At 41.0% G+C, this 134,578-nt stretch overlaps 21 protein-coding genes and 1 long non-coding RNA gene across 35 annotated transcripts; 9 read left to right on the top strand and 13 right to left on the bottom strand.

Annotated features, from left to right (window-relative positions):
- Positions 1–2,377: 2,377 nt before the first annotated feature.
- Positions 2,378–9,001, bottom strand: LOC115747211 (DNA topoisomerase 2). Of its 3 annotated transcripts, none has more exons than XM_030683266.2 (19): positions 8,375–9,001; positions 7,755–8,050; positions 7,602–7,668; positions 7,247–7,517; positions 6,968–7,167; positions 6,658–6,867; positions 6,423–6,536; positions 6,225–6,335; positions 5,976–6,140; positions 5,545–5,886; positions 5,326–5,459; positions 4,887–5,247; positions 4,617–4,803; positions 4,454–4,503; positions 3,913–4,338; positions 3,656–3,836; positions 3,510–3,574; positions 3,320–3,428; positions 2,378–3,105 (listed from the first exon to the last, which is right to left on the bottom strand). In XM_030683266.2, the coding sequence occupies exons 1-19, from the start codon at positions 8,936–8,938 to the stop codon at positions 2,540–2,542; spliced, it is 4,419 nt and encodes a 1,472-aa protein (XP_030539126.1). In that variant the 5' UTR covers positions 8,939–9,001; the 3' UTR covers positions 2,378–2,539. The 3 variants fall into 3 exon arrangements, with proteins under 3 accessions (XP_030539126.1, XP_030539127.1, XP_030539128.1); XM_030683267.2 differs by having other exon boundaries at positions 3,510–3,571; XM_030683268.2 differs by having other exon boundaries at positions 3,510–3,568.
- Positions 9,002–24,641: 15,640 nt separating this feature from the next.
- On the top strand, positions 24,642–27,602 carry LOC115747219 (metacaspase-1-like). Its single transcript, XM_030683282.2, has 5 exons — positions 24,642–25,205; positions 25,600–25,930; positions 26,033–26,147; positions 26,494–26,688; positions 27,336–27,602. The coding sequence occupies exons 1-5, from the start codon at positions 24,755–24,757 to the stop codon at positions 27,393–27,395; spliced, it is 1,152 nt and encodes a 383-aa protein (XP_030539142.1). The 5' UTR covers positions 24,642–24,754; the 3' UTR covers positions 27,396–27,602.
- LOC115747218 lies at positions 27,567–49,030 on the bottom strand. The gene is made up of 4 exons (XM_030683281.2): positions 49,009–49,030; positions 30,866–30,912; positions 29,869–30,820; positions 27,567–28,016 (listed from the first exon to the last, which is right to left on the bottom strand). The coding sequence occupies exons 3-4, from the start codon at positions 30,770–30,772 to the stop codon at positions 27,676–27,678; spliced, it is 1,245 nt and encodes a 414-aa protein (XP_030539141.1). The 5' UTR covers positions 30,773–30,820; positions 30,866–30,912; positions 49,009–49,030; the 3' UTR covers positions 27,567–27,675.
- LOC115747216 (outer envelope protein 64, mitochondrial) lies at positions 32,293–38,601 on the bottom strand. 3 transcript variants are annotated; one of them, XM_048272824.1, is made up of 14 exons: positions 38,053–38,601; positions 37,402–37,554; positions 37,152–37,276; positions 36,280–36,405; positions 35,706–35,888; positions 35,452–35,596; positions 34,957–35,125; positions 34,300–34,434; positions 34,013–34,213; positions 33,430–33,557; positions 33,288–33,339; positions 32,761–32,830; positions 32,561–32,626; positions 32,293–32,454 (listed from the first exon to the last, which is right to left on the bottom strand). In XM_048272824.1, the coding sequence occupies exons 1-14, from the start codon at positions 38,301–38,303 to the stop codon at positions 32,381–32,383; spliced, it is 1,878 nt and encodes a 625-aa protein (XP_048128781.1). In that variant the 5' UTR covers positions 38,304–38,601; the 3' UTR covers positions 32,293–32,380. The 3 variants fall into 3 exon arrangements, with proteins under 3 accessions (XP_048128781.1, XP_030539136.1, XP_030539137.1); XM_030683276.2 differs by having other exon boundaries at positions 32,293–32,626; positions 38,053–38,600; XM_030683277.2 differs by lacking the exons at positions 32,293–32,454; positions 32,561–32,626; positions 32,761–32,830 and adding an exon at positions 33,154–33,222 and having other exon boundaries at positions 33,270–33,339.
- Positions 38,970–49,225, bottom strand: LOC115747212 (calmodulin-binding transcription activator 2-like). Of its 4 annotated transcripts, none has more exons than XM_048272822.1 (13): positions 49,038–49,225; positions 48,318–48,437; positions 47,227–47,342; positions 46,888–46,976; positions 45,984–46,026; positions 45,237–45,414; positions 45,023–45,142; positions 44,563–44,876; positions 43,188–43,646; positions 42,017–42,690; positions 41,101–41,680; positions 40,357–40,680; positions 38,970–39,673 (listed from the first exon to the last, which is right to left on the bottom strand). In XM_048272822.1, exons 1-13 carry the CDS (start codon positions 49,075–49,077, stop codon positions 39,560–39,562), a joined length of 3,171 nt encoding a protein of 1,056 aa, XP_048128779.1. In that variant the 5' UTR covers positions 49,078–49,225; the 3' UTR covers positions 38,970–39,559. The 4 variants fall into 4 exon arrangements, with proteins under 4 accessions (XP_048128779.1, XP_030539129.1, XP_048128780.1 ...); XM_030683269.2 differs by having other exon boundaries at positions 45,023–45,145; positions 49,038–49,223; XM_048272823.1 differs by having other exon boundaries at positions 44,563–44,798; positions 49,038–49,223.
- Positions 49,226–51,960: 2,735 nt separating this feature from the next.
- On the top strand, positions 51,961–78,471 carry LOC115747220 (ubiquinol oxidase, mitochondrial). Of its 2 annotated transcripts, XM_048272981.1 has the most exons (6): positions 51,961–52,433; positions 52,895–53,023; positions 53,617–54,105; positions 54,809–54,978; positions 66,936–66,940; positions 78,460–78,471. In XM_048272981.1, exons 1-4 carry the CDS (start codon positions 52,110–52,112, stop codon positions 54,866–54,868), a joined length of 1,002 nt encoding a protein of 333 aa, XP_048128938.1. In that variant the 5' UTR covers positions 51,961–52,109; the 3' UTR covers positions 54,869–54,978; positions 66,936–66,940; positions 78,460–78,471. The 2 variants fall into 2 exon arrangements, with proteins under 2 accessions (XP_048128938.1, XP_030539143.1); XM_030683283.2 differs by lacking the exons at positions 66,936–66,940; positions 78,460–78,471 and adding an exon at positions 61,386–61,398.
- On the bottom strand, positions 55,286–63,095 carry LOC115747215 (potassium transporter 7). Its single transcript, XM_048272980.1, has 10 exons — positions 62,484–63,095; positions 61,134–61,362; positions 60,778–61,023; positions 60,563–60,616; positions 59,367–59,627; positions 58,663–58,715; positions 58,377–58,493; positions 57,897–58,149; positions 56,452–56,974; positions 55,286–56,211 (listed from the first exon to the last, which is right to left on the bottom strand). Exons 1-10 carry the CDS (start codon positions 62,784–62,786, stop codon positions 55,677–55,679), a joined length of 2,574 nt encoding a protein of 857 aa, XP_048128937.1. The 5' UTR covers positions 62,787–63,095; the 3' UTR covers positions 55,286–55,676.
- LOC115747214 (MDIS1-interacting receptor like kinase 2-like) lies at positions 66,047–68,273 on the top strand. The gene is made up of 2 exons (XM_030683271.2): positions 66,047–67,388; positions 67,834–68,273. Exons 1-2 carry the CDS (start codon positions 66,047–66,049, stop codon positions 68,271–68,273), a joined length of 1,782 nt encoding a protein of 593 aa, XP_030539131.2.
- LOC115747217 (SUPPRESSOR OF ABI3-5) lies at positions 68,484–74,522 on the bottom strand. The gene is made up of 10 exons (XM_030683279.2): positions 74,337–74,522; positions 74,034–74,259; positions 73,291–73,416; positions 73,060–73,212; positions 71,952–72,081; positions 71,818–71,859; positions 70,498–70,836; positions 70,362–70,404; positions 69,571–69,648; positions 68,484–68,831 (listed from the first exon to the last, which is right to left on the bottom strand). Exons 1-10 carry the CDS (start codon positions 74,411–74,413, stop codon positions 68,765–68,767), a joined length of 1,281 nt encoding a protein of 426 aa, XP_030539139.1. The 5' UTR covers positions 74,414–74,522; the 3' UTR covers positions 68,484–68,764.
- Positions 76,402–78,129, bottom strand: LOC115747411. The gene is made up of 3 exons (XM_030683565.2): positions 77,860–78,129; positions 76,871–77,027; positions 76,402–76,621 (listed from the first exon to the last, which is right to left on the bottom strand). The coding sequence occupies exons 1-3, from the start codon at positions 78,031–78,033 to the stop codon at positions 76,488–76,490; spliced, it is 465 nt and encodes a 154-aa protein (XP_030539425.1). The 5' UTR covers positions 78,034–78,129; the 3' UTR covers positions 76,402–76,487.
- Positions 78,472–79,176: 705 nt separating the features above from the next.
- On the bottom strand, positions 79,177–81,770 carry LOC115747371. 2 transcript variants are annotated; one of them, XR_004016115.2, is made up of 5 exons: positions 81,510–81,770; positions 80,636–80,756; positions 79,691–79,859; positions 79,275–79,581; positions 79,177–79,239 (listed from the first exon to the last, which is right to left on the bottom strand). XR_004016115.2 is itself a non-coding variant. In XM_030683509.2 (4 exons), the coding sequence occupies exons 1-4, from the start codon at positions 81,711–81,713 to the stop codon at positions 79,362–79,364; spliced, it is 714 nt and encodes a 237-aa protein (XP_030539369.1). In that variant the 5' UTR covers positions 81,714–81,770; the 3' UTR covers positions 79,177–79,361. The 2 variants fall into 2 exon arrangements, 1 of the variants encoding a protein (XP_030539369.1); XM_030683509.2 differs by having other exon boundaries at positions 79,177–79,581.
- A 1,533-nt stretch (positions 81,771–83,303) lies between these two features.
- LOC115747349 (annexin Gh1-like) lies at positions 83,304–85,438 on the bottom strand. Its single transcript, XM_030683485.2, has 4 exons — positions 84,589–85,438; positions 84,312–84,460; positions 84,004–84,222; positions 83,304–83,921 (listed from the first exon to the last, which is right to left on the bottom strand). The coding sequence occupies exons 1-4, from the start codon at positions 84,659–84,661 to the stop codon at positions 83,406–83,408; spliced, it is 957 nt and encodes a 318-aa protein (XP_030539345.1). The 5' UTR covers positions 84,662–85,438; the 3' UTR covers positions 83,304–83,405.
- Positions 85,439–85,566: 128 nt separating this feature from the next.
- Positions 85,567–90,081, bottom strand: LOC115747348 (uncharacterized CRM domain-containing protein At3g25440, chloroplastic). The gene is made up of 5 exons (XM_048272563.1): positions 89,770–90,081; positions 88,297–88,747; positions 87,440–87,841; positions 86,790–86,952; positions 85,567–85,950 (listed from the first exon to the last, which is right to left on the bottom strand). The coding sequence occupies exons 1-4, from the start codon at positions 89,835–89,837 to the stop codon at positions 86,800–86,802; spliced, it is 1,074 nt and encodes a 357-aa protein (XP_048128520.1). The 5' UTR covers positions 89,838–90,081; the 3' UTR covers positions 85,567–85,950; positions 86,790–86,799.
- A 1,077-nt stretch (positions 90,082–91,158) lies between these two features.
- On the top strand, positions 91,159–98,789 carry LOC115747353 (membrane-bound O-acyltransferase gup1). Of its 4 annotated transcripts, none has more exons than XM_030683489.2 (19): positions 91,160–91,476; positions 91,584–91,639; positions 92,196–92,377; positions 92,479–92,527; positions 92,678–92,781; positions 92,869–92,933; positions 93,292–93,362; positions 93,559–93,618; positions 93,700–93,813; positions 94,303–94,427; positions 94,503–94,554; positions 95,163–95,225; positions 95,352–95,461; positions 95,541–95,633; positions 95,750–95,831; positions 96,854–96,931; positions 97,125–97,200; positions 98,258–98,307; positions 98,383–98,789. In XM_030683489.2, the coding sequence occupies exons 1-19, from the start codon at positions 91,359–91,361 to the stop codon at positions 98,422–98,424; spliced, it is 1,590 nt and encodes a 529-aa protein (XP_030539349.1). In that variant the 5' UTR covers positions 91,160–91,358; the 3' UTR covers positions 98,425–98,789. The 4 variants fall into 4 exon arrangements, 3 of the variants coding, with proteins under 3 accessions (XP_048128821.1, XP_030539349.1, XP_030539351.1); XM_030683491.1 differs by having other exon boundaries at positions 91,399–91,476; positions 92,311–92,377; XR_007196977.1 differs by lacking the exons at positions 98,258–98,307; positions 98,383–98,789 and adding an exon at positions 96,627–96,757 and having other exon boundaries at positions 91,159–91,476; positions 97,125–97,186.
- A 2,052-nt stretch (positions 98,790–100,841) lies between these two features.
- Positions 100,842–102,477, top strand: LOC115747355 (cationic peroxidase 2-like). Its single transcript, XM_030683492.2, has 3 exons — positions 100,842–101,417; positions 101,538–101,700; positions 101,780–102,477. Exons 1-3 carry the CDS (start codon positions 101,010–101,012, stop codon positions 102,199–102,201), a joined length of 993 nt encoding a protein of 330 aa, XP_030539352.1. The 5' UTR covers positions 100,842–101,009; the 3' UTR covers positions 102,202–102,477.
- Positions 102,478–104,780: 2,303 nt separating this feature from the next.
- LOC125312899 lies at positions 104,781–105,107 on the bottom strand. Its single transcript, XR_007196978.1, has 2 exons — positions 104,945–105,107; positions 104,781–104,852 (listed from the first exon to the last, which is right to left on the bottom strand). It is a non-coding gene; the product is annotated as an uncharacterized LOC125312899 (long non-coding RNA).
- Positions 105,108–105,734: 627 nt separating this feature from the next.
- Positions 105,735–107,346, bottom strand: LOC115747359. Its single transcript, XM_030683497.2, has one exon. It carries the CDS (start codon positions 107,287–107,289, stop codon positions 106,063–106,065), a length of 1,227 nt encoding a protein of 408 aa, XP_030539357.2. The 5' UTR covers positions 107,290–107,346; the 3' UTR covers positions 105,735–106,062.
- A 1,315-nt stretch (positions 107,347–108,661) lies between these two features.
- Positions 108,662–111,153, top strand: LOC115747285 (3-hydroxyacyl-[acyl-carrier-protein] dehydratase FabZ-like). Its single transcript, XM_030683376.2, has 4 exons — positions 108,662–109,123; positions 109,237–109,297; positions 109,416–109,560; positions 110,773–111,153. The coding sequence occupies exons 1-4, from the start codon at positions 108,916–108,918 to the stop codon at positions 111,028–111,030; spliced, it is 672 nt and encodes a 223-aa protein (XP_030539236.1). The 5' UTR covers positions 108,662–108,915; the 3' UTR covers positions 111,031–111,153.
- Positions 111,154–111,877: 724 nt separating this feature from the next.
- Positions 111,878–112,957, bottom strand: LOC115747283 (chlorophyll a-b binding protein CP24 10A, chloroplastic-like). Its single transcript, XM_030683375.2, has 2 exons — positions 112,623–112,957; positions 111,878–112,499 (listed from the first exon to the last, which is right to left on the bottom strand). Exons 1-2 carry the CDS (start codon positions 112,853–112,855, stop codon positions 111,950–111,952), a joined length of 783 nt encoding a protein of 260 aa, XP_030539235.1. The 5' UTR covers positions 112,856–112,957; the 3' UTR covers positions 111,878–111,949.
- A 1,956-nt stretch (positions 112,958–114,913) lies between these two features.
- On the top strand, positions 114,914–120,667 carry LOC115747282 (probable protein phosphatase 2C BIPP2C1). The gene is made up of 9 exons (XM_030683374.2): positions 114,914–115,469; positions 115,585–116,549; positions 116,685–116,809; positions 117,711–117,777; positions 118,396–118,483; positions 118,860–119,029; positions 119,603–119,746; positions 119,937–120,065; positions 120,340–120,667. Exons 1-9 carry the CDS (start codon positions 115,226–115,228, stop codon positions 120,514–120,516), a joined length of 2,109 nt encoding a protein of 702 aa, XP_030539234.2. The 5' UTR covers positions 114,914–115,225; the 3' UTR covers positions 120,517–120,667.
- Positions 120,668–123,888: 3,221 nt separating this feature from the next.
- On the top strand, positions 123,889–125,994 carry LOC115747358 (non-specific lipid transfer protein GPI-anchored 31). Of its 2 annotated transcripts, XM_030683495.2 has the most exons (3): positions 123,891–124,292; positions 124,623–124,649; positions 125,613–125,994. In XM_030683495.2, the coding sequence occupies exons 1-3, from the start codon at positions 123,947–123,949 to the stop codon at positions 125,786–125,788; spliced, it is 549 nt and encodes a 182-aa protein (XP_030539355.1). In that variant the 5' UTR covers positions 123,891–123,946; the 3' UTR covers positions 125,789–125,994. The 2 variants fall into 2 exon arrangements, with proteins under 2 accessions (XP_048128663.1, XP_030539355.1); XM_048272706.1 differs by lacking the exons at positions 124,623–124,649; positions 125,613–125,994 and adding an exon at positions 124,421–124,602 and having other exon boundaries at positions 123,889–124,355.
- Positions 125,995–131,790: 5,796 nt separating this feature from the next.
- LOC115747357 (chaperone protein dnaJ 20, chloroplastic-like) lies at positions 131,791–132,627 on the top strand. The gene has a single exon (XM_030683494.2). The coding sequence runs from the start codon at positions 131,885–131,887 to the stop codon at positions 132,449–132,451; it is 567 nt and encodes a 188-aa protein (XP_030539354.2). The 5' UTR covers positions 131,791–131,884; the 3' UTR covers positions 132,452–132,627.
- The last annotated feature ends 1,951 nt before the right edge of the window (positions 132,628–134,578 follow it).

Raw genomic sequence — 134,578 nt, 5'->3', positions numbered from 1 at the left:
GCTCAAACTCAAAGGAAGTGTCAACGATGTGAGGTGCATGCGCTCCTTCCTGGTCGAGAAGATGGGATTTCGAGACGACTCTATACTCATTCTCTCTCAGGTAGCTCGGAGTTGGTCTACTCTCTCTCTCTCTCTGAACTCCTTATTTATGAGTAATTTGTCCAGGCTCCAACTATTTTATGCGTCATATCTTCAATCGTAAAGTCTAAAGTAGATCATAATCAAAGCAACGCGACTATAGGAAGAGCAGATGAAACCCGGGAAGCAACTCGAGAAATGGCCATCCATCAATTATGAGCCTCTCTCTGGTCATTAACTAGGTGAGAATTCCGTCGATGGAATTGGCCTTTATTTTTATTTTTGCAAAATGTGATATTTCTCAAAAAAATTCATCGTTTAGTAAGAAAAATAATTTTCCTAAATAGACGTACATTATTCAAATGCTAGTGACTTGTACATAAAGTAGCCAAGGAACCCGGTATGGGCACTGGGATCTTAAGCCCGGATCCCCGACTCCTGGGCATGAGCACAAATATTGGTCTTGGATCCACCGAAACCGAGCTGAAGAACTCGATGCCCGTATGCAACTTAGTGCCCCAATCCCGGTATATAGAGGAAGGGTCCACAGCGTTTGGGCCTTGGTAGGACCCAGGCCAATGACCCCAACACCAGGGCCTGGGTTAACCAAGGCCGGGCCCCAAACTTGGTGCTCAGACCTGGGACCATCAAGGTCGGCCTCGGGGACATTGGCGCCCATGCCCGAGTCCATCGAGGTCGAGCCCCATGGGCACAGGCGCAAGGAACCCGGGGAATGGGAACAGGAGTCCCGATTCCGGCCTCGATGGACTCGAGCATGGTGGCCGGGATCGTGAGCATGACCTAGATAGTCCCAAGCTAGGGTGATGAGGTTGCAGGCCAAGCCTCAATGGACCCGGTCCCATTGCCTGAGGCACAAGAATGATGGCCTAGGAATGAGCACTAGGGTTATCGTGCCCAAACATAGAGTTTCTGGTCCAAACGCCGATACCTAGTCAAACTTTGAAAAATGATTTTCTATTTTTATAGAGGAGATCATTTTATTGAATTTAAGCGATCGAAATGCTGAACAATGAGGAGAATATTTTCTGCAAAACAAACGGAGCATTAATGTTCAAAACTTTACACTGACTTGTGAGAATATTACAAAAAAAAATGTCTCAAATATATTGTAATTGTGTCAATTCGATCCTAGACATTTCGTATTTGTGCCAAAGTCCGTCCGTGATAGGAAATCACTAGTGTGGATGTCGGCCGTTCTATGTGGCACGGTTAACGCCGACGTGGACAAATTTAATGATACATAGTTTTTCAATTTGTGGAGTTAGTTTGCATTCGGGGGCAAAATCCACAAATATCCTTGATTCGGTCCGATATCATGCGCGGGAACCCATCTTCTTATTCTTGTTGTTTCAAAAATCAAGCTCATAGAGTGAATCCATTATAAGGAAAACACGCTTTTGAAATGCCTCTTTTTGGAACATCCTCTTTATTTCTAATTTTCCAGCAAAGGTCGATAACGACAAGGAACGAAAACCATAAATTGCCCATGCATTGGAATTCTTCCACTTGGGCTAGTAATTTTTTGTCACTCAGATTCTTATGTTAGCAATTTGTCATGGTGAAAAACCAAAGAGAGTATAAGCGAGGATTACTATTTTGTGGGGTTAAATGGAACATACTTCAACTCTGGCCCATACATGTACTTTTAGTAGCTAGAATTACATGAGTAAAGACTAAAATCTCTTGAGTTAAGTTTTGACGAGTAGTCTTTAAAGGTAGGGAGAATATATTCCTCTTGAGCAATTTCGTGTCCTTCATCACTATAAAATTAGTGGCAACATATAGGAGAGACGTATCCCTATTACCAATGCTTATAATTACATCTATATAACCGCTTCTTGGCCCGACCCAAGTGAATTTGTTATTTTGTACGCAGTTATCGACGAATCCTTTTGGACCAAAAACGATTGTATAGAGACAATTCTTCTATAATCTTGATCGCGACCACTTTTTACCTAATTAAATGTAAGAAGTAATAAATCCTTGTGGGTTGTAGTAGTAAAGATTCCGTTGGTGCAATGTATGTAAGTTCTATTTGTTGTAATGATCAAATAGATGGTAACATGTCAAATCTCACACGAGCTGGTGCAATGATACTTAGAAGGATTTTGCTAAGAGCAAAGTGACCACACGAGCTGTACAACCTAAAAACTATAATTCTACAAGTCTTATATCTATCTCCTTTAATATGAATAATTCATTTTTTACTACGTATGCCAAGTTCCTTTTGTACCTGGATAGAGGGTCCCGATAGGTAGGAGTGCAGCTATAGAACACAGTGATTTGGATTCAAAAACTGCGGGTTTGCATGAAACATCTCCTCTGAGAAAGAGAGATGAACACAAACGACTGCAAGCAAATGAATGACTTTGCATCCAAAGTCTGAGTTTCATAAGAATACAACATTGGTCATTCAAGGAAAAAGCTACATTTCCATCGACTACTCGTCATCTTCATCAAACTCGGACTCATCAATCGGATTCTCGCTCTCAGAATCGCTCACAACATATCTTGTCTGCTTGCGGTTCGCCCTTTGAGGCCTTCCTTTCGGAGGGGCCACTTCAACCACTTCTTCTGCATCATTATCGGCGGAACTGTCTTCCTTCACTTCCCTTCCCAGCACAGAACTGCTTTTCTTATTGAAAGGAGATGCCCTCATCTTCCGTACTTTCTTTTCCGGCGAAACTCCAGTGCTTTCAGCTGGCTTTAACATCTTAGTCAAGAGCTGTTGGTTCGTTCCCCGAGCCTGCTGCTTGTTGGCTAGACCTTTCTTTGTTGCTGGAGGTGGCTTTGATATCTTTGCAACAGCAGATGGTTTTCTGCCTCCTTTCTTCTTTGCCACCTCTGCTTCAGAGTCCACTATCTCGTAGTCATCATCTCCACTGTCATTACTAGTCTCTTCCTCCGAAGTCCCTGAGAGGGTGACCGAGGGCTTCTTCCTCGAGGCAGCCCTTTTGCTAGGTTCTTTCACCTTGACTGGTATTTCAGGCACTTTGTCCTCTAGAGCTGCGTCGCATGGAAAATGTTTTATGCGATAATCGTTATTACAAAGTAACTCCAGGATACAGCAAAAGGATACAAGTCTCAAGTAAACTTTGGGCATATATGGCACAGGTTCCTCAACACAGTTATTCACTATCTCATGCAGCCCCAGCGTCTTTACAGATGGAACTGACTTTTAAGTCGAACAAGTCGAAGCCACTCGGGCAAAAGCTCTCACCTGACGAATTATCTGGTGATGATTCAAGGTTATATGCAGCAAGTCGATCTTTTAATTCAAGCAACTCAAAGTCGTCGTCGTCATCTGAAACTGAAGCACTCTTGCTAGGCTGTATGAACGTAAACAAAATGTGAAACTCGTCAAAGACAGTTACCTGGGGTTTGAATTAGAAGGAAGAAACCAAACGCACCTTCAGAGCTGGAGCTTCCCTAGAACGGGCACCGCGTTTTGGTTTCGCAACATCAGCAGCTTTTTCCGAAGGAGAAACGACTGTCAGTGACTCCGTATAAAATAACAATGCAAGCAGTTAAGTTACAACACGAATTCCATATTAACCTGCTTCCAATGCAATAGTTGATCCTTCAGTGACTTGTGCTTGAGCTTCTGAATTGTTGGCTTTAGTGTTATTCTTGCGAGGCTTCTTTGGTGCTTGTCTAGAGACTTTTGTGCCAGCTACATTTGTTTTGCTTCTTGCCTTTCTCGTTTCCTCTGCTTGGGCATCAATTTTTTCTTGCTCCTGCATAACACAACAGAAAGGATTACTCAAAACAGAAGTTAATGGAGTAATGTCAAGAGGGCATCGAAAATCATACATCGAGTTTTTCCTCTAGAGCAGCAAGATCTTTCAACCACAAATTCTCTGGAGTGGCTTTTCTCAGGGCATCAACCTCGTTAACTAGCTTATCCTTATCAGCACATAATTCCTGAACTTTCTCGAGGGTCAATGTGCCAATTGCCATGGAGAGCAGATACTCATAATCACTGGCTCTCACTCCTTTGGTGGTGGCCTCCAGGTTCTCTTCTGCTTCTTCTGAATCATCTGTTGACCCAGCCACTGCTGTTTCAATTGTTCTAGTTTCCTTCCTGAATGGAGCAAAGCCTTTTGCTTGCAGCTCTTGGAACAAATCTGCTCTCTTTCTATTGCTCACAATGATCTCTCCATGGACAACACCGAGAATAAACCTAACCTTATTGTCCAACATTGCTAACTTTAGCTCCAAGTTTTCCAGCAAAATTTTCTGCAATCAAGAAATAGAAAAGTACTCATAATATGTTATTTGCAACCAAGTCACATATGAAAAGAAGAGCACAAATATATAACTGAAACCATTTCCTCGCTTTAACTGTGATTACCTTTCTTTTCTCATAACACTCGAGCCTTAAGTGGAAAAACTCCTCTAGAACTGCAGAAAGAGAGATGATAAAATTTGCAATGAGACATGGATTAGTTTACCATATAAGTCAAAATCCTAATAAAATATGGTTGATTGTGATCTAAGCAGCAAAATTAGCATACTTTGTTCAGGGCTGTCATATTTCTTAATCACTCCGTTTGAGTCAAACAGGTGCATGTTACTCGTGCTGATTGTTGAGGTCAGCTTAAATTTCTTCAGTAAACCCTCTTGCTTTGCTATCATCATGTTCTCCTCTGACAACATAACTTCAAAATGTACGGTAACATCATCACTGTACTGCCTAAATTCCTGCAATTGACAATTACATTTTAGCGATGATATTCAAAGACAAGATGTGTTGCACAAGGTTGTGTTGCTCGAGAGCTCATCACCTTGACAAAAGGATCCTTCATTTTATCCTTCTCTCCAGTTGATAATGATTCCAGAAACTCCCTGTAATCCTGGGTCCACCGACGTATTGGAAGCTCTGTGATTCTCAGTGTGGTATCATCGACTTCCTCGATTATCCCGCAAACAGTGTAGCTGACGCCGGCTTCCTTAGTGGCTGTTTTCTCAATGGTCCCTCTAAATCCACGATACCAAGGATCCATGGGCTCCATCATTTCACCACTCAACAAATGTCTCAAGTTGGCAACAATATCTCTTGGATTGTAGTTGGGGATGTAAGAACTCCATCCAGTTCCAATTCCTTCGCTACCATTGACGAGAACCATAGGTAAGATAGGCATGTACCTGCATTACATAACCAGTATTAGTCAACACTTTCATATTGGGCAAATGAATAACAAGGGTCCTATAATGAGTAATTACCAAGTTGGTTCAATAGATTGCCCATCTTCATTTAAGTAGTTCAGCAGGTTGTCATCATCCTTAGGGAAGAGGAATCGTGTAATAGGAGAAAGCTTTGTGTAAATGTACCTAGAGCTAGCATGATCTTTTCCTCCCTGCCAAAGTAACATGTTCCATGTAAGTGAAAAGAAAAATTGTAGACACCCCAATTATCTTCAGTGAAGTATGAAATATTCTCACCATGTTGCGGGTGCCAAATTGGCCGTTCGGCATGAGAAGGTTAATGTTGTTGCTGCCCACATAATCCTGTGCCATTCCGATAATGGTGCTAGCAAGACTTTGCTCGCCATGGTGGTATGCTGAATGCTCAGACACGTAACCAGAAAATTGGGCAACCTTTGCTTCTTTGATGAAATTCCTTTTGAATGAGCAGAAAAGAATTTTCCTTTGACCTGGCTTGAGGCCATCGACCATGGAAGGAATTGATCTTTGAAGATCAGCCATAGAAAACAATATGAGCTCCTTATTAACAAAGTCACTATACTTGATGAGCTTCTCCTTCTGATCAAGATAAGTGCCAGGCTGCGGGAAACAAATACATAATTCCATTAAGTCACATCTAAAATGCAACAAGTACTTCATGTTCTTATAATTCAGACAGCACTTCCAACCTCGAACTGACGAAGCCAAGTCTTCCTTGCTTCAATCTTCTTCTTGCTAAAAGCAAGCTCAATTGCGTCGCCATCTTGTTCATCAATCCATACAAAATCCTTCTTGTGCATGTCAAGATTTTGGAAGTATTGCTTCCCCTCTTTTGAGGTGCTTGTTCCCAACCCCTGCAAGGATCATTCAACTACAAATGTAACCCATTACAAGTACCTTGGCAGTAACTGAGTTATACGTCAACAATGTATACAAACCTTGTAATACTTGATTGACCACCCACTTGCATTGCCCCTCAAACTTTCTTTCCAGGACTCATATTCCGGCATTGAATAGAAACTTAATTCTCTTCCATTTTTATGAGTAGCCTGTAGTTACAATTTGAGAAGGCTTCAAGCTTTTTTTCCATCTACTAAGAACGGTTTAAATGATTGAGTTAATTTGACCATCCCTACCTTAACAATTGGAGTGATAAATTCCACTAGGAAAGATGGAACTTTGAGCAAGGATGGCCAGAATGAATGAATGAAGTTAATAAGAAGGCCTTTAATGTGGGAACCATCATGATCCTGCAAATGCACATCCAGAATGCAATATGTACACAGTGACTATACTATAAGAAGCATTGACAGTAGTGGCACATGCTTGACAAAAAAATTATACAAAACAAATTGTATAGAAGAGTAAAACCTGGTCTGTCATTATCATCAAATGACCATATCTTAAAGATTTGACACTGTCATAATCCTTATTTTGCTGCAACCCAAGAATCTGCTTTACGTATTGTATCTCTTTGTTTTCCATTATTTGACTATGGCTGGCTTCCCTCACGTTGAGTAATTTACCTCTTAAAGGAAACACACCATAATGATCTCGACCGACAACAGAAAGTCCAGCCATCTGCAGCAACTCAGTTAGGTTAGCCAATCATTTGAGAATGTTCAGCGACAAAAATAAGGAGCTGTTTATGTCACACATCCAAAAATGTACCAGCACTTACTGCAAGGGCCTTTGCTGAATCTCCTTCTGTCAAAATCAGGGTGCACTTGGCAGAGTTTCTACCTCCAGCATCGTTAGCATCCTCAAGCTTGGGAATCCCACGGAGGTTCTCTCTCTTCGACCCGTCAGTTTTCTTTAGGTCTTTGCTTTGCTTGAAATTTGCCCATGAGATGAGAGACTCGACAATTCCAGACTTTGCCACTGCATTAAGCAAGCACAAACAAAAGTTGCGTAAAAATCGGTTGATCAATTTCATTAAATTCACTAAAGAGTGTCCGACCTTTTTGTAGGAACTTGTCAGATAGTTCACACTTGGATCCGAAGCTGCTCTGGCGAAGTGTCAAAGTTTCCTTGGTTTGCGAGTCAAATGCAGGATTGTCAATGAGGGCATTGACAAAAACCCATAAATGACTCTTAACGTTATGGGCCTTGAGGTTCGCATTCTTATTCTTCTTGTTCACAACACTCATAACGTGGTTCGCAATCTGATTGGTCACATAATCAACATGTGTCCCTCCCTTAACAGTAGCTATCGCATTCACAAAGCTGACCTGTCGTAGAATTGACAATGTAAAATTTGTTCGGTAGTACTATCTCTATTTTTGCCTGTTACCAGAAGAAAGTATTCAAAGTACCTGTTGAAACTGTCCTTCGCTTAGGCTTACACAGACTTCCCACCTCTCATTCACAGTCTCCTCAATCCTAATCCAATCAAGTAAATTTAGCATTCAGAATACCAATTCAAATTACAAAATGATTAGAATCAGACAAAAAGAAAAGGAAAGGACCTTGGGAGGGAGCGTTCTGGGCTATTTTTAGAGGCAGATTTTAGACAGAGGCCAACATAATCAGCAAATGTTTTGACAGTAACCCTTTTCCCGTTCAGCTCGACCTTCACCGTTTTTCCGAGGCACCCAGCCAAGTCAATGACGCGCTTTTTCATCAAAGCAACCACATCATCTTCAAGCTGGGTCATGTTAAACTTGGCCAAGTCTGGTTTGAATGAAACCTTGGTCCAGTTTTCGCCAGCCTTGCAAGCCTTGATATCAGGTGCACTTTTTGCTCCCATGTTCTTGGAGAAAACCTTTAAATCAGTGGGAAAAGATCAGTATAGAAGTTCAACTAAATTGATTTCACTAACCAAATACAATTAGCGGGTACATTCCTCTGAAAACCAAAATGAATATAGCTACGATCCTGAAAAGTAGCAACAACCTCGAGCAGTAACCTTCCCATCAGAGCAATGTGCATAACTATCATGGAGAAATAAACCAGAAGGAATCCCAAATTATGGAAGCTAGAGGAAATGGTACCACAGGCCCATCCAAGACAGAAATAAACAGAAGCCTAACAAGGCTAGATAACGCAGGTTCTTCTTATGCTTCGTAATCTTCCATATCGTTTTTACCTGCTTGTACTTGAGGCCATTCTTGCCATCAGCTGTCTCAATAATGAACTCGGTCGAGAATATATTCGTGAGCTTAGCACCATACCCATTTCTCCCTCCGGTCGTCTTCTTCACGGTGTCATCGTAGTTACTGCTGGTCAGCAAATGCCCGAAAATCAACTCCGGCACATAGACGTTCTCCTCCCGGTGCATCTCCACGGGCACGCCATCCCCGTTGTTGTACACGGTGATCAGATTCTTCTCCGCGTCGATTGTCACCTTCACGGAGTCCATCCTGGGGTCTCGCTGCTTGTTGTCCGCGGCGTTGACGAGGATCTCGTCAAAGATCTTGTAGAGGCCCGGGACGTAGGTGACAGGCCGGTGCACCATCTCGTCGTCCTCGTAGACCCAGAGCGTCTGGGTGTGCTTCTCGACGGAGCCGATGTAGGTGTCGGGGCGGAGGAGGATGTGCTCAAGCTGGGACTTCTTCTGGTACGTCTCCTCGACGGTCTTGCCCTTGCGCGCCGCCGCTGCCGCCGGAGCGGCGGTGTTGGCGATGTTGCTGGTCTGCAGAGGGAGGGCCATGGGGGAGGCGAGAGGGGTCTCGAATGGGGTGAAAATCGGAGCAGGAATCACGCAGCGAGTGAAGTAGAAAATGACGGTTTTGGAGAGAGAGAGAGAGAGAGTGTGTGTGTTTGAATTTTGAATTCAGGCGCTTGCTTTTCGGTTCTCCTTTTCTTTTTTTTTCTTTTTTTTTGGGTCCAATTTTTGGTTCTCGTTTACTAAAGGGAAAAATGAAAATTTGTTTAGCTTTGCCCTCCAATAAAAAAAAATAAAGATATGAAAAAAAAAGTTTCCTTTTAAAATAGAGGCGCTTTTATCGGACTAATGAGAAATGTGTGAATGAAAGTTATTTACGGATGGAAATAAGGACGCGCATAATAACACTTCTGCTTGAAAAATCAACTTGAGACAAAGACTTTTGATAATAGGACAAAATTTTTATTTCTAGAACAAAAATTCGTTTAGTAAATTTTTTTTTTGGTCAAACGTTTGGTAACGATTGAAAACTTCAACTTTTGGAATATTATTAACACAAAATCTTCTACAAAAAATTATTAATCTTAATCTAAAATGCATATTATTCGAGAAAAGTGAAAGGCAAATATTGACGAATTTACGTGTAACTTGTCATTTAATTATTTATGCAATTGAGGACCAATTTTATGGGAAAAATTATATTAATGAATACGATGGCTAAGTTCATATATCCAGGCTAAAAGTACCGGAAGTTTCAGTGCTTCCTCTCCTATGCTCTTATAATTTATTAAGAATAATGATATTGCTAAAAAAACTCTCACGCAATTGAAATTTTTTTTAATTTTTTAATTTATTTAAAAATATAATTTACGTTTTAAAATTATATTTTTTACTCCAAAGATCGGAGATGGAGACCATGCGGGGCAGTGGTTGGTGGTGATGGCAACGGGGGCGAGTTGGTGGCTCAGGGCGACAATGGGGGGGCATCGACGATCGATAATGGTTGCTACGGTAGGCGGCGGCTGGCGGCGATAGGGGGTGACGGCAGAAACATGGCTAGGAGAGAAAGGCGCTGAAAATGAAAAGAAGTCGAAGTGAAAGAGATATCATGATTAAATATTTGTACTTATAAAAGTGAAGTAACTTTTTCTTTTACTTCTAAAAAATGGGTTGAAAACAACTTCAGAAGCAAAAAATTACTTCACAAGTATAAAAATGAAGTTGCGTAACCAAACGAATTTATGTTTTAGAAGTTATGTTATTAAATGGATTTCTACTCCGTAAGTATTATCATACATGCCCTAAGTTGCCCAACTTAAATTACATACTTCCTACATTTTGAAAAGAATCAAAACTCAATTCACAATTATTATATATCAATAATATTATAAAAAAATTATCGCGTGCTTGAAATCCAGTTTCCTCCCCCTCAATTTTCTTTGGTACTCCTTACTTTCCCTTCTCTTTCCTCTCTCCCAATCGAAAGCCGTGCAAAATGCATTCGTTGCGGCGGTACAACAACGAAATGATTTACCATTGGTCTAACTTAAGATTGTAATTGACTCTCAAAGACCATAACTAAATAGATTGCACAAAAATTTGCAGCTCATGTTAGAGGCTAACTGTACAAAGAATGACCATCTTCAGAAGTCACGGAAAAATGACCTCTTCAAGTTCAAGTCACTTGCATCTCTTTCTATCATTAACCATGAAAGATTAAAACCAAACTTCTCTGCTATATCTAAGCAAAGTACTCATTAGTTGTTCGATGTCACTGCACACACTACTTAATTAAGGCATGAGAGGTGTGAAACAAATGTTGGGGGCGCGTAATAGAAGTCCGAGCTCGTCAACATATTCAGTTTAATCCACCTTCATTCAAAAGCTTAAGTCAATGAATTATTGGCCAACTAGGATATATTAACTGCTCAACACCACAGTAATTCTCCATTATGGGACTTTTATAACACAACTCGCTTCACACTCAAAAGCTTAAACCAATGAGTTATGGGTTAACTAAGATATATTAACTACTCAACATCACATTAATTCTCCAATGTGAAACTTCTCTAACACAACTCACACGTATATTTCGTATAGATGTTATCATGTCGACAATAGTGTTTCCTCATGGAATTTCTTTCTTTCTTTACGTATTTCCGAAATATAAGTATGTGACTTGTTATAATTGATCTTGCACCAACATATACTAACTTGAATTCCCATTAACCTCCATAATGTCCACCAGCCTGGAAATCGCGTTGGTCATCATAATGCCCACCAGCCTGGAAATGGCATTGGTCATCAAATTCATTCCTTGAGATATTTCACCAAACACCGATGTCATTTGTTAGAAGCGCGCAGAGAAGTCCGATACCTTCATCCGGAGAGATCGACAAGAGGGAACTCAAGTTCGAGCCTATCAATATATCTAGTTGGACCCACCTTCACTCAAAAACTTAAGCCAATGAGTTATGTGCCAACTAGGATATATTAACTGTTCAACACTACATTAATTATCCTATGTGGTACTTCTCAAACACAATTCACACGTACATCTCAACCATCACACTTGCATCTCAACAATTTTAATGAATCGAATCATCGACTATGATACCATTTGATGGGAATGTACAAGAGAAGTCCAATACATTTCCTAGGAAAATCACCAAGAGAGAGTTCAAGTCCAAGCATGTTATCATATCCAGTCAAACTCACTTTCACTCAAAGACCCCGGGAAAGGTATTGGGCTTCTGCTATACATTCTCATCAAATGGTATCAAGGCCGATTGTTGATTGCTGACCCACTCCCAATATGCATCGGTGTTTGGTGAAATGTCTCAATGAAGGAATCGGGTGACCAATGCAATTTTCGGGTCGGTGGAAGTTGTGACGCAGCAATGTGGGCTCGATGGACGTTGATGGAGATTCAAGTTGATATATATTGGTACAAAATAATACTTGAATTAAAGGGAGAGCAAACCTAATCTTGGAGCTCACACGTGAGGGAAAAATTGTTGAGATGCACATGTGATGGTTGAGATGCATGTATAAGTTGAGTTAGAGAAGTCTCACATCATAAAATTAATATAATGTTAAGCAGATAATATCTCCTAATTGGCTCATAACTCATTAGTTTAAGGTTTTGAGTGAATGTGAGTTCAATCAGATATGTTAATGGTGTGCATGATAACACTTCTGCTTCAGAAATCAACTTCTGGCTAGAAGTTGATTTTTCTACTTCTACTCCAGAAATTATTTCTAATTAGAGAAATTCGTTCGGTAATGCTTAAAAATTTCTACTTATGAAACATTATTAACACAAAATATTCAATGAAATATTATTATCGACGGCCGAAAAATTTCTACTTTGTTTTTGAACGTTTTTAATTTTTAATAATAAAAAATTATTATTTATTTTTTACTCCGGAAGCGGGAGACGATGACGCGGTGACGATGGCTAGCGTGGTGGCCGATGTTTGACGATAGGGCGAGACAGTTGGAGGCGGTCGCGATCGGCAAAGATCGGCGGTTAGCGGCGACCACGGCCGGCGAAGGTTAGCGGTGGGCGGTGGTCGGCGGTTGGTGACGGATGGCGAAGGTCGGCGGTGGTCCATGGCGGCGACGACGGATGGAGGTCGACAGTGGTTGGCGGCGATAGCCAGCAGAGGTCGGTGATGGTCGGCTAGTGTTGACACCTAAATTTTGATTTCCTTAAATCATTCATTTAAAGCATAAAATGAGAGTTAGTCATAATTCTCATAGATAAAAAGAAACTTTTATGTATTGCATATTTATTTTTTGTCGGTCATTGCACTTAGGGTCGGAGATGAGTCAATTGAGTTTAATTTCAATAGGTGGTTGAATCGAACTCGGTCTAAGATTTTCAACTGAACCCACAATGGGGTGTGCCAAATTTTTGTGAGTTATTTGGGCCCATTTCAAGCTCAATTTAATTTGTTCAAGTCCATTTAGTTTGTAAAGGCTTTTAATTTAATGTCTATTATTCATAAAGCCCAATTTGAGCCCGAGAGTGTGTGATCAAGCTCCCAAGAGCATGAAATTCGGATAACCCATGATAGCCCCTCTTGTGGCTGAAGTTGTGAGGAATTTTAATGGGATCGGACTCTTGAAGATCAGAAATTTAATCTTACGATCATTAACGAGTCATATTAGTTTACAAATACCTCATTATGGCTTAGGGTTGAGGAGCCCAATTCATTGTGATATACGGCAGATTTTGAGTGAGGGTGAGGGCTCCTTCACCTAGAGGCCATCGTAAAAAGGAGTTCGTGGGCAAAAAGAGGACAAGGGATGGGGTAGCTAATCCTTCATTTGGAGTCCACACAGAGTAGAGAGCTCGAAGTAAGAAGAGAGAAGAAATTCTCTCATCGTATATCTCCAACTATTGATGCGCCTCCTTCTCCAATGAATCCCGCATCATGCCAAGTGATCCCATCAAGACGAGTTGCTGATCTCCTTGCTCGTGACAAACCCGCTATTGCTCCACAAGCTGTCGATGTTGCTCTTTGATCCACGACGACAATGACCAGATTTGGAGGCTACACACTTTGAATATACAGCCATATAGAGAGGGAGTGCATGTGGACATGGCTTTCAACACCGAGCAACTTCGGGTTCGATTGCCCAAAAGGATGAGGAGGTCACATCGGTTCATGCCGTGAAGCTTTCTTTTTTGTAGGTCGTTCGGTGAAGTTAGTGGAGTGCATCCAACTATCGTTGTTAAGTTTCTCCGAGCAACTTTGACGTTCCCGAATCTCGAGTGTCCTTGATGTCGAGATCTCACCACTAGCCTTCGTTGAACCTACGACTAGCAGCGATGGTCGAGAAGCCATCCCCACCGAGAACTATATGAGCATAGAAACTTGAGCGAGCAACCCCGACGACCGGCTATCCCTCAACGAGGCCTCCCACTGTACGCACATAGAGACACGACGATATGGAGAGACAAATCGTGAGGACTCATAGTCATGCGTAATCGGCCAAAAGGGGTTGCTGGAAATCTAGTTTAACAAAGTCCAAGGGGTGGGCTTTGTCTTGTTCCGAGCGTTTGTCCGAATTTGATTCAACTTGTGTTTTTTTATTATTATTTCACTCTATGCAGGCAAAATAATATTCGATGATTTGTAGCCTAGTTCGTGAATGAGTGAGTCCGGAGATTTCCCCATGTTCTATCCCCTAATGTGATCCTTTGCTTTAGTCCCACCGTGCGTGAATAGCCCGGTCGTACGTCACCTTGATCCTCCATGCACCATCCGAAGTTTAGCTACTGTTCCAATTGGTGCCACTGTTCATCCCCAGATCGAGGTTGATTAGCTCCTATTTTGTTGTTATTTGAAGGTTTAACCTTGTAGCTACTTGTGTTAGATCGATCAGAGTATTTTGGCGATGAATCAAGCCTAAAAGGAGGTTGTTTTTGAGCGATTACTCACATTCTGCACGTGCTGGAATTTAGCTCGATAAAGGTAATTTTCTCAACTTTTTGGTTGCTATTTATGCTTGGTTGATTGGTAACATACATATACGTTCATAGATGTTGATGAATGTATGTTGATTTGTGATCCAAGTCAAAAAATTACATTTTTTTATCAATTCTAATCAAGGGCTGAAAACTGAGCATATTGGAACAAAATTCTGATTTTTCTTAACTCGTTCATTAATTTGGTCGGATCATGACATTTTGGGAATAGATCAAATTTGATTGGAAATTTATCTTTTCTCAAACTAAAATTTATTCAAGCAATGTTCATGATCAAAATGAATTGGTTGAAAAATTGAGAATTTTGTTGAATTAAAAATTGATTTTTTCATATATCCCCTCCTTTGGCCGAATTGCACATTGTGGATGATCTTTGATTGTCGTCTTTCGCACATGGTTGGTTGAATTATTCTATCTTTTGACTATCTAATGATCTTTTCATGTTATGGATAATGATCGAGTTGAATTGAACGTTATCTAATTTTAGAGAACATCTTAATTGTATAATGTCATGGATAAACTCTTGACCTTGATTGTTATCTCTAATATGTGATTTGATTGGATTGCTTGGTTGTTATCTTATCTTATCTCTCGTGAATTTTCTGAATTTGTTTCATTTGAGGATAAGGTTTGATCGGATTGGATGTTCATCTTATTTTTGAGAATTATCATGAAATTAAATTTTCAAATCTTAAGGATAATTTCTCAAAATCAAATTGAGCTTTGCATGAGGAAAGGTGGGCCCTCACTTCACAATTTCGGCCACCCCTTAGAATTTTCGAAATTTCAATCAATTGGTTCACTTTTGCTCTTATTTTTGTCATGTTTGTTTGCTTTTAATTATTCTAAAGTTTGCACAATTTTAAACAAACATGTCCATAATATATGCTTCCCTATGTGTCTAGACCCGTCAGAAAATTAAATTGCACACCTCGGTCATAATCTTATGTAGACATGGCCACGGGTCGGTTTGAACCCGGAACCGGCCTGTGGAAGAACCAGAACCGTCTCGTTGACCGGAATCGGCCCGGCCCGGCCCCTCACGGGCAGGTTCCGATTTCAAAAAATTAGGAATTGGCCCAAGAAAAAAAATAGAGGGAGAATTGGGGAAAGAGCCGTTGGCTCTTTCTCTCCTCCCCCTTATGGCCGTTGCAATTATAAACCCTTCCCCCCATTTTTTTTTTTTTTGCTTCTAAATTTCCTATAAATACCATTCACTCCCCTTTCATTTTTCCTCACAATTTCTCTCAAATTCTATCAAATTCCGTCAATTCTCAATTCTCTCAAATTCTCTCAACCGCTCAATCGCAGCTCAATTCTGTCAATTTTCTGAATCGGCTTTCTGTTCAATTTTTTTGAAAAAAATAGCAAGTGGAAGCGGAGTTGGTGACAAGGGAAAGAGCCCGATGTCGATGGGATGTGGGAATCCAATTATCCTCAACCTCATGATCAATATGATCCTCGTGAGTTTACATGTTGGGTATATAATGATGATAATATCAACTATATTCCCAATGTCGAGCACGTCCCAACGCAAGAAAGTCTTCATCCTCCTACCGGCGTCAAAGAAACGTCGACGGTAAAGAAGTCGAAACGGCAGGCCCGGGAGAATACATCCAACTTATGACAACACTTTGACAAGATACATGTAAGTGGAGACAAATACTAGATAAATTGTAAATATTGTACGAAATCATACAATTTTAATAAAAGAAACGACTATGGAACATACCGTCGGCATTTGACACAAAAACATGCAACGCAAGCGAGGATCGACATCGGGCAACAACAAATTTTCGGATACGCCAATCCTAACAATCCTCCTTTATTTCGTTATAATGATGAACTTTATAAAGAAACATTAGCTCAATATATTGCCATTGAACATTTACCTTTCACTACTGATAAAAATTTTTATTTGAATTTTTTGATCAACACCGCATGTACTCTGCAAGCAAAACCCGTTCTGAGAACTACTCTTAAATACAAACTTTTTAGGGTGTATAAAAAACAAAAAAAGGCTTTGCAAAACTTTTTTACGGATTTCAATGGACGTGTGCATATACGTAGCACTATTTGGAGTGATCCTTGGCAAATTCATTCTTATATGGGTATCACATGTCATTGGATAGGTGACGATTGGGACATTCAAAAAGAGTACTTGCATTTCAAGTGTTTGATGAAAGGCATACCGCCAATAATATTTATAGAATAATTAGGTAAGTTTTAAAAGAATATAATTTGATTAATAAAGTTTTTGCAGTTGGTTTTGATAATGCCACGTCAAATACCGCTTCCATTCCCGATTTAGAAAATATTTGTAAACCCTCTTTTGGCGAATAATTTTTTCACATTAGATGTGTTTACTATGTTTTAAATTTATGTGTACAAGATGGTTTATGAATTCTTGAGGCTTTTCTCACCCTAATAAAGAGAGCAATTAAATTTTTATGGAGCCATCCCCAAGTTATGAAAAAATGGGGCAAATTTTGTAAATCACATGGACAAAAACTAAAAAGATTTCCAAAAGATGTTCCGATTCGTTGGAATTCTACCTACGAGTTGCTTCAACAATCTTTTGCTTATAAAAATTTATTATATACGTTTATTTCAAATAATGTTTCTGAAATTACTTTACTCCCTCAAGATTGAGCTGTTTGCAAAAAAAAAAAATAGATTTTTTGAAAGTTTTTAATGATGCAACTTATACTTTATCTGGTGTTTATTATCCTACTACGCATTTATTTTTAATAAAGTGTGTTAACATTGTTGGTATTTTTTGTGAATGTGAGCAAGATGTTCAATTACCTTCGACTATTATAGTAATGAAAGCAAAATAGCTGCATTATTATGCCCGCATTCCTCTTATTTATTTGGTTGCTATTGTTTTCGATCCATGTACTAAATTAGATGGTTTGTATGATTATCCGAGTGATTATTATTATGATTCCTTACATTTGAATGAAACAAGATATATTAAAACTATACAAGTAGAGGTTAAAAATGCTATAGTAACATTATATAATGAATTTTGTAGTAGATATGGTTTAGGTGATAGTGGATCTTCTCAACCTAATGGCTTACAAAGGGAGGAGAGTGGTAGACTTAGTAGATGGTACAATCTGCTAATTAATAGACAAAAAAGACAAAAGTGAGTAACAGGTAATATTTCCGAATTAGAAAATTATTTAGCTATTACTTTTGAGTTCCGTGATTCCGAACACAGCACATATTTCAAAATTCTGGAGTGGTGGAAGACTCATTCAACCCAATTCCCTGTCCCGGCTCTCATTGCAAGACGGATGTTAGCAACCCCTTCTTCAACAGTTGTAGTTGAATAAACATTTAGCGTTGGAGGATTAATTTTGGACGACCGTCGTTTAAGATTAAATATGGATGCTGTGGAGGCTCAAGCTTGTGTCCATGATTGGACAAAGGCTAAATTTCAACAACAAGAGTTGGATCGAGATGACGAATTCTTCAATGATGATAGTGGGGATATCACCGCTACGGGTACCACAACGGGTAGCGACAATTGACAATGAGGTAAGTTGGGGTTATCAAAGGTAAAAGAATTACATGGGCTTTGATTCTTCTATCCCCAAGAAAATATATAAGCGCTTAATGATAATTCATTAAGTTCAAGCCAATTTCCTCTCCTTTTTTTTCCTCCCAAATTTGATTGTAATGTACAATTTGACTATAATTAATAATTGATAATTTTTTATTTGAAATTGGAACCGGGCCTTGAACTGCCCCGGAATCGGCGATTCCATCGTGGCCACGAACCGGAACCGCCGGTTCATGAACCGGAATCGGCGGTTCACGGCCCATGGCCATGCCTAATCTTATGGAAAGAGATAGTGATTTAGTATAGAAATTTGTGTTCTGCCATTTGGCAAAAGGGATATTGTTTTTCTATACACATATCCGCATACTAGCTCGAATCCTCGAGGATGTGGTGGATAAAATCTCGCTCTAGCCTAGATCTTTGGGAATGAGAGGATTTTCGGAAAATCGAAATTTACAAGATATTATGGGCATTTTTATTTATCTTTGTTCAAATTTTTTTATTTCTTTTCTTTTTATTATCATTGTTGAAAAATCAAAAAAGAACAAATCATTTTTTTTGCTGCATGGTTTCATATCACATTTTTCCTAAATAAAAAATTAAAATCAAATCGCATTATCGATCAAAAGGGATTTTCATGAAAATTGATACCGAAAGGGCATTAATTTTTTAAAATTAATGTAACCAAGTCTCCGAACACTTTTTCTCTCAGTTACGCGAAATAAGATATTTCTCCCGATATCTTATTAAAGTTTCTAATCAACTTACCATAAATGATTAATGGCGACTCCAATTTAATAATTTTCATGAATTGAACTTAAGTTGCGATTTGGTTGGATTTGGGAGGGTCCGAGTTAGATTAGTTAATTTAATTAACCTAATAATCCATTAGCCTAAATTTTAGGTCGCGATAGCTAGCGGTGGTGATCGGCCGGTGGCGGCCGAAGGAGATCTGCGGTGGGCGGGGGCAAGCGATGGTCGGCGGTTAGCAATGGTCGTGGGTAGTGACCGGTGGAGGTCGATGATGGGCGGCGGTCGGTGACGATCCGCAGTGGCGGGGTTGGCGGAAGTGGGTATGATCAAAAAGTGGGTGAAGACGTAATAAAAAGAGAGTAATGCAAGAAGTACTTCTTGAGTTGGAAATTTTTTTTTTTTTAAACTTCTCAAATTGAGGGAAAAATAACTTCAGAAGTGGAAATTCACTTCAAAAGTAAAATTTTTTACCAAATGAATTTCTGCTTCAAAAGTTACATTACCAAACGGATTTACGCTTCAGAAGCACTTTTGGAGCAGAAATCCACTTTCAGAAGTATTATCATGCGCACTCTAACAGGTTCGGACTTGAGCTCTCTCTTGGCGATCTCCCCGATAATCTCAGGTGCAATCCTATTAGCAAACCGAGCCATTAAGGGCATAACAACGGCTAGCTAGGCAATGACATGCACTACGTTGAAATTTTGACCTTTTTGATCCGCAAATTGCCACTCATTTGTGGACGGGGAGACCAATCCTTCACCTCCGATTGAGTTGTTTTTGTTGGAGCTATGTCCCAGTCTTGCTGTTGTTTTTCTTGTGGTTTTAGTCTTTTACGTTTTGCAGTCAAGTTTGATTTGTTGGGTAGTTAGTTTGTTAGTTATTTTCTAGGAAGTGGAACAAGTCAGTTTTTTTTTTTCACGTTTGTGTGCGGTTCAAAACAGGTTCCTATTAAGCTTGTACTTGATGGTTTTAAAAGTTAAGGTTTTTAGTCTTCTATTCCATCTCTCTCTGTGCAATCAGAAAATTGTGATAGCTAATTGTTCATTAGTTTTAACAGTGGTATCGGAGCATCCGTGGGATCTTAAGGGACTGTGAAGTGAGAGTAAGCGAGCCCGCAAACTATGAAGTAAGGGTAGGCGAGCCCGCAAAGACAAAGCCGATGGAGGCGGGATCAAGTGGATTCTCTGCAATGGCTACTCCGGTCTTTACTGGGGAAAATTATCAAGCTTGGGCTGTCAAGATGACAGCATTCTTGGAGGGTCATGATCTATGGGAGGCTGTGGAGAATGATTATGAGATTGCTCCGCTTCCAAACAATCCGACCTCGAATCAAATAAAGTTCCATAAAGAGAGAACCACAAGGAAGGCCAAGGCAAAGTCTTGCTCGTATGTTTCTGTCTCACCCCATATCTTCACAAAGATCATGAGATGTGATTCTGCAAAGGCAATATGGGATTACTTGAAGGATGAATACGAGGGAGATGAGAAGATAAGAAGCATGAAGGTGCTGAATCTCTTAAGGGAGTTTGAGAGACAACGGATGAAGGATTCAGAGTCAATGAAGGAATACTACGATAGGCTGATTGAGATAGCTGAAAAGATCAGAGTTTTAGGGACCGACTTGAAGGATGAAAGGCTGGTTCAGAAGATCCCGGTGTCTCTTCCAGAGAAGTTTGAAGCCACCATAGCTTCTATGGAAAATACAAGAGATTTAGGCGACATAAAGCTTGCAGAATTGTTAAGTGCCCTGCAGGCACAAGAGCAAAGAAGACCGATGAGAAGAGAAGAGCCTGTAGAGGGTGCACTGCAAGCTAAAGTGAAGTTCAATGATGGAGGCAAAGGGAAGAAATGGAATCACTCCAAAGGAAATGCAGGTGACTCCAAGTTTGCAGCGAAAGAAGGAAGTTCTAGTGGGTCCGGCAAATGGAAGAAGAACAAGAAGCCTTGTCAACACCGTGGCGGAACTACTCATCGGTCCTTTAGATGCTGGAGGAGGCCCGATGCTAAGTGTAGAGGATGTCACAAGATGGGTCACATAGAAGCAATCCGCAAAGAGAACAATCACCAGCAAGCGGGAGAAGCACAGATAGCGGTGAATGAGATTGAGGAAGAACGCTTGTTTGTGGCTTCCTATTCCGGTTCTCCCGTTGAGAATGATGCATGGCTAGTGGATAGTGGCAGTACCAATCATATAACCGGCAATTTGAAGCTGTTTAGGAGTCTAGACAAGTCGATCAGGTCCAAAGTCAGAATTGGCAATGGACGGTATATCGAAGTGCAAGGGAAGGGTACAGTGGCTATTGAAGGAAATCGGGATGTGAAGCTAATTAGTGATGTTCTCTTTGTGCCAAAAATAGACCAGAATCTGTTGAGTGTTGGTCAATTAGTTGAGAGGGGCTATAAAGTGAAGTTTGAAGGAAAGGAATGCCTTATTGATAATGCAGATAGCAAGGAAGTGCCGAGAATGCCAATGAAAGACAAGCGCTTCTTGTTCAAGCCACATGAAATGCAACAAATGGCTTTGAAGTGCAAAGAAGAAAATGCGGAACTATGGCATAAAAGGCTTGGACATGTTCACTGGAAGAACATGTTGTTTATGCAGAGGAATAGCTTGGCAGATGACTTGCCAAGTTTGGAGGAGGAATTTCCACAAGGCGTGAACTTGTCTTCTTGGCAAGCAAGCCAGATTTCCTTTCAAAGGAGGAGGCCGGAGAGCATGTGAGAAGCTGCAATTAGTCCACACAGACTTATGTGGACCTATGTCCGAGTCATCTCTCAATGGTAGCATGTATTTCATTACTTTCACAAATGACATGACTAGAATGAGCTGGATTTACTTTCGCAAAGCCAAGTCCGAAGTTGCTGATGTGTTTGTGAAGTTCAAAGCCTTAGTTGAGAATCAGAGTGGGAAGAAAATCCAAATGCTCGGGTATGATAATGGTTCCGAGTATACCGCTCACAAGTTTAAGTTAAACCGTGAGGAAGCAAACATTATGCAGCAGTTCATCGCCCCTATTCACCTCAACAGAATGGGGTCGGTGAGAGAAAAAAACGAAGCATTATGGAAATGGCCGGATGTATGATGCGGGAGAAGATGTTACCTAAGAAGTTACGGGCCGAGGCGGCTAATACTGCAGTGTTCTTGTTGAATAGATTGCCCATAAAGGCCTTAGAGAGGTCAACACCTTTTGAAGTCCGGTTTGGTGTTAAACCTTATGTAAAGAATTTAAAAGTTTTTGGGTGTTTGTGTTATACGCATGTTCCTCGTGTCAAGAGGGACAAGCTGGATCAAAGAGCCGAGCCTGGAGTCTTCATTGGATACGATCTCCAATCGAAGGCTTACAGGATTTTTCAGCTTATGACAGGGAAGGTGATTGTGAGTAGAGATGTTGTTTTTCTAGAAGAAGATGAGTGGAATTGGATGGAAGAAAAGAATGCGGGACGTAAGAAATCAGTAGAACAACAACCCGCAACAATTGTACAAGTTAATGAAGTTGTGAATGGATTGAAAGTTACTATGGATGATATGCCAATAAGAGGCACAAGGTCACTTGCTGAAGTTTATGAAAGAAGCAATGTGGCAGTGCTTGAACCAGCTAACTTTGTGGAAGCTAAGGAGGATCAGAAGTGGATTGCAGCAATGCAGGAGGAGTTGACAATGATTCGGAAAAACCACACATGGGAGCTTGTTGACGGACCATCCGACAAGAATGTGATTGGGGTTCAGTGGGTGTTCGAAACAAGACTTAATCCCGATGGTTCCGTCAATAAACACAAAGCTAGACTAGTTGTGAAAGGCTATGCTCAGACATGGGGAGTAGATTATTCTGAAACTTTTGCGCCTATTGCAAGACTTGATACAATCAGGCTACTATTAGTCGCGGCAGCAGAAAAGGGGTGGCCTATATTTCAGCTAGATGTCAAGTCTGCATTTCTGAATGGAGAGCTCGAGGAGGAGATTTTTGTTGAACAACCTGAAGGCTTCAGTGCCAAAGGGCAAGAAGAGAAGGTATACAGATTGAGGAAAGCTCGTATGGACTCAAGGAGCTCCAAGAGCTTGGTATGGAAAGATAGACAGATATTTGCAAGATTTTGGCTTTGTAAGAAGCTTGAGTGAGTTCACTCTTTATGTCAAGAAGGTGAATCACAGCGTTGTAATTCTGTCACTCTATGTAGATGATTTGTTGATGACAGGGAATGATGTGGAACTAATAGAAAGGGTGAAGCAAGGTCTGTTTGCGGCTTTTGAGATGTCAGACTTGGGAAAGATGGCTTATTTCCTAGGTCTGGAAATCAAACAAACTTCACATGAGATTTTCATCCGCCAAAAGAAATACATGAAGGAAATTTTGAAGAAGTTTCGGATGGAAGATTGTAGAAGTGTCGGCACTCCTATGGTTGCTAAGGAGAAGCTGCAAAAGAATGATGGAATAGAAGCGGTAGATGCTTCAATGTATAGAAGCTTGATTGGATGTCTCATGTATCTCACAAGAACTAGACCAGATATTCTATTTGCTATGAGTGTTTTATCCAGGTTCATGAGTAGTCCTAGTCGGTTACATTTGGTCGCTGCAAAAAGGGTCTTGAGATACATCAAAGGAACATTGTTCTTTGGTGTGAAGTTTAGGAAATGCCAGAAGTTTAAGTTGCGGGGTTTTTCCGATAGTGACTGGGCTGGCTCGATAGATGACATGAAGAGTACATCCGGGTACCGCTTCACTCTTGGTTCCGCTTGTTTCTCCCGGTGTTCCAAAAGCAGGAGATTGTAGCTCATCCACCGCAGAGGCTGAGTTTATAGCAACTTTACCGCAACCGCAAATCAAGTTTTGTGGCTGAAGAAGATAATGAAGGATCCGTGGTTGAGTTCCGGTGATTGCATTGAAGTTTATGTGGACAATCAGGCTGCTTTAGCAATATCACATAATCTAGTTTTCCATGGCAAAACCAAGCATTTTAAGATCAAATTCTTCTTTCTGCGTGAAGTGCAACAAAGTGGTGAAGTTAGTTTGGTTTATTGCGGATCAGAAGATCGGCTTGCAGACATGTTCACAAAGCCACTTCAGGTTGAAAGATTTGAGCCGTTAAGGGAGAAAATTGGAGTTTGCAGAGCAACCGATCCAAGGAGGAGTTTGTTGGAGCTGTATCCTAGTGCTGCTGTTGTTTTTCTTGTGGTTTTAGTCTTTTCTGTTTTGCGATCAAGTTTGATTTGTTGGGTAGTTAGTTTGTTAGCTATTTTCTAGGAAGTGGAACAAGTCAGTTTTTTTTTTCACGTTTGTGTGCAATTCAAAACAGGTTCCTATTAAGCTTGTACTTTTTTTTGGTCCAATATTAAGCTTGTACTTGACAGTTTTAAAAGTTAAGGTTTTTAGTCTTCTATTCCATCTCTCTCTGCAATCAGAAAATTGTGATCGCTAATTGTTCATCAGCTTTAACAGTTTTGACTTCTGTGTATCAAAGTCCTTCTCCATCCTCTACGGTGGTGTCATAGGGTAGACCGGTTTCATCGTCTTCCTTGACCGACTTAACAGAACTCCGGCTGAATTTCTTGCCAAGATGTCTGAAAGCAAGGAGAAGACACACCGCTGGTTTTTCCCACCATTGATGCCTCAAAGGCATTACCATGAAGGTCTTTCGACCTTTTTATCAGGTTCAAGTGCCAACTGTCAACTGCCAAGCAACCAAATTGGTAGAATAAGAACCTGTCCCTGTCAGGGCCACATACAAGAAAGAACGAACAAGGATAGGAGAAGCAAGAATCTGATTCGCCGCAATCAATGGAATGACACAATAAGGCTAAAGTGAATAAAGGATACAGAAAGGATGATCTGTCCTAATACATGTACTCCTCTACAATAGAGACAACTTTGAAATCGAATCTGGTTCAACATCGTCCGATTATTTCACTGGGTCGACTAAATTTGACACTTGCATTCAGGTGAAGAATAATTATTCATTGGCATCTGTGCGTGCTAGCCTCTAGTTAGATCCTCAGATAGTTGCTTTCCCGTACCAATCGTAGTCTCTGAGATATCAAATGGCATTTAGAAGAGAGAGATGCAGTTGGTGTGGTGTGCTACTTGAGCTGCCGCCGGGGGTGCAGGCATTTCGGTGTGCCGTGTGCCAATCTGTCACCAAAACTAACCTCTATGATCCTCCGCTGACTCAAGCTCAGAATTCTCTATACCGGGCGGCTAACTTGTTCAAAGGCCTTGTTGGTACTGTTGCGAACAACATCCATTCTCTAGCCAACTCAACCGGCAACTATCCTGGAGTATACACATCAAACGATGGCTATTATCCTCCGGCTCCGTCTCTGCCGCCGCTGCCTCTTTCTGTTCATGGCAGGAAGCGTGCTTTGCTTTGTGGGGTAAGCTATAGAGGGAAGAGGTACATGCTCAAAGGAAGCGTCAACGATGTGAGGTGCATGCGCTACTTCCTGGTTGAGAAGATGGGATTCCGAAACGACTCTATACTTATTCTCTCAGGTAGCTCGGAGTTGGTGTAGTCTCTCTCTTTATCTCTCTGAACACCTTATCTACGAGGGATTTGTACCGGCCACAACTGTTTTATGGATCATATCTTCAATCTCAGAGCTAAAGCAGTTTCTCTGTTCTGTTCTTTTTTCTGCTCTCTAAAGTTATATCTTCTAGGAGTTCTATCTCATTGGGAGAGCACGCCCCCAGCTTATGATACCATCTTAATCCATGAACTTAATTTCGCTGACCAGACCATTTTGTAACACTCTTCAATAAGATGGAAATTGGAAACCCACCTGAGTTATATTCTCAAGCTTGAAAACCATACCAAAGATGCACATTACATGACATACCCTCAATTCGATTTCGCACTGCCAACAGTAACAGCTTGATTTGTGCACAGAAGAAGAGACGGATCAACTCAGGATCCCAACAAAACAAAACATCCTCATGGCTATGCGATGGTTGATCCATGATTGCCAATCTGGTGACTCGTTGGTGTTTCACTTCTCTGGCCATGGCTCAAGACAGCGCGATTATGATATGGACGAAATTGATGGGTTTGATGAATCCATCTGGCCAGTTGATCATGAGATTGCAGGGAAGATACTGGATGATGAAATTAACGCCACCATTGTGAGACCACTGCCTCGAGGAGCCAAACTCCATGCTGTAATTGATGCCTGCCACAGCGGAACCATGCTCGATCTACCCTTTGTATGCAGGCTGAACCGGTCAGCGACCTTTCTAACGTCTCTATTGACAGCAAGAACATGGTTATTGCACTTTCTACCGCACCAAGCTGACTAAATTGAGTATCACCTTTCTTTGTGCAGAGAAGGTACCTACAGATGGGAAGATCACAGATCAACCGTTTATAAGGGCACGAGAGGTGGGCTAGCCCTCTCTATTAGCGCTTGTGATGATAACCAGACCTCTGTGGACACTACGGTGAGTGAGATTCCGGTTTAGACTTTTCGTTCTGCAGTCGTTGACCAGTTACAGCAACCCCTCAGGTAACATCCCGTCACAAGAATGGTAAGTGCTAGATGATCAACCAATCGAGTTCAAAGCAGCTTTCTTGTGAAGCCTCTTTGAATTTCAGTGGCTAGAGTCTTTTCTTTTTGTTTGGCCAACGTGAGTCCTAGGACAATGCGATATAAATGAGAAGTTCCTCCAGCGATGCTTGTTTTAGTCTTCAAGTTCAAAGATTAAATTCCGTAAATGAACTGCCATTTATTAACAGAACTGACATTGGAAAAGGTTGATTCCATTGCATCGACATACATTTCTGCAGGCGTTATCAGGAAGCACGGCAACGGGTGCCATGACATACAGCTTCATTCAAGCAATGCAAAATGGGCATGAACTCACATACGGCCATCTACTGACCGTTATGCGTCATACAATTCGTGAGGCCCGCACTGGAGTGCGTCTTAACGGTCCAATTGCATCGCTTGTTAACAAACTGCTTGGTGCTGGTTTGTCTCAGGTATCAATCATTCTAAACCATTACAATCGCTTTGCGCCCGAAATTACTCAGATCAGAATTAAAGTTTTGACGATAAGAGTTCTTCTATAGGCCAGGGGAAACCCGTTATTTAGAGTCTCAGTGTTAACTTTTCTATAGCCTGTTAGTGTTCTCAACTATTACACAATCTAATGAGCGTACCACATGTCTTCCCCCTAGAAAATATAAGTTGCCGAAGATTTTGTGATTAGGGTTGAATCATTAGTCTGGGAAGTAGGCAAAGCACATTGCTGATGCAATTTTCATTGGCTACGCCTATTTATGCACCAAGATAGGCACTGCTAAGATCTTAGCTGTTGGAGGAATGATCAAGATTATCTTGCACAGCTCTCAAACTTGACGAGAAATGAACGCACGTTGCCTTCGTTGCTGAGTAGCCGTGAATTGTTGATTTCGCACATGGCATCAATGTTGAAAACAGGTCCAAAATCCATAGGAAAAACAAATAATGTGGCGACCCAAATGAAATAATTGACAGTATGGCCACAAAGAACTGCGGCAAATGCCATCATGAGCATTAAAAGAGGAACCCAAATTACTTATTGTGCCTCAGTACTTCGTTCACGATGACCATAATCATTGAGCTCACCTTTGCACTTTGCATGCAGGAACCTCAGCTATCATCATCAGAAGTGTTTGACATTTACGCAACAAAGATTTCTCTGTGACTTGAGCTTTCATGTTCTTAATGATTTGGACATCATCTATCTGGATGATACGTGAGAATACTTTCCTGGAGTTCTCCATATCAAAAGAATAATTTCTGCTATATTTCCTATGTTCTAGTACAATCTGCAATGAGAAGCATTTGCTCTCTTCCATTCTTAGAGCTTAGATAACATAACTTCATATAATAGCTCAAAATGCTATTCCTGTATCAATACTGTACACCTGGTAATCTCTAGCTTTTGAAGGATCTTCCTCTAGTAAACTCATTCAACTACATATTCACTGAAGTATGAGCTTGCGAGAAGCAGTGCACCAGCGAGTGTAGGAGGCATGAAGATTAGGCCAGTCAGACGACGGGCAATACATGAAGTGGTGAAGCCACTGCGAGAGCACATGCTCCTTCTCCTCCTGTCCCAGGATTTCGATGGTTTCCTCCAACACTCTCTCCAGTTCGGCTCTTTCGCTGAGGCTTAGAACGGGGACATCGGTTCCATTGCTTGCTCTGCAAAGCAGCGGCAACCATGACATCAACATCTTCATCCTTGTCTGCCTTTGTTGCTCTTTCTTGCTTTCATCGATTTCGTCCAGCCCCATGTCCTTGGCTTGCTTGAATAAGAATGCTAAAGATAATAGGAAGGAATTGAAAAGAGATTATGAACCCACAGTGCTACGGTAAAACAAAGAATAAAGGAAGGAGCCATCAAAATATAGTTGCAGGAATTGATGTACTAGCGATAGTCAAATTTACGAACCTATAGACAAAATCATGAGACTGCCTCATTGGCATAACGGGATATAGTGCAGACCCTCCCCTACCCTCCAAAATTAAATGACTCTCTCACGATATGCGGGTGTTTATGTGCTTAAAAGTTACGGAAGAAAATCAGGCACACAATATGATAGAATGCATTTTCTCAACTAGGACGCTCAATGGAAAAAGACAAATGATTAATTTGACAAAATGGCTTGGTAATTTGCTTGCCCTCAAGCAGCATATCTGTATTCAGCATTTAGTGCAGAAGTTGACATACTACCAAACTTGACGTGTAGGTGAGAAAATTTTCAGAGAGAGAAAGTGAGAGAGAGCCACCAGACTCAAAACGTCTCTAGAAAAGTCAAAGACTCAAATAGTACACATCGTCATTTAAATTGTCAAGGTTAACAACAAAGAGAAAATTGGAAGACGTGATTTGCACGCAAGCAAGTACTTAACAACAACTTCAATTATACGTTTGAAACAAGTTAAAAAGTACAACCTTTTATCCCCCTAGAAAGAGAAAACAACAGAGCACCCTCCTTACTTGCATATTGCTTAAATAATGAACTCTATAATTGCAATGTATTTACATGCACACCATCTTAGGAGTCGCAAATTATGACGAAATCCTACAAACTTTCTTGCAGGAAATTCAGAGTTCTATGAATGTTGCAGTTCCCCTCATCCACTTGAAAAGTAAAACTTTCTCAAGCATGCGTAGAAAAAATAAATTCGAATTACCATTCTAGTACTGTGTAAAACTAATGGTGCCTAAGCAAGAGGTGCAACTTGCCCAGAAAGGTGTTCTTTGACAATTGATTTGGTCAACCACTACATGGGATCAGTGAGGTGTCTAGATAAGTTAGAGTGATCTTGGAACATAGATTTTAAAGGCATCCTCGTGCAACCACTGATTCTTTCATTCGCAATTAAATCCTATCCCAGTTATGTTTTTTCCCATAGATTTTCAAGAATACTCTGAAGATGGATTGCCAAAGAAAAACACAAGTATGAAGAGAGAAGGAACCGATGGGATATTAAAAAAGCAACGGAGTTGGGGATGTGCATAGAAGCAAGAGGGCAGATCAAAGTATTCGGATCATATTCAATATGCACGATAAGATAATGTATCTTATTCAAGAAACAAAGGGCCACAAAGAAAAGTGCCGGGACATCATCCGGCGCACATTGAACAAAGCAAATCATGCTGACATCGACCATAACTGTTTGGTTGCACATTTGGTGAATAAACGCATGTTCAAGAATATTCTGCAGCTAATTCGCAGTAGCGGAAGAAGGTAAAAACTACCAGTCTTCGAGTTCAACTATCATCCTGTCTTCTTATTCAAAAGTCATGATTGCTTATTGCGGCTCCAGCCGTAGGACCCATCTTTGATCCGTCAAATCTCAATCGTGCGCAATGGTGTACGACGTAGGAAAGTTATGACACAGCTTTTACCGCCATGATTTGACAGAGAGTAACCTATTGGTGCAGATAAACAAGATTTCTCACAATAGCAATTCTGAATTCTTTCCCCATCTAAAGCGTTAGGGGGGCCTTGTTCTTTACAAGAGAAAACTGACAGACGTGCCCTTCCAATGAAAAGTAACCATTTGTCTATCAAGAGATGTTGATACTCTAATGCTAGATGGGTTCACTGTAGACCAAAAAGATCAGAGCTTTTCGATCAAAAGAAAAAGATCAGAGAGCTTACCAGAAACCTTGACTAGGGAACCTTGGAGACGCGGCTCCGCCGAGATAGCGAGCCAAGCCAAATTACTAGCCGACGCCCACCTACAAACCGCATCCTCGGCGCACCCGCAAGCCGCCAATTTCTGCGCCAACCAAACCAGCTCAGCGGCAAGCTTCGCAGCCGAGCTCCCCAGCCGGGCCGGCTCTTCGCTCGACCACCAGACCCGTCCACGCCAAGCCACATCCCGAACCGACCGAATCGCCCTCAGAACCCGGTTCTTCCTATACTCCACCGAGACAGTCCCCGAGTCGGAGCCATCGCCGTTGCCGCCGCCCCCGCAGCCGCGCTGCCGCTCTCTGTCCATCATTGCGGCCTCGAGCTGGTTGAGAGTCCTCGAGAAAGCCGCCGAAAGAACCGTCCGATTGACCTCGAGCAGGGCCTCGGTCCCCTCCTGCTGGTTCTCATTGATGAGCCTCTCGGCCAAGGACCGGACGGCCTCGTACTTGCGGGAGCTCACGGGGACGTTGTTGACGATGGCGAGGAGCTGCGATAGCGCGCGGGCGATGCCGGAGTCGCACGCGCCGGAGTGGGGAGGCGCGCGGGGGTCGCCGGCCGGCTTCGGGGGCTTGGGGGCGTAGCCGTCGTGGACGACAGGGTTCACGGAGGGGAAAAGCGTGGGGAGGAGGCGGAGGAGGAAGAGGAAGGAGGAGAGGAGGAGGTAGCGGAGGAGCTCGAGGAGGCGGTACTTCTCGGCCAGGTTGAGGAAGGACTTGTCGGCGAAGATGAAGATGGAGGTGAGGAGGTTGCGGAGGAGGAGCGGGGCGATGGTTGGGAGGGAGTGGAGAGCTTCCCTGGAGGCGGTGTCGCGGAGACCAAATGGCACGTGCGCGTGCGCGTGCGCGTACGCGTGCGTGTGCTTGTGCATGGAGGAGGGATTACTTGATGAAGGACGGACAGGGCCGCGGGGGTGACTCTGGAGGAATTTTAATGGCGAAACGGTGAAGATGGCGTGCGAGGCGAAGAGTGTTTTGATTCGCAGGAGGCTTCCGTCTTGTTTTGTTCGCGGGAGGGAGACGACAAGTCCGAGGCGGGGAGAAACAATTTTGGGTAGTGCAGTTGTTTCGGGACTGACTGTTCGTTGGGCAAGAATAATAATCGTTTCGGAGGGGGAGATTCTTTTATGCATTAAGTTTCCAAATTCATTTCCTTTTGTTAATTTCGTTATTTCGCCTTTCCGATTTGTTATTATTCTGGTGATTGTGGCGAAGGTTTTATACTGATCAGGAAAGGAAACGAGATATGAACATTCTCTTGTCCGTTTTAGGGCTCCGTTGCCTTACGGTTTCACTTTCATATTCACACACAAAATGAAATTATTCTGTCGGATTCACGACCTATATTTGATTCATATTTTGAATAAAAAGATTTTATATGGATTGTTAGCTTTTAAAGGACCCAATTAAAATAGATTCAAAAATTGAAATTGAATTTGATAAATCAAAAATGAATTATATATAGAATCCATTTTCGATTCATTTTTTACTCATCAAAATATTAAGTTATTGTTGTACTTGGGTTGGATCACAGGCCGCCAACCACCGTTACCCACCGCCAACCTCTACGGCGGCCGCAGCACGCCATCAACCATCGCTGCCGCTGCCCAATGCCACCCACCGCCGCCCCGCCCCGCCCCGCCCTCTTCGACTCTCCACCGCTCGCTTTGATCGTGTTAGGCCCATCCAAGACGGATGCTTCATTCTTCGTGCTTTATCAATGTGTCCAAAATTGAAACTTTTCGGGAAAGAGCTCTTGGACCACGTGACCTCCGAAACTACTGGCTTATACCATTTTTTTTTTTTGTTTTTTTGTTTTTGGGTCGTCTTATGGTTTAATTTTTCTTTTTTTGGTCGAAAGGTTAGTGCAGTTTTTTGGTGCGTGCTATTGCTTGGGGGAAAGTTGCGGGACAAGAGCCACGGACGTGGGCCAAAAGGCGAGCACGCCCGCTCAATAAAAACTAATTTTTTTTTATAAAAAATAAAAAAAATTATGAAAAAAAATTCACTAGACTTTTATTGATAAAGCATTTTGCTAATATTTTATTGTTTAATTTTTTTTTATCTGATGTTAAGTTTTTATCCAAATAACATAAATATACATATGTGAAGATCTTAAAATAGATTAAATGAATTCTTAAAATATTGATATATTTAGTTAATATGAGTCAAGATAGATCAGGTCAAGTGTTGATCAATTGCGGATCCGGTCGGGTATGGGTAATCAAATACGAGTCAAAACGGATTAGACAAGTCAATATGAATCGGACCATATTCGATCCGACCCAATCTACCTATTTGACACCTCTAATTTTAAGCCACGAGGAAAATGAGATTGCAATAGATACAAACCACAACTCACTTCATGTAATTGCAGTCGAGAACTTGTAGCGACTCCAATTAAATTCGTCTCGAATAAAATTTTGCATAATCTGATTATGACAGCACATTTTTTTAATCAACAGAGGCTCAAAAAAATTTCATGTTTTGGACCAGTGGCAAAATCTTCCCTCAACATAAAGCATCGTCCTCTTTTTATTCCGTCTCTTGAGCCCGAAAGGACGAGAACAGTGAACATCATCATTCCCAATCACCCAAGACCGCCGCATCTTCATGGGAGAGGCTTAGAATCATACATTAATATCAACTCAGCAGTTTCCTGAGTCGTTTTTCAGCACGACCAGCATCCTTGTTCTGCGGTTCCAGAACAAGAGCATGCGTGAAATCTGTAGATCACAATAGCAAACTGTTAGTTTGGGAGAGGAAACAGGAAAAGCGACTCCTCCTCGGTGCACACATAAGTGCATTGAATCAAGCATTATCACAAGTTAAATATTAGGATAAGGTCTAGCCTGCGCACCTTGTAAAGCCTCTTTATTGCGGATAAGCGACTCCCTAGCCGTTCCACGTCTTAGATATGCCTTAACATTCTGCAAGCACATAATCAAGCCAACTAAAGGATTCAGATTTCGGTAACAATCCTACCTACTTGAGCTCAAACAATCATGATGCCAACCCAGGCAACAACATGGACCCAAAAAAAAAAACCATGTGGCATGACAAGATATCAGAATTTCATCAATACTATCACATTGTCTACTCAAATAGATATTGATGCTGCATTGGCCACTTAAACTTCTCCCAAGCCAACTCTACTATGTTCTTTGGGGAATTAATTCCTATCAACTGTGGACTTAGAATATTGAGGTAAATGGTTAAGGGCTATCCAGAGTGCTTTTAAGCTACGTCATCTCTCTGATTCATTAATCTAATTCCAGCAGTACTTATCAAGTGATCCCAGAAGAGAAAAAGGACTTCCTTTTTTTTTTTTCTGGTCGCGAAAAAAAAAGGGTGGGGGGGACTTCCTTCGCATGCTATATATTCTACCTTTTTATCCAGTGAGATTGCCTTGGTGCAGTCCTCTTCAGCTTGTTGAAAACTGTAGAAAGTCAAAGGGGATTAGCAGGAAGACAGAGATTAAGTGACAGTCAATATAGTTAGCTCAGATCTAACAAAAATACTTAGATACCATCCTAATTGCAAATATGCAGCAGCACGGTTGCAATAGTAAGTGGCATTTGTCCCATGCAATTTGATAGCTTCACTATAGTAAGTTACAGCTTTATTCCACTGGCATCCCTTATATGCCGCATTACCCTGCCAGAATGTCCCACAAATAAACCACACGAGCAAAGTTTCAGATAACATTCACATGGTCCAGTTTAAAACATCCATTTTTAACATGGCTGCATCAATGGTAAAGACAGAACGATGCTAACAACTCCAGAACATGCATTAGCTATTCCATCAAAAATAAAAACAAGAGACAAAGAAACGTATGTGTGTGAGTGTTTTCTTTTTATTTTAGCTGCAGGAGCTCCAGAAAAGCATCCTCATAACATCCAAAAGTTTGGCTACCTATTTGACGGAAGATCGCTCAAAATATCAAGGGCAAGCACTATTTAATACAAACACTACACGCTTGGGTAAATGTTGCTGCCATCAAATAAATTGTATTGAAAGAACTCAACTTGCCGTCATTCAAAAATAACAAAATAAAATAGGAATAACCAAGTTGTTCCTCAAAGATACATATGATAGATGAAACAAACCTTTTCTTTTAACAGTTCAGATGCATCCAGGTTACCATTTGTGTCTGCAAAAGGTAAGGAACTAGAAGCAACTGTAACTTGCTCTTGAAGAGAGGAATACATATCTAAAACTGAATCGAGTAGAAATTTATCGCCTCCATGATATGAAATGAATGAGACAGAGATGGGACAGCCATCATGTTTCCCCAGTGGAATGCTAACCTAGAAACCAGGAAGAGTATCAGTTGGACTCACCAAAGAAGTTAAAAGAGGAAATCTATGTGGCATAGCAAACCTAGGCTATTTACCTGACAGCATCCAGACATGCTCGAGATACTTATCAATGCAAGTGCTCTGTCAAAAAATTCAGCAGAGGAGCGCTTCTTTAAGTTTGTTGGCAAGGGAGGATCTGCTACTGTGGGAATTATCAATATACCATCATCCTGGAATGCAAAAGAGACATCAAATCAATGTTGCTGAATTATGGAAGAAGCTAGATGATGGCACGTCAAACAAGCGTTATGGCAGAGCGAGCATTAAACAAGTAACAAGAATAGTCTTTCACTTTTAAGTCAACCGATTTTGCATTGTTTTCCATAAGCTCAAGTCTCATCTCATCAACTGCAAAATCCCAACAGTACTGACAAACAAGAACAAGAAGATATAGAATCAATTAGAAAATTATCAAAACAGTGCTTTCACAGCATGTATAACTCTAGTTATCCTGGTGTACAATGTGAAACAAAAAGAAACATAAATAAAAATGTTGGTCAAAGGATAATTCAATAGAAAGCACATACGGCAACATCCGTGGAGCTGTAAAAGGAAGAATATAAAACCGATTACCGACCACCACAACAACCATAAAGAAAATGCTAAGCAAGAAAATTATAGAGCCCAGTATGCTTGCAATGTAAAATGCATTAGGAGCAATGCATAAGGTGCCAAAGAACAGTATCAACTACCTTTAAGAGATTTTGAAGGGCTGCTCGCATCTCACCTCTGACTTTGTATAAAGTTTTAATGTTTTCAAATGAAGTATTTACTGCCGTAAGAACACAATTAGCCGTCCGAGGTCCTAGCCTGGGTTTGACTGATTTGACCCACTCTTCATGGTTTGTTTTGAATTCACATCTGGGAAGCAATTGCACAGATAACTAAAGATGGTCAATACGACACTACCTCAACCAAACCGAAACATACCAACAAGTATTCAACTAGGCAATTGAGACAGAAATTGTTAAATGCGCAGCTGAGAGATAACTACTCTAGGAACAGTACAAAACGAATATAGTGCGGGCAGGTAGTCTTGTTGCCCCCATAAAGCCAAGACTATCCAGAACCATTATTAGACCCCTGGTTCCAGTTCTGTTTTCATTTTGGCCTTCTAGGAGCAACATAAATGTGGCTGCCTCAGAATATAAAATTGATATGAGTTCAAAGTCATAATAGAGAAACACCTTTGCAACGAAAGCATGGCAGAAGAAAGTGCTTTGAGAGTAGATATTCCATTTTGAAGATTAGTCGATTGTCCACAGAAAACTTTAAGGCTGGGGACATTTGAAGCAATATGCTGACCAAAATTTATATGCTTGGGAGGCTGATCTGCGCAGTCCCAAAGAAAAATTCCATTCAGAGAAGATACTGCAACATACATAGATGAGCAAATATTGGACTACCAAGAATAGGGATAAGTTCATGATAGGAAACTTACACCCAGATAACTTTTCAGCTGCTTTACTAACAACATACAGGGACTTGTGCTTTGGGACCTTAGAAAGCTCGAAGAGATCATCTGCAAAAACAAGTCTCCTTGGCCTTCTAGGTTCTACTGTATTCAATTGTAGTAGAATATGACCAACACGATGCAAAATTGATGGATCACGGGCAAACCATCCTGCAGAAGTTCTATAAAGTTATCAAGTGTAGAAGACAAACAAAAAAAAAAACAAAACGTTCGAATATAAGACAAGACAATGCAGTGAGTAAGAGAATCCTCAAAAAGCTTCAGAAAGTGAAAAGTTTATCCAAACACCAATGTCAATTAGTGCAAACAGTGGCAGGCCTGATGCTACTTCTCCCTCAACAATCCAACCTCTACCCCACAAAAAAAAAAAAAAAAAAAGCGCGCACACAAAAAGAGACACTAGAAAGGGTGAGAGGAACTTATGGATTGTCAAGAAAAAACAACATGTAGCATTTATAAGTTGAGAAAAGAAATTCAAAAGAAAGTTTCTAGGAATCTCCAACAGAGATATCAGACTTGTCGACTTATTCCATATTCATACCAACGGTATCTAAGCTTTGTGAGTTGGGCAAAACCCCAATTGTAGATACGGCGCCATGTGATGGTCTATATCCAATGATACCACAGAAAGATGCTGGAATTCTCACACATCCGACGGTATCAGTCCCTACAAAATCATCAAAATAGAAGTGGCAGTATCATCCATCAAGCTATATAAGACAACAAAGAGATTCTGCTTAGTGAGAAACACCATGCTGCCAATAATGTTTTTGAGCCAACTAAAAAGGAAGAAAAATGAACTGATGTTCCTAGACCTGAAGGTAGGTGAATACCTACAAGAGGGTACGGGTTATATTTCACCTGTCCAGATCATTATCTTTGTACTACCTTCCGCAGTCACTGCAAACTTCCATGTAAGCAAGACAGACATATGCTTATTCTTTTAATAAGAGCCCAAACAATGAAAGGGAATTACATCCAAAAAGAGACCCCATAAACTACCCCATAAAAATTGAAGATACAAAAGCAAAACAAATTCACTAAAATCATTTTATTCTTTTCATGTGAAATGAAGAGATTTCAATCTTGAAGCTGCAGGCAGAGGGTTATTGAAGCTGTTAGCCCACATTTCTACATACTGCAATCTGTTAGTGAATCTAAAATACTAGAACAGCTAGTAGTCCCCCACATAAAAAAATAATTGCATGAGAAAGCAGGGAAATGTTCTCTCTCGGAGTCCCATCTACAAGTTTAGGAGAACAAAAATCAAGAGGCGGCAAAACATACACTTCACAATAAAAGCAACCACATAATACTGTTAAAGGGCCAATTAAGTCTAACTGACAACTTCTATGAGAAAATCACAGACAGCCGCAAAGCAATAGGACTTTTAGCCACATGAAAATCCCATACCAAGAGCAAAGTCGACGAGTTCAGCTGCAACAGCGACGGCTGAACCACCAGAAGATCCTCCTGGAATATGAGAAGGCATTTGGGGATTGATAGGAGTTCCATGGTGGATGTTCTCTCCAGTCATTCTGAAATAACGCCACACAGCATATTATAGGCCCAAAGCTATGCAAATCCAGCAAGTACTAATCTAATATGTACATATACAACACATATATAATAGACAATCTTATAGAACACAAAAGGGGCTTACCCAAAAGCCAATTCATCCATAACAGTCTTTCCAACACACTTGGCCCCATTTTTAAGAAGTGCAGTGACAACCACCGCCGTCTTTCCAGCAGCCTCATGTGTTCTCTCCCAATCTGGATTCCCATACCCTGTCACATATCCCTTCACCTCAAATCTGGCAAAAAGTCATCACTTCCTTGAGTCAGAACGCAAGGGGGAACCAGAGCAGTGACATAACATCACAAACTAACATGATAGTTGCCAACTACCAAAACCTCAATAAAATGTTTCTCCTTTACAAAAGAAAACAAAGAAGCAGTACATCCATTTCAGATTTTCCGTGAACAATAACAACAACAACAACAAGAACATCAAAGTGCCTTCTCAGGTAGCTACTGGATCCTGCAGAATCATATGGTATCTTTACAATCCCTCCAAAATTATTTACTACATAAAGTGGAATATAGGACTCGAGTCCTGATACCGTGTAGAATCACGCAGTGCCCCTGTTGACACATTTAAAAGCCTAAACAAATTGACGGAAGCAGGGTTATGTACACTCCCACGCATCATTTTCCTATCTGCACTGCGTTCAGTACAAAAATCCAGGCGACGACATACACAGCCAAACGAAAAAGCCAAATCAACCACAGAAAATGGAAGAAGCACGCACATGTCCTTAATGGCGAAAGTGAGACCCGCGAGCGGCTGTTTAAGCGCGGGCGGAGGCGGCTGAGGGGACGGAAGGAGCTCGAATCTCATCAAGAAAGCGCCGAAATCTTCCTTCGAGGCCTTCGATCCGGGCCTTCTCCTTCGCCGGTGAGCCTCGGTAAGAATCACGACACCAGCGACCGTGACGCCGATCATGATCCACGCCTTGGGACTCGACACATGAGCTTTCAGCACTTGCAATGGCCTCGACATGCTCAAAGTATTGAATCGAGCACTTGACTGGAACTTCCGGATTTCGTGCGTGAGAGGTGAGAGACAGAGGGGAGAGAGAGAGAGAGAGAATCTAGGGGTTTTAGGAGGGTTTTAGGACAAAAGGAAAATGATGTCGATGGAATGCATACGATTTCCCAGCAGAGCCGTCGCGGGTTGAAATGCTCGCGCAATGTTTGGGGCCCACGGCATAAAGAACAACGAATCTTCCCAGGGGCTCCATGTACGGTCCGGTCTGATCAAATTTTTCGGAAACACGACGTCGGAAAATACGTGAGCATAGTCTTATATTCTGGTTTTGTTAGAACATTTACTTTCCCCAGTATTTGGCCAAAAAAAATGTTCGGTCAGATCAGCATCTGTAGTCTTCAATGCATAAGCCCCGCAAAAAATAATTACTCTTCAAAAAACATTTTCTGATCACTAATATCGTCAAAAATACTTTTCATTCACTTATTTTTAGAAGCAATATAAACGATTATTTTTAAAAATAACGAGACCCGAAAGTTTTTGGTTTTCTTAAAGGAGTGCCTTACAAGATCAATATCTCAAGCCTTACATAAGCCACCACTATTTTGGTTTGAGCAAAGCTGAATGACTTAAATCAAAACCCGGTTCAATGAACCGTCCCCTGATCCTAAAAGTTACAGAAAGCTTGTGCAGCAAACTTTCAAGTTCAAATCCAACCATTAAACGAAACAACAAATCACAAGCCATCCAACATTCACCTAGGCATATCATTTGACGATTACAAACCGAATTTGCCGTTTGAAATGTCCGAGCAGATGAACACTTACATAGCCGCTTTCACCATCATTTCATCTCTTTTACAATCCAAGTCATAAAAATCCGTTCTCATAAAAAATATAAGAAAACATAAAAAGGAAGTCCATTGCACTGCAGTATCAAGTGTCGCCCCCTCATTAATGGCAACTTTATAAGATCTTCAGTCAATCCATGTTGACACAACTGTGAAGGGGTGCCAATCGTTCAGCGGAATGTGATCTCCTAGGACCTAATTATCTGAATGATAACAACTTAAATAGAAATTACAGTTTTATATGTTAACAAGTATTTTGAAACCTATCTGACAAATGCTATCTGACCATTGTAATTTACTAACGAAACTCGAGAAAAACAAAGAATGTGCACTATAGGACACCTGTATAACCTCTACACACTGCAGCAATGACACCACCCATCTCTGTACAGGTTAACGGGAGTTGAGTTACAAAGGATCAGTCAAATGTTATAGACATCAATGTGTCATCATCCAACAGAGAGTCAATATCAAGAAGGTCCTCTTCCCCATCAGCTACTTCCGCTGAATTGCTCGAACCCATGTCATGTGCCTGCAAACCATACGACCCATATAAGCCCCACAAACGAGAGATTGGCAGAGGAAAGTAAGATCTCAATTGTGTTTATCATCGACAAATTCAATCATAGTTACCATCTTGAGAACACAAAAGGAAACTCAGCATATGTAGCAGACAAGGGGTAGCAGCAGCTACATTGATGCGTAAACCCTCACGAACCCATAATCCACTATATGCAGGATGACCAGGATGATCTAAGTTCTTACTCAATGTCAGCTGCTGAGAGGACTGATGTATGAAGGGTGGAAAAGCAAAAGAAAAGAAAAAATATTTGATTTAAGGAGACTTGACTTCCAATTGTCAAAGATAAATTCTTCCCGTTAAAGGAGACTGACTTCCAACTGTCAGAGATAAATTCTTCACTCAACTAGTTTTATCTTTTCCCTTTTTTTCCGCCAGACTTGGCGTTTACAAGTTTCTCACAAATTTTTCTCCTTTTACTTTTCTGAGATTCATACTCATAAAACTTTTTCACCAAGTCTTTCTTGTGATATTTCACTTGTCTTAAAAGAATTAGTTTGACAGTAAATTGTAGATCACTTATTCTAGAAAGTTTTTTTTTTTTTTTTGGTCAATATTCTAGAAAGTTAAATACGACCAAAAAACCCAACTCAGAAACTTTGATTAAATAGGAGGTAAATTCTAAACATTTGTACCTTATTCTCTCGGATCCCTTCAACCACATTCAACAGCCTTCGATACTGAGACCGGGCTTCAGGATATTGAACCATAGACTTCACCCTTGTGAGAGCTTTCTGCAACCTCTCTTCGGTCTGCTTCCTTCCATCCTTGAGAAAATCATAATCATCTTCTTTTTGGGGAAGAGCTTGCTGACTAGTGTGCTTATTCAGTGCATCTGAGCGGTATCCCCGTAAACCACTGCCTTTACGCCGCCAGCGCAGAATAATTTTCTCCAGAATACCCACTGACCAGATGATAGTCTTGTATTGCTTCCTTACTTGGTGTCCTCTCACATGAGCCTTCATGAAGTAAAGTCAGTCAGGAATTCAAGCCATGCAGCAGGAATAGATCTATATCATATAAAGCTGGCATACGAATTGACTGGGGAAAGGAAAGAAAGGAACATCGAAGAGTAGAGGAAAGCTCCATCACATATGACAAAAATGCAGTGGATTAAAACACACAAATAAGATTCATCTTTAACCAACTTAGGACCTCGGGGACGCAGATGAAGCTTCTTTCAGGAGTGAAAATGATATCCCTTGTGACCAAGCTTAAAGACTCTTTAGCCTAATTCCTACATCCTCTCTTTCTCAACAGTCAGCAGCAGCATTAATCCTCTTACGCATGCATTAGAATTATATACTTCTGTAATACTATCAGAAAACAACACTAACAGACTGTAGAACTTTGATTCTGTAGAAATAAAAGCTGCAAACCTGGATTTTGACAATTCTTTGTCGAATAGTAAGGAACTCCTTTCTCTTTTTCCAACCCCGGAACTTCTTCTGTATTTGTATTGCAGCACCATGAGCAAGCCCATCACTCAGCCAAGTCCCTCGGTTCTTAGTAGCAGCAAGAGCAATAGCGCGCTCATCTGAGAATTCAGATGCATCATCACCAGTTTCCAACTTTTTCCGCTGAAAAGATTGTATTCGGAACATTAGATGTATCCTATGAGCAGCTTGGGTGGCATTGCAGACAGCATTAAGTGAATCCTTCAGTGAGAGTACGTCCGGCTGGTCACCGTCACCAAGAGGAGTTGGAGAACGCTCCGAAATGGTTTGCACAGCTTTCTTCTCAGTAACTTCCAAGGGAGAATCCTCCTTCGGATCATTCACTGTAAGCGGTTCAAGATAGCTGGTTAACATACACTCTGCAATAAAACCAGAGATTCCCTTGTGCCCATTGACAGAAGCCAGGTCTGCAGGTGTTCTGCCAAGTGGATATTCTGGTGTTGGGTCCGATAGAACACCAGGAGCAGCATCAAGCGAAAGGAGGACAGCAACTGTCTGCTCTCTGCAAGCACAAGATAGAGGAGTTAAAACAACCCCAAACCTCGATGTGATCCATCATATGACAGACAACCATACAAAGTGGAGAAAAGACGTAAAGAATTTAGGGCCACAGGGATTTCACATCAGCTTAAACAATAACAATAGAGATCATCATCAGTACTCTGTGCATGTCAACAAGGCAGAAAGTACTTACTGAGGTCAGCAAAGGTCAGCAAAAAATAGTTTATATCATACAACAGGTAGCAAACCATAAAGTAAGAGACTTCCCTATGAGTCATCTCATGGCAACAAAGATAATGAGAGCAATATTATTCAGAATAGGTTAAAAGGCCCTTGCCTGCCACAAAATGCAGCCCAATGAAGTGCAGTCCAACCATTAACGTCCCGAAAATTGATACTAACTCCTGCACTTAAAATTGGTCTAATGGCCCAATTGTAACCAAGTGCAGCTGCCAAATGTATAGCGCCTTGCCCTTGATTATCTAATACGCATGGTCCCTTACCATCTTCAATTACTTTGTGAAGAAGCCATGAGTATAACTTCTCTTTCAAAAGCTTCTGAAGGAGCTCTTCCTTTGCTTCGTGCTGATACAAATTGACCCGATAACTGTCCTCTTCATCCTTCAATGCTATGATTTTACCAATTAATTTCCGTTTCTCAAGGAGGCCTTCAACGGAATCATCAGAATGACCAGCAGCATTAGACGACAGCAACCTCTCAAGTTGCGAATGCAGATGCATTTCTTCCAGAGCATTATCATATATCCCGCTGATATCCACGCCTTTAGTAGGTCCAGCTCGGAAGTCAAACTCACGTACCTCACTACAAGCTAACCTGTTAGAACATGTGACGTAAAAAGGGACTCGGCCAATAACGTGAGCTGGAGTTCGACAAGAAAGAATCCCATCAGCTAAAACCGTTGTTGGAACCTCCAATTCCCCAAACATGCAAGACCAGTTATGTTTTGCAACCTCTTGTCGATTCTTCAAGAATGTCCCCGTGATCAGAACCTTTTTTGGCAGTAAACAAGATGAATATCGGTCAAAGACCATGCAATATGGACTAGAAGTTCCAAAAACATTTACTCAAACGGCGCCTCAGAGGCAACAGATCTCCAAATATCCTAAATTGACTAGTCATTTGTAGTAACAGGAGTATGTTCTCCAAAATATCCTAGCAATTCAATCATCCAAAAAAAAAAAAAAAGGATCACCATCAGCATGGAACATCAACACATACTTGAACAGCTTTATACAGCAGGATTTTCCATTCACACATATATTACAAAGTAAAGCACACACGCTTTATGAGCATCGGTTAGATCAATCTAATTTAAACTCGGTAACCATGCTTACTAGTTGTAAATTGTGGTTAGTTATAGAAGAGAAAGATGGAGAAAACACAAGCTTGTTTTATACCAATAAACACTATTCTCCCAAAAAGAAAATCGTCACACAGTCACTACAAAGTTTCTACTTCCAACAACCAACATATCCTGATTTCTGACCTTGATTCCAGAATCTCCATAAGCCCACTTAGGAGAGAAATCGAGAATGCTGAAAAGCTGGTCCTGGGAGATAGAGGGACCCAAAGAGGATTCTTCAACGTTGCCACAATCAACAGTGCTCCATGGCAAGCCAGATGTAGATTGCACTTGTAGATCCTCGACGTCTCCAAGTTCTCTCGAAATCCACCTCGAAAAACTGTCAACTTTCTTCAAGCCATCCTCTCCATCAGATAATAGTCGCTTTGCAGCGAAACCATAATTAACCTCCCCTCCCTCAGGCAGATTTCTGTCCCCATTCACTTCCAGGTGTTCATATTGTTGAGTAAGACCACCTGAAGCATCCTGTGATTCAGAATTCTGTTTGTTTTGCTCAAGTAACCCAATGTCTGGTTCATATGCCAAATCCAAATCCAGATCCAAAGACTGGTCCATGGTCCATGGGCCATCTTCCCCAGAAACCTGCATATTAAACTTGAGTCAATACGTGCTTACAATGAAGCAGCTCGTGCAACCCACCAGAAAATGAGAAAAACAGAAACGTGCTCTAAATAACATTAAAACATCAGATAATTTGGTGACAACCCTCAGCAGATTATTATCAGAGCATTCATTATTAATCTTGTCTCATGCCATGCTGACTGATGTCAACTTTTATGAGATCCTTTTAAGGAATTTAAACTAGAGGAAGTCGTTTTACTACAACAAACAGATGACTAGACATTTCAAGCAATCACCTTAGGTATATTTGAAACATTCTTTCAGTACTAAAATTATTGAAAATCGAGGACAACACGAAACTTGCAAGGCAGAGGTGATTGCTGATTCACAGAATCATCAAAGCCAACTACCAGTTCCTGAATAGTTGCAAGAAACTGAGGATCGATACGCACATGTAAGTCTTTGTCCCAGATATCTGTACAATAAATAATAAAGAGCGAAAAAACGCCAGACTCTACGGATTTCCATCATGCGGCTAAATCAAACAAGTAGAGCAAATCCATCATATCGACCACGAATCTATTCCTCCAAAGGATAATGGCAGATTGCAAAGCAAAAATAGTACACTCACAGAAAGCTATTCTTACCACCTAATAACTTAATAGGTGAACTTCCACACAAATTCCTAAAAGTATTCTTATGTTGTAAGAATGTAACATGTCGTTTTAGCCTCACAGCACCCAGCACCGACCATTGGACAAAATTACCTCAAGAACAAAAACCTTTTCACAAAACGCATTGCATTAAGAGAACATAATGTGCAATGAGTTTTGTGAAAAGGTTTTTGTTCTTGAGGTAATTTTGTAAGAGAACAGCCGCATTGTATGTTTAAATGCCAGCATGTTACATAAAAAAGTGCAAAGCAAACCTAGAGTACCTGCCAATGGGATTGTGTAGACACAGGAATGCTAAGTTGCTGCTTCGAAACACTCTCCCCTCCTAAAAGCTCACTTAGCACCATATTTTCTTGTTCAAAGACAACTCCTGAAGGAATTGCTTGGCTGGAAGATGATGGTGCATGAGAAGACACCATGGCAGATCCAGACATAGATTGCTTTAAGATCTCCTCCCAAGATGCCAAACCAAGAGATTTTTGAGATTGAATGCCGCTACCAGTATCAGTGGAACCATCAACATGGATAGTTGAGGTAATATTCGCATCAGGTCTTAAGGACCAACCTTCGTGATTCTCTAGTAAACATTAAGCGAGCATGCTGTCAGGATTTAAACTTCAAATGCAAACAAACTTAGATGAAGCACAAGCATGTGGATGTTTCCTCCTCAGATGAGGATGCATATTAAATACAAACATGCACATCTGTAAGAGGAGCAAGAACCTGGATAGGAACTTGGGAAATAGGTATTCGAGGACATGGCATTTTTGTTCATTGGGGAGCCTTTCTCCTTTTGTAGTGACGAAGGAAATGTGTGTAAACCAGAAGTATTTCGGTGAATCTCTCCTGCACAAAACACCATACGAGACGTGAGCGAGATTGGCAGGCAAGACAGAATATCAACATCACTTTCTATCCCTATCCATAGACAAGGTACCTGAATCAGCATCTTCACATAACGATGTCAAAGTGCTAGTTGGGCTGGTCGAATCAGTATTTCCTGAGAGAGCTGAGCCGTGATTCATGGAGTAGCTATATGAGGGAGAGCTGTCTTTTTGGAAACTTCTTGAACCTTCTTCATTTTCCCTCACGCCACTCACATTTGTTCTATTTCCCTGAAAGAAACAAAAACCGACTATGAAATTTAAGGTTCCATGATAAATCTACCAATACACATGTTGTGCAAGTCACAAGACCTAATCAAAGCAACAGAAGATGACACAGCAGGTACTTGAGAGGGTCAAGACAAATATAGTCTCAGCGTAGATAAAACCTGCAAAACATCCCTTGCCCAAAGCTTAAGAGAACAGTTGAAGAATGACGAAGCATTCTTGCAAAAGATATTGATGTGCTAGAACCAGATAATGGAGAGAAAAAATGGCATGAAAAACACGATTATTATAATACTATGCCAAGCTTTATATGACTCTGTTTTGGTTCAACAAATGCCAGCAAAATTCCTTATCGTGGTTCCTAGAAATAAAATAACAAGAGGAGGAATAAAACATACATAACAAGCTCAATCTCTCACATAGTCAACTGTATGCTAATTGATGTGCAGGCTAAACCACTCAACCTCAAAAACAGAAAAAAGGAAAAAGAAACGAAGGGATAGCAAACAAATGACAAGATGTCGGAAGAGTAAGAAAAGCAACCAACAAGGAGAAGAAAAGGACTGAAGTACCTTAACTTCCAAATAGTGGACAAAAACAATGTGCATCAAATCCCTGCAATTTCAAAAAGTACATCAGACCACAACCGCACTGAAACTTTTACTGAAAGCACTTAAAACCTTGACTAGCTAGATGGAATTCGGTAGAAAAATTACTTTTAACAATCTCATATTGACTACTCGTCTTGGAAATCTATGAGCAGAAAACAATTTAAAAAAGGGTAAACTCAGGAGAAGCAAGGACCTTGTGACACCAAAAACCTCATGTTACTAAAACAAATAACTTTATTGCCACCAGATTGTTATGCTTATAAAGGATGGGGGGCTCTTTTCCATTGTTCTACCACTTCTAATCATTACTAGAGATAATATAACTCCACAGATGATCATCTCTTACAGAAATTGTGTAGCATCTTCAATCCAGTTAAGAGGGCAGCCTCATCACTAACCACCATTGGTGCAAACAGCACTCAGAAAGATTATTTCGTCAGCTCTCTGAGAAGTGCATCCCAAACACTCCTGGGAGAATGAAAATCATACTAGAGCTAACTAAACCACCCAACAGGTTGGCAAGCAAAACCCATAAGAACAGGACCCATCATTGCTTCTATCACCTATTTGCTTAATTTCAATATAGTGTGCCCGGTCTACAAATTAAAACTCCCTATCCTCATGAAGCAACAAACAATAAATTTTCATCAACTTTGAGGAACCATTAGCAAAGACGGTATAAATCATTATATCCTTCACCCAACATCCTCCAACAATATCCATAGTTCAGCGGTTTGTCAAATAGTTGGATCTCACTCTTCTCATGTCAATATTCGTCAAAGAACAACTTCAACTATTGTAAGTTCCATACTTGACAACTTAGATTGTATGACCAGTCAATAAAGTATGAAAAGCCTATACTTACTGCTCAAGCATCCAATAGCTGCGTCTTTGAAAGTTCTCATTTTCTTCACCATGTGCATAGTAACAGTGCAGTACATCTACGCTTCCAACCTAAAATTGCTCAAAAAGATTCATCCATCAGACAATTGAAAGATTCGCACACGGACCAAAACTAGTTTATGAAATGCCAGACACTGCAACAATATTAAAGATCTCTGTGCAAATCAAAATCTCTGACGCTATATGTGAATATCTCTGATGCCAAAAGAAAATCGGGGGAGAAAGTACAAAAACAAGGAGTTCACGAGGCAAAATAACAGGAACAAAATAAGAAAGAAGGGAAGTCCTCTGGCAGGCTTACCTTGAGCTTCTCATGTGCTTCCTTCACTGTCTTCCCATCCCTCTTCTTCCTCCAGTTATGCCCATCCTTCCTAAAGTATCTCAGCACCTTCCGGTCAAAGAGAAAAAGTGAACCACCTAGAAGGCCAAAATGTAAGTCCCACCCTGATTCTAGAAGCCTTACCAGTTAAAATAAGAGCATATCAACGGCACAGAACCGATAACAACTTCCATGCGCCATGCAGATAAGGTTCACTCATGTTCATAGAGCTTTCAGCGCCCTTCTTTCTGTTTTTTCAAAAAACCAACCATACTTTCTACCAGCTGGATGCTTAACTTAAGGGATTAGGAATGACATTTGGCAAAAAGCCTTTCATCATTAACACGATGGCAAAGATAAGAGGTTCAACCATGATCTATACCACCTAGATACAATTCCTGTTTCCATTTCCGAACAAATCATCCATGATAGTGGACATGGCCAACAACCCACAAGAACTTGTAATCATTGCCTTTAACTCTTCTCGCAATAGAGTCGTGTAGTACAGAACAGCAAGCATACAGTAAATGCAGCACGTGCTTTTTAGCAACCATGCCAGTTTTTTAAATTTCTATACATGTTTTGCTTTTCCAAGTAAGATGGGTTTAGGCTACCAATATACGCATTTATTGGTTCTCCTACAAGATACTCGTGTAGCTCAACAGACTATCAAAACCACCAGAATTCTTGAGCTAATAGTTGACGTGTGAACCATGACAGGAGGAACTAAATAGTCATTTCCCATCCATAAGATAACTGCCAGACAACATAATAGTATATCAAATATAAACTACCAATAAAATTAGAAAGGCAACCCTTCCATGGTCAAGATATCAAAGTAAGAAATATCAAGCTGATTTGCAAATTTAAGAAGTCCCCCCTACTAGTAATAAATTGAAGTACACATACAGTCCACTCGAGGAAAAGGTGTCCCGAATCATTATGGCTCCACAGCTTAGCCAATGATGTATGATCAATATTTCATGCCCTCAAGTTGTAAGGGTAAAGGTAAACTTCAAGCATCTATGCATAAGAATTATCAAAAGCTTTTCTGCAGCATAGGCAATGCATACTTGGTGGTCGGGTTGGAGGCTCAGAAGCAATCTGAAATTTCTGAAAGTTGCGAAGAATTTCACATATTTCAGCAGGTCGCAACCATCGATTTTGAGCTTCCACTTGTAGCTGTTCAATATCTGCACAGAACATATTTAACAACCAGATCAACCCCTGATGTCTTGCACCGAGAACAGAAGGTCATGACCAACTAAAGTGTACTACTCTCCATGCAGTTCGTTGTCTGCATAACATATTGATGCTAAGCAACTGTTATCTGCAGCAAAAAGATCTATCATCTCATAAACAAAGAGCAAACACACAAACTCTCTCTCTCTCTCTCTCTCTCTCTCTCTGCGAACTCAAGTCAGTCCTTTGAAGCGCCAAATCCAAAGTCAGCTGCCAGCTTCGGATGCAGATTGCATCAACTTCACTCCAACCAATATCACAGTTCCAAGCAAACCGCCCTCTCAGACACACAATCCTAACGAAACAGCACGCACAAAACGCTCTGGGCGGAGACTACTTCTCCCAGCGGTCCTACGATCGAGACATGCTCGATTCACATCAGACAAATCCACCTCCAGCTCATCACTGAGCTTCGAGGGAGGCAGTAGCGGCGGAACAAAATACGTTCGATGCGCCAATCAGCAGGCAAATCGAAGAGGAGATCAGACTCGACAGACCAACAGATTGATCAAGAGCGCAAAAATCTAGAGAGAGAGTGAGAGAGGTGTGACCTAGCTGAGGACTAAGGCCGTAAGATCCGCGCTGCGCCATGAGGAACGCAGGGAGAGGAGACGACGAACGCGGAATCGGGAGAGGAGGACGATGGAACAGTCAAAGCTTCTCCGGTTGTGGATTGATTTAAGAGAAATGTATGTGTGAACGGAGGAAGAGGAAGAAGGAAGGAAAGAGAGGGAGTGGTGGTGGGGGGAGGGGGTGGTTTATGTCATTTGACGCTCTGCTGCGGTGCTCTTCTTCTTGGAAAGTCGAAAAGTCGTTGGGAGAGAGTAGTGGAAAGACTTGCATCAGCCGAGTGCTCGCTTGACATATGGGGCTCTCTCTCAGTCTCATACGCTCACGATATAATCATTTTCTTCGCCCCTCTTTTCTTTATTATTATTATTATTATTATTATTGTTACATTTTAATATTATTTTCAAAACTTCATTATGCCTGAAATTCTGCCTACTGCCTACACCACATCCCCCCACCGTACGAACTTGGCCTTTTCGCTCTTTTAACTTCTTCTGGGGAAGCCGGTATTCGCTCCGTTCGGGCTTTCCAGCCATCAATCGGGATACATTTTTGGGCTTCTGGCCCAACTTGAAGCTTTAGAAAAAAGCCTTGCCCTCTGCTCAAATTGAAATTCTGGCCCATTCTCGAATTGTATCCTCAATTCAAGAAAAAAAGAAAATCTTGGCCCTCATAGTGAAAAAGAAGAACGGTTACCCTCTTCAGTTTTTATGTTGAACTTTCAAGGCTCTTGGTCAATTCCATCGATTTCAATGTGCATTTTGAATCTCACCATCAGCTGGGTAATTTGCTAGTTTTATAGTCCACTCCTATCGCGACACTTCGTTGTAGTTCAACAAAATATCGAAACAACCGAATATTTCTTGAGCTAATTGCTTGAGGGAGAACCACAACAAAAGGGATGGGTGCATTCGGTTCAGCTTTCTCAATAGGCTTTGGGCCTTTAAAGCCCCATGGAGAAATGATGGGTTGTTTAACAAATCTTTTCAAGGGACATTAGGTCAAATGCCAGCTTTTTAAAGGCTAAGAGTCTAATGTTGATCCCTACCGGTATTGGGTTTTCAACATTTTCGAAATGCTAAAAGCCCTATTAATGAAAATTAGTCCGTTACTTATTTTGTCTTCAAAACATTATTGAAAATTCATTTTTACCCTCCTTTTAAAACTAAAACCCTAATTACTCTTCATCTTCTTCATAGAAACCTTAGTTCTTGTTCATGTCGTGCCAACGAAGGGCCGGCCAGGAGCCGACGACGACCGCTTAGGGTTGCGCGACCCCCAATGACGGCCGCCCATGTTCGCGCGACCATAAGCCTCATCGCATGGGGTCATGCGACCCTCGGCGACCTAGGTAGCCATTGTCGGGGTTACGGCTCGCCGGTGGCCGGAGCCCTTCGTTGAGCCGGTGAAGGGTTTTGTTTTGTTTTTTTTCAAAAAAAATAAAGAAATAAAGAAAAATAAAACAGAAAAAAGAAATATGTAGTCAAAAGCCCCTTGCAATTTTTTTTTTGCCAAACGCTACTCTCAAAATTGCATTTCAAAGCACGTTTTACCAAACACCATTTGCATTTTTCCAATGTCACTTAGGCTAAAAATATTTGTATTTACTCAAAGCTCATTTTCAAAGCTGAATCAAACACACCATAAGTAGTGATTCACAATCCATGACATGAGTGCCGGGTAAGAGTAATAGTACACCTATATAAACTGATAATTAGATCAGCAAAGGCGACTCTTTCGCAATCAATATGTCAACTGAAATTTCAAGTTGCTTTGCGGATTCAACAAGTCTCCTGCCATTCGATCTACCCAAGGAGAAGGGATCTTGAAGTGCTATGGCTCCTTGGCTTTGCCAATGATGTATGATCTGTATTCCATGCTCCTCATGGTCAATGGACTTGAATGTCCATTTTGAATTTGGATATTCGCCGAGTAATTGTTAGTATAATCACCGAGTCTCCACGTGAAACGGTGTTCGATGCTTTGTTCAATTATCCAAGTGAGAATAAAATTTACTTGCAAAGAAGCCGATCTGAATATTACATTGATAAGTCAAAAAACGAAGACGGGTGCGATAATGCTTTTTAACTTAAATAACATTATAACTCAAGACAAATGATAGCTCAAGATAAATATAAGTTTTTATCTATCACAGAAATTTCAAGTTAGATGTGAATTTTATGGCTGCAATTCAAAGCTCGAATGGCTGTAACAATTGCGAGATCGAGATCTAGCGACTCGAGTTCTTCCATGGTCACAAGTCTAGATCTCAAACTGGATTGGCCACAGCCGAGAGTTTTAAAGCCAGATCTGGCCAAGGAGGCCGCAAGCTTCGAGCACAAACACCATTTTGTGCTTGAGCTCAAGTAGTCGTGCTGCGCGGCCATGAGCTCAAGTTCGAGCTCGGGCGGCCATACACGCCAGCTAAAGCTTGAGTGGCCATAGTGGCTGTAATAGGAACACTTGCCATCGATCAGTTTCGCTCCTATCATCAACAAATCTTCAAGGTCATCCATCGTGTCGCGGGTGTTGCGATATGCATCGCCCGACGAGTACGCGCATCCAATCTTTCGGATCACATAGCAGGGTCAACGGTCAAGACCATTGACTCGCGCAGAGCTGTCTATCCATGCGGCACCACGATTTTATCCTGGGCCGCGCCGCAGCTTACAGATCCCTAGCCGCCACTGCCACTGCCACCGCCACACGCGCTCCAGCAACACGGGCGTTTTGATTAGATGCAGCAGCGATTGACTCTTCTAATTCCACTCTCCACTTCGATTAACGTCTCGATTGTTCGTTCCCCTACTTCGGCGCGCACGAAATTCTCTCATCTCAGCCGTCCAAACTCCTACTTTTCGCCCACGCAACGATCAATCAACGGCTAGCCGGAATCACGCTGAAGCAAAACAAGCTTTCCGCCTTCGCGTCTTGTCTGCAACATTTATTTCTGCTTCGTTTTGAAATTATCAGATTTTCGGTTCTCGGTCAGTTTTTCACCCCACAAGACAAGCATCGAAGTACCGTGGAGCGATCCAACTCGGCGATTCAGGATGAATCAGGGCGTCTTGAGGTCATTGGCGCGAAGCTTCATCAATGGCGGCGACTGTAGCGGTGGCCGCCACGTTCTCAGGCCGCTCGCGGCGGAATTCGGACAGCGAAAGAGCGTCTCCTGCGGAGTGATCCACGCGAGGAGGATGCTGAGTTCTGCTGCGACGGAGCCTGCTCCGATTGATAAGGAGAAGAAGGAGAGTGCCATTGCTGAAGGGGAGAAGAAGAACGGTGGAGGTCCAGTGGTTCCTTCGAGCTACTGGGGGATTTCGAGGCCTAAGATCACTAAAGCAGACGGTACTGAGTGGCCTTGGAATTGCTTCATGGTACGATAACTTCATGCCTCTCAGTTCACTGACGTGTTCTTTGAAGGTTCTATATGTTCTCGGCGTGTCAGTGCATGATTTCTCGGGGTTAAGCATCGGATCTGTGAAAATCTAGTCATCTGCATCTCGACTTTGCAACTTGTACTAGTTTTTGAGCGACGATATTCGTCAAAGAACTGCGTTCGACATACTTTTTTGGGATCCCAGTCACATTTGTGGGGAAGGAATTTGCATCATACTGTCATCTCTGCTGCTGATGTACTGATTCTGAATTGTATTGGGACAGAATATTTGCAAAATGCGTGCGTATTGATCAAACTTTGCAAAAAACTAGCAGCAAATACATGTATAATCGAACCAATCCTCTCATCGCAGCGCTTAGATCTAATTTCCCCATTAAGTCTTGATGTGTAAACTACTTGGTTCATCCGATAGTTATTATGTGTTGTCTTCTGATGCAGCCGTGGGAAACTTACAGGGCAGACCTATCAATCGACTTGAAAAAGCACCACGTGCCGAAGACATTTGGGGATAAATTTGCATATCATACAGTGAAGCTTCTGAGAGTTCCTACTGATATTTTCTTTCAGGTGATTTCTCTCATGTACTTACATTAGAAAGATTTTGCTGATTAAATTATAAGATGTAGATACCCGTCTTATGTCAAGACTTAAACTGATCAAATTGTGAATGGCAGAGGTGACTGTCGGCAGATGAATATGTGCCTTACAGAGTTCCGTTGAATATATTCTCTCTCTATTTTGCACCTCTTGTGATAATTCCTTCTGTTCTAATAGTTGGGTTGTCTTGATGGCTTCTTGAGGCGCCAATTTCTTAGACCTTTCCGTTCCTAGTCAAAACTTCAAAAATCAAACAGATTGCAGGAATAATGGATACATGGTTCCTTCTCTCCTCTGTTTTCAACTTCTGTTTCCATTGGGCTCGATCTGTTGCTCTAGGTGGCCTTTATCCTTCTATAATTTCTTTGTGGTATCATAGGCTGTTGCATACAGTTTGTAACTCGCTCGTTGTTCCCTTTGAATGAGCTTTTTGGCCTCTAACTCAGGGTGGCAACCACTAAATTGTAGAAAGTCGTGAAAAAGTTCATTTTGTTCAATCATCTCTCTTTACCTCGACAACTCTTTTTTTTTTTTTTTTTGTAATTGATAAATCTGCAATCCAGAGACGCTATGGGTGTCGCGCGATGATGCTTGAGACCGTAGCAGCTGTTCCAGGAATGGTGGGAGGAATGCTGCTGCACCTGAGGTCTCTCCGCAAGTTCGAACAGAGCGGTGGTTGGATTAAAGCCCTGCTGGAAGAAGCAGAGAATGAAAGGATGCACCTGATGACCATGGTGGAGCTTGTGAAACCAAAGTGGTACGAGAGGCTGCTGGTTCTTGCCGTGCAAGGAGTATTCTTCAATGCTTACTTCGTTGTCTATTTGCTCTCCCCTAAATTAGCACATAGAGTTGTTGGCTACCTGGAAGAGGAGGCCATTCACTCATATACAGAGTACTTGAAGGATCTTGACAGTGGTGCGATTGAAAATGTTCCTGCTCCAGCTATTGCCATTGACTACTGGAGGTTACCTAAGGATGCAAATCTGAAGGATGTGATAACAGTTATCCGTGCTGATGAAGCTCACCACCGTGACGTCAACCACTTTGCTTCTGTGAGTGTTCTCTTACTTTCGAATTTGTATGCCGTGTATTGCCAATTCTTTTATGGATTTCACATTATGTTCGAAAATCTACTTGAAAAATATTCTCAGGGTTAATTTCCATGAGAATTGATAACATCTAAGCTCAAGTATTAACAGAAGATCTTAGTAATGCCATGAAGAACAATTCCAAAGTCTGTTACTATGGTTGATTTTTCACTCTGGAAATATGCATCATTTATTGAATCTCCAGTCAGTTGTGGCGCTTCTTCTTTCTTTATCCGTGTCCTACTCAATTTCAAAGACTCTGGTTCTTCATATTAGTGGAACAAGTTTTTGATCAATTTAGAAAGAGTTTCCATTTTCCTTTAACCCTATGTAGAATAGTGTAGCACTTAGTTTTCAGGATGTATGTTCGTCTATCCCTTTTCATGTTCTAAATTTGTTATCCTAATGTTTTTCAACGTTCTATTTATGAAGGAGACAAATGCGCGCACATTTTAAGTCTCTTAGATAATTCTTGTTTCCAAACACAACATTCTCTCCTTTGATTTGTGCTGCGTCGCTTCTTTGTTACTTTGATCGAGCAAGTTTTTACCTGTTTTTGTGGCCTCATGAAGATATCAAAAAACGTCGAGCCTCCCCCCTTCCCGCTTCGCTTTGTGTTGTCACCCGAATGAATCGCGAGTAGTGACTGTGCAGTGTTGTCGTGCAGGACATTCATTTCCAAGGGAAGAAATTGAAGGATTCTCCAGCTCCGCTTGGTTATCACTAAAATCATTTATTCCCATCTGGAAGGAGCATGCCGTTTTGTTTGTGCTTGCTGCTACTAGCCATAATCGACTGTGAAATTTCGATTAGGCGTTATGGTATCCTCCGCAGGAAGTTTTAATGTTGTATATAGCTTAATGTATTGAGGACGTTTGAATAGCCTACGGTACTTAATCCATACATTTGATTGCCCAGGACAACAGTAATGTCTTGCACAGGTATGTGGCATTGTAACCAGAACTACCGTCATTCTTTCTCGGCGTGAGCCCCAATCCGAATCCCCAAACCAATCTCTTTTTTTTTTTTTTTCCCTTAAAAATTCAACAGAAGCTGGAATCTAAGCCACAGAATACAAATTATTGCGAGGATGAAATTCTCAAAACTGAAATCCGCAAAGGAGCGTCATCCTCGAAACAAACATGAGAAAATTAAAAGTTCAGAATCTCATTGTCGCGCTGTCTAATTTAGTGAGTTACGCGGTAGCCGTGTAAAACTGGGAACGCAAATTCTCTTCCTTGGGTCTTGAGAACAAACTTCAATTTTTCCTTTGGCATTTAATAACTGAGTTACAAAAGCTGTTCTCACCTCCCGCAGCAGTCAAAAAGGATGCACGTAGGCACAAAGGGAAAAAAACCTCACAGGGCGCGCTCCCTTGGCCAGTAGTTCGAACAAACTCCTGGTACGTTGGATCCGACATGTGCCGAAAAGAATCCGCATGGTTTTGAAGCTGCGAAATTTCTTCGAGGGCAGAGCATCTCATGACAAAACCCTCTCTCTAAATCTCCACCGAATAATTTGACACAAACATGCCTTCACACCATGTAAGTCATACCGACTTGCATTAGATGTGAGTGCGGCACGCTCAGGTTCGCGATTCCCCTCCTGCAGTTCTTTCTCAAGAAACCATAAAAGTAATTAATGACTAGCTTCTTTATGAACCAAGAATCTTTCCTTGCCCTAATGTCGCCGTGACCAAGTAGATAGACTACCCCAGATTCTTTTGCCTTGCGGATGAAGGACAACTCTCTCTCAAGACTCTGCTCTGGATCGGACGATGGGGCTGCATCAACCACTGGCCTTACGCCATCCGAAGTGCTCGCTTCGGAGATGGTGTTGCCATCTTGTGTGTAATCAGCGAGAAGTGGGACTCCCAGCGAATAGACACTTCCGTTGGGAGCTATTAGAACCTTTGACCCAGAATTGTCATCCTCAGAATCTGTATCCTCATCACCATCACTCTCTAGTGACCGCTCCTGGGCTTCCCGACGGATGAACTTCTCTAGGCTTTCGATCAGCAGCTGCTCAAAGGCCTGGTGATTTTCCTTGCGCACATCTTTGTAGCCATACCTTGAAAAATAGTCAGGTGAATGTAAGGTTCAAGCGTTCACCGACGGCATCAAGCACAGAGAACAACAGTTCCACATGACAACTATGCCTAATATGATGTCAAACATTAAGGGACAGCAATAGAACCAATTCATTCCAGCATGAAAACGGCCGAGTATCTTTATTCAAACAAAGAGTGTTAACTCCAAAGGTCTAACACTCAGGAAATTGTGCATAAATTGGAACTTTTGTTGGCCATACCTGGCAATGCACCGAAAAATGTGGTAGCTTTTTGGGCAGACTCTGCGGAAAAGAAATCTCTCACTCTGAGGCACCACAGGAACCGGGACATACTTAATACAAACAAATATTATCATTGAATGAATTGCTGGGAGAGTGGTCAGAAAATGGCCAAAAATAGCTGGTATGCCCTTCACCAACTCGTTGTAGAGCAAGCCAATTCCGGGAGCCCTGACAGTCCCAAGATTGCTACCTAATTCCCGCAGCAAATCCATAGACATCTTTTGCTTGACTTCTGTTTCATATTTCAGCTTGCTCCCATAGTTCCATATATACATAACAAGGAACATAACTACTGCAAAGACCAATATTATCCAACTGCCATCTCCCACACTCCAAAGAACTGATGAGAAGAAAGTTAATTCCATCCCGAGGAAAATGACGACAAAACTCAGCACAATGATGATGTTTATCTGCCATATAAGAAGCATTACAATTGTTACTAACACTGTTGTCATCATCATCACTCCGAGCTCAACAATTCCTGTTAAAAAGAATCAACATCAGGAAAGATACAAAGAGCATGCAGTCTCTATGAAGAAAGAAGCTTAGTGAAGAAGAACGCATAATTACACATAGAGTCACTACTGATTGTAAATTTGTACTCACTGAAAAAACATGTTACTCAATGTGGCACTAAAATGCAAAAAGTTTTCCTCAAACACAACGGTGTCTCTGTTACAGACCGATTTTTCTGTCTGAATTCATAATTTCATGAAGAAACAGTGCAGCAATCATCTTTACCTTTAAGCATGGGGGATCCACATCAACTGTATATAGAAAAACCTTGCAAGTAAATCATATTATATAAAAAGTTTACAACAGCACAAAAGGTGCTGCGACAGCAACCCAAGATTATCACACAATTGAACATGAAACTTACGAGTAGCACCCTACAAGGATGAAGTGCTATAGAAGCCATCATAAATAGTCATGAACTAAGAGAAACAATGACACGCAACGGAAAATCTGACATCTCACATTTTTATTACATTTATTTGCACGGATTACAAGTAACCATGCAGTATGACCAGAATGCAATGCACTGATGAGTAGAATTATTTACAGTCAGTACGCTTTAGAGAATGAATAACAGGGGAAGAGAGAACTACACAAAAGTAAAGTAAATTTGAAATCCTGAGAGGTGGTTGTTCAGGCATGTGCTCAAGGTGTATCATTGGGAAGAAGAATGTTAATATCGTAGTAATGTGCCATGATACTTGTGTAACATTCACTATAATTATAATTAGTCATAGCCACAAGATCCCCTTTGCCAAACACAACTATGATGAAGTCTATGAAGACCAACACAATTTAAATGACTTAACGAGATTCCCTACTACTCCACATACACTACAGACTCGAGATGGAAATGAAGAGTGGTGACAAGGAGATGTGAGTATTACCATACGCATTTCCAATTTCAGTAATGCTTGATATAGTGCACACCAAGATCACACAGACTACCATCAAAAACCAATTAATGGCAGGTATATATATCTGGCCCATGAATTTCCGAGAGGTGTGAATGATTTTAAGGCGAGGAAAACACCCCAGTGCTGTTGATTGTTTAATACACGAAAACGTGGCCGTTGTCATGGTTCGGCTGGCAATTAGTGCGGCGATATTAGCTATTAGTAAGATTGGCCAGAATGCTACTCCACCTGCAAGAAGTTAAATTACTCACATAAATATTCGTCACAGAATAAAACTAGAAATCTACGAATAAGAATGTGTAAGTTCCTACTCAGCTCCCCAATAGAAGCAATTGTTTCCACAGAGCAGGGAATAGTTGGAGGAGGGTATTATCCCTCAGTCAGTCAGCTATCAAGGAAAATGAACTTATTCATGCATATAATATTGTAAATTCTTATTACATAATGCTTACTTGGGATTGAAGAGAAAAACACTTGCTCATAATCAGAATGGTGGTCCATAAGGTAGGCAGCTTGACCCATATAACCCAGCATAAGGCAGGGCAGTACAAGAAAAACAAATGTAAGCTGCAAAGAAGGATAAATGAACCATATAAACCAGCTTCTACTTCTCAAAAAATAAAATAAAATTGCAGTAAAAAAGAAGAAGAAAGCATAATGAAAGAACTGAAGCAGCCATAAATAGACAGGAAACGAACAACACAAACGAAAAACTTATATGTTCTTGCTTTTTTACCTGAACTGAACGCACTGAAAAGTAGCAAAGATCTGCAAACATTGCCTCAGAACCTGAAGAATAAACCATATTCAGCGTTACAACGACCAGAAAATGCCAAAAGCTATATGTATAACGAATCTTCATAATCAATCACCAAAAGAAGCCATGGAGAGAGCAGAGAGTAGCTTTTCCCAAACTTCAAGTTTTATTATGAGGCCAAGTGGAGAAACTACTCAAGATGGGACTCCAATGGGAAATTCTGCCGACTGAGAACATTATGATAGAACATGAATTATTGGTTGATCACTAGTCCAAGTGCGCGCGCGCGCGTTTCATCTGTAAAAGTACTTCATAGAGGGGCACCGAGGGGATGCCAACCCATTTACAAAACCGTTTACTAGATAAGGATTCCAGCAGGACAAGACAAGAGACTACTTTGTACTACAACACAACAGTTTTCAACTGCTAACGAGCCAAATACAAATAAAAAAATTGGAAAGCTAAATAAATTTCACCTATAGTTTGGATAACATACACAAATACAATAAAAGGGAAATAACATCATTCCAATTTGCCATTACAAGGGGAAATAGCTTTTAAATTACACGGAGTGCAATTTAAACCATCATGGGTGAGATGCAGGAGTATATTAAAAGCAAGAGAATTTTAACAACTAATAACCAAAGAAGACACTTGTTTTGCACTCAGGATTTCTTTTCTACCTGTGGCACAGAGAAGACAGCCGCCAAGCGCAAACCAGGCCTTAGTTGTGTTCCTCTTGAAGAAATAATATATGTGGATTGGATTGAATGCCATAAACACACTGGTATCATATTTTATGATATTGTAAATCCCGACACCAGCAAGAGAACAAAACCATATAAATAAAGCAGGGCCAACTGCAAGTCCCACTTTACTTGTTCCAAACTTCTGTACACTAAACAATACAACTAGAAAGGCAACTGAAATCATAACCACCTCTTCTGCAAAAACAAAAGGGAAATAGTTTAGCTCATCAATATGATCACTCTTAACTTTTAATGAGAAGCATATCCTACAAAGGAAACCCCATCATACTCGCCATCTCAGCAGCATTTTTACCTATAGAGTACGAAAAGGGTCATAAGAATTTGCATTACCTAGAAATTTAGTTGGTGACTTTGGGTACCCACAATTAAGTCGTCATTGCAATTCTATACAATTTTCCTGTTTTATTATGGGTTTCAGCAACTTGATTTCAAGACAAATGCAACCAAATAATTAATGAGGCCGAGTTGCATGAGTTATTAATTGAGCTGCTATACGTATCCCGATCTAATCTCAGAAAAAGACTGTAATGCTTAAAAAGAAAAAAACAAACTATCTTGTTCCTTACTATGCTAAACTTCCCTTAAAATGCTTCTCTCAAACAAACTAACCCACATTCTACCGTTAAAAACAAATTATCTAATTCGTTATTATGCTAAACTTCCCTTACAATTGTCGTTTACATATATAGGGATTACCCCTAAGCTACATTCTACCAGCACACGGTCCGAGGTAGAGAGTTATAATTTTGTACATTTAACGAACAACTACTTAGAGGGTTCTTAAAATGCTTCTCTCAAACAAACGTACATTCTACCAAGACACCATCCGACGTAGGGAGTTATATTTTTGTATTTATATATATCGGGAGAAATGAGGAGGCCTAACCCGTAAAACCTACATTCTACCGATACACCGTCCGAGGTAGGAAGTTATATTTTTGTATGGTTAACGAACAACTACTAAGAGGGTTCTTAAAATGCTTCTCTCAAACAAACTAACATAAAAACAAAACAAAGAAAAAGAGAACATGTCTTCTTGTCACCAAAAGGAAAATTGTTTTAAGAGGACCAGATAAGTAAGAAATAATAGTCATTAAGTATTATATTACCTTCCCCAATTGCAGTCACCCCAACTTTTAATCCACCGACAAGCGAGACTACCGCATTAGGAAAACACAAGAAAACTATGAGGAAATGGCCTACTATGATGATGTAGACCTACCATTCCAAGCAAATGACCCACATGTATATTGAACATAAAAAAAGTCAATACATTGCCTTAAAGACATCCCAATAGAATGTTTGAGGATCAAATGAGAACCCGACAATGCCGGTGTAACAACCCCATCAGCAATAACCATAGAAGTACCAGCAAGCACTAGAATCAGAAGCATCTTTTTCAACGTGAGTGAATTCTCTAGCCTCTCCTTAATCCTTAAGGATCTCTCAAGTTCCGGGGATGGCACTTTTAGTCTAAAGGATGATATTCGGGCATCGGATGGAAGCTGGTTTGGGAGAAGACTGACTTTGGCGTGTCTACAAATCAATGAGTATAAGGCGAAGGTGCCACCAGCAGGAAGTTAGAGCAATTAGAACTTCACTTCCCATGTGTAACATTGAACCCACCACTATAAAGTGATGCCCTGTGTGTTTAGAGAGAGGGCTCTGAACACATAATACCTTCACCATCATCATTGGCCCAAAGAACAATGAGCACATACTTGACTAGAGGGATGATAATTAAGGTGTATAGGACCAAAGATAGTGCTCCAAGGACATCCTCATTTCCATTTATAGGTGCCTTGGTGAACATCACGCTGAAGGTATATAATGGGCTCGTTCCCACGTCACCAAAAACAACCCCAAGAATCTGACACGCGATAACAATTCTTCTCCCCACACTAATTCCCTGCGACATTATGCAACAATCAGGTTAAATTTCCAGGAACTCTGGCTTAAAACAAGACATTCTATTGTAATGAATTCAAGGACACTTCAAACAATTATCCTTGACGACCAACAGCTAAAGCAATCTTCAAAATAGAAGTGAACGCCTGACTAAAGCAATAAAGGAACCAAGAGATGAATCTAATCACTTATTTCATTTACCACTGAAATTAGTCATACTTGTATAGGGAACTGGAAAATCTCACAGGAGCTTACTTACAGTTAGAACAGCTCAAACCTTGCTTCAAGAATGTCCTAGAACATGAATCTAATACCAGTAGCATACTCGAGAAATCATCCTCTTTATAAAGTTTTCTCTATGACTCCACCTAATTTGGTCAGACTAACATTTGGGGCTTAAGTATTTAGATATCGTTACAAAACCAACCAATTATCTACAGACCTCCATTTACTTAACTGCCAAATAATGTTCTTGCACAAGGCATAGACAGCATATTTACCATTCTCCACTTATCAAGATGTAAGATAAGTCTGTCGTTAATAAAAGGATAAAGATACAAGAAACAAGCGGATCACCAAAGTTGCTGGGAATAAAACAAAAAGAATCAACCCCTCACAGCATCCAAAAAAAGGCCCAAACGATTGTTAATGGCGACCAGATCCAAAAGTGAATAATTGGCTTCAAAGCGTATTCCCTTGCCGCTCGGGGCTAGGACACGATAGCCATCCCTATACCTCGTTAGTGGCTCCAATCAGATTGATAATGAAATTCACTCTCTCCACGGATGATTGCAGGCTCCACGAGCCAGATGTTCATCAGAGAACTTCACTAACTGTAACGAAGAATTAACTATACCAGACCAGAATATCATCAGCAAAGAGCGACAGAGTCTTCAAAGCCATCAATCTCAATCACACAGTCATCTTATCTCGTGGAAGAAAAAGGTCTGCGCAAACCCCAAGGTCCTTGACATGACTCGTCATACTGCGCATTCGATCGAGAATAGACAACGCATTTTTCTAGCAACATTCAACTGAGAAATTACCTCCATTATGGAAGCCAAATGAAATGCGAAACCTAAATCGGGAATGAAAGCGCGCCAGAACGACCATAAAACTCACCTCGTAGTCAATTCTCGGAGCGCCGGGGACCTCGAGAGCTTCAACATCGAAGGAATCAATGCGAGGACCGGTGCGAATGAGCCTGTGCTCCGCATTCTCCTCGTCTTCCGAATCCAAGGTCGTCCGCGGCCGCGTCTCGTCCTCCTCGTTCTCGTCCTCGTCCTCGTCCTCATCCTCCTCCTCCTCTTCGCCCTCGATCTCCGAATCGTCATCGTCCTGGAACACCCAGCGGGACTCCGTCGAGTCCATCGACCCCATACCGACCACCGCGTCTCCTCTCTCCGATTCGCCGTCCTCCGCCATAGCTCCCTGTCTCTCGCTCTCTCTACACTGATCGGTTTTCAATAGCTACGGCGTCCCTAACGCATTCGAATCTACGAGGAAGAGAAGAAAGAGAGGAGGAATCGAGATCGAGAGTGAAGCATTGGATCAATGGCAAAGATGGAGATACAGGAAGAATCCCCGCGATTGAGCATAAGGGAAAAGAGAAGAGTCTCTTCTGTTTCCGTTAAATTTGGTAAATAATGAAGGCGTATGTGCGTGAAGATGGTGATGGTGTTCTGTTACGTGTGTGCAAGAACGGAGCGCAACGGAGCGGAGCGAAACAAAACGATGTGAGCTGAAGGGCGCGTTTGGGACCTTGGGTGGTATCATGCCAGGTTCAATTGCTCGGTCAAACGGGGATCGGGCACCTGTCCGGCCCGGCCCAAATTACAAGTTAGCTTCGATAGAAAGCGGGCCCGGCCCGCTTTGGGCTTCGGGCTGTTCGCTGGAGTGTCATTATATGGGCCCCCGAGATCATGGGTCGTCATCACAAACCGACGAGCGGGTCTGGCCACAGATACTGGGCCGGGCCGGTCCTAGCCGATCCAGGTTGTATGAGCTCTTTAGGCCTTGATGGACGGGTTGCACCAAGATTGAGAAAACCGCTGTAGGAGCTGCTTTCCACGTGATATCGTCTTTAAAATTTTAAATTATTTAATATGATCATTAGCCCAATAAGTAATATCGTCTCTGAACTTTTAATTTATTTATCGTAGCCCTGAACTTTTAGTAAATATTCAACTTAGTTCCTATACTAGATTCTTGTTTGCAAAAGTAAATCAAAGCTTCCCACTTCCAAGAAATCCAACAGGGGCTTTGATAGGGTCATGCACGACTGACCAGACTTTTAAGGGGAATTTGCAAATTCCATAAGCCTAAGTAAATTTTTACGATCTATGGGTCGGTCAATCCATATGTTCATCATCATCATTTACAAGGAAAGCCGTTCAATTGTTTAATGATGCGGCGACGACTGACTGGCGAGGCTAGAACTTGACTAATTGCATTGCCGTCTCTTCACGGCAAACTTGTGCCATAACAATAGACTGAAGGATGAGGTGAAAATCTTTGAAAGGTCCATTGACAAAGAGCCTGTGATCGACCCCACAAGCCGAATCCCGAGTGATCTTCTGAGCCAAAATTGCTGACTGCAACTTGGGATGCATACTGCACAGAGTGGAAGAAGTCAATGCAAGGAACAAAGTCCTCATCTAAAGGTCCCAATGAGGCCATGCCACTCCATTTCTTTGAGCAAAAAGTATTCTTAGCAGCATCAGAATTTCGTTTTCAATGAAGTCTGAGGTGTGGACTTAGTGAATGGGACTGTGCATGCCTTTTAGCGCAATAACCGGTGCGACTCACTCGCCTTGACATGGACTCAGTTGAGGCCATGGACCAATCTATTGTGAGGTTCCATTGCAGTCTTGGTAAGAAAAAGAGCTTCGTGACCATGGCGAAGTTGAACGAATCAGTTTCCACCCGCGTGAGAATATATGCGAGCTTACACTTTTGGGAGGAGAAAGTCGATGTGTTTCTTTTTGATAGAATGCAAGCGTGAGTTGTATTAGAAAAATCTCACGTCGAAAAATTGGTGTGAAGTAAAATAGCTGATATAACCTAATTAGCCCATAACTCATTGGCTTAAGTTTTTGGGTGAAGGTGGATCCAATTGGATATGTTAACAGGCTCGGACTTGAGCTTCCTCTTCGATCCAAAGGTTTTCAGGTTTCTGCCGTATGCTCCTAACAATAACACTTTTGAGTGAACTTGAGTCCGAACCTAATACCAGTCAAAGCGCGTTATTGAAAAGTATTCTTTCTGATGGTAGCCAAAGAAAGATCAAAGTAAGACAGAGCTCTTGACCCACAAAGTTTCCCCCAAGCGACTGGCGATTCATGATAGGGACTTGACTGATAGGAAGCTTCTTAAATTCCTGCAGCATAATTACATGTAAATCTCCAATTTATACGTCATAAGTAGAAAACAAGCACCAACTGTGGAACCACAACAGTTCCAAGAAGAATGAGCTAACTTTCCCATCTCCTCCCTCTGTTTAACAATATAAATATCCATCAACTTGGTTCATAAAGAGGCACAACTTCTTGTTATTGTGAAGCAAAAAAACAATGTTGCTCAAGCGCTCCTTCTGCTGCTATCTTTTCCTGAACTTTGTCTTCTCACTTTTCAATATGCACATAGCAGCCTCAGCCTTTTCTACTCAAGAACAAACACAAGAATTGGAAGCCCTTCTAAACTGGAAAAAAAGCCTGAGTGACCAAACTCAGTATCTCCTCTCTTCTTGGATGCTTTCTTCGAGCAACATCACGAGCACAAACACCAGTACCAATACATGCGGTTGGGAAGGGATCAGGTGCAATATTGCCGGAAGTGTCACGGGCATAAACCTCACAAGCATTGGCCTGAGAGGTACACTGCATGAATTCAACTTCGCGTCCTTGCCAAACCTATTGTCTCTCGATCTTCATGATAACGAACTCTCTGGAAACATCCCTCCTGGTATTTTTGCTCTTCATAATCTAACCTTCATAAATCTGGGTTACAATCAACTCAGTGGAAGCATTCCTCCAGAGGTTGGAAACTTGACAACGCTCAACGTGTTGAGCTTCTCGAACAACCTCCTTTTCGGTCCCGTTCCTTCCACTCTCGGAAACTTGAACAGTCTTTCGTTGCTTTATCTTGGGAGCAATCATCTAACTGGTCCGATTCCCCCGGAACTGGGCAAGCTAAACTTCCTTTCTGAGCTTCGGTTGAACTTGAACAATCTTACCGGTTCTATTCCTGCTTCTATGGGCAATCTAACAGGCCTGAAGGTCTTGTCCCTCTACGGAAACCAGTTGTCCGGTCGATTGCCTCGAGAGATTAATAACCTCACCCACTTGACACTATTCTTTCTGTCGAATAACAGCATATCTGGTTCCTTACCTGAGCATATATGCCACGGTGGTGTTCTGGAAGACTTTTGTGCTAGTAACAACCATTTCACCGGCACTGTTCCCAAAGGGCTGAAAAACTGCACCAGCTTAACAAGACTGCGTCTAGATAGGAATCATCTCATGGGAAACATATCCGAAGACTTCGGCATATACCCTGTTCTAGACTATATTGATCTGAGCTATAATAATTTCCATGGTGAGGTTTCACCAAACTGGGGAAAATGCCAACTCCTAACCAGCCTGAAAATTTCTGATAATCTCATAGTAGGAGTCATTCCGCCTGAGATGGGTGGATCGTTGCTTCTTCACATGCTTGATCTTTCAAACAACAAACTTGTAGGGAAAATCCCAAATGAGCTAGGAAATTTGAAATCGCTCTTTAACCTGACTTTGAGCTGTAACAATCTTTCTGGGGAAATTCCTCCAGGAATTGGAATGTTGCCTGATCTAGCCTATCTTGATCTAGCCCAAAACTATCTAAATGGTCCAATTCCTGTCCAGCTGGCTTACTGCTTGAAAATGATTTACCTGAACTTGAGCAGCAATCAACTCAATGGAAGCATTCCCCACGAATACGGTGATTTGGTGTCACTACAAGTTGCATTGGATCTAAGTAGAAACACAATCTCGGGGGAAATTCCACGGCAACTTGGAAATTTGATAAAGCTGGAGATATTAGATCTTTCCAACAATGAGCTCACTGGTCCAATCCCATCAACTCTTGACAATTTGAACAGTCTGAGGCTGGTTGATGTGTCCCATAATGACTTGGAAGGCCCTCTTCCTAACAACCAAGCCTTCCTAGTGGCTCCGGCAGAAGCATTTCAAGGTAATGCCGGATTATGCGGTAACCATTCTGGCTTAAAGCTCTGTCCTTCTTCAATAGAAAGTCAAAAAGAGAGAAGAATTAGTATATTGGTAATTATGATGCCTCTTGTCGGAGTGTCGATAATTCTTAGTATCATCGTTATCATTCTCTATACCATGAAGAGGGGGAAGACAAAAATGAGTGAAGGATCTGAGGATTCGCATCGTGGTAATCTATTCGCAGTTTGGAGCTATGACGGGAGATTAGTATATGAGGACATCAAGGAAGCAACTGACGGCTTTGACCATAAGTACTGCATTGGTGTAGGAGGAAGTGGGAGTGTTTATAGAGCAGAACTGTCGACAGGTCAAGTCGTGGCGGTGAAGGAGCTTCATACTTCCCACTGTTTTAATCTGCAAAGTCCAAATATCTTCGAGAATGAGGTAAGGGCGTTAACGAAGATCAGACATCGGAATATCGTTAAGCTGTATGGTTTCTGTTCACACACCGAACGGTCGATCTTGGTTTACGAGTATTTGGAGAGGGGGAGTCTGGCCAAGATCCTGAAGGACATGGAGCAAGCAAAAGATTTGGATTGGGCAAAAAGAATTAATGTGGTGAAAGGGGTTGCCAAGGCACTCTACTACTTGCATCATGATTGTAGGCCTCCTGTTATTCACAGAGACATATCAAGCAACAATATATTGTTGGACAGGAAATATGAAGCTCGTGTTTCTGATTTCGGAACGGCCAGACTTCTAAAGCTGGATTCCTCCAATTGGACAGGGCTCGCCGGAACATACGGGTATATCGCTCCAGGTAATCTCTCTCTGTCTTTCCTTTGGGATGATAAATATCAGTTGAAACCTAAGGAAATTGTCAGTTCCATCTCATGAGTTTGCATGGGTGGAAAAGGTTAGGCCTCGCATATGAACGAAGCTCTGTGCTTGGACTAGTTTGATCGAAGATGAGAGATTCTTCAACAGTAACAAGTCAACCTATGATTATCATTATCGCATGCAGCCGCAAGCAGACAGTTACTAAGGTTCTGTTGGACCAATGGATGTAACACTTAGTCAAGATCCTCGAAAGCTCATAGAAAATTGGCTTAAACTAGTCCGATTAGATTGCAGAATTCCTTGTCCTTCTTTTCTCTTACCATGCGTGCATCTAAATAATTATCCATTTTCCACTTATAATCACCATATTACCTATTCTGATTGTACTCGGTTACTTTGCCTTCTTATATTGCCCTTGTCTATAGAACTTGCCTACACAATGAAAGTCACGGACAAGTGCGACGTTTTCAGCTTCGGAGTAACAACACTAGAAATAATAATGGGTCGTCACCCTTGCGAGATGACGTGCTCTCTTTCATCTTCCTCACCATTGGGCTCATCCTCCACATCAGCATCTGCAGCATCGTCGTTGCTGCCGTCGCATGTACAGACTCTGCCTTTCAACAATTTGTTGGATGAGCGTCTGCCAGTACCCACTCCGGAGATGGCCGAGGAAGTAGCGACCATCATAAAGCTGGGCTTCGCATGTCTAAATGCTAATCCTCTTCTCAGGCCGACCATGGAGCAAGTTTATATGGAGCTATTGGCTCGAAGGTTACCTTCCATCGAGTCGCTCCATGAATTAGCCTCAGGACAAGTCCAAAACTCAGGGGTACAAGAACAAGAGGACAAGACGCGTCAGTGACCATGTAGTATATGCAGCACAGAGAAAGCATGTTCCATTTTGGGGCGACCCCTATTTACACCAACTCATGAAAATTTTTACCAGTTTATATCATCCTCAAATCACGTAGAGCTATTGTCCCTGTCACGATCTGTCTTTCTAATGCAATTACCAGTTTTTGAGCCAGATGGCTCATCAATTCATTTAAATTAAATGCGAAGAATGGGCAACTAGACGACTTGCATCAGACTAAGCAAGCTCAAGCATGCCAGCAGTTTTGGTCAGTATTAGGGTGCAGTATAAGATGTGCCAAGTCACATCAAAAGCAACCAAATTAATGCAGAACAGCATAATGCATCTCTTGATATGATGATTTGTACAGCAAGCTCAGTATACCTAGCATTACTGACATAAAACCATCTATCGATATTCTTCTTCGTCAGTGAGTCCCACACTCTTTGCCCCGTTTAATCGGATAAGGTCCCACCGAGAACCACAAGTCTGTCTTTATATTAACTTGTATTGGATACATCCGCCTGGACTTCTTCATATGTTCCAGTTTCCTCGTTAAATGCGTACCTGTATAAAAGTGCACGAGTGAATCATCTCATTTCATGTATACCATATGAACCAACTGTGGTTGTACTAGTACTACACTAATCTCATTCAAAATTTATTGAGATTGTTCTGACACCAAATGAAAAAATAAATCACAAAAAGGCACTTAGTTTCATGACTACATTCTGTTTCAGCTGCACTTCGATGATTCCATAATAGACCAGGAAACATGTAAAAAATAAAAATTGGAGCAGAGCATTACGCTCATCTCATGTGCGCGGTGTATGCAGAATGGATATATATATACACACACAACAAGATGCAATTCAACGAAACCTTAATCTCCTTTCAATTTATTCCCTATAGTGTAGAACTTCTAGGTTTATATGGGCCTTCTCATTTTTCGTGACGAGGGCACTTGCATGTGATGTGTGTGTTATAGAAGTCAAGAGAACATAATTTAATGAGCAAGGCAACTAATGAATCTAAGTACCTTTTGCTTTGGAAGCAATGTAAAGTCAAATTATTTTACTGGGGTTAACATCAGATTACAGGGATGGGTGTGAATTACAGCCCTTCCATAGCTTTACTTGATTTGGTCAGAATTAGACCCTCCAATCTATTTAATTTGCTTTATCTTATCAAAAACAACACAAATGATGATGTACAGGGATATCCACAGAACAATAAGCATGTAAAATCAGAAAATTCAAGGACATTGGTTGATCGACAATTTCAGAGATATTGATAACAGAATTACCATTGTCCAGAAGCTGCAGAGCAATAAAGCCTAGTAGATGGGTCATAATAATAACCCAAACTGCTGCTGTAATAGTACCTGAAAGAAAACAGAACAGATCAGAACAAATGACACCAACAGGCCACTGAATTTCTGAGCTGCAACTTCAGTTTGCTTTAGCCCCCAGGCGGTCAGATATGTTCAAAGTAAAATCCCAGGTCCAATTAGTATAAGACAACAGCTGATAAAATTATGGTAGGGTAAAATTGGTAAAGTTAAATTCCAAGGAGCACCAATTGCTTCTCAATCCTCAACCAACCCATCAACACCCTCAAGCAGTGGTGCCCGCTTTTGTGTCATGTATGTCTCCATTATGTCTGTTCAGTGTTTTTAAAACTGGGCTGGTCAATGAACCGGTGTGGCTTCCGGTTTGGGGTCAACCAGTTGAACCGCTGCGTTGATGATTTGCCCAATTTACATCTGAGCTATTACATTTATTGAAGCCGTTGAATAATACAAGCGCCTAGCTCAGTTGGCTTAGGGCTGCCTGCTGGAGGTCAGGGGTTCAATCCCCCGTGGTGCCGCCTCTTGCATAGACTTTTTTGAAGCTAAATACTAGTCAAACGGGTGCAACAACCGGCATTAACGCCAGTTGAACAGGTTCAGCTTGAACGGTCCTTGACCACTCTGGATATTAAGTAGAAACTGAGCCCGTCTGGGTTTATAGACACCAGTGCATGTGCATGTCTGAGGGTTTCTTACACGTGTAGACAAATAGACCATTGACATGAATAGAGGGAAGAAGGGAGTACCCAGAAGACTCGTCATAAACATAATCACTCTGCGACTCTCCAGCTGCAGAGTTAGCAGTAAACACTGCATGAGTAAAAACACAGCATAAAAACAGTACTTCCACCAATTCAACAAGCTCGTGCAAATTAAGCTTACCCTCAGGATATGCATTGTCAACGCTTGATGATGATTGAGGAACCGCATTGCCTCCATGAGGAATATGATCAATCTCTTCGGATGATTTATTTATTGTAGCTTTTTCATCATCTTCCGCAAACATATCAAACTCTTCAGCACCGCCATTTAATACCTGTGACTGTGAGGTCGAAGCATCAAAATCAGAAGTTCCAGCAGCAGCATTATTGTGACAAGAAGCCAACTCAGTATCTGTTCCTTCAGACAAGAGATTCATTTCAAGACTTTTATCTAGATTCCCATTGCGTGCAGCTATGGCTGTGCCCCCATTCCTGGCCCAAGCCAATCTTTCATATCCTTCTGAGAAAGAAGCAAAGGGAAGAAAACTGTGAATAAGTAAAGTAATTCCACAGGAAAGCACAAGCTTGCATTTACATTTAGACATAATATAATCCATACTTCAACAATAAAACAAGGTAAAGGAAGCCACAGAGCAAAAAGATCATATATTAGACTTGTGATCCATATAATTCCAAAAAGAAAGGAAAATAAGGGAGAAATATACACTTCACCTGAAGTGAAAAAAGCAGCTCATGAAAAGTGAAATTAAAGATATTTAGCCAGATAAAGATCAATAAAGAACTAAAAATGTCTCAGCATAACCAGCAGAGAACTGAAAATGAATACTTCAGTTTGTGCCTATCATTAGCACAAATGATTTTTCAAAAAAGGAAGGAGATTACATCTGCATTTAGCAAAATCACTCCCCATTGGAAGAATATTAAATGAATAAACAGCATTCATCATGCATCATGTGATGTCCATCCATCCCTCCTCCTCCTCCTCCCTCCCTACCTCCCTCTCTCACACACACAATGTTGATTGTCTATGTCCTCATCAACGGAAACAACCCCCCCCTCTCTTTTCTTTCTTCTTGTGGCAACAGAGGCAGTGGCTCAGATCTTGAAGTGACAACGGCATCTTCAACCACGGCGGTTGTGGGCAAGGGGCAGCAATTGGAGCCCATGTGACAGTATCTTCGATGATGGTTGGCTAAGGGGAGTGAGAATCTGAGAATTAGCATTGTCTATTGTTCTTGTGTATCTGATGTAAGATGAGATGTGGGCAATTCAAAGACTCATCAATGCTCGCCAGTGCTGCTGCCTGGCTGCAGTGTAACCTTTCCCATTCCATTTTCAAACCTATATTATTAGCTCTCTCAAGCAATGAGTCGGCCAATATCCAAGACTGTTATGCGTGTCCAGAATGATCAAAATCTATGAATGAAGTACGGTATGAATGTATGACGGAGGAGGCAAAGAACAAAAGTAAATGGAATACCTGCCTCTCGTTCAAAAACCTCTCGTGTCTCATGGTACACATCTGCCACATAATATGAAGGTACTAAGTTAACAAGCAAAAGGTATATCTATATGCCATTTCAACAAATCTCGACACAAAGATGATGACTTAACTGTATTCACCATTCTCCATAAGCGTCACTGCATCTTCCGTGAGCTGGTCAAATAAATGTTTTGTCTCAGCTGACATCTTCTCTTTCCGATTACCTGATGATCCCTTCAACCGTCTCAATGCTTGTAGTACCTACTCAAAGGCAGTAAATCAACTCTACATATCCCACATCCACACAAGCATGTACGCAAACAGCGCCACCTATAAAAGCAGGCCCAGAAGGCCTTCAATTTGATGCTTGACATTGGGCAAAACAACTTTTCGTGTGGCAATAGAAGTAACATGTCTGAACTGGGCAAACACCTCAATGCCAATGACAAATCCATCTCTAAATTTTCAAAGTCAATCATTCTGACTGTCTTTCTCCTCATTGGAAACTTATACTCAAACCCCACAGTTTGAAATGATCTAAATGACTTTTGGCATGGTCAGAGAATTCGCTGAAACAACTGCAGGGAAACTGAAGTGACAAGTTATGGTTTAATTGACAGCCTTGAGGCATCAAGGTAAAGGTAAAACCAGTCACTTTGCACTTCATTTAAGACCGCATTGTCTAAATAAGGAAAACAAAGAAAAACATAGTAATTCATAACACCAGAACCACATTGAAGATTAAAACAGGGATAAGAACCCAAACGGGTAATGGTACCACCAAATTATGCAAGTTATAGATGCATTAGCAATGGTAAGAACACAGCTTAACATGTGTCAAGTATATGTCCACCAATTTTAAGACATTATTCTACCTTGGAGTAAATCAATATGTGAAAACATCATGTCCAGAGATAGTTGGGATCATCTGATTCATTACATTCCAGACCAAACGACAAAGAGAAATAGCATTCTTAAACCACCCCTCACCCCAACACCAACCCCACCCCCCACCACCCCCTCCTCCTCTCCCCCCCCCCCCCCCGCGGCTCCTTTTTCTCTTCTCTCTCACCCCCTCCCCCTGAAAAAGGAGCATTAAATGCCATTTATTTAAATTTCCATCTCATGCTTTGAAATCTTTTATCTTGTCAATACCAGTTTTTTTTTTTATTTTATGGATTTTAAGCCCCCCTAAAAATAATAATAATAACTGGTTCTATAGCTTAAGTTGTAGCTTACTGTTTCTCCTGGCTCGAGCAAGTTAGCAATCCGTCTCTTCATCTTCCCAATATCATCAGATGACAGTTCACGAGTATCTTCTTCAGCGGGTGTTACGACCGAGCTTCTAGAAGTCACGCTTGTGAATGCTTCAACACTGTCAAGCCATGCATCCTGCAGGGATGACAAGAACCCAATAGAAACTCTAGTCCCTAGTAAATTGCAAAAGGACTGCTAAAAAGAATACTATACCTTGATTTCATTTTCATTGACATATTCTACAAAGTTTCCGTCAGCATCAAAATAGCCCTCTTCTCTCTCTTTATTCAAGTTGAAAGGTTCTATCTGAATCCCATCTTCTACAAAATTATCATTGTCCTGAGAATCGAATAATCAACGAATAACCTTTTCTCCCCTTGAACAGAATATGGTCTGGCTGTCATCTTTGACAGAAGTACAAAGTCCAAAGCCCCAGTAAGAAATATATTCAAACGTAAAGCAGGTGACATAAATTTCATAACTGAGTACATAACATAGGCAAGTGGCTTAGCATTGCTGTGATCAAAATGCAGTAATAGTGCACCAAATCTCTTATCAACAGAAAGCTGTAATGGGTGGTCTTCAACATATGAAACACTCAAAGACTAAGGCACTAGATCACAGCCAAACACTGAAAGAGAAAATCTCTTTCACATAGTCGAGGTCATCAAAATAATCTTCCGCACATGTACATGAACGACCAAGGCACCTATTAAAAGCAAGCTCACAGGTGATATACCACGAGTTATGACGACAAAAGGCTCAAAAAGAAAAAATGAAAAAAAAAGCCATTGGGCTGCCCTAGTTCACCACATTCCAAACTCGACTTACAAATGAACAAAAATTTCCGAAAGCTATATACTTGCACTAATAAAACTCATTACCAGATCGAGTAATCAAGACAGAAACCCAAAGGCTATAGAACAATCTAAAAAATTGGTGAAAGGAAGACTAACCTCATAAGCCACTTCAGCAGCAGAAATGTCATTGGCAATCCCCCTGCTATCCTCACTGAAGAGCTCGGCCGTGATTTGGCTGCGGCGAGTCGCGCGCGCCTTCGCAGCCAGCCGAGGGTCGTCCAAATCGCTAGGCCCCTCCTCGTCTTCCACCACAGGGCGTCTGATGGCAGCTTCATCTCCCGGCTTCACCTTCTTCCCCTTGGGGAACCGCACCCTCTTTTGCCTGCGCGCGCTCAGCCAAACACGATCAGAAGGAACAGCGTCTCAGGAAGAAGAAGAAGAGGGATGGGAAATAGTTACGAGGGTGCTTTGCTGGAGTCAGGATCGTCCTCGAAGAAAGGGCGCTTGCGGCTGGGACGCGATGAACTCCCTTCCATTGAAAGTTGAAATCTCAGCGCCCAGGGTAGCTTCGATCGTGAGAGAGAGAGAGAGAGAGGACTCGACGGAGGCTTCTCTTCTTTGTTGGTGCTCGCGGTCGCCGACTTAGGTCCTGATATCCAAGCGGTCCCCGGAAAATAATTTGCTTTAAGCACTTCCCCTCTCCCAAGTCTCCAACCCAAAAAGATGCTGGGGAAAATTAAAAAAAAAAGGCCCCAAGTAGGAGTGAGCAAATCGAACTATCCGGATCGAGACCGGTGGTCCGGTTCCCAATTCTAGAGGGAACAGTCTGATTCTCGGTTCTAGGATCCTAGGACTGAACCGATCGAAATTTTTCTTTTTAAAAGTTACCCTCTCTTTACTTGTTAAGGGTATCCAAGAAATTTTATCAAATTGAGAAGCTATTGACACTCTTTATTTTTTTATTCTCCTATGTAGAAGTCTTTTTAATTACACTCTTGTTTTATCTTTTGAAAGTAACCAAGATCATGTGCTCCATGTGAGGAATGATGCATATTTTTTTTTGGCATGTGTCTAGTCTAATGGAATCGCCTGAGAACAGGATCGGACCGGTGGTCCGGTTCCCGGTTTCGAAAAATTGAGAACCGAGACCACCGATCCGATTTTAGGTTCTTGGGGGAAACCGGACCGGGAACCGATCACCCGTAGCTTCAAGTGTTTTTATTTTCTTAAATAAGGGTCCAAAGTAAACTTTGTTTTAAAAAAGGGCCTAAAGTGCCCCGATTGTGTCAAAGGAGGGCCTAAAGTGCATCTTATTTCAACTAAAGGCCTAAAGTAACTATATTAGTCTCAAAAAAGGGCTTGAGTCATTTTAGCTGGAGACATTTTGGTTATTTCCTATTTTATTTTATTTTTTCCTTTGTCTATTTTTTAAGAAATTTTGACCGACAACAAAAAAAATTAAAAAAAAAAGTAAGAATACAAGCGGTAGGTTACCTCCTGCTTGTGTTTTTGTTTTTTTTTAATTTTCTGTTTTTTTTTAATTTAATAAAAAATTAGATTAAATTTATATTTTTACGAAAATACTCTTGACAGGCCGGAAAATTTGGTCGGCCGGCCGGCAGGTAAGGCTAGGCCCTTATTTGAAACAAATATAACAATTTCAGGCCCTTCTTTGACATAATCATGGTACTTTAGGCCCTTATTTGAAACAAAGTTCACTCCATGCCCTTATTTAAGAAAATGATGACATTTGAGGCCATTTTTTGAAATTTTCCTAAGATGTTGCGTCATTCCTAGTTTTTTTTTTTTTTAACTTTGATTTGATGGGTACTTATAGCTTTTAGGTATTTTTTTACATAGAATTGGTTAATTTCTGAAAGTATGTGTGAGAAAATTTTGTCTATATAAGAGTAAAACATGCAGTTTTCTTCGGCTTAGTATTTGATTATGATCTACAAACCTTCTTTTGCCATATCATTCTTTACTAGTGCTCATTGCTATTAAGAAAAATTTCAAATAAAATATCAAAATAGAGCCATTTTCTAAAAAAAAAGGGCTCAGAGTAAACTATATCTCAAGTAATAGACTAAAGTGGTCAAATTATCTCAAATAAAGGCATGAAGTAGTCAATTCATCTCAAATGATGGCCTGAGCTCTCCAGCCGGCCAAATCTTTAGATGCCGGCGAGCATGTAACTTTTGTGATAGCCGGAAGAGGGGTATTTTAGTCAAAATAAAATTTAGACATAAAATAAATGTCTTAAAAACTAAGAAGGCCCAAAAAGAATTGATATTTTTGTTACACCGTGCTTGCCCCCACACTATGCGCTTCTGCTCTTGCTCGTTCTTGTTATTGAGCCATTCTCAGTCTCTTCCGCTCCAAAAAAAAAAAAAAAAAAACGAATTAAAATCGTCTCTTTTTTCAATTTTTTTCCCCTCTCGCAGGAGTCTTCTCTAAGCTCTCTGAGTTGCTAGATCTGCTCTCTCTCTCTCTCTCTCTCTCTCTCTCTCTCGGCGCGGAATTGAAATTACGGCAAAAGATTGAAAAATAAAAGGAGCAGCAATTGTACAATATACAGTAGTTCTACAACTTAAGATTGGAACCCGAGCTTTATCCCCTGATAGAACTAGACTCTTTCCCACCAAGCGTCTGAATTATGGCTTCCAGGAGTTTGATATCGTTATCGCGTTTGTCGATCTCTTCTTGCTTCGCCCGCAGCTCCTCCATGTGAAGCTCAAATACCTCTGAATCAAACACACAGTCATGTAAATTACATACGAGTTATGGTAATTTTTCACGAGTAATGCTGTTCCCAAGACACATGATTCCGTATTAACCAGCCAATTCTAGTAAAAGAACGTCACCTAATATCAATAATAAGAAAGCTTGTGATGATCCCTCGTGCTGCAATCTCGGCAAACGGCGACATCTCAGGCCTAAAGGCTAACGCGACATTAAAACGGACGGAGAAATGAGATTCCGAGTAAACTTACTCGTGGTGTTCTCAAGTTCTCTTGTGATTTCCTGAGTACGCAATTCTGCAGCTTTTTGTGCAGCCTCAGCCTGCCTTTTCTCTGATCGAGCACGAGCAGCGGCTGTAATGGCAGCATCCAGCTCTCTTTCCAAGGTCTCTACCCTTTGTTGAAGAATCTAGCATTAGAGAGCGAAGGAACATTTAATACGACACTGTCTCGGTGGTATCTAACTCAACAGACATAGCGCAACACCTAAAAGAAAGCAGAGATCACAAGCTCTTCAACATCATGCAATCACAGTTTCGCCATTGAAGTAAAATCATATCTCGCTCGACAAATTCCGACAAAAGTAAGCAATCAGACAAGTTACATCAGCCAATTTATTGCCTCAAGGGGAGAGGTGGTCGAAGTTTCTCAACTTGAAGAGCTTCATTATGTTCTCACGCCAGATGTGATCGACATAAAAGGAACAAGTAACACAAGCATTAAGCATGCCAAATTGAACAGGAACTACTCAATGACCATTGCTGGGAGTAATTCGAGATCTCGAGCTGGTAAATTTTACTCGAAGACAGGAGCCCCCAGATGTACAATGATGGAAGCTCTTCCTGACTGCCTTCATCATATCAGCTAATCAGGAAAATTTCACTGTTAGATTCCTTTGACTAAGAGCAGAAACTTCACAGAACTCAAGCATTTAATTCATACGCAAAATAGACTGCCAAGCCATAAATGATCGAACACGCATCATAAACAATAATTCAGGTCGTTCCCAATTGAGGACAGTGTGTATGAATAAGCAGCTGGATTGGGGGTTTTGAACGACGAAATTGTAACCTTCACCCACATAAACGCATAAGATTAGTCCTCCCAGAGCTCTGCCGCTGGACAAAGAGCTCGGATTGGAAGTGATCGCTCAGAAGGTCGAAGCCACGATTCAATTCATCGGTTTTTGACAATCGATTAATTAACAGAAAACAGCAAGAGCACCAAACGACACGGTCAACCTTGATGGTACGGGCTTGTTCGGCGGTGAGGGACGCTCTGGCGAAGGTCTCTTCGTCGACGAAGACGGCTTTCTTCAAGAGAAGCTTTTGGAGGGATTCGAGATTCGAAGACATTTCCGTTAGATTCGAGATCGCGCCGCCCCATCTCTCGCTCCCTTTCCCCTTCTCCTCCATCGCCGATGCTCTGTAAGTTCTCGAGTCGAGAATCACGCCATGAGAAGTTAAGAACAGGAAGAGGCGTCACGTTTCTCTCTCTCCTCCTTGGGCAAGGTTTACACAATGATAGCGTCACTTTGAACTAATTGGGCTCGTCGGGGGCCCAAAAAAAATTGGGCCCATCATGGACCTGAGTGGCATCAAACAAGAGCTCACTACCAAGAAGTCAAGAACTACATGCAGATCAGAAACTTGCTTTCCTGACGAGAAGCTTACCACCATGTTTTTTTTTATTTTTTGGGGATGGATCTTGGTTTGTTTGGATAGTTTTCTAATGTTTCTCTTTAAGGCAATAGCCACTTGTTAACATTTACCTTAAATTTTTTTCCGTGACACAAAAAATCCCAAACTTGTATATGTGTAACACGTTTACCTTCCGTCAAGATTTCATCGATGAGCACCGTTACAAATCTGCATATGTGGACTTCATAAAATAAACGATATTGACATAACACCCACATGACTACAAATATGCATATGTGGACTTCAAAAGGCGAACATGTTGATATAACACCCACATGGCTTAACTAAAATACAAATGACATTGTCTTAGCTAAAAAATCATTTTATGAAACGTCAATAGAAAGTAAATATGTCACATATGGTAAAGATATCACAATGGGCATAATTTGAATTTTTGATGTCACAAAAAAAATTCAGAATAAATATGCCTCAATGGCATAGTTTGAAATTTTTGATGACTGTTTCCCAAACTTTTAATAGCATTTACTACTGCATGTATGGATAATACTAGCTTTATTTGACAATCGACGCCTTTCATTTTCAAAGGCATAATTTACTATGATTGACTGAAACTTACCAGTATGTACAAAGAACTTACGATACATAAACCTAAACTTTACTACCCCGTTGTCCAATTTACCAACTTCATACATAAGTAATGTTCCTTCAGCATTCGACCAAAAAAATTTGTTCCTTCAGCGAGGAATGTCAACTACTGACAACATTTGACAAAAAAACAAAAACACTATCAACAACGAGAACGAGAAACTACAAGTGCTTTTAAAGTTCATGTGTGAAGCAAAGGCGCATCTCTTCACCATTGGATGGTTCGCTGGACACATCAAAGTCACGAAAATCTTTTTGCAAGGCACATTTACGGATAGCGCTTAACCGAAGTCCACAACTACATTGCCCGGTCATAATTATAACAACTCTTAAATGATGAGGAGCTATGAGATCTCTAAAAAATACAACTATACTTCGACCACAAACCGTATCGTACATGGTCAAAGGCAAACTAACAAAACAGGCGGGTTCTTTCGCTAATCAAACTGCTGCCGGAGCTGCATCTCAGTTTCGCTTTTCCAAGTGGCGTGAGAAGACTGACCCTTCATCCTCTTACTCTTCTCCTTATCTTTTATGGCAGATCCCTTCTTCTTGGGCTCCTTGTTTGGGTCAGTGGGAGGACGATCTCCACATACCGGGCATACCATCCCTCGTGCACTCGAGTATGTTTTGGGTACACCACACTGCAAACACATTCTGCAGACAGAAAAGAACAGTGAAGGACCAAGTACATCTGCAAAACAGGTGCCAATGAGCTCACTACTTTAGGTGTGTCCATAAGGAATGCAAGTCGAAACGTATATACCTCAATAGTTCTGCAGCATCCTCTGCGTTTGGATTTGTTGCAGTTGCCACATGCTTAGCATCTTTCACCATGGTTGAAACAGACGCTGTTGGAGGTTGGCTACCCTCGATATCACTTCTTACACGTTCATGAATGCCAACCAGCTGGGGTTTAGACTCCAAAACAGCACCTGCGGAACTAATAACTCATGGTCAATGGCATTACCATGGTTTCGACACTTTGGCTCCTCTGAGTACATATCTTCAACACTTATGCAAATGCTGTTTGTAAGTGGTTACTTTTCACGCTTTCTCAATTGCCTATAGAGTCAAAAATAGAATTAAAATATAACTTTTCTCCTTATGAAACAAGCACGACTATAAGTTAAAGCAATTGAAGGGCCTCGACAGGAACTTAAGCTACAAACAACAGAAAAAGGGTTACTTTCGCTAGTGCATACGAGTGTGGGTGTCAGTAGCCAATTGACTTTGAACCATTGAATATAATCCACACAAAAGATCTCTACTTAACAGGAGTGTCAATCAGAGGAAACACTTGAGGTGTATCAATAAGGCCCTTTAAGTATCTTTGGGTCCCAAAATAAACTGAAGCAACTAACAAAGAATGTTACTTTACCTTGTGCACATATGTGTCTGTGTCAGTGATTGGTTCAGGCCCTCCTCGTAAAGGAGGAATGAAGGACTTTTTTACCTTTTTATTTTTTTGGTGGTCTCTTTTTTTTTTTTTTTTTTTGAAGAGAATAGGGGAGGAGGAGGGGGGGGAGAGTTTATTAAAGTAGGGGATGGGTTGCTTTGTTCCTGCTAATAGATAGAATTGCTCTGTTATTTGAATTCCTCAAATCAAACAACAGTCACAACAAATGATCTTAATCATGTAGGACATGATAGAGTAATCAAAAGTGAGAAAAATCTGTCCTCAGGATGCATTTTTCAGTTGCAGTCTTACCAACAGGCGTATCTTTCTTATCTCTACTTCTCCTACGCCTGCCATGCCTTTGCTGCTCGATCTCCTTTGCTGAAGGCTGCTCTTCCACACTATTATTAAGAAACTCTGGCGGTCCTACAATCTCCATTAGCCACAACAGAAACAATGGTGGAACAATTCAGACCTCCATTCCACTAAAAACATCCACATTGGATACACAAAACTCCTAAAGTTGTTGAGATTCCATAAAATGGACCTGTGCCGGTTAAGGCCATCAAGCTAAGCACATCAAACTGGGACTTATAATTTCCATATTATTAGTATTTTCGAAAAAGTCCCATGCGATTGCCAAGTGTATCTATTCCCCAATTTCCAGCAAATTCAAAGTTAGAGATCGAATCATAGAGGACTTACCGCACACTGATGGTGCTATTATTCAATTAGCACCAAAGAACACAAACATTGCGAAATCGAATTAACTAGTTGCAGTCGAAGAAATCACCTCAACATTCCAACTCCCAGAGTGTAAAGTTAAGCCCCTATTCAGTTCAGTCTCTCAAGATGCAGCAACTCAGGAAATTAACCACACAGAAACTCAAAACGGCTTATTTCATTGATAATAGCCCAGGGTTGCCCCCCTCTATGCAAAAATGGGAACACTGTAAACGATTGTGCCACAAAGGAAAAATCAAAACTTGCAGCTATGTTGTTCTCATCCAGAAAAGCGTGGCATAAATTTGGATTCCACAGATCACAAGATCAATTTTTAGTCCTCTTCCATACTGTCAGGGAAACCAACAAGAACCCTAACCCAAAACAAATCACTCTTTCCAAACACGAAACCAAATCGAACAAGACAGAGAAAAACTAGGGGTGGTATAGAAAGCTAGTTTACCTCGGAGAAGGCATCGAAAGCAGAAGGAAGACCCGACGAATTGGACGACGGCTTGGGCACATCGACGAGGGAAGAGCCGGCGCTGAAAGGACGGCGGGGACGTTCGTCGTCGCCGTCGTCCTCGGAGGAGTTGGGGAAGTGAATTGGGTCGTCTACTTCTTCTTCTTCCGCGGAAGAATAGCCTTGAAGAAGTGCCAAGCTCATTCTCACTTCTGTCTCTGTCGGACCTCCAGTTCTCTCAGGCTAGTCGTTTTTAGTTTTTATTTCATTGGGGAGGCTATTTCCACAACCAAGATGGCTTGGGTAGACAGCATTTTAGTTGAAGAGACGAAATTGCCCTTTACTGAAAATTTTTGGGTCCAGCCATGCAGGCTGTGGAAAAAGCAGTAACCTTGTTGCATATGCATTCTGGTTTTAGATCTCTTTTTGTCTAACCTCATGTTCAATTGATAAAGGGAAATGTTTTCCTAGTTATGTATAAACAGATTAATTTTTACTTGGTCCATTACCGGTGTGCAAAAAAAATTACACACTCATTATTGGGAATTGACATGTGGAAAAATTCGATTACAAAATTAATTTCAAGCACACATGTCACTCATTCAATGGCAAATATATAAATATTTTTTCACGCAGGATAGATATAAAATTTATCCTTCAAAATTTCTCCATAAAACTTAGGTAATTATTATGAATTCCATCTATTTTAACACACGCATGCACAAAAAAAAGAGATGCATTATCGTGTCACAAAATACTTTAATTTCTCACAAGTTACTTTAATATCCTTTGTCGATTTTGTTAAATTCGTCGATTATAAAATATGACCAAATAGTGAAAAGATGTGGGTACTTATTTTTGGTCGAAAGAAAGAACGTGGGTGCAATAGTAGTTTGAGAAAATTCTAAATAAAGTCCGAAATGCGCTTATTTATGTAAATAAGAGCCTGAGGTATCCTCATTATTTCAAAAAAGGTTTGATCAAGGGTATTTTTGTCATTCAATTTTTATATAAATTTTCTATTTTTCCTTTGTCCTTTTTTTTCCTTTTTTTCTCTTATTTTTTTTTGGTGCCGATGGCCGGTCCGAGGAGAAGTCCGGCCACCGGCAAGGGCCTAGGCAAGGTGACCCTTGCTAATGGTCGGCGAGCCCTCTCGTTGGCTGCAACAAAGAAAAAAAAGGGAAAAAGGAAAAGATAAATGACGAAAATGTCTTTGGTTAGGCCCTTCTTTGAAATAATGAGACAGTTTGGGCTCTTATTTAAAATAAAGTATACTTCAAAACCTTATTTGAGAAAATGTGAGTACTTTAGGCCCTTATTTAAGCGTGCTCATTTAGAATTTTTCCTAATTGTTGTGGAAGTAGCTATCCACTAATAGAAAACAACCCAATTAAATGCATAAAGTTGTCGTTTAAGAATTTATAGTTTTAGTAAATCTGAAGGTAGACATCGAATTCGGAAGCTTTCTTTATACTACATATGAGACATACCCCTGAAGATGTTTACTTTCCGTTTAAAATGAGCTACTTTGCCAACATTATCATTTTTCAAATTGACAGAGTCGTCGAATTCTTGTCTGGCACAACATTTTTACAACTAGCAGTTGTTAGGACCCTTTTATTCCCCGTAAGAGAACCCATTCCACTTCAAGCAAAAGAAAAAGACAAAAAATAGGGAAAAGCTACTCCAGAATTAAGGAAGCCGATATGTTGTAACACATCACATTGTCTTTGCATTCTTCATTTGCATATCAACACTTAAAATAATTCCCAGCTAAGTTCGATACCACAACGATTGAGGAAATAGTCCAGTAGCCGGGTTCTAAATTTCATTAGCACGTTTGATCCCAGTACTATTCTTATGATATTTACCCAGATAAGTTTTACATTTAACATTTTAGCCCCTGATAAGCTCAAGTAAGATGGCCGCCACAGTTTCATTGGCCTTCTCTTTGACACCGTTAAATTCCCTTCTCACAAGGTACTCGAGAGAGCTCCCCGTTTTAGCCGAAAAGGCCCTGTTTATGTCTTTGATGTCCTTTTCCGAGCGAGTGACGATGATTCGCACAAGAATCTCTCTAGCATCGGCATTCCTCATCCTCAGCTGTTTCGCGAAAAACTTCTCGGGGTTCTGAATGCATCTGATCACTATGCGAAGATCTCGACCGAATTGGCCACACTTGCTTTGCTTGATCAGCTTGGAGAATTCGTGCCCATATAGCTGCTTGTAGGAGAGTAGAATGGCTTTAACTTGAGATGTGTTTCGCTGGCTCAGAAGTGAAACGATGGTCTTCTGATCAATGGTCCTTCCACTCTCCACAGATTCATACAGAGTCTTAGCATCACAAAAGGCCAGGCTTGTGTCCGCTTTGTGGGTATGGTTGCGACATGACTTGCATATTGCAGCTAGTATCTAGAAAAAAAGAACTAGAACATTCAGGAAGTTGCACGCAGGATTAGTCAGTTACAATAGGTGCTTCAAAATAGTTATGCACCTCCTTAAATCCGCCGCTGACTTTCATGGAGATGTCTCGTTCAAGATCAGATTGATATCGAGAATGATACTGCTGCTTAATGTCATGCAGCTCTGATGAGGAACGGGTGCATGTTATCTCAATCAGCGTGCCCAGACTGATGCTTCCTGCCCCAAGTGATTTTCTCAGAATCTCAGCATCACGGCTCTGAGGATCACTCATGCGCAGATAAGCCAATTTCTTTACAAGGAAGATAAATTTGTCAAAAAAGTAACTAAATAGCATCATACTGCATAATTGAAAGAACTTGGTCCTTCAGCTAGACTCACAGTAAATGCACTGCTCTTTTGATTGCTTGTGATGACCCTAAGAAGATCATGACCATATAGAACACTGTATGTCTGGCAAATGGCCTTGAGCTCTTGCGACCTCCGGGAAAATATCTCCACAAGCTTCTGTCCATCACTTCCACCGTTTCCTAACATAATAGCAATCCAAAATGAGGATGACAGAAATCTCAAAAAGAAAAGTCCGGAAATGAATTAACACTTTATCACATCTATTCAAAACCCGGTTCTTTATGGAGTTGGATTAAGGAAATGTTACCAGAGAAAAATGAATACAAGTATCTGCACTCTGCCTCATACTGCCTCGAGCTTTTCATAGGAGTGCTGCTCATTTGTTTGTTACATTAGGGAATTATCTCTTACCCGTTGCTGCAAACATACAAAGAAAAGCATTTTATAGGACAAAGTCAATGTTAAATGTCCTTCAGGAATTTCGTAACCATTTCTGTCTGGCTTGCAGAAAGAGTAGTAGAGAAGAAGGAAGCAAGAGCTACGTCCAAAGTGGAAGAATATTAAAGGAACAAATCCTTCATTCCAGTATCAAACTTATGTTTCCTCCCTTTCCCATGATTGTTCACTTTACTGGTGACTTCAAAATGTCTAACATTTGTGTCCGTAGACAAGTACAAAAGCATCTTATTCTCTCTAAAGTTGTTCACAGCACTTTGTGATGTCAAACCTGTGGCTCATATCATAGGAGTGAAATGGCTTCTCCGAAAAGCTTCCCTAATGCAAGTATTCTTCCCTTCTCAGCAGATATTTCAAAATACTTACTTTAAACAACTGTCCATGATGCTCCTGTAGATTAGTAAGCTGAAACTTCCACCTTAATCCTGGTGCGAGAATTTTAAATACAGTGCATCACTGTAACAACTTATGATGTCTATCAGAGATGCATAGAGGGGGCATCACTATAACAATTTACGATGTCTATCAGAGATACATGAGTTAATAATGGGGAAAATTGCAGCTAAAACTTGTAACATCTACGTACCATAAGTTCTTATTTTCTCACTGTCCTATTGCAGTATTCCTTCATCTTCTTTTTACAGTCTCGAAACATTTGTGGAGGCCTCCAACAGAACGGCGGCGATTCAGAACTTACCCAGCAGCATATTCTCAGAAAAGGAAATTATACAAATTGCCAGCACCCACTCTCGCAACCTCATCCAAGAGCAGTGATTCTTCTCTTTCTTTTTATGAGAACAAAGGAGAATACAGGAAAGTGGGTTTTACAATGGACAAGAAAAAACAAAGTTCAATGGAATTTATAGCAAGAATTTCCTGTCACAAAATTGCAGAGCCCATAGGGCTGCTTTTAGTGCCAAAGCTTGTGACTAGAATATATCAAATGGTGTACCAGAATTTCCAGCGTAAGTACTTTGCTTTTTCTCAAGCCTAGCACTGGAAAACTTCTCTCTCTTTGCCTCTCTCTCCCTCCATGTCTCCCGCTCCCTCCCTTTACTGATTAAAATGCAGCAGACTTGCTTTACTCATGTCTTCTTCTTATAAAATCAAAACTGCAGATACCGTGGACTAGGGAAGTTCCCATTGACCAGTTCATCACAGTAAAGCACTTCCATAACTGCCCAACCCGGGAGCTGAAACCATCATGATACTTCCATGCATATCTTACACGGTGATGCTTTGATTGTTCTGTGCTTTTTGTTGTAGACCTTGTGAATTGAAAATGGAATAGCACAGAGAGAAGGCAAGCGGATAGCGACATCACTGATGCAGACAGTTTCAAAACAATTTGGCACTGTAACCCAAAAGATACCAACAGTTACAAGGAGACCTGCAATTTAACAGAATCTTCTCTTCCAAACAAAATTGAAGTCAGAGACGGTGCAAACAAATGGACTGGTGAGATGAGAATAAAATTTCCTGCCAAAACTTGATAATAAGGGAGGAGGAGCAATCAACTTAATGAATAACTTGAATGCATTAGATTCTTCCACAAGTCACGCATTAATACCAGATCAACTGTATCCTCATGCTTATAGTATTTACTGCACAAGACCCAAATACAAGATCCCTAGCAATGTAATACGATGCTGCTTTACCATGTCGCGTCTCAGCAAAATTAGGTGTACAGTGTCTCAAGCACATATCTAGAAAGGGGAAATATACAGAAGCCGGTTTTTAGCAGTGAATGTATTATTCATGGTCAAGTAATCCACAAAGATACAACGATACTGTAAACAATGGAAATTGAACAGTGAGAATGTCCATATTTTCGTAAAAAAGGGTTTATCGAGAGCAAAGAACACTAGAAAAATGTTGGGATTTGTCGACTCAAGACGAATAAATAGTCAATCATCGCTACTTTAGCATCATGCATGCACTAGAGAAGTGGATAACTTTTAAAGCAGCAAATTACGACTGTAAAGAGTCACAAGAAGCTGCCTTTCAGATATGAAGCTACACAGTAAAAGTACTACAAAGGGAAGAGAAAAAGCACTTACCATCAATTTAGATCCCCAGAATGAACGAGAGCACCCTCTTTCTCTTTCTTGAACCTGGCAAGGTGATCATGATACTCTTCGAGCTCTTTCTCCAACCTCTCAATGAACTGACTTGTGTGCTCAAGCGATTGCTCAAACTTATACTTTTCCAAGGCCTGCATTTCGAAACACATAAGAGAGGTAAGCCATTCATCAAACAATAGAGCTAGTCAAAATTTATAAGCAAGGAAGGTATTTGGCCCTTAATGATCATCATATACTATACGTGAATTGTCCACTGAGGTAAATATTTTTCTTTATATAAATGAAAGTACTATTGTCGAAAAAACTTAGAAAAGTCATACGTTTAAGAGCACAGGAACAGGAAATCTAGTTAACAAGATAAACTAAAGGAAAATGAATAGCAGAGTAAAATCAACAGAAGCTAACTTTAGGCTACAAATAGATCAGTCCAAATCAGGCTTGTGAATGACAGGTTACATAAAGACTTCAAAGATTATCATCTATGACCATACTTTCTTGTGTCATTGTGCCTTATAAAAAGGATATACGTGAAGTAGTCTATATGACACTACTTTGATTATGCAGATTTTGACAATGCACAAAGTAATCACCAAAGAGAAAAGGAAAGCTTGAAATCACCTTTTCTTTAGAAAGAGTATCTGGAGGTGACATAACCTTTGGCTGCACATAGTTCTTTCCTCGGTAGAAGACTATTGTATTATTAGGCTTTATGTCAATCACAATTCCTTTGCTTAGTCGTGCAAGTTCATCAGCATATTCATGAACCTGACCTGGCCTGCAAGGTTTGCATATAACCTTTACAGTTTCATGCTTTTTCCAATGTAGATGCATGTTTAGAACTACACCTCCAAATACTCCGCGTCTTCCAACAGGAACATAGTTTTTCTTTTTCTCACCCGTACGCTTCAAGTAATGTTTCTCTTCCTCAGTTAAAATCTCAGGATCATATCTTTCAGCTGGTGCTTTGGGAACCTCGAACTTCCTCAACTTTTCAATCAACCATTCCTCCTTTCTCTTGGCCTAGACAAAATTCTCCAAAGGAGGGATAGCAGATAACTTTTTGTCAGGTGGTTACATGAGCAAAAATCTTACGCTCAAGCAAAGATACAAAAAAAGGGAACTGCAATATGGTAAAGAAGGTTCATTATGAACAAGCGAAAGAATATCATACTGATGTAAACTAAAAGAGAAACTGCATAAAACAGGGTCTGTATATCTTTAAAATAGTAAATTTTAAGCAAAATTGAGAAAGTTCTAAGTGGAACATATCTTAGCCAAATAGTTTGCAACAACATCCCCCCCTCCTCCCCCCCCTCTTCTCCCCCCCACGAAAAAAAACCTTAAAATAAAGAAAAAAAGAAGCAATGCAATCATCTAATAAAATTTCAGAGGGCTCAACACATTACAACAGAAGACTATCTCATATAAAGATGAAGGAGTTTGATTGTCCTTCACACACAAGTGAGATGTCCAACCTTTTCAAGTTTATATCTGATCCTGACTTCAGGATTGGGAGAGTTCATCTTCTTCTTGGCCTTTAGCCGATAGAACCTGAGTTCGTTCACTTTCGCCTTTTTTGACTTTTTTATCCGCTTCTTCACTTTTGTTGGGGGACCATTTTTATGCAGAGGCTTATTAATAGCAAACCGGACAACATCTTTATCTGTCTGCAACTCAAATGATGCAGTGCTCACATGTCTAGCATGTAGCAGTTGGTCAGCAATGACACAACCTTCATGAGTACATAATCTCCATACTTGCGGAGGACGTACTGAAAGGGAAAAGAAAATTCGTTCTTGGAGAAGCCTCACTGTCCTGCTGCTCTCTCTGATGTGAGCATGTGACCTCACGAATATATGATCTCCAGGCAATGATGAAGTATTTGAAACATGCTGAGCAAGGAAACTAGAGCAGATGAAAGAATCCCTACAGATAGAACAAGTACGATGTTATGAAGAACATGCCCAACCGAAAAGTCAAAATAGCAGGCAAAAGAAGAAAATTGGCCAGAGACATTTTGCTACACATCAAATAACTTAAGGTAATGCAGATAAAGTCAAGGGGTACAAACTTAATCAGTTCCGCCAGAAAGTGAAAACCCGGACTTGGGCCTCTTGGAGGACCAAAAGGCAAGTCAACTTGTTCAATTCACATGTATTTTACTTGCATATAGAAGGCCAACTGGCCGTGACTTAATTTTAACGGAATGGGGTGGAAACAACCCCAAGTAATGTAACAGGTTGAAAGAAACTACGTGAGGCCAAAAGAGATTGCCTTTTAAAGCTAGATTTGAACTAAGAACTTGTTCATTTCTGAACATGGCTTTCTCTCACAACGTCTAAACTAGCCCAAAATGGAACCAGGCTCACTCCTTGGTTATAAAGTTCACATTAAGCACAATACTATAACCCCATTGGAAGAAACATTCTCTTTCCCATCCCGAATCCTACTTGAACAGCAGGTAAGGTCAAAGCTGCTAATGAAGTAAATCAACGGACACATTGAAGTGAACCTCAGCTTGCCATTTAGTTAACTCGAGAAAATACCACCAGAGCACACTTACTTATCTAATCAAGTTCAAAAAATTGAAGATAACGACCATCAACTCAAGTTTGACAGTCCATTTGTAACACCCATATCAGCTACAACACCATGTGCATATACTAGTCTGAAGTTTCGTCAGGAATCAATAGATGCCAAAAACAGGATCACCGAACTTGAGGGAGGAAAACAGGCGATCACTAGCTCCTTAGTTTTCTTTTTCTCCGAGTTGACGCCACTGACGTTCATTTTTTTCGACATTGTCATCAAACAAAGCTATCTCTTCAAGACGACATTTGATGAGAAAGAAGTGCATAAAGCCAGGCAAAGAACAAAATGGCCGCACAAGATCGAGGAAACATTGGAGGCAATGTCGAAAGACGCGAAACAAGAACACACAAAAGTACCCGCAAATCAGAGACCTAGAGAATCCCCGAACCGCGGCTCTCGCAGGAGAAGATGCTGCTCTTAGCATGACTGGTGAGCAAACTGCAATCGAATCCTCCGGACAATCAAAGCCACTTCATCGTCTATGCGGAACCGGAACGCTTCGTGACTTCCTCAACTTCAACTTCTTCGAGGGCAAATCAAACCTTCGTATGCATGCGTAGGTGTTGATGATTACGACGTCAGAAACCGATCGGTGACCGATGGAAATCCGACCAAGCGAACGGGAAGTTGATGCGAACGTCGAATTCGCCCTCCGGAAGATTTTGCTTGAGCCCTTGAACGGGCTTGTATCGGCCCCTGTCAGTGGAGGCCCTGTGGAGACGTCGAGAACAATTGTCCCAAAAGTCATAATAAACCTTCTTAAATTTTTAACGATTCGTGAATTTAACTTTAAATCATTCAATTATATTAACTTTATCGTGAATTTAATCTTAAATTATTTAATTATATTAAATTAATCCGAACTCTTTTAATTTTTTTGTAATTTATTCCTAAAATAATTATTTGGGTAATTGATCGAAGATGGTATATTGACAAATCATTAAAAAGTTGATGGCTAAATTGATAAAACCTAAAAAAATTTTAGGTTAAAGATTGAATCGATCAAATTCCATAATTTTCTTGCTAAGTTGAGCGTTTGAATAAATAAATATATACATAAATACAAAAGGCCCAAAAATTATGCAAGTATGTAATATTTTGCATATTTTGCGGCTCGCCTCTCTTGTAGCGATTTCTCCTTTTAACTTATTGTAATCTTTTTGCAAATATAAATATGATTTTTTTTGCAAATATTGTGGCTTGCACACCGTGTCTTTTTGTTTTTTGAACAAATTATATAAAACCTGTTTTAACATATAAATATTGGAATGAAAAATTACCCATATTGATTCCTTTTTTATTTTTCTATGCTTAAAACATTTTCCTTTCCGATCGAAGGAAAGATTCGTATGAATAGATGGAAAAAATTCTCTTGTAAAAAGAAAAAATCCCTTCATTTTCTCTTTATTTGGCATACCATGATAAAGTTCGAACTCACGATATTACAGTCGAAAATATCAACTCCTCCTAGACCATCCATGAGAGTGTCTCATGATTAAAATATATCGATACCTAATAAAGATGACATGTACTTTTATTAAGCGAGCAAATCACGTCAGTAAAATCACACATTATGATAAATTATTTAGCATATGCCTTATATTGAGTCAAATTTGAAAATTTGAGATACTTTATATAATAAAATAAATAGAAATTAAATTGGACAATTTCAGCTGTAAAAACATTAGGCGATGAATTAACATACAAACCGGCAGTAAATAAATGGAGGAAATCACCTTCCGGGTTTTGGCGCAAAAATAAAAATCCGGTTGCGTTTTGGCGGAACCAAAGAAACACGATCTCTCTTGACTCCTGCTCGAGTCTCCGAAATCAGCAGAGTCGGAGCAGATGACGGCGACTCCACTGTGAAAGTCGAACAACTTTCGGTTCCCGTTCGCGAAATCATCGTATCCGAGACCTTGAACGAAGGTGTTGGTCGTTGATTATGAAGAGCGACAGCAAGAGCACCGTCTCATGGAAACGAAGGGAGCTCCCACTTTTGGTACTGTACGCGCTCGTGTTCTATGCCGTCATCATACGGCGCTCTCTTCAGCTCTCTCATGGTAATTCGCGTTCTATTTATGCTGCTGCGAGCTCCATTATCTGTTGTTGTAATGCGGATTTCGCCTCACTGCACGAGTTGCGATCTGGGGTGTGATGATTCCTGCAGATTACTCGTTGAATCTCTATGGTCTCCGACCTGGCTGGATTGCCCACAGACTCAATGTATGTCTTTTCCCCGCCTTTGAAACTTCAACATGGATAGTTGTCACTTGACGAGCCCCTAATTTTCACTTGAATGTCTCTAATTTTGTTTTTTTTTTTTCTTTTATTTTGTTGTGTTGCGGGGGGGGTGTGGGGAGGGAGAGAGGAGGACTTTTCAAATGTACATTTACAGTGAATGATGCTCCCAGTGATTAGCATCCCTATTGGTCGGATTGGGATTTTGGGTGAGGTCTTGAGGACTAGGAAGCTACTTTGTTTTGAGCTTTCTTTTTATCGCTTTGTGATATAAATTGCTAATTTAGCACATTCTTTCCTTTTTGCGCATATCTTATCTGGGAAAAATGACGGTTTTCTTTGATTGATTGCTTCGGAAGGAAGTACAAATCATTTCTCTGAACAGGGAGTTTAAGCTCAAGTTTTTACACCACGCACATACGTACACAGCAGGCTTCTGTTTTGCTTAAGTGAAATTACTCGTACAGAAGAGTTCTGCACATTTGAGTGATGTTCCCTTCACTTGTCTTGGACTATCCACAATATCCTCTTCTCTGTGTAGGACGTATCAGATGCCCAGTGGAGAAACTTTCGTGGAAATTTGCCTGTTCTGACTGTCGTTTTTGGAATTTTTGCATTTGTTGCCAATAGCTCAAGAGCACTTTTTCATTTGAAAGCACGGGGCATGTCCAATGTGTGGCTTCTGATTTCTTTAGCTTACCTGCTTTACCTACATGGAGCATGGTATGCGATATACTTGCCATTCTTCTGTGTGCTTTTTCTATGTTTGTACAGTTTATTTTTCTTCTTTGACATCCTCCCTCTCTATTCTTCTTTGTGGGCAGCACTGTTTTTGTCCTGTCAATTGCTTCACCGTACTTTCTTCTTGTGAAGGTAATTTCCATGTTTTCTTATATTATTATTTTTGTGCTGGAAATTCAACTTTAAGGTGGGGGGAAGATAGAAAGGCGTTTGTATGCATGCAATGAGGGGGGCAGTTTAGTTGTCCTCTGATAATATCTTCATTTGTTGATGCTTGTGCAGATTTTTGCGAAGACAAAGTACTTCTCACTTATGCTATGGACTTTTTCCGTATTCTTTCTTATATGTAACCGTGTTTATGAGGGTTACTCTTTTTCTATGTTCGGGTAAGTTTCTATTCTCAGTGTCATTGGCTTGCAATGGATAAACTTGTGAGTAAAGTCTAATGCAAGTAATTCATTGATCATGGACAGGCAACATTGGATGTTCTTGGACAACTTTCGGGGAGTTTTTCGCTGGCAAATTTGCTTTAACTTTGGTAAATGTGTCATTTAAATTGGTCATAGCTTGAGTGGGCATACTGTCATTAAAATCTTTGGTCACAGATTTTCTGTATATGTTGTTGGCCATGGGAAGTTACGTAAATTCTTGAGTGAATTCATTACATCTATAGAAACAAGGTGCTACTTTACTAGTTACTCTCGGTGCCGATGGCCTTTTTTTGGATGGTCATTCTTACTTGTCAAAAGGCCGTTGCTGAAAGTCTTGTGCTTTACCTTGTTTGCATGGGGAAATTGAGATGTAGAGAGAGACGATTTGTAACAATTTCACAAGCTAGATGGTACTTTCCCTTCGCCTCTTGCTAACCACGTTTCTGCTTTTGTGGCTCTTGATAGTAATTTTGCGTATGGTCAGTTTTGGGTATGATTACTGCTGGGCCTGTCAAGGTTCTGGATTTGATCAGAAGGTATTATCATCACTTATTACTTTTGAACTGTTGCATCCTTAGCTTTTTCATTGTCTCAATTGTTTTGCTACCATGTGTATGGTTTGGACTTATTTTCAAGTATTGTAATCTCTTGTCAGAATATGTACTAAGACAAACGCAGTTTTAGTAACATTGGCTGGATGTTGCTTAACGACATTCTTTTTGCCAAGTGTAGAGGCATGCTGAGTATTGCCGCATTTGTAAATCGGGAAAGACATGCTACCAAACATTACAGGTTGGTTGGATTCTAGAACAGAACAATATTCATTTTGTTCTAGGAATAAGTTTGGTTATTGACAAGTTTGGATGTTATCAGGAAAGAAGTGTTCCGAGTAATAAGTATTCCTTTGGCATATACCTGTCTTATTTGATATATGCCCCACTCTACATCTCGGGGCCAATTACGAGCTTCAATGCGTTTGCTTCGCAGGTTAGTTACATTACATAATTTTTATGTCGTTTTTCCATTTAATCTACTTATTCATTCTTAATGGGTTTTTATATGTAAGTAAGACCTCTTTGACACCTTCGATATTAGATGGGTCCGTTATATTAGAAATGTTTGTGCTGTTGTGCATTGGATATACCATGTGGCAATGAGATTGGAGAAACGATCCAATTTGTCGATTGAGATTCTAAAATTTGAACTCAAAGTTGGTGGATGCTTATCATATGACCAATGTGATTGGCTGCTCACACCGTGTTAGCATGCAATTAATTCATAAAATAGATTCTCCTATTATATTGTTTCACTTTTGAAGGGCAAAATCTATGAGAATTTTTGGATTTTTCCTTTGGAATATAGTAGACAATGCATGGTGGTTAACTTCTCATTTTGATTTACTGCAATCTTGCTGCTAAACTGGGACGAAAAAATATTATGTGGTGCACTGAACTTTCGAATTTTTGGCTGTCACAGCTGGAGACGCCACAGAAAAATTATGTACTTAAAGACGTGGTTCTCTATGGACTCCGATGGATATTCAGTCTTCTCCTAATGGAACTTATGATTCATTTCTTCTATTACAATGCCTTTGCAAACAGGTGATTCTTTCACACAAAATGTTCACCAGGGAATATTTTTTCGTTTATAGCTTACTGAATTTGTTTTATGTCCAGTGGCTTGTGGAAGCAGTTATCAGCCATGGATGTTTTTATCATTGGCTACGGAGTAAGACATGTCTTTTTTGTATCCAGTCTGTTGCTTGTTAGCTTATTGTCTCAATTGTTAGTGCAAATTTGTGTAGTAAGTGAGAAAACATACCTTCTGATGCATGAAAAAAATGAAGTAAAGGGTTACTGAGGTAGAGTTAATCACTGATGAAGGGGAAAAATAGGCACTGCTCCGACATTTTCTGAAAATTTCAAGTCAGCACATTTGGCCAGTGCAGAGGACCAGTACTAGTTCAATATGGATGTAATTATAGATGCATCTAAAAGCAGTTCGCCTGGAAAATCATAATATGAAAACCGAGTATATTTCTCTCATTAGAAGGTTAAATAAGAAAGGTCATGAAGAGTCCGAGATAGGATGGACAGCATACTCCAGAACAAATTATAGTTAAGGACCAAGGCACTGTTTGGCTGTAAAAATGGACTAATGCAATAAAGGGTATCGTGTAAAAAACGAGTAAAGGTGCGTATGGCAGAGACTACTTCAATTAAGCGGAATTATTTCTGTGGATTATACGTTTTAATCTTTTTTGCTTTTTTCTTGTGGACTAATCATGAATTTGACATACCACTTCCGTTTTTGGGACCATTCTTATGTTTGCACAGGTTTTAAACTTTATGTGGCTCAAGTTTTTTCTGATCTGGCGCTATTTCCGACTTTGGTCATTGGTAATTTTCCAGGATTTGATTGTAGTTTATACCTCATTAGTTCCTTGGGCAAGGGATTCTTTGTGCATCTTTGATCTGCATTGCTGACCTTCCTGCCTTAATAGAGTTGGTGTCCTGCAATTGTAGATATGTGGGGTTGAGGCTCCTGAGAATATGCCAAAGTGCGTAAACAATTGTTATAATCTGGAAAGTTTTTGGAAAAGCTGGCATGCATCCTTTAATAAATGGCTTGTAAGGTGCAACTTCCTCCTCTTTATTGTTTATACTTCTCCCGTCGACATTGACTCATAGTTTTTTGAATTTCCACCATGTAAGGTATATGTACATTCCTCTAGGAGGTTCTCAGAGGAAAATACTCAACATATGGGTTGTATTCACATTTGTGGCATTGTGGCATGACCTCGAGTGGTACTTACAATTCCTCAAGAAACTTGTTCATTAATTTCTTTGATCTGATGGAGGAATTAGGTGCACAAGCTTGATGGTATACATCTTATCTCACAGATTATGCATTTAAATGACAGGAAACTTCTATCGTGGGCGTGGTTGACTTGTTTGTTCTATGTTCCAGAACTGGTACTTAAGTCAGTGGCGAATGCATTTCAGGTGATGCCTTCTATTTCGCCAATTATCTTTGTTTTGGCGTCGATTCTGTTAGAAGTTCCCCATCCTTGATACAAGTAGTAAACGGAGACAAAGAAACAGATCACTAAGAGCAAGTATAATTTAGTTTGGTGCCATTATTGGTCCTTCATCTGGCATAAATCAAACCTTATTGGTACAGCTAAAAGAAGATCTTATATTGCTAGATCCATTCTGATATGCAGTTTAAGGGTCATTTCCTTCCCCTGCATTCAGTAAAGTTTCCTATCTAGTAAGATAATGGGAAGATAAGGATAGCATATGAAGCAAAACTGAGATCTTTTGGGTAGAGAGAAGCTTTTGATTTGAATAAACTAGAGTTCGATGGTATTATGCCCAACAATCGTTGTTCTTTGAATTTGGCTGCGCATTGGTGGAATTTGGTTGCTGTTTGTGTTTCTAGAGTATCTGCAACTGCTACAACTTCCTTGCAATGGAATCAACTAATGATTCTTGGTGATGGAATGTTCATAGACCCATGATATATGTGGGGGTTCTACTGGACCGAATTCCTTAATTTTGCGATAAATATAGTGCTGCCCTTGATGCAAGGCCCTAGTTTTGTCACTGGTTATCTACGTGCTACAAGGAGAATAACTAGCATCATTCAAGTATGCTTATATTCCTCTTGATTGCATAAGTCGGCGGTGATGAGCATGGTGGGAGTGTTGACTTGTATAAGACTAGCAGATTTGAGCTGTTCAAGTAGATGTAGAACATGTTTATTGGATAGCTAAATAAACTTCGATGGCAAGACAGAAGTTAGGCCATGAAGACTAGGACAAAAATGACGCAAACCGGTAATGGAAGGAGTTTTAGATAAATTCATAACAATCAGGTTTTAGCGTGCGTGGTCGTTAGAGATCTTACCTTAGTTACAAATTGAATAGGTAAAGGGAAGTTGTTTCTTTTTCCTGTTTTTAGATTTTTTTTATCTGTGTACTGGCTTCATAATTTTTGGGTTGAATTTCTGCTATGACTACCAGGTTGAAAACACTCTTGGAGAGTTATTCTTTCGAGAAGTCAGTGCAACCGCTGGTGCTGTCACAATCACTTGCCTGATGGTCTGCCCACTGCTGTGTTCATGGCTTCCGCAATAGTCTTATTCTATTTTTACAAGTGTTCTTTGGTGCATTTTTTTGTATTGTTTAAGACAAAGATGCCATTGGGCATTAAAGGTCTCTTGGTAATTAGTATGTTATCCATTTTTTTCATGAAAGTATATAGTGTCTTATCTTTTTGGTTTACCTGCATCAGGTTGCAAATCTTGTCGGCTTTGTGATTGGACCATCTGGTATCAATTGGTTAATTGCGCGATTCCTTCAGAAAGAAGGTATATCCAAATATTGCCACTTTTACAAGAGCAAAGCATGCATCATCTGTCGAGATTTTTTTTTTGGGTGATGGTGAGTCATTAAGATCACTTTTAGATAACAAGTGCTTTTAGATAACTTTTCTCCGTTACTCAATACATATCCAAATATTAATGTTCCAGTGCTTATTACATTTCAGCTGCACTTTTTCATCGTCTGGAAATAGGGTCTTTGTGTGGTCAATGGATGCGGTACTTGTGTGGCATACTAGAGAAGAATGGGCTACCTTTGGATTCACAATACAATGTTAATTTCTTTTCTTTTTTTCTGCTGATTGGTCTCTTTAATCTTTCAGGCAGATATGGATCAGACATTTGAATAAGATAGGTTGTTGATGTTGTTTAAAGATTTCTCAATAGAAACTGTCAGAGCCTGCTGGTTGATAGGATCGGATTAATGATGCAAGTTGTGCCTTTGACAAAAAAGACATTCTTCTACCTGCCAGTCTCCAAGCTTTCTGCATGAAATGCAAAAGATTTAAGCACAAGCTCTCTGCATGAGATTTTGCATGAGATACACAACTTTAAGGCCAACTGGATCATGTCATATGCACTAGTTATCTTTGTTTCAGCTTTCTATTTTACACAAGAGTGGTACTGCAGCAAGCTCCATTGCGCACTTCGCAAGATCCGAGTCTGTTGATGCTCTGTAGATGGTTAATCCAGTGCTAAAGAACTCGAGATTCGTTGTGGTTTTGAACTCATTTTCCTTCTCTTTGAAACTGCGACTAGAGTTTGGGAGGAGATGCACAGATGCTGCTATAGTGGGCAAGCGGAGATCTTGAGCCACTTCTCTTTTGCATTGCTCTTTTAGCATCTGAGAGATTACGCCAATTTTGTCCTTTCATATCACTATATATGGCATTTATTGATGACACATGTCATTTTCTTGAACTTGAACAATTAGTTCTTGCCACTTGCAGAGCTGTTTTCTCGTCTTTGTTTTCACCTGTCCTTTTTCCTTCTTATTTTCTGAATGTTGGAGCTCCTGGCGTTGATAGATTATTCCATCTTGCAGGATGGCCTATCCTTGTTGGCATGTTCTTGACGTTCTATGTGGGGACCAAGGTAAGTTAGATATCTCCTTGTCTTTGCCATCAAGCGGAGCAAAGTGACAGAGTGACCTATTTCCCTATTTTGCAGCTCATGTTTCACATCCAGGATGCCAAACGGAAAGGACGGTGAATCAGACACTGTGATGTGAAGGAGTTGTATTCTGAGGCGCTGCTGCACAGTAGATTGTTTAGCAATGGACCACAGAGAAGTGCATTGATGAAGTTTCTCAACATACGGCAACAGAGGTATCTTGGAAAGGCATTCCACAGCTACGCACGGCACTCAATGGGAGAGCCGGTTTGTTAGCCTCGTATTTGGAATCATTACCCTCCAGTGCTCGTGAATGGTGGTGGTGTTGCTGCTGAGAACTATTCTTGTACGACTTTGTTTTGTCCGAGTCGTTCAATTGCGTTGTAGGATATAGTCAATCTATGCAGTATGAATGAATCAGAAACGGATGCACGTGAAAATGAGATTTTTCAGGTCTCTTTTTCAACATTTAGTTACGTGAGATGTCGAAACAAACGGGGGAATAAAGGGCACTTATGGAGAACTTTTCTGCGCAGAAGTGTTCAAGATTTATGATCCCTATGTCGCACGCCAAGCACCTATCGGGCTATCAAAATGAATGGCATTGTTTGTTGATGAACTGGGAACATGGATACCTCTCGTATACGGCTCAAGTCCAGATGCAGGATGTGAAAGTCCACGGCTAAGAATCAAGGGGAAAATGACGTTTATGCATAAGAGGCCCAACAGGTGGCAGGAGCCTATTACAGGACTGGCCACTCTTAGATGCAAAGGTCACATTCTCTTTTGGTGGTTTTATGATATATGGCCGACTTCAAATGCGCGTTAATTTTACTCTTCCTTTCTACTATAGACTAGACAAACCTTTCCAAATACCCTTCGCAGAACTGATATATTCTAATGCAACTTATGTAGGGGGAAAGTACCGGAAAGTCTTGAATTTACTATATTAATGCCAATTCAGTCCTAAATATTTTAATAGTGTCAATAAAGTCATGTACCTTTTGATGATTTGCCGATATAGTCATTTTGCCAATTTTGATAGGAAATCGATGCTCTCATTTGGATCTTAGCGATGGCATGGAGGCACTTGCCGGCCTAGAGTTCTAAAAAGAAAAAAAAGCAATAAAAAAATTAAATTTTTTGAAAATTATAAAATTTGTCCGCGGCGGCTCAAGTCGTAATCATGCCACTTAGGAAAATCGGCATTCACGTTAGAGATTTTCTTTGAAAATTGACCGAATAGACTATATTGAAAAATCGTCAAAAGGTTTAACATTCAATTGGTACAATTGAAAAGTATAAAATTGAATTCGCACAAATGCAATAGCTTTATGACTTTTTTATACTTTGCCCCTTATCAAAACAAGTGCTAGAATAGCAAATTTTCGAATGTTTGAATCATCTTCCGCGGATTTCTATTGAGAGTTTTCGATGCTTACTGCTTAACCAAATTACTTCTTGATTAATCTCACCATCATTGCTAGTTAGGACAGGCAGTGACTCTTCTCCTGTGGGATTGAAATCTTCATCCTTGGGCACTTCGAGTCTCTCTTGTAACAATGCCTCTGGATTCCCTGCCATAAAGGCAGGTGACATGCCCCATCCCCACCCTCCAAAATATTTTCCCAATTTTTTTCCCCCCCTATAAACAAGGATGGAGGGTGGGGATGCAATGTTTCCCCTACTATGGCAGGGGATCCGGTTCCACTAACAATAGTTATCGGCACGTAATCATTATCTATACGAAACGTCCAATCTAGAAGGACGCCCTTCCCAACAAGCGACAACAAAGTATCACGATTCTACGAGAGCATATTTAATGTTGTCGGCCATGAGGGTGAAATATCACGCGAAATAAACTTTGTAGAACCTAATTCTGATACCCTATTAGAAAATTAAGTAAAGAAAGGCCACGTGTGTATGCTTTATATAACTCTATAGTCAAACGATGCGAGATACTTCAGATCCCTATATATGAGAGAATCCCAAAAAGAATAAAAAAACTCCATAATAACCCATAAATACAAATACATTCAAAGGAGCAAAAAAGTTACACAGCCTCCAAAAAAGAAGAGGAAGGAATTGACTTGGGTCAGCCATTGGAGCTTGGATGTATTCTCTTCTGTGTCTCTGCGCTCTTGCATGGACCCCCGACGCGGTTTCGACGATTGTGTTCGGCCAGGCAAGAACGGGCAAAAGGCCAAATTTAGCAAAACGACGTACCCTCTTCTTGTTTTGGGCTTTATCTTTTGCTCCCGATGACCTCTTCTTCCGTCTATTTTGACTCTCCTCCCTTGCGATGTTTTCACACCGTTCCGCTATTCGAACCAGCCCACGATCGGCATGCTGAGAATCTTCTCTCCATCCACTTTCCTGGAAACTTCCTCGTGAAAATTCAGATTCAACTAGTGGCATTTGTACTGTGATCACTAGGATACATGCACGTGAACAAAAACCCATGCAGAGCATGGGACCTGCTCTGTCTCTCTTTCTCTCTCTCTCCCTCTCCAGCCATCTTTTTATACTTCTCCTCCATAGCTTGACCTCTCCTTCACCCTATATATACGTGCGCATTCTGCATGCATTGCCTCACGCCAAACGCAGAACGTCTTTAGATATTCAAATCTCAGTATTGTAGGCTAAGGCGTATTCGCTTCATTTCCCCTGTTTTTTTCGAAACAATGGAGGGTGGCTTCTTTATCGGAAAAACCACCTTGTTCATGATGCTCCTGGCATTGTGCATCGCGCCGACCTTTGTGAGAGGACAAGGTACGAGAGTAGGGTTCTACTCACGTTCGTGTCCGCGTGCTGAGGCCATTGTTAGGTCGGCTGTTCAGGCCCATTTCCGGTTCGACCCCACTGTGGCTCCCGGGCTGCTGAGGATGCACTTCCACGACTGCTTCGTCCGGGGATGCGACGGTTCGGTCCTCCTCGATGGGCCCAGCGCGGAGAAAACGTCGAATGCGAACCGGGGGTTGAGAGGATATGAAGTGATCGACGACGCAAAGACCCAGCTCGAAACTGCGTGTCCCGGCGTCGTTTCTTGTACTGATATTCTCGCACTGGCGGCCCGCGATTCCGTTGCTCTTGTATGTAACAATCCCGGGCTCCCATCTTGGCAGCAGCAACAAGATTGATCTCTTTTGAAAGGCCAAGTCTTCAGACATTCGAGACATTTTGAGTGATGTGATTCGTGAATTTCAATGCAGACGAACGGACCAAGTTGGGCAGTGCCGACGGGACGCAGAGATGGACGGGTCTCCTCTGCATCAGATGCTGGAAATTTGCCCAGCTTCCTGGATTCAGTTGATGTGCAAAAGCAGAAGTTTGCTGACTTAGGACTGAACACCCTTGATCTTGTTGCTCTCGTTGGTTAGTATTTCAATTAAAGTTGGCGACACAGAAGTGTTATATTAAAGCATGTCCAAACCTAACCAATATGGATTTACAGGAGGGCACACCATAGGAACTGGAGCTTGCCGGTTCTTCCAGAACAGGCTCTACAACTTCAACACTACCACCTCAGTCGACCCCTCCATTGATCCTTCCTTTGTTTCTCAACTCCAATCTCTGTGTCCACAAGGCGGCGACGGCGCGAGGCGCGTCGCCCTCGACACCGGCAGCCCCAACCGCTTCGACACGTCCTTCTTCGCAAACTTGAGGAGCGGAAGGGGACTTTTGGAGTCCGATCAGAAGCTGTGGACCGACGCCTCCACGAGAACTTTCGTGCAGAGCTTCCTGAGCAGTGGAGGCCCGACCCGGTTGGACTTCGGCGCGGAGTTTGCTAGATCGATGGTGAAGATGAGTAACATTGGTGTGAAGACGGGGACGGATGGCGAAATTAGGAAAATATGCTCCGCCATTAATGCATGATTTAGATCATTGAAGACTAATCGAACTCCAGGATTAGAGTGTTATGTGTTAGAACCGGCGTAAGCTGATTCATGGTGCGTTCTATTGAATTTGCAGTGGATAGTTTTTTTTTTTTGGTCGCATCGAAGTGGATAGGTTGACTCAATTAAAAGAAGGAAATGTGTAGTTCTTTTCATTTGAATAAAATTGATGGCTGTCGTCTCCGAGATGAAAATCTTGACCATGAATTTCAATGGTTTCTTACCTTCCTGCGGAATTTCTGGCGATATCTGATTATTTATTCAAAATTAGATGTTGGCTTTAAATAAATAACTGTATAGGTAAGAAGAGAATATGATCATCGTATGTATACTTTCAAGTTGATTAGATAGACGAATTATCTACAATAAAGCATCCTAAGAATTTATTTGTTTCACGGAAAATATGTGTTTTGGAAAACATTTTCCTAAAGATGATGGTTATGTCATTTGGAATAATTAGCCAATAGAATATACTTGCATTACGATGATAATTTTATACCTAATCACTTTCGTGGACGACATATTTATTTTTCACTCATTCATTTCTATAAACGGAATAAGCGATCATTTTTAGGAAAATATTTTTCAAATCGTTCATTTTTCGTGAAATAAACCCACCCTAGATGCTCGGTAGCCTAGCCAACGTAGAAAGCTTTCATCAAGATGTTTGAGTAGGGGGAAAGGTCAAGTCCACATCCACAAAATGTTTAATGGATTAGACCCTCTATGTATTTAGTGAAGAAAAAAAAAATTTGGGTCGAATTTAGTTAAGAATTAAAGCAGACACCCACTGTCAATTTTTATACCAACGTCTTTAGTGAAAACATGGAATTAATTGAGGTTGGGGAAAATATACCATGTCTCAAATGCGAATAAGTATGCGTGAAATAGCTTAATCCTTAGCCTTTAGAAGCTTCTGTAGTAGAATTCTGTAATCTAAAGTGGAGGTTTGACAAAATTTAACTAGTATATAATACGTAATATCATATGCACCTCATCCAATATACCTTTTTTTCTGGAACAAATGCTGAATGATTTTTTAGCGGGTAAATTTGCTTTAGAATGGCTCCGAAAAACGCATTCCTTTTATTTATGCATGCAAAATCAGAGAATGTATAAGTTTAAACTTGGGAAAATAAAAATATATATATTTTTGGAAATATTTATATTTTCATCAAACAAAACAATTGAATAAATAAAAAAAATTTACTTATCTGAAGTTCGTTATAATATTTAGAAGTTGCCCATAGACAAATCATCTTCTTATAATAAGGAGAAGGCCTTCCTAACAACCATAGAGTCCTATTGGTTATCATTAAAGATAGTTTTTAGTGAAGAGTTTGAAATAATATATTTGTATTCCGGTAGTTGGCCAGGAGGTCAGCGATGGTGACGGATGTACAATGACATAAAAGGTCCAAATTCCACCCAACTCTTGATTTTTCACTGCCTTTTTACTCCCCATATTTCCACACAAGGAGATAAACCAGCAGATACCTTATCTAGGAGGCACAATTTTAACCCAAATAAGATCACACCATGGAGTATAACTTCCTCAAAGGAATGCAATTCAAATTTCAAACGAGCCGAAGCTATTGGCCAAAAAATTTCAGAACTATATAACATCCTCGCTGTACAAATTTCAGGACCAAAACTCTGACTGCTGCTTCCAAAAGGACTTTCATGATCAAATCAATCTAGAGTCGTAGACCCTCACTAGACAGCCGCCAAGACATCATCGCAGACCAGCACATAAACCAAGGAAAGAACATTTATTTGGAGCAACCAAGAACAGAACTATCTCGGCCAAAACCATGGATAACTAACGTCTAAAGAAAACACAGGCATATACATCTAGTTATGTTACCAACACGTCAGCTATCGGCACCGTGTGCCCTGAAATCTGCATTTTCACAGCAACCAACTACTATGCATATCTGTCCTTTGAATTATCATTTCTTGCAACCATACCGATCACATTGACTTCCAACAAGCCAAAAATATAACGAAGCGTATATAAATACTCACCAGAGCAGAAATTGACGAGCCAAAACTAACCATTGGCTTGCCAAACCTCTATCACGCAGTAGAAGTTACAACAATCTGCAGGCAGACAGTTCGTCGCCTGTCTAAAAGAGCAGAAGGCTTTACTTTAAATTTATTGCATATCCATCCATAGATCAACGACTTCTCCATCGTCCACCTCTCAATAGAATGCGCAATTCTTCCCTCTTGCTCAGATAGAATAGTAAAACCCCCTTCTCTTAACAATTCGTCCACACTTAAGCAAAGAAATACAAGTAGACAACTCAGTAGAGACTAAACCAGTTAATAAATAAACTCAATTTTTCTATCTTCTTGGGTCCGCCCTACACTACCTAGAATTGTTCTTCCATTAGATGCACTAGAACTTTTTGGCCTAGAGTTTGGAAGGATTAACTTATCAACTAAATTAAATTTCTGTGTCATTCAGTTCAATTAAATCCGACACCTCCCCCCTCCCTCCCTCTTCCTTTCTCCCCCAAAACCCCCCGCCCGGTGGCCGGATACAGAGTATCATGACTAAAAAATACAGTCCAGTTCAAAAGCATTTCTGTGCAGGATGAGGTAGTTATTCATCCACAATTCTATCTACCATAAATTGAGTATCCGGAATGCATATGAAGAGCCACTGCTTGAATTGTTCAGACTATCCTATCCAGCAACAGCAGAAAAGAAATTACCATTCAGCAACGGTGAATCGTCCATGAAAGAACTGTCGATTAACAAGAATTTTGTATTAATAAATTTTCGAAGACAACAAATTAATGGCAGCTCGTCCTGCCATCACTCCTTTCCATGGACCACAAATTCATGGCATCTTCAGCCTACCTCATAGATATGTAAAATGTCAATTTCACAGTTCACAAGACTACAATGACCAGTAAATGGATCTCATTTTATTCTAGAGTTAAACTGAATTCTCACAGACACACTCTTGCACATAGTGGAACAACAAACATGTCATTGCGAAAATCAACTAGCTCAAGAACATAAAACAGTGTGAGAAATAGTCCAGATGCCTTTATCCTTTTTTTTTTTCTGCTGGGAAATGAAGATGCATTCATCCAACTTGAGACCGTACTACAAGGACTAATACATTCTCTACCCACAACCGACCTAATGGAACAAGAAACTGAGTCAAAAGTAAAAGGTAAAGCGGTAAAGGAATTAGTTAAAGCACAATTGCCGAAGGAACGAGCTACCCCATCCATATCTCTCTGAACCCTATCCATGGAGACAATTCCCTGGGAAATATTATTGAGAAGACCCTATCATAACTTAGAAGGCAACAGTGCCTTTTTAGAGAAGACAGACAGTTAGGTCCTCTTCACAACTGAATCTATGCGAGTAGCAGCATCCAGGAAAAATTGTAGCATAGGGATCTAAATTATGGATCAACACAAATAAGCATCAAATAATCAACTTCATAAGCAGCAAATGGCATCAATTTGCTAAGAAACACATAACCAATAAAAGGAAGAATCACCCAGCACATTGGCATAATCCTCACATAGCATGACAACATGATGGACAAAAAGAGACAATTTCATGGGTTACAGACAAAACATTTTGCCAAGCATCAAGGAAGTGCATCCAAGCACAGCAGAAGATCATAAACTCTCCAGAACGAAATATAAGGGGTAGAACCCCATTCCTACGTATCAGCAGATGAACTTCTCACCTCTATCAATACACACATACCAGTTCAAGAACCAACACATGATGCTCAGTGAACTGTTTGATTTTGAGCTGTCTACACAACAACATCCAACACTGGCAAAAGTAACCAAAATAATTGTCACTTGGACACCAAAAGAATCTCAGGTTTCTTAGCTTTGCTCGGCGTGTTAGCATTCGAAGATGCATTTGCAGCTGCCACAGCTACAACCGCTTTTGCAGCCTCTCGCGCCCTCTTGTCGAGCTGAATGAGACTCCTCGTAGCCAAGATTGCCTGGGGAACCAAATCATGAGAAGCCCTTGCATATAAACTCCTGACCGCAACCGAAGCAGCGTCCTTGACTTCCTCTGCGTTCAAAGGAGCCAACAAACAGTGGCCCAAGATCCTCAATACAGGTTGCAAAAGCTCCCAAGGGAGCGGGATTCTCGCACCCTTTGACTCCAGATTCACACCATTCTCTTCAATTGCCAAGTTCCTAACTTCCTCCACAAACCCATCAATCTCTATCTCATTCTCAATGCCATTCCCATCCTCCAGAGCCCTGAACCCATCAACTTTTTCCTCGTCACCATCAAACTCCCTCCTGCAGGAGCAATCCTGCCCCGCCCAAGCTGCAACGAACTGGCAAAGCTCGAGCTTTGACCATGAAGGCATCTGAGAGATCTGCTTATAATAACAATCCAGAGCTATTCCCACTATCGCGGCCCTTTTTGTAGACTTCACCGCAACCTGTGGCTCAAGGGGCGGCCACAAAACCCCGGCAGAGGCACGGGATGGCGGCGCAGGGGATCGGGTGCGCGGACTGTGGTAGAGAGAGGGCTGGGAGAGGTCTGGGATCGCAATCAGCGAGGGTTTGCCTGCGCGGGCCTTGCATTCGGAAGAATAAATGGCAAGGAGGACAGCCTCAAAGCCGGCGAGGGACGGGGAGGGATCGGAGTGGATGCGGGAGAGGTAGAGACCAGAAAGGAGGGGCAACAAGGAGAAGACGACGAGGCGGAGGTGGGGATCGGACGAGAGGAAAGTGTCGTAGAGCCAGTGGCAGAGGGGGTCCGAGCCGGAGCCCGAAAGGGGGTCGGCGAGGGCCGAGGAAAGGGCAGAGTAGACGGGCAAGGAGGAGAGGAGGGAGAGGGCGGGGCGGTCGGAGTCGCTGAGGAAAGAGAGAGGTATGGAGAGGATGGAGGAGAGGGACTCGATGCGGGTGCGGGCCTTGGAGATGGACTCCCACCAGGAGTGCATCGGGTCGTCGGTGGCGGCGGTGGCAGTCGCGACGGCGGTTAAAGAGTTCGGAGCGACAGAAGAGGCAGAGGAGGAGGAAGAGGAAGGGGAGGTGTTGCGCTGGATGTCCATGGCGTGAGAAGAGATCGGAGATGGGGACTGTGGATTTTGGGTTGAGGACGATGACGGCGATGGTTTTCTCCTGGTTGGATTACTTGAATCCAGTTAGGCGTATGCGGTCTCCGGGTCGGGTGTTTCCTTTGGGCTCGGGCCATCCGGCCTTCTGCAATGGCCCAGAGTCATTGCAGGCCCAAAAGAAAAATAATGGGGCTGATAATTCGTGCAGTTTTATTGTACACGTTTGATTATGTAGAGCTCAAATTCTTAAACTTGTAGGCAGAGGCAATATGGGTCTCAAACTCAATTTAGGGCTCATATATAGTGAACTGGTGGAATATGCGTTACTTAAAAGTTTTAAAAACATATTGTAAACATAATTACAAAAAAGAGCCCAATTAATAATGGATCTTGGTGGGTTTGAAGCTTTCAACCCAAAACCACCTTGGCTAAGGCTTCATTCATTTCATAATGAATAATTTGAAAAATAATTTTCTAAAAATAATCATTCATATCACTTACAAAAACGAACAAATGAAAATATTTAGACATAAATTATTGTTGATAATGAAAATATCTCTGTCGACTATATAATTATCCGCTAAACAAACGAAGCCTAAATTTGATATACCAAAACTATCTGAAAGATTATCCAAAAAATTATAAATTTGTTATGCGACGATCAATTCAATCTTAAACCCGATGATTTGCCAATGTCATCCATTTGATCAATTTTGGCTGAAAATCACTAACGTGGATGTTGACCGTCTTACGTGGCATGACCGATCCTACTATTGATAATTTTATAATTTTTGAGCTATTTATTTAGTTTTATATTATATTATTTTCCTTTATTTATCTTTCCCTTTCCTTTTCCTTTTTTTTATATTTCTCTCGGTCGGTCGAGGCCCCGGTGATGGCCAACGATGGCCGGCCACAGGCGAGCGGTCGCCTAATCTAGGCAAGGGCTAGGATGCCTTCGCTTGCCCTTTTTCACATATGTATTGCGGGTATGATATAGTTCTGTCATTTTTCTCTTTTCCATTCTTTATTTTTCGGTTTTAATTAGGATTTACTCTTCTCAATTTTTTTTTTTTTGTCATCGTTCTTTTCTAGTTGTTAATTTTCATTTTCACAGAAACATTAATTTGCTGATCTAATGGTCATGCTCAAAATATGATTTATTGGGATAGGTTCAGACTAGACTAGGATTGGATTAGGTATAAAAATGGGTTTATTATACTTCGACCCACCTGTTTATTACCTCTAGCCGCGCCCTATTCGAACGGACAAATATTAAGGAAATCACTAGGAATCAAGTTCGTGCGATGTGATTAATCATTGATAAGAATATGAAGCAGAAAAGCTTGGGATTCTCCGTCCCGGCCACGCCGCAGTCAGTCTCTCTCTCTCTCTCTCTCTCTCTCTCTCTCTCTCTCTCATGCATACGTACAAACAGTTAGCGAGCAAATGGTTTTCTTGCCTGCTCTGATCTAGTCCAACACAACTCCACTTCCCCCTCGTTTCTCTCGCCCAATTTCACCTGCCCCCCTTCATAAATCCCCAAATCCATCACTCCCTCTCTTTCATTTCTCTTCTGGGTTTCATCCTTCCACCCGTCTCTGCCCGACCCTTCACCCGATGGCCTCATCAGCTCTCTCCGGTTCGTTGCTTTCTTCTTCTTCGCCTTCTTCTCTCGCTCCTCGCCGATCGACTGTGTTGCGGCCGGTCTCCTTTCAGTTCTGTCCCAGATTCGACGCCGCCTCGAAGACGACGGGCCGTCGTTTCGCGGCTCCTTGCTTGCTGGGCGCAGCTCAAGATCCGAAGGACGACACTCCCATCGAATTGAGTGGGTTGATTTTTTTATTTTCTTTTTAACCCTTTTCGTTATCGAGTGGCGAGAATCGCGATTGCTTTTCAAAGATCACGTTGGTGACTGTTGCATTTTCGTTTCCGGCGCAGAATATGCTGCATTTCCGACGGTGATGGATATCAACCAGATTCGCGACATTTTGCCTCACAGGTAAAGACGTCTTTAAGTAGCTTTGGGTTTCTCCGAGGAAAAAGAACGCTTTTTCGGTCGTCGTATCTCTTTTCATGTAATAGAAGTTAGAACTCTTTTCATTCTTAATATGCTCTAGGTTTCCATTTCTCCTAGTGGATAGAGTGATTGAATACAATCCTGGAGTTTCAGCTGTTGCTATCAAGAATGTTACTATTAACGACAACTTTTTTCCTGGGCATTTTCCCGAGAGGCCAATCATGCCTGGTGTTCTCATGGTCGAGGTAAAACCCTCTTCTCTCTCTTGCGCCTTTTTGAGGTTTATCTCTTACTTTAAATTTCATCTAAGTACCGGTGAGATATTAAAATGGTTTGTGTTAAGTCGAATGAAATTTCTTCTGATGTGTTGCCATGCCGAGTAATTGGTGAAGGCATATATAGGTGTTTGGCTTTCTTTCTCAAAGATGATGTGGTGTCTTCTGTCCAAAGTTGTTCTTGTTCCGACAGTCCTTGGCATGAAGTGCCAATAATCCATTTCGGGTTTCTCGAGGTTGGGTTTTCCTTGAAGATCTGTTATTAAAATGGATTAACCACCTGCAAATCTTATATTCTCATGCCCTTATTGGACAAATTGTGCTATGAAACAATGGATCCACTTAACATTGCCTAATGTGCACCATGAAGTTGCCAAGTTCCTACTGGCATCGTGTCAACTTTAATGTCCTTGGTAATTGTCGTTGGTGTAAAGTTCTCGGTTTTGTTTATCATTGTCTTAAACGTTTGGAAGGCAAAGGAAGACTGTAGTGGCTTCCTGGCTGAAGCTTGGACCTTGCATAGGGGAAGGCACTTCAGCGAGCCTGTGATCTGCTTTATAAATTACATTCTGAGCCCCTATGCTTAGTGCCTCACTACCTTAGCCAAGAGTAATGTTTCTGACTACATCTCTGCTACTGATCATGTTACTATCACCCAAGGAGTGACCTAAGGGTAAGTTTATCAAATTCTTTTCTATTGAAGGAATTAAATGGTAGGACCTAAGCTTAATTTCTCCTGAAATACGTCATCTGATTTTACACACGGGAAATCCATTGTGAGAAAGCAGAACATCATTTTTAACAAGATGCCAGTAGCTGTCCTTTGCCCTGCCTGTCTCTCTGCTGGGAGGTTCTGCAAGTCTGGAGGGCCATGATTTTGTTGCAGATTCTACAGGAGTTAGTCATTAGTCAAGCACAGGCCATAGCAATTACTTAGCTGCTGTAGGAATTTTAAATGGACTGAACATCTTATGACTTCTGTACTATAAGAAATATCATTAGACTCGTCAAATTTTTAGTTGGTGACTCTGAAATTTTGGTTAGGAATTGTTTCGGAATTAGAAATTCATGTTTCTTCATACATGTGTTACTACAAGTGTCATTACTTTGGGAAAGATACTTACATTATTGGGAGGTTTTCATCCATGATGAAGACAATGATGCCCTTTGTTGGCTGTCCAGGCAATGGCACAGGTTGGTGGCTTGGTTATGCTACAGCCAGAGGTGGGAGGCTCTCGTGAGAATTTCTTCTTTGCTGGAATCGACAAAGTAAGATTCCGGAAGCCCGTCATTGCGGGTGACACCCTAGTTATGAGGATGACACTTGTTAAGCTACAGAAGCGCTTTGGAATTGCAAAGATGGAAGGGAAAGCTTATGTTGGGGGTGAAGTGGTCTGTGAGGGCGACTTTTTGATGGCTACGGGCACTGGCAGTGAATAATCTGTAGTTTTTGAGCGATCTTTTGTCATGGCTACGTGTTTAAGATAATTTAGCGAATCTCTTGTTTTGATTTCTGCTAGTGAAACTCAGGAGAGCCTCCCTTTGAAGGGAAACTTGTCACTCGCACGGATTCCTTCTCTTCCTTTTTCTTTATGTGCTTTTGCCAGTTGATGAAAAAAATTTCGTCTCTCCTTTGTTATTGGGTGGGTATTCATCATGATTGAACGCTTTATTGTCTATCCTATCCTACTCCAACAGTTGAATTGAAATAATGATTTCGCAAGTAAGACTTATCAGCTTAATCTGTTTCTTACTTCCTATAATTTGGCTGAGATGGTGTCAGAAGATTCTGTCACAATTCAGTCTTGTAGCCATTTAGATGTCATGGCCAACAACCAAGGATCTCTGTCCTTTGAGAAAATCTGCCAATAGGTTGTAGCTTTGATGGGGTGACTACTGTCAAAGTTATGTAACTAATATCTCGTATAAGATTAAGGCATGTCCATGGGAAATTGCGCTCATTTCAGTTTCTCCACGATCGACATGGCCATCTACCCATTTTGCATTGGTGACATCCTATGCAGTCTTCGTATTATATGCTTTCGTCACATTGGCCAGACCTTGTTCCATTCCATCCTTTCGGACAGGACATAATTCCGCTAGGATGTTGCGCAGCATAAGTAGTTGGTTCTGTTAAACAAGCCAACAAAAGCAACATAAAAACAGCGAGCTGGATTTCCTTGCATTCATTATAGAAGTCAGGGTTCCTCTCCCCTCAATTTCCTTTCGCAGTCCTTGTCCATCTATTGAAGTAGCGTCTATTTACCGTACACCCTGCGCTGGTTCATAGTTTGAAAAGCATAGAGGTATTAAGATCATAACAAGTTCTGGTAATCGTTTTATCTCCAATATGCCCGATTTACAAGCCAAGAGCACCGAGAGGTGTCTTCCCCTGCCCTGCCTCAAAGTAGAAAATGAGCATGGCCAGCATAGCAATTCTCGCATGCTTGATCTCAGCCAGCTTCAGTCTCTCTAACTTCTCCCCGTCAGGAATGTACACTCCGTCCTTGAGCGTGCCCGCCAACCCCAAGGGGTCGAAAAACTTGCCTCCCGGATATCCCTGGTCTCCGGTCGCGTTTGCAAAGTTCTCGGCCGTTCTGGACCAGGGAGTAGCCCATTCCACAGACTGGGAGTCTGGGTTGAAGAAGTCCGCCCATCTTTTGCTCTCGACCCATCCCATGAGCAGGAGCTGGGTTCCAAGCAGCGAGCCAAAGGAGAACGGTGCCACTGCACCTGGAGCCGCCCCTGCTTCGAACCACGGGATTCCGCTCCACGCCTGGCCCACAAAAATGCCGACCACTGCAGCCATGGCCCATCTGCCGTGGATCAGCTCGGCTTCTCTGTACCACTTTAGGAATGCCGGGTCCTTCCCCAGCCCTAGTGGGTCAAATCCGTAATCACCTGGAAGTCTGCAATTTTGTTCATCAGTTAGACAACCAAAGGAATGAATTCATTTTTCCCTTTGAACAAACCACCGGATGCATGACCAACACATTAGTATGCATAGATATGTGCCTTAACGGATAACTTACGAGCCATCGAGCCATTCAGGGTCGATGAAGTTGCCGCCGCCTCTAACGGAAGGGATCCACGATTTCTTCGGCTGCACAGCCGCAGCCGCTACTATCAACTTCCCAGGAGTGAAGGCAGGGATAGCCCTGGCTCCAAATCCAGCGGATAACAAGCCATGGCTTCTCTTGGCTCCAGTCAAGAAGGTCGAGCTTGAGCCTAACCCGCTAACAAATGCACTAGATGTTGCAGCCATCTCTCGCTCGCTCTCTCGTATGTTTCTCTGTATCTGAACTTTGAAGATAGAGCTAATGATTCTGAGTTTTCTATTTAAAAAGCGTTAAGCTTTTTATTCCCTCTGAGTGGGGCAATGTGAAGGGAGGTTTCCTATGGAGCCAAGTAGGATCACAAAATCTGAAGAGGACAGGTTGTGGATAGATCGTGGACCAATGGGAACTCGAGGTCACATTGCCCATCTCCAGATGCCTTTCAATTGCAATGGACCCATCTAGCTGTCTCGTCTTGATTTTGACTGCATTCAACAGCACACGCTCGTCGATGAATCTCTTTCGTTTGGCGCTGAATAAAAGGTCGGGTGGATAAGAAAACTCTTCTTATCTTAAGGTTGCTCCATGCGTGATGTGATTCTATAATGGCTTCTGTTATGTCCAGTTCACGACCAAATCACAATGCTTTGAAGAAAACGGAGTAAAGTGGACTGTACTTCTGCCGTCTCGTGGGAAGCCCATCTTTCTTAGGGTCCGCATGAAAACACTTCAGAAATTTCATTTCTCTGTCAGAAGGTCATCCGGCGGATAAATACGTTTGATAAAAATCTAATCGAAATAGAAATCTTTTTGGTAAAAAAATTGACTTCTGGTAGTATTTTTCACTTATGATAAGATTTTCCACTTCTGATAGGATTTTTGGCCAATTTTGAAAAGTAAAAAATTTTAACTTCTTAGCTCTAAAATCACTTCTTAGACCACACCCGCCTCCGCCGACCACCGTTTCTGCGACCACCGGCCGCCAACCATATCCCACCCACCCACCGACCACCTCGGCCACCTACCATTGCCGCCTACCGCGGCCGCCAACCGCCACCACCGCCAACCACCCCCCCCGCGCCGCCGCTATCGCCGCCCGACGCCGACCACCGCCACCGCCGACCATTGCCGCCAAAGATTTTGTTAATAACGTTTCAAAAGTAGAAATTTTCAACTGTTACCAAACAAATTTTTCCGATCAGAAGTTGATTTCTCATAGAGAAGTGTTACCATGCGCGCCCTTAACTTGTCGATCAAAGGTCATTTTGATGTGCAAAACGTGTTGAATTTGACTTTGCACAAAGAATTTTTGAGTTTTGAACTTTAGCCAGAATGAAAGTGATTGTGAAAGTTTACCAATAAAGATTTTTGGTAAGAAACAAAGTATAGGAATACAATCTCGATGAGAATGTTATGCTTCCTAGTTGAATCAGAGAGTTAGAACAAAATTTGAACATACTTATATTGATTCGCAGAATTAATATGCAAAGTGATGCGACACTCGGGAAGGACGCACCTTTGGTATACCGGTTATTGTGCCTTCGGTAAACGCCGAGTAGCCAAGTGCGAAGCGAATAACTGCTAAAAGGTAAGTAATATGCCCACCCCAAGATGAGTGCTAAATTGGAATTTGGGTTCAATTGAGGAGAAAAGAAAGTCTACTTTTTCTTTATTTATCTATGGTTCTAAGACCAGTAGCTCCGGCGGTCCATTCTAACCCTTCTAGGGGGATTCCATCCACAAATGCGCATTGAATTCAATTGTGGAAAAAAAAAAATGAAGAGAAAGAAAAATTGGAGGAATTCGGCTGAAGAGGGGCTCGCATTTGATTAGCTAGTTGGTGAGGCAATAGCTTACCAAGACGATGATCTTCATAGGGTCTTTCTGTCCAGGTGCGGGTAATCCGCATTTTCACAGACTTGTCTATTTCACCATGCCACTCAGGTCAGAACGTAAGCTAATGATGCTTTCGGCTGTTGGACTATCACCATCTAAGGTACAACATTTCACTACTACTTCAATATAATTATTAGGAGTGAGAGCTATAGCTTGTTTCCAATAATCCGCGGCTTGAATGAATAGATGAAATAAATAAAAAATGTATTTTTGTTAAAGAATGAAATCTTATGGGAACTGTCCATGTCTAGTCCATCCATTGGAACCATATCAGATCGGAGGCTCTGGGAAAGTCAGAATAGGAGAGTACTCATTTTGGGTTGGGCTTGCTACTTAGATGTTTAGTATTAATTGCTTACAATCTGTTATATTGAGAAAGCAATCTATTCAGTAACTGTTCATATGTCAAAAAGTGTGAACAGGATGATGTTCCAGCTTCTCGAAAAATCGTTACTTTACCCGCTTTGCTCAGTGGCGGGGGTTATCACCGGTCACTGATCAAGTGATGGACGGCCGTCGCATTTTCTCTTTCCTTATCCTTTTTGCCTCGCTGTTGGGATGAAACTGTAACTACGAATCAACGATCGCCATGGCTGACTTTTGCTGATTATCTCTTCTCGCACCACTCACCAACCACTCAATCCACGCACAGCTTCAGTGGGAATGCAGATGATCACCTTGCCATGATCGATTCTGTAGCCGTGAAGAGTCTCGCCATGTGGTTCTCCATGGAGCCTCGTTCTTTGACCTTCTCTTGCTCCGGTTCTCTGTTTTCTCCATGCACTAGCCATCGCTTTCTAATCTCGCGAAAGTGCCCTCTGCGAGTGTGCGTTCGCAAGAGGAGGTCGATCCGTTGCGTTTCCTGCAAGCCCTCGTCGCCAGGAGATTCCTCCTCTTCGCCTAATTTTGGCCTCGTCTCCACAACAGGTTCGATGGCGAGCAGCTTCTGTTTCTCTAATGGGTTCTTTTCTGTTGTTTGAGTATTTTTGTCTTGTTTTGGTGCTTCTTCTTATTGCTTTGTCTTTTGGGGGATTTTGGGCAGAGTGTTCTGATGGTAGTGTCCTTTTTCGCTTCGGTGATGTGAGGGAAGCGACGAGGGTGGATGTTGAAATGGTGGAATTGGAAGGTACTGGTGACGATGTTGATCAAGTTGCTTCCACAAGTTTCTCCAGTGACCACAAGAAAGAAGTTGCAGGCAGTAACGATGTTGATCAAGTTGCTTCCACAAGTTTCTCCAGTGACCACAAGAAAGAAGTTGCAAGCAGTAACTTCAACTATACTACAAAAGAGAAAGCTGAATCCCGTTTAGTAGCTGAATGTAGATGGGGCTCACCTGAACTGATTGATGAGGAGATAGTTTCAACTAGAGGAGATCATTCGGGTATGGCAGAAATTGCGTCTTTTGAAAGTCCTCAATCAATTGCGACAACGTTGGAAGATGCTCGATCCAATGTGGCAACAAGTGATTCCTTTGGTCCTACTCCTGATTATGTACCTAGAATAAGTAGCGAGGGAGGATTGATGGAGACTATCGAGCAAGAGCCTCCCCCTTCAATTGGTCTTTCTGAGCCTAATGATGTCGTAAGTTTGGAAACCATTAGTATCGGCAAGAATTGTCATGATGCTTCTCTTACTACTGATTTGAAGTCACATCCCACAAAGGACATGGAAAACGTGAGTGATGTCGAGGAAGTTTTGGAACTGAAGACTGTGGATGAAGATATAGCCCCAGCCTCATCTAAAGCTGACTCATTAGTTGAAGTGTCTAGTGATAGTCCCTCTGAGGAAAGTATCCAGGAAAATGTTCTAACGGATGGTACAAGGACTGCTACTGCTCTGGAAAAAGTGGATATGTCAATCAAAAGTTTGAGTGCTGAGGATAGTGCACAGATTGAGACAATGCTGGCTTCAGCTTCATCAGAGGTTGAATCTTTAATGAATGAGAAAGTTGGCAATGTTGCCACGAGTATAGCTCCCGATGTAAATAAGAGTGAAAGCTTGGAAGGGGTCAGTCTGTTTCTTGAAAGTTCCAATTCAGCACATCTTCTCCTTGATTGAACTTTTACAATATTTTCTGCCACCAGCTTAGGAAATGATATTATTGTGTTCAAGGAACTTAAACGATCTATATCTTCTTTTTAGGTATATGATAGTATGCTCTTCAATCAAGATGAATCACTTGAGCTTAACTCGCATAATATTCAACTTGGAGAAACGCCAGCAGTCAGTGGGGAAGAACAGGAGTCTGCCAAAAGTAGTGATGAGAGGTAACCACAGATTTTCTTGTGCCTCATGCAGAGCAAAATTAGTTTGAAACTTTTCTATGCTCAGGTGAAATGTCTACTATGATGACTGATTTGATCTAGAAGGTTCTGTTTGCAAAGAGTAATTTGACCGGTGTCATCATTACGAAGAGTTACCATCATTAAAGAAGGAAACATAAACATTTCCTTGTACCGGAATATGAACACTGAGAATAACGTTCATAGGAGGTTTTTAGACCGCAGTAGATGAGCCAATATGGAGTATTATTAGATAATCTTCTTCCATTAGTCGTCAAAGTCTGGCTTGTTCATCTTAGTGGAGTGCGTAATGCATCTGCTGATGAAATGCCGATACATTGCTTCATGGCAACTTGAAAGTATGTCAGAGTGTTCATAAGGTCGAAATAATTCTGGGGTAGTTTCTCATTCTGTTGAAGTTTAGTATAGTGGGATTTGCATATTTGTGAGTGGATGAGCTCCCTTGTCTTGATATCACAGTCACTCTTACAGTTGCAGCGATGACAAATACCCTGGCAGAGAGCAACCAATTTTTTTTAACATTTAAGCTTTAGTTCTAAGATAATACAGTTCCAGCATTTTTCAGCATCTAGCTTCTACTCCCAAAACCTTTTTTTCTGGTCTAGTTGCATTTTGGTTTTATTTTTTCTTTTCCAGCAAGTTTTCTAAGGTCATAAGGTTCTGTTCTAAGAGTTCGTTTATGTTCTGTTTGATATTTAAATTAGGTAATATTAGATTTCAGCTCAACTTAGAGTCAGTTCTATCGTATTTATTATTTATTCATCTAAACTAGGTAGTTCTCTTTTATTACCTGCGACAAATATGCAACTGCAATTTACCTCTAGGTTTGACCTTGAGATTGTGGCTAATAAATATCCATATCCAGGGAAGAAATCTCGAGGACAGAATTTTGCCTTTATCCGGGTGCTGCTTCACTACCTCATCCCTCTAAGGTAACTACATTTCATGGACAGCTGTTCCCATAATATGAGGTAGGCATGAAAAGTATTTTTCTTGGATGCACTATGACAGAAAAAATAAATGAAATTAGTATAACAGAAATTCTTTTTGCCTCATTATCTCTCTTTTTCCAGTATTCCATTAATAACTGTTTCTTCTAATTATTCCCATCTTCGAACATTTGCGTGGGGAATCTTGATCTGAAAGTATGGCTGACTATGGCTATATAAGTTCCAGTGATAGTACATGACCTCCTTGTTATAGAGTGCCGGCAAGATGCGTGAAACCTTAATGCAACTACTATAGAGGAACTAAATAGTGTTGAAACTGATAAGAGGAAGGAAGGATACTTAAATCAAAGTAGGATAGCAGCCGGCAATTCTTCTAACATCTTTTTTTTTTCCCCTTGAGAGAATTTGGTTATTATCAAGTTGAGAATTGCCTTACAGTATCAACAGTCCCTGTCACATTGAATACCTTAGTAAATCATTTGTGATGTTAAAAGGAGAAAATGCTTCCATATTGATAAAGGGAAAGCTCAGGGTATTGCATGACATTTCATGTCTAGTATGAAGTACTGACACTATGGTTGAATAAATAATAGCTTCCAGGTGTTGACAGGTGGAGAGGATTCTCATTTCATCACTAACAGGAGCTGGCTAGGTGTTGCCGATGGAGCTGGCAAGTGGTCTATTGAAGGTAAATTTTTCTACTCAGTTTACAGGAAACTGCTAGAAACAAAACAGATTTGGATATCTCTAACAGTCTAATTTCTTCTTCTTCCTTCTTTATAAATAATCGAGTGTACAGAAAAGATGCATCCGGATATTTACTAAATGAGAATAGGAACTATACATTATGAAAACAGCCTTTCCGAATGACGTCAGAAATTAATTATGTTTGGTAAGAAAATTATTTCCAATTTCCGCACGAATTGACTCTACTAAGTTGACTTCTTGTGCTGCATGAACTTATTATGGAGATTTTCTCACTATTACTTAATGCTTTCAGAAGACTAGTTCGAATGAACTGCAAATCATGAAGAAGCCAAATATTAACTGTCTTCTTTTCTCAGGAACTAATGCCGGATTATTTGCCCAAGGATTGATGGACAACTGCAGAGAGATAGTATCCGCCAGCGAGAGCAATGCTGTAACTGATCCTGTCGGTGTGATAATTAGAGGTGCTGCAGCAACACAATCTATAGGATTGTCTACAGTTTTGGTCGCATGCTTTGATGGCCAGGTAATATGATTTATGTAGATGTGATACTCTGATTGCAATTGCATTGTATGCTTCTTTTTGGTTCTCTCAGGGGGTGCCTGGGGAACTTCTACATTAAAAACTAACCTTAAAATGCTGCATGTGAACCCTGTCATCTTTATTTGACCCCAAAAAAAAAAAAAAACTGTCATCTTTATTGGGATGCAGGTGGTTATATCTTGAATCTTCAGGATATTTTAATTAGTGAAAATTTTAATATCCATTGTTTCTTTTGAAGTTTATTCATCAAATCTCCTATATTTTAGTCAAAGCAGAGGAGACATACACCTTTAAGGCCCGAACTATACATTTGTAGAGCTTTAGATGTGCTTTGGATAAGTGAGTTTGCATAGCTTTAATGAAATGGTGGACGCTCTAAATATCTTTTCAGGCTCCTTTCAGAAACTCTAACCGATTTATCTTTAACCATTCTCCTGATGACCTTTCATGGAATTTTCTGGCCCTTGAACTGTTAAAAGCTGAAGCTGCAGTGTCTTCTATGCCACTGCTTGCAAGGCTACATATTCTCCGGTTGATTGACAATTTGAATGACAGGTCTTGCATGTGGCAAATATAGGAAACTCAGGGTTTATCATAATTAGAGATGGCATGATCTATAAGAAATCTTCTCCGATGGCTTATGAGTTCAATTTTCCCGTGCTGATAGAAGGAGGAGATTCTCCCTCTGAGCTTATCGAGGTAATTTATGCTGAATTAGATGTTCGGCAATGTCGTAAGTGGAACTCCTAAATACATGCAATTTTCAGTATATTAGAGAATAAATCTTTCTTGGAACTTAGTTGCTTCTCATTTATATGGAGAAAAATTAAAGGGAGAGAGATAGATGGCGAGATGAAACCCTAGAATCTCAAAATCTTTTATCGATCAGTGTTACAGCATTGAGTTGGATGAGGGCGACGTGGTTGTGTCTGCAACTGATGGTCTCTTCGACAATCTCTACGAGCAAGAAATAGCTTCAGTCGTCCGCAAGTCCTTGCAATCCCGTTTAAGTCCTCAGGTACCTTGCTTATCTTAATTATGTTTCACTAAGCCTCTTTGTTGGCTGGAAACAATGGAAAAACCACACATGCTTATAGTGGTTTCACCGAGTATCAATAATTGGATTGAATTTTTGGACCTGCATTGATGCCTGCTACGATCCATGACCTACTTCTGATATACTGCATCAGATCATTGCCTTATAGTATTATCGACTATTGAGCTCTTCACATGAGCCATTGATAGAGTTTCCACTAGAAGATATTGACTGCTAGTTCATACTTCTCCATTAGGACATGGCAGAAATATTGGCTACTAGAGGACAGGAGATGGGGCAATCAAAATCTGCAAGGACTCCGTTTGCAGATGCAGCCCATGCAGCTGGTTATGTTGGTTATACTGGCGGCAAGCTGGATGATGTTACTGTGGTCGTGTCCATGGTCGAGAAGAGATCTAGCTCTCGGCTGTAGGACGATTTTTCTCTTTGAATTAAGACGATGACAGTTCAAACTCCTCTTTGTGCTCCTGCGTGATCCTTTTTCCCGGGCTGTATTTATCTTGATCTGAGGAAACAGTTTGTGCAGTATCAATAGGAAAATGTCCAATATCATCCTTTCTGGGGTTCACTTCCCTGCTGTTTCGGTTTCTTAGGCCGAAGATTCATCGGCGAAGTGGTTTTCCATTCCTTAGATGTCTCGATCCTTTTAGGTCGAGTTAGTTCAAAGTGCAAGGACTCCACAGGAAAGCTAAACGTCCCCATAGGCGCATGGAGGCGAACTCGTGCATGGATGCCTCAAGCGAACAGAATGATAAATGTGGATCGGATATGATTGCCAAGATGCACAGGAGCATTAACGGGGTCCATTCGCTCCTGGCATGTTGCTTTGAGTAGATATGAAATTTCATACTTCACGAGAGGTGCAGATCTAGGACAATCTAGATCCATTCAGATTGGAAAAAAAAGTAAAAATTGAAGGGTCACGTTGATGTGCAAAGTTCAAAAGGTACTAAGAACATGCTCTGCCTCGTATGATGAGTTGGGACTCTGGGAGCATGCTGTAATATATAGCATGACATCTAGAACACGAACGGAGGGGACCCAACAAAAAGATAGGAAGAAGATTTAACAAACGAAGAGAGGAAATGCGTCAAAGAAAAAGTCAGGATTTTCGGACGTTCTCATGGCGAGTTGCGGCTGCAGGACCCTCCACACAAGAACATGCTTCACAGGCATAAGGAATGGAATCATATTTGCTGTTCGGTTTGCCACCGACAACAAGTTTTTTTTTTCTTTTTTAATTTGTCGTTAATTTTTTTTTTCATTAACAACATATTTACCGGACCACCTCTTGTTAATTGCATTTCGTTGTCGCTAAACCTGAAAATCATACTAAGCATCCTAAGCATATTATGTTTAGGTATATATATATATTTTTTGGGTTAAAAATATTATTCAATCTAGTCTGGGTGGTTTGGTTTGCTCTTGAAATTGAGAACTGGATCGGAGCTCTCGAGAATCGGGTCCAATCGGCCGGTGCGGTCCGATCTGAACGGTATCTAATTCGATCGGGTCGGTCAAACGAGGCACTATGACTTGAGATGAGCAAAAAAGGTGAAACATATGTCCACATTGGATTTGTAGCTTTAGCAAGTTTCATCACTTGAGGCACTAGGATTTGGGATTGAGCAAAAAAGGGCGAAACTTGTCCGCTTTGCTTTGATGCTTTTTGACTTAAAAAAGACGAGAAATTGATAAGAGGGAAAAGATAAAGATTCCCCATAATGAAAGAGGGGGGTCCCGCTCACTCACTAGGCATCATTAAATTGGGCTCACGAGCTCAATCACGCCACCTTAATGGCCACTCTGCATCTCCCGTCAATCCTTTGCCTAGTCAAATCAAATTTGTTGGTGGGCAATTTCAAAACAAAACGGAACAATGCGAAGGTGAAAGTTGGGTTTTCCCCCGTTCCTGTTCTCTTCTTTGCCTGTGTTTAAATCCATGTCGCAGCGGCAATCCGATCTGCAACGTTAGCCTAATCATGTTTAGACGGCTAAAAAGGCCCCCCGTATGGTGGGGGTCCCCTCGAGATTTCAAATGAAAATCCTTTCACCGATCTGAGATCTTTCCTCAAAAGATCAACGGCAAAAAGAACGGCTTCGTCTTTCCACGTACTGCGGAAGTTGATCACACACACGATTCTACTTTCTTTCTTTGTTACAGGTCAGTTAAAAAAAAAATTCAATAAAAGACAGAAAAGATAAATTAATTAAAAAAAAACCCACATCAGTCCTAATAATGTCACATGAGACGACCGACGTCCATGTCAACATTGACAAATGGACCGAGTTGGTACAAATGCAAAAAAAGGTTTAGAATTTAATCGGTAAAAAAAATTAAGGTTTAAAAGACTAAGTTAACATAAACATAAAAAAAATTTAAAATCAAATTGATATAATTATAATAAAATTTATATTTTTTATTAAAATATAATGCAAGTTAGCGTGTTTACATACTGATTTGAAAGTGCGTGTGAACTGGGGACCGAAGAAGCATGGACTAATAAAGTAAATCCAAAGTGACTAATGCAGCTTTTTTCTCGCTTGTGAGTCGTGAGTTCCGCAGAATAATAGGTGTCGATGTGGCCGGAGAGAGGACAATTAGAGTCAATAAATGCGTGAGGACTGAGGAAGGCAAAGTAGGGTGCGGTAATAAAAGCAGATTTAGTCAACAAAAAAAAAAAAAAAAGGTAGGGTAAATGAAAAATATATAGGATGATAAATGAAATTGCCTTTTGAAATCCGCCATGAAATTGGTTGACGAAATTTGACAGGGCCTGTCCAACTCGTGTTAAGAAAAAGCGCGGTTTGTTTCTGAAGAAATAAATTGTGCTTGATCAATAATTACCGACATGGATCCGGTTGATACTAATGTGGATAGTTTTTATAAAATTTTGAATTTTTTAATGATCTTTTTTTTTGTCCTTTTCTTTTTGCTTTTGTAAGTCGTTCGTCACTATGACAACCGGTGATTGACGTTCTCGGTGGAGGTGGCGACGATGGCCGTTGAGGTTGCCGACCCTCTCGCCGAGGCACCGACGACCTCACCCCCATCGGGCGTTGTGGAGACAGCCCCTCCCGCTTGTGTTTCCTTTTTTTCCCCCCTTAACTTTTTAGTTTTTTAAATTTTAAATTTAATTTTTCTAAAAATTAAGTTAAAGTTGTATTTTGACGAAGATATCCTTGATCGATCGAAATATTTAACCGATCGATGAGGTCAGGCCTTTATTTGAAATAGCCATGGCCACTTCATGCCCTTTTTGGAGATGATGGCGATCATTTCAAGCCTTTATTTGAGAAAATAAGAGCATTTGAAATTATTATTTGAATTTTTTTTAAATTTTTTTTTACTAATATTTTTTTACGAATCAAATATCGAAAAAGTCTTAAAAAAATTGAAACTTTTTTTTTTTCAGGAATGCCTAGAGAAGAATTTTTTTTTTTTTTTTTTTGGTTATGAAAATCCAAAGGTGTTTGTTAATGTTGCCGTATCGTGGGGTAGTAGAAGAGCGACGCGTACGCAAACACCTGCCTGTTCCCACTTCCCCGACTGTTGTGCCCACACGCCGCGCCGCGCCACGCCACGCCACGCCTCGCCCTCTCTCCAGTCTCCTCCTCCTCTTTCGGCAGAAAAATGAAACCCTCGAGAAAGAAATTTAAGTATGAATAAAATCACAAGAACTGTTCTGCATCCTTCTCAAACGCAGGCTGCACTCTCTCCCCTCCCCTTCCCCCTTATATATCTCAGAAAGTTTCCTCTTTTGCTTCTCTCACCCTCCCTCTCTCCTTCTATCAGTCACACAGCACTCTCTGTGCACCCCCAACAAAACTAGAGAGGAGATATGAAAGCCACAAAGATCTCTCTCCTTCTCTTCGCGCTCGCCGTCTTGGCCGCCGACTCCGCCCACGGCGCCTCGTCCCCCAGCGCGCCGGCGCCGGCCGTCGACTGCTCGAGCCTCGTGCTGACCATGGCCGACTGCTTGTCCTTCGTCTCCAACGGGAGCACCGCCGAGAAGCCGGAGGGGACCTGCTGTTCTGGGCTCAAGACCGTCTTGAAGGCCGACGCCGAGTGCATCTGTGAGGCCTTCAAGAGCAGTGCCCAGCTCGGCGTCGTGCTCAATGTCACTAAGGCCATGTCTCTCCCCGCCGCTTGCAAAGTGTCCGCCTCTTCTGCCACCAAGTGCGCATGTGGGTATCCTCTGTTTCGGTTCCTTTTCTTGCTTTCTGTCTCAAAGGTGTCTCCTTTTTCGACATTTAGTCAAGTAATGCTCGTTTGGAACCACTTGACTGACTGACCCCTTCATAGTCCATTCATTTCGAGTTCATCATGTTTGCTTGTTTGTCTGCGCTTTCTTCGGTTTTTGGAGGGCATCTTTTATTTCCCTTTCTTTCCCTTTAGGCTCAAGGAAGATTTTTCCGAGTATCTATCGTATGTCTGAAATTTGTGGCCTTTAGCTGGCGATTGATGTTCTCGCGACTAGTTTGGTGATTTACCCTCGCGTTTTGTTGTTTTTGCAGTGTCCGTAGCTCCTGCGACTGCTCCAGGTATTTTCTCTTTGCCATTGCCCTTGTGTTTTATTTTTCTTCTTAGTCATGATATTTGTGTACGCTCGAGATTGTTCTTGTTCCTATGGACAAAGGACAAAGCTTGATTTGATATGTTTCATGTTTTATATGCTTTGTATTTTTTTGGAGCGGATTTCCCCCATGGTCCTACAAATTGCACGTAAAAGTCTTGGTCTTCTAGAGAGTGGTGCTGCGTGGTTTTGTCTTTTTCATGGAAGAATTCTGTGCCTGATGTTTTGGTACTTCATTCTGGGTCACGTACTAGCTTATATGCTGACTAAGAGGTTCAGCCAGTGATCTTTGTTTCCTCAGGCCTTGTGGAAAATTTGTTGGAGATATAATGTTGCCCCATAAGATGACTCCAAGCCACAGATCTAATGATCCTGCTGAAGTTTTGTAGGCAATGTAGCCTAACAACTGTGGGGATTGAATGGACTTTACTTTGTTAATTGGAGGTTTCAGGAGTCTAGCACTCTGTTTCTCAGTTTCCTTTTCTTGACAAAGGAAAAACAAGGAAGAACCTTCATGGTGGGTAGTCCTTGAGAAACAAGAATACCTTGGACAGGGAAATTCTTGCATTGTCTTAATCAAGCTATTTGTGTGCTGTTATCATGCGCATTGAAGGGGCTTTATTGGCTGAATCGGTTCTCTCTGTCCTATTTGCGTTTGTAAGTCTAGCAAAGTTTCTTGCTTTGCTCAGCTGTTTGGTTCGTCATAAAAATCTTGTCTGTCTTGCTAGTTTTTCATCTGGATGCACATGTTCAATGTGCCTCCCCTTTCTAACCAAAGTAAAAACTCGAGGGAAAATGAGCGATCTGTTCGAATCTTGGCCGTGCCTATGTTCGATCTTCCTTCTGAGGAAGAATGATTATTGGTTGTGAACTAAACAACTCTCTCCTCTGTCCAAGGCTTTTGGTCATGTTTTGGTTTTGATTTTTGCAGCTCTATCTCCAAGCTCTTCACCAACTCCAATAGCAATGGCGCCGGGCCCCACCGAAGGATTGAACGAGCAAGCGCCGGTCCCAGCTCCAGGCGGTGACTCAGCAGCTGCCCTTCTCTCCATTCCTTCTGCATTTGGGGTCACTGTTCTCGCATCAGTTGGATGGTTGCTGCTTTGAACTCGAGGGGAACTATGATGCAGTTTTGGGTGAAAGATAGAACATGGGGTTGCTGAGGGACTATAGACAAAATCTTCATTTTGTTGATTTGTATTTGTGAGGTTCTTGAGTCTTCTTTTCCGCTGATGGTTGTAGTTGTAGGGTAAGGATTCATTGTGTGGAACTACTCTTTGATGGAAATATATTAATGAGGTTTCTGGAAATCACTTTCTCAATGATCATGTCTAATTCGATTTCTCAAATCAAAACATCTAATCTGTTATCTCACACGAAAATTGTAATCTTTCCTTATTTTAACATTTGATCATTAAAAGGGCCTGTCCGCAGGGACTTGGGCAAAAATCTTGATCAAGTCAAAAGATATTGACGGTGTCAGTTCTCCGCAGTTAACTTGCATTAGTTACTTATGTGGGGGACTAATCGAATGTAAGGATGACGTGGCATGACATAGAGAGAGAGAGAGAGAGAGAGAGAGAGAGAGAGAGAACAAAACGGGGTTAAAGAGTTTGACGTGGCTGCGAATGGTGGTGGAAGGTCTTTGGAAACACCGTGTTCTGTTGTGTTGTTCTGCCTCTAGAAAGCTCATTTGTTCTTCGTAAGTGGCCAATAACGTGCAATAGTAGGAATTCAAACGGGCCGTAGTCAATTAGGTTTTTTGCAGGATCTGGGCAATAATTACTCGTGCAACCGAGGATCCAAAGCTTTAAGTGTGGGGTGGGGTCCAATTTGACCGCCAGCCGAAAGGCCCGTGATCGAAGCACGATCGTCCTGATCGAGCGACCTCGACCCACGACACGGGGGACGTGCTCATGATTGTTCGATACAGCGTGATGCGGGGGGGACGCATCGCTCATTGCTGATCGCCCACATGCTTTCTCATGATGTCCCCATGCACCATCGCCATCGCCTTTCTGTACTTTTATTTAAGAAAATTCTCGTTCAATGAGAATAAGTAAGGTCATGTCTAATCACCCCCCTTTTTTCTTCCCTCTTTTGCCCTTTCTTTGACTCTGTTTTGGATCTGGTGTCCCTTGTTCTGAGTCTTTCAATTTTCATGTCCACGGCAGTTCAGAATGCTTCCATTTTTGGGCCCCCCCGCCTGTCCAAAGTTACGACGCTAAGGCTGTATTTGGCCGTCCGTATAAAACTCGAGATAGGATATATTTTATCATATCCCATGTTTGGTAGATGTCCCGGATAGTATGATGTCGGATATAGATGGGATATAACCTGGATAAAAAAATCCGATGGGAAGGGGTAGGATAAGGTCGGATAGGATTTCTCTTATCCGTTATATAAAAGCTAACTTTTAAAATGATAACAACTTTCTTGTCTCATTTGTTTTTATTTTCATTTTATTTATTTATTTTTGCAAAGAGGTTTGAAAATCTAATAAAATGTATACATGTTCAAGTTTTTTTTGTGTATGAGAACGTTATTTTTATAGTAATAAGATCGGAATATTTCATGAGCATCACGTAGGGGCATATATGTCCTTTACATTGATATACGCTTCTACCAAATGCGAGGATATGATAGGATATGAGAATATCCGACTTTAAATCCACAGTTTACCAAACAATGGATAGGATATGGCCAAATCCCTAAATTTCTTATCCTATCCTATCATATCCTATCTTAACCGGAAATCCCGACGACCAAACGCAGCCTAAGTGAACTAGGACTTCGACTTGCCTTCTTACTTGGAACCATGAGATAGAATCGTCAAATTGAGTGGATCGGATCATAAATTATCCAATTAGACTCATTTAGCCCATTTATAACATATTTATTGTATTGCAACTCTTGTAATTTATACCGATCTTATTCGTACCCAATCCGTCCATATTCCTAAAAACACTTTCATATTTGATCCAATTTAAGAAAACTTATACCCAAACGAGGGGACGAGAGAGAATGAAGAGATAGTCACAAAGGTGGGTTGCGTCTAAATAAGTTATAAACCATTCATGACCCATTTACAATCCCCTTATGACCCATTTAACAAGCATATTAAGGTTAAACTCATCTACGACCCATTTATTGAATATAACTAACTCATACAACAATTCAACACATCATATATTGATTAAGAAATGACTTTGACTCATTTTGACATGTCTACCGAGAGGTTAGTGAAGTACTCCGTGGATATTGATTTTACCTACAGCGAGCTCAAATTCTTCTGTTAATACCTGCCTTTGAGCAGCCACCGACATCCCGGACCAGTGACGTGGGGTTCGGTATACGTTTGAGATGGGGACGGATAGTAGCAAAAAGAAAAGAAGAAGAAAGAGGAGGAGGAGGAGGTTGCATTGGGCCGTAAAAGGAGTATTGCATGAAGCGTCTTTCAGAAACCTTGTTTGAACCCATTTCCCATTCTTTTCGAGGTGAACTTTCTTTTCAGCCCAACATATTTGATAGGCTTGAAGCCCAATAACGAACTTCTCGAATCTAGACATCAACGGGGCCTGAGCCCACGTTTCCCCGACATGGTCGGCTGCGAGTCGCATTTCATCTCGTATCATCGTACTCCTACTCCCCACGATTGCATCGCACTATCGCAGCATGTCTGCCAAAGATAACACTCTAAGCTCAAACTTAAAAATCAACTCACCGGATTACAAGCCAACTTCACCCCGAAAATGGTCGAAACATGCCGGTTTCGCACCGACTTTGCTTAAATCTTGTCAAATCCCGTGCGGTCCTTCGCCACATATCTAGTATTCATCATGCATAGCCTAAGTCGACTCTTTGTCTTGAAGCCCCATGGAGAGCATTATACAACCATTCCACTCCAAATAGACCGTGGGATGAGCTCTCGCGCATTTTCATATGTGGGAACGAAACGAAACGAAACAAAACAAATCGAGGGAAAGTCGTGTCCCATTTACTTAACAATCATTAATTACATTTTGGCCCTGATTGGTAATGCTAATGAGTCCGGTCCATTTTTTTAAGATCTAGAGTAGATGAAGGCCAAAATGCGATTTGACTACTAGTGACATGTGTGGCCCCGGGTCGCGACCAAATTTAGAAGACTCTCTCGCATGTCGCCATTGACGTGTGTCGGCCCGGCTTTATGGATGTACTGGTTCAACTTTTTGTCACTCCCAAGATGAGCGAGGGAAAAAAATATTATTGCCAAGTAAAATGGCAGATTCTTGTTCGATTCTCGGACTAGCCATGTGCAGATTCTTACAACGGTTGACCATATTTAGGGAGACAGAAGCTATGTCCAAATTGGCCACGCAAATAAAGAATACAGCCACATGAATTTTTACATTCGCTTTCCACGGAAATCAAGAGGAAGGAAACAAGAGAAGATTTGAAAGTGGATCCGACCTCACCCGCTATACGGTCATCTTCACGTCGCAAGTGATTTAAGGTCACTGGTCGGTGCTCGCTGGCTTTTTATGCCGGCGGCTTATCCGGTGCTTGATTGTCCTCACGATGAGATTTCAATATATAAAATTTGATACTGACCCCTGTTTTCTTTTTAGCAACGGGAGGAGGTTTCGAGTTATATTATGAGATCTGAAACTTGATTTGGTCTGTTCTGTATGTCTAAGAATGTGTCGTCGTCCCCGAGGTTTTCTTAGAATGTCGCTTTCTTTCAAAGACATAGATGATAACGAGCCTGTGTAATCAAAGATATGGTTTTCTGTAAAATCCATTTTATCGATGTAGTATTAAATAGTGGACCACGTATAATCTTTTGCACTATAAGAAGAAATTTCACTTTAACAATTGACAAGAAAACAAGAAAAATCGCCATTTGTAGCCAATGATTCTATTAACTCATGACAAGATATATGGCATTCACTAAGGGCGCGAATGATAATCATTCTGTTCTTGACAACAATTTCTAGACATAAATATTTTTTTTATTTTAATTCCTGGACGAGTTTCTGAGCAAAATAACGTGTTTGACGACACAAAATATCTAGTCCTAAAATAGAAATTTATTTTGATAACAATACAAAATTTATATGGTTGCTAGCCACCGGACCTTAACCGGGCCGCCGAACGACAATCGGCGTCCGGCGAGAGGGATATGAGAGAGAGGGAGGCCGCACGCAAGAGAGAGGGAGTGAGTGATGACAAGAATTTTTGTTTCTATTTTTGTTCCAGAAACAGAGAACTAGGAAACTTCTTCTTCTCAATTCTATTCCAAACCTATTTCTTGACTAAAAACTTATTTTTCAGAAAAAAAAAAATTGCATTGCCAAATTAATTTCTGTTGTAAACCTATTCCAGAAATAGGTTTGAAAGAGAAACATAGAAACATAATACTTATCATGCGCGCCCTAAATAATTCTTTGGCCCAATCATCAATGTAAAGATAGTGAATTGACAAAAAAGTGAAAGGGCTATAATGCTTTGCAAGCCATCTTCGAGTGGAGATCATATAATTAATCCTACTAATGAAATTGTTTCGCCAAAAAGTGCCTTCTACAAGGGGAAAATTATCAAAAAAATCCTAAATCTATTGCAATTATGAAATTGAGATTTTTTTTTTTTTTGGTGTGAATGAAATTGAGATTGAATAAGAGGTATTCATCGATTAATTGACAAGACCTTCCGGAAGGGGAAAATTACCAAAAAAATCCTAATCCTGTTGCAATTGTGCAGATTCAATCATAAACCTTTTTTTTTTCGACCAATTCAGTCATGAACATTTTGCATTTGTGCCAATTTAGCCCATTTGGCCGGTTGACACCGATGTGGACTTTTTTTTAACAGTTTTTTCACTTTTTATGATTTTTTCTTTTATTTTTTTAGGTTCTTTTTCCCCAACACTTAGGTCGGCAAGGGTTGTGGTGCCCTTGTCCGGCCAGACGAGGGTGTCTCGGCCCTCGCCCCACTAAGGGGTTGGGAAAAAAAAACTAAAGAAAAGAAAAGAAAAAATAAAAAACAATAAAATTCTCAAAATATTATTAAAAATTGGCAAGGTCATCATTGGCTTGCCAAATGGACTGAATCGACTAGATGTAAAAAGTTTAAGACTAAATTCGCAAAAAAAAAGTTTATGACTGAATTTATATAATTACAATAGGTTTAAGACTTTTTTGGTAATGCTCCCTTCTATAAATTACAATTCAAGTATTTATACGTATCATCAACAATTAACAACTGTTCCAAAGAAAAAAAAAAACACATGCTACGTGACTCCTAGAATTTAGCATCTTCTATTTACATATGGTTACTTGATATAAAACAAAGGAAAATGCTTCCTTAACAGTATTTTCAGGGATTGTATAATCTTAAACGTAGATTCACACACTATCACCACGTATTCGTTAATTTGGAAATCATGTAATCAGAAATAACTCACAATAATATCATGCTAGCAACTTCATTAAACAAATACAAATACTTCACAGTCGTTTCTCGTACACTCTATCACAGCCACCATCAACATTTAACTCTCGACGTTCCTAGTTCCGCTCTCATCACTGGATTCCAAGATCTATGTCTCCGCGATTTGACGGTTGTCTCAGTTTCCCTTCTTCCCGGCTTTGTCAATCTTCATCCTTTACCGAGTCGCAACGGTTGTGTCCGAAATTGTTGGCTCCGTCACATAAATAACTACCATGCTTCCAGCATCTCGAAAATCTCATAAGTCATGGCCTTTCATCGATTGAACAGTTTTGTTTACCGACGCCCGTGCTCCGGGACTTAGTTATTTCCATTCATGTTCCTTTGTCGACTAAACAAGTTTGCCGACAGGCTAGCCCGGCTCAACAGTCAAAGGTTTCGGCATTTTTGGGCGGCAACAGAAATGAATTGACGACACGCCCCATGAAGGGTAGCCGTACTTTAATACGGTCAGTGCCCAAATCGATATTTGCTCCAAAAACGCGTTCAACCTCGAACTCAACGTGGTCTTCGAGAGCCACCTTCCTTGCCCTTTCATGGTTCCTAGTATTTTAAGGAAGAAGATACAAACTGCGAACATTGACCGACTCGCACGTTCACAGACCCCTACAAATATATCCCAACGCATTCAAACTTCTGCTCAGCAAGAGCCAGCAACGTAAAGAATCGAAGTCTCTTGTGTTCTTCTCGAACAACCCATCTCCAAGATCATCCATGGCCGTCTCTCTCGCTTCAACCCTAAGAACCTCCCAGCTTTCTCTCTCTCAACCTCCTTCGCTCTCCACAAAACAAAGGCCACTGCCCAGGATCACCATCTCCTGCAAATCATCATCATCATCATCATCATCATCAACGACCAACTCGGTACGTGGAAATGGCTCCAACTACTACGAGCTGCTTTCGCTGAACCCTAACGACACGAGCGCTGGCGACATCAAGAAAGCATACAGATCGCTGGCGCTCCGGTATCACCCGGACTCATGCTGCGACCCGTCGATGAAGGAAGAGTCAACGAGGATGTTCCTTCGGCTTCACGAGGCTTACAGGACGCTGTCCGACCCCACGTCGCGCCAGGAGTATAACTACGAGCTGGGCCTGAGCTCTACCGTGTCTTGGAGATCACCACGCAGGGTCGCGGATACGAGCGGTGATCAGGAAATGATGAGGAGTAGGTGGCAAGATCAGATCGCTGAGCTGAAGAGGAGGTCAAGCAGAAGGGTGGCTCAGAAGAACGGGTCGTGGGCCGCGCGAACACGCGCTCAGAACCTCCGGAGAGATTAAGAAACTTTGTTCGACCGAAATTAAGGATTAAAAAAAAAGGAGAGAATGAAGGAAAAGAAAGAACATGATTTGTTTTTCCTATTAGTCCCTCTAATTATTCATGATTATGTAAGACACTTCATTGATGATTCATTGATTCAGATTCGTTTATTCTTTTGTCATTCTGGTTTCTTCCTTCCCCGTCTAAGCTCGCACAATTCTATTCTTCCTTATTTAAAAAAAGAATAAAGTACGGTCCGTATCCATAAACTTCATGTTACCCACTTTTCTTGTTAGTTTTCAGATAAGCAATTTTTGTATAAAATTATCAATTTTTCTCTTCATAACTAACTAATATTTCGAATTCGCTAACTCCTCCGTATATAATCATCAATCTATATTAAAGTGATCTATCAACTATCGTCAAATTGATTTACTAACTAGATTTTACTTGCCAACTCTCATCTGAGTTACTTACTAGCATTCTTCTTTTTGTACTTACCAACTTTGCCTATTATGTTATATATTTTCATGCCATTTGTTGAAACCCTTTAAACTTGCTAACTATTTTTAAAATTACCAATCACTAGCTTAACTCAATACTTTTCTCCGATTCAATTATCACATCGTATTGGGTTATCAACTCTCAGTTGAGTTAATTACCAATATTTATTTGTTTATTTATCTTATCAATTTTTTCTTCCTTTAAATTATCGATATAGTATTCGGTTAAACTGTATACTAATTATATCTTGTAATTTAGAAGAACCTACACCATTAAATTTGGACTAGCAACCAAGGTGCTTATAACTTATAAGTAGACTTGATCTTTCAAAATCTTGAAATCACATACGCTCCACTCAAAACTAAGCGGTGAACAAAGGGTTTCACATCATCTCAAAGCATACTATAAGCTACAAAGCATATACTTTCTCTAAGTTTCCTCTTTTATTTTCTTAGTTAATACTCGTTATCAAGACTTAAAATGTAAGAGAATATCTTAGGTAATAAGTGTTGATGTAGTGAAGCAGTGTGCCCGACTCCGTTAAATCGGTTGTAGTAAAGGCATGGTTAAATCTTTGCCGACATTGTAGCGCAATGTACCTGGCTCTATTACAGATCCGACAAGAAAGCTAAGGCCTAGATCCAAGAATGCCTCCCTAGGTGAATGGGGGAACATAGGGCCTCGAACCACCACAAGGCCGACTAGAGAAAGGGGAGGACCGATCGGTATAGGGGACAGAGAATGGCTGTAAATTAAATCGATCATTGGAAGCTTTCCAAATCGATTGATCACGCGAGAACCCTCCACCTTGCTCTTGACCGGATCTTCGGCCCCTAAAATTACATCCACCACAACTCCCTCGAAACAGTGGATTGGGTGAAATGACATGACCAATCAAAGCATGATGAATATCAGATGAAGACGAGGCATTCAATTTTTGGAGAAATCATTCTTCTTGTATGAGGAGGTGTGACCACAGATCACCGAAAGAAAGAATAGTAGGGCTATTGGTGACCGTCGTAACAAAGGGATCATACTACGATGGGAGCCCATTGAGGGATTGAATCACCAGGTCCTTATCGGAGATGGAGCAATTGATTGCGGTGACAGAATCCGCAATTGACTTCAGGTGCTGAAAATAATCAGACATCGACTAATCGGGTTTCTTAACGGCATTTTGAAAATCAAGCTTTAATCCAATTTTCTTGGCTGCGCATCCATTAGTAAAGTTTCGCCCTAGAGATAGTCAAATCTCTCAAGATGTTCAAAGATCATGAACTTCACGTAAAATCTCAACCGTGAGGGTTGAGTTAATCAAACTATAAATGCATTGATCCATCTTGATCCAAATGGAATAAGGGGGATTGGCCACCACAAGTACCATTCGATCATTGATAAGCCTCTGCGAACACGGAAAAGATCCCCCACATATCCCAGCATATCGTTATAGATTAAAATCGGTTCAAACCGAGATAGAGTTGGCGAGGCCGATTGCACGGCGGTAATTTGGGCAGCGGTAGAGATCGGCACAATAGAGGAAAGAGAAGAAGATGTGAAAGTGGGCATTATATTATGAGAGGTGATGAGAAATTGGGATTAACAAAAAGAGAAGATGATGGCCAAAGAGATGGTAGAGAAGAAGA

Source organism: Rhodamnia argentea, chromosome 11 (genome assembly GCF_020921035.1).
Source record: "Rhodamnia argentea isolate NSW1041297 chromosome 11, ASM2092103v1, whole genome shotgun sequence".
Taxonomy (NCBI): Eukaryota; Viridiplantae; Streptophyta; class Magnoliopsida; order Myrtales; family Myrtaceae; genus Rhodamnia; species Rhodamnia argentea.
The sequence above is the reverse complement of the archived record's forward strand: the minus strand, read 5'-3'. Positions and strand labels throughout refer to the sequence as shown.

Bases quoted from the DNA above. Each gene is read 5' to 3' on its own strand.
- LOC115747371 (XM_030683509.2), bottom strand. From the start codon at position 81,713: ATGAGCTTGGCACTTCTTCAAGGCTATTCTTCCGCGGAAGAAGAAGAA. The intron at 79,860-80,635 runs GTAAGACTGCAA...TTAGTTCCGCAG, and splicing joins TAAGAAAGATACGCCTGTTG to GTGCTGTTTTGGAGTCTAAA. The intron at 79,582-79,690 runs GTATATACGTTT...TTCTGTCTGCAG, and splicing joins GATGCTGCAGAACTATTGAG to AATGTGTTTGCAGTGTGGTG.
- LOC115747411 (XM_030683565.2), bottom strand. From the start codon at position 78,033: ATGGAGGAGAAGGGGAAAGGGAGCGAGAGATGGGGCGGCGCGATCTCG. The intron at 77,028-77,859 runs GTTGACCGTGTC...CTCTAATGCTAG, and splicing joins AACAAGCCCGTACCATCAAG to ATTCTTCAACAAAGGGTAGA. The intron at 76,622-76,870 runs GTAAGTTTACTC...TGTTTGATTCAG, and splicing joins AGAACTTGAGAACACCACGA to AGGTATTTGAGCTTCACATG.
- LOC115747282 (XM_030683374.2), top strand. From the start codon at position 115,226: ATGATCGATTCTGTAGCCGTGAAGAGTCTCGCCATGTGGTTCTCCATG. The intron at 116,810-117,710 runs GTAACCACAGAT...ATCCATATCCAG, and splicing joins GCCAAAAGTAGTGATGAGAG to GGAAGAAATCTCGAGGACAG. The intron at 117,778-118,395 runs GTAACTACATTT...AATAGCTTCCAG, and splicing joins CACTACCTCATCCCTCTAAG to GTGTTGACAGGTGGAGAGGA.
- LOC115747349 (XM_030683485.2), bottom strand. From the start codon at position 84,661: ATGAGCAGCACTCCTATGAAAAGCTCGAGGCAGTATGAGGCAGAGTGC. The intron at 84,461-84,588 runs GTAACATTTCCT...CTATTATGTTAG, and splicing joins CTTGTATTCATTTTTCTCTG to GAAACGGTGGAAGTGATGGA. The intron at 83,922-84,003 runs GTGCATAACTAT...CTTTTTTTCTAG, and splicing joins TCAGCGGCGGATTTAAGGAG to ATACTAGCTGCAATATGCAA.
- LOC115747355 (XM_030683492.2), top strand. From the start codon at position 101,010: ATGGAGGGTGGCTTCTTTATCGGAAAAACCACCTTGTTCATGATGCTC. The intron at 101,418-101,537 runs GTATGTAACAAT...ATTTCAATGCAG, and splicing joins CCCGCGATTCCGTTGCTCTT to ACGAACGGACCAAGTTGGGC. The intron at 101,701-101,779 runs GTTAGTATTTCA...ATGGATTTACAG, and splicing joins TGATCTTGTTGCTCTCGTTG to GAGGGCACACCATAGGAACT.
- LOC115747212 (XM_030683269.2), bottom strand. From the start codon at position 49,077: ATGGCGCAGCGCGGATCTTACGGCCTTAGTCCTCAGCTAG. The intron at 45,146-45,236 runs GTACCTTGTCTA...TGTTTTGTGCAG, and splicing joins ATGTGAAGATGCTGATTCAG to GAGAGATTCACCGAAATACT. The intron at 43,647-44,562 runs GTACTCTAGGTT...TTTAATATGCAG, and splicing joins CTACACAATCCCATTGGCAG to GTTTCTGGGGAAGATGGCCC.
- LOC115747219 (XM_030683282.2), top strand. From the start codon at position 24,755: ATGGCATTTAGAAGAGAGAGATGCAGTTGGTGTGGTGTGCTACTTGAG. The intron at 25,931-26,032 runs GTCAGCGACCTT...TTCTTTGTGCAG, and splicing joins TTTGTATGCAGGCTGAACCG to AGAAGGTACCTACAGATGGG. The intron at 26,689-27,335 runs GTATCAATCATT...CTTTGCATGCAG, and splicing joins TTGGTGCTGGTTTGTCTCAG to GAACCTCAGCTATCATCATC.
- LOC115747216 (XM_048272824.1), bottom strand. From the start codon at position 38,303: ATGTCGAGGCCATTGCAAGTGCTGAAAGCTCATGTGTCGAGTCCCAAG. The intron at 36,406-37,151 runs GTATGGGATTTT...ATGATTTTGTAG, and splicing joins ACTCGTCGACTTTGCTCTTG to GGACTGATACCGTCGGATGT. The intron at 33,340-33,429 runs GTATCTAAGTAT...GACTTTCTACAG, and splicing joins GCATATTTGCAATTAGGATG to TTTTCAACAAGCTGAAGAGG.
- LOC115747358 (XM_030683495.2), top strand. From the start codon at position 123,947: ATGAAAGCCACAAAGATCTCTCTCCTTCTCTTCGCGCTCGCCGTCTTG. The intron at 124,293-124,622 runs GTGGGTATCCTC...TTGTTTTTGCAG, and splicing joins TTCTGCCACCAAGTGCGCAT to TGTCCGTAGCTCCTGCGACT. The intron at 124,650-125,612 runs GTATTTTCTCTT...TGATTTTTGCAG, and splicing joins AGCTCCTGCGACTGCTCCAG to CTCTATCTCCAAGCTCTTCA.
- LOC115747218 (XM_030683281.2), bottom strand. From the start codon at position 30,772: ATGCACAAGCACACGCACGCGTACGCGCACGCGCACGCGCACGTGCCA. The intron at 28,017-29,868 runs GTAAGCTCTCTG...TATTATCTTTAG, and splicing joins TTCCCTAGTCAAGGTTTCTG to CATTCTTATTCAAGCAAGCC.
- LOC115747348 (XM_048272563.1), bottom strand. From the start codon at position 89,837: ATGCTAAGAGCAGCATCTTCTCCTGCGAGAGCCGCGGTTCGGGGATTC. The intron at 87,842-88,296 runs GTTGGACATCTC...AATTTTGTCTAG, and splicing joins TCAGATATAAACTTGAAAAG to GCCAAGAGAAAGGAGGAATG. The intron at 86,953-87,439 runs GTGATTTCAAGC...TTCGAAATGCAG, and splicing joins ATACTCTTTCTAAAGAAAAG to GCCTTGGAAAAGTATAAGTT.
- LOC115747214 (XM_030683271.2), top strand. From the start codon at position 66,047: ATGGGTGGATCGTTGCTTCTTCACATGCTTGATCTTTCAAACAACAAA. The intron at 67,389-67,833 runs GTAATCTCTCTC...CCTTGTCTATAG, and splicing joins ATACGGGTATATCGCTCCAG to AACTTGCCTACACAATGAAA.
- LOC115747353 (XM_030683489.2), top strand. From the start codon at position 91,359: ATGAAGAGCGACAGCAAGAGCACCGTCTCATGGAAACGAAGGGAGCTC. The intron at 92,528-92,677 runs GTAATTTCCATG...ATGCTTGTGCAG, and splicing joins CGTACTTTCTTCTTGTGAAG to ATTTTTGCGAAGACAAAGTA. The intron at 94,555-95,162 runs GTAAGACATGTC...ATGTTTGCACAG, and splicing joins TTTTTATCATTGGCTACGGA to GTTTTAAACTTTATGTGGCT.
- LOC115747283 (XM_030683375.2), bottom strand. From the start codon at position 112,855: ATGGCTGCAACATCTAGTGCATTTGTTAGCGGGTTAGGCTCAAGCTCG. The intron at 112,500-112,622 runs GTAAGTTATCCG...ACAAAATTGCAG, and splicing joins CCTGAATGGCTCGATGGCTC to ACTTCCAGGTGATTACGGAT.
- LOC115747217 (XM_030683279.2), bottom strand. From the start codon at position 74,413: ATGGAAGGGAGTTCATCGCGTCCCAGCCGCAAGCGCCCTTTCTTCGAG. The intron at 70,837-71,817 runs GTATTCCATTTA...CTTCTTTCTCAG, and splicing joins GGTTTTTGAACGAGAGGCAG to AAGGATATGAAAGATTGGCT. The intron at 70,405-70,497 runs GTAAGCTTAATT...CTAACTCTGCAG, and splicing joins TGACAATGCATATCCTGAGG to CTGGAGAGTCGCAGAGTGAT.
- LOC115747359 (XM_030683497.2), bottom strand. From the start codon at position 107,289: ATGGACATCCAGCGCAACACCTCCCCTTCCTCTTCCTCCTCCTCTGCC.
- LOC115747220 (XM_048272981.1), top strand. From the start codon at position 52,110: ATGAATCAGGGCGTCTTGAGGTCATTGGCGCGAAGCTTCATCAATGGC. The intron at 52,434-52,894 runs GTACGATAACTT...CTTCTGATGCAG, and splicing joins GGCCTTGGAATTGCTTCATG to CCGTGGGAAACTTACAGGGC. The intron at 54,106-54,808 runs GTGAGTGTTCTC...GTTGTCGTGCAG, and splicing joins ACGTCAACCACTTTGCTTCT to GACATTCATTTCCAAGGGAA.
- LOC115747285 (XM_030683376.2), top strand. From the start codon at position 108,916: ATGGCCTCATCAGCTCTCTCCGGTTCGTTGCTTTCTTCTTCTTCGCCT. The intron at 109,124-109,236 runs GTGGGTTGATTT...TTTCCGGCGCAG, and splicing joins CGACACTCCCATCGAATTGA to AATATGCTGCATTTCCGACG. The intron at 109,561-110,772 runs GTAAAACCCTCT...TTGGCTGTCCAG, and splicing joins CTGGTGTTCTCATGGTCGAG to GCAATGGCACAGGTTGGTGG.
- LOC115747215 (XM_048272980.1), bottom strand. From the start codon at position 62,786: ATGGCGGAGGACGGCGAATCGGAGAGAGGAGACGCGGTGGTCGGTATG. The intron at 60,617-60,777 runs CGGGTTCTCATT...GTTTTCCTAATG, and splicing joins GGTTGTTACACCGGCATTGT to CGGTAGTCTCGCTTGTCGGT. The intron at 58,716-59,366 runs GTAGAAAAGAAA...TTTATTCTTCAG, and splicing joins CTGTCTTCTCTGTGCCACAG to GTTCTGAGGCAATGTTTGCA.
- LOC115747211 (XM_030683266.2), bottom strand. From the start codon at position 8,938: ATGGCCCTCCCTCTGCAGACCAGCAACATCGCCAACACCGCCGCTCCG. The intron at 5,460-5,544 runs GTGAGAATATTT...TTACTTTGGCAG, and splicing joins AATTTGGCACCCGCAACATG to GGAGGAAAAGATCATGCTAG. The intron at 3,575-3,655 runs GTTAATATGGAA...TTTCTCCTTCGG, and splicing joins AACTATTGCATTGGAAGCAG to AAAAAGCTGCTGATGTTGCG.
- LOC115747357 (XM_030683494.2), top strand. From the start codon at position 131,885: ATGGCCGTCTCTCTCGCTTCAACCCTAAGAACCTCCCAGCTTTCTCTC.